This window comes from Acanthochromis polyacanthus, chromosome 6, assembly GCF_021347895.1.
Source record: "Acanthochromis polyacanthus isolate Apoly-LR-REF ecotype Palm Island chromosome 6, KAUST_Apoly_ChrSc, whole genome shotgun sequence".
Taxonomy (NCBI): domain Eukaryota; kingdom Metazoa; phylum Chordata; class Actinopteri; family Pomacentridae; genus Acanthochromis; species Acanthochromis polyacanthus.
In genome coordinates this window covers 6,863,983-6,968,011 of record NC_067118.1, presented here as the reverse complement: position 1 = coordinate 6,968,011, position 104,029 = coordinate 6,863,983, and the positions used below count along the sequence as shown (strand labels likewise).

Genomic DNA, 104,029 nt, shown 5'->3' with positions numbered 1-104,029 from the left:
AATCATTTTGTTACATTTCAGTTGCAATCTAGAAGCAGGAATCACATTTTTGTCATGTGGAAAACTGCATTTCATGGGTTAAATATATTTTTTAAAGACATTTAAAGTGATTTTTTAAAAATGAAATCTGATTTATTCAATACTACACACAGAAATCAAATGTTAACTACATAATTAAATGATACATTTAATGTTAATCTTATAATCTTAAAATAAGAAAGTAAGGCAGTAAATCTGTAAATAAATGTAATAATTAAATGACTAATTTTATTCACTAATGCCACATTTATTTAAACACGGTCATCAAATCCATCCCGGATTTAAAAACACCTGACACAGACTACAGGTGTGGTGCCAAAAAAAACCACCTGTCTTATTTTACCTGCAATACATCATCATTGAATCACATTTTAATCCAATATCCAGTAAATAATAACATTAATAATCATGACAGGTAAAAACAAAATCACGCAGACACGTGATTTTTTTTTTGGCACCACGCCTGTCTGTGGGAGACTTTCCACAGATGAGATGTTCCGACGGCACGTGAAGGCGTCATATTACGTAATAGGGAGGCAGGGCCGAGCGGACGTAGGAGGATACGTGCGAGCACACACACTCGTGAACACAAAGTGGATGTGTGACATTCTTGTGGAGCTTGACAGCTTTTTGTGCGCACCGAGCGACAGACGGACTGGAGACAGCGTCACGGAGCGGAGGACAGCTTCCCGGGAATCCCGTGCTTTTGTTTCGGTTCTTGCTGGTAAGACGCTCCGGTTCGCTTCTCGTGGGGTCTTTTTTTTTTTTTTTTTTTTAATATTATTATCACGGATCCAGGTCTTCTCCGTTGCGCTCTCAGCTCACGGAGACCGAATCTCTCCGGTGCGCTCCGTGCGTAAAAGTGTTTCCAGAGTTAATATCTGAGCGCTTTGTGGTTAAAGGAGGGGGGGGAATGCTGCGTCCAGGTGCTGCGTTTCTGGAGCTGTGTCGTGTTTACATCCGCGCTGCTGGGATGTTCAAACCCCGAGCCACGTGTCGGGAGCTGGGGACCATGTGGCCGTTGTAAACACTGCAGCCTGGTGCGTCTTTATCCCCCCTGACTGCTGTTTCCTGCTCATTAGCTGTGATTTATGGACAGAACCGTGCGCCCAGGAGAAGTTTTTGGGCTTGGTGGAGCTCCGGCAGCCTCTCAGACACTGCATCTGCCTTCTATTGTGCTGCTGGGATTAGGAGTTGTGCATTATGTAACGTCACCAGCACTATTTGCATGCTGCTCCCTCCCAGCTGCTCCTGCACCCTAATTATGAGCTCCCAACCACTTTTCAGCTTAAATGTCAATATTGTTGCAGGAAAGGTCAGATTACGGTTCTCACACGATCGCCAGCAGACAGTGTGGGATCACCTGCGGGTCATGTTCCTGGCACATATGTGTTGGTGTGTGCATGGGGTGTAGGGATCTTTTGTTTCGGACACGTAGACGCACTGAAACTGGAATGGAAGCCGCAGTTTGTGCTCATTTTATCTTTAGAGTAATCAAATCAGCCATGAGTAATATTTGCGCTTCTACAATGAATAAAGCAACACGTCTGTTTTAGCGCCGTGTCTCATTTGTTAGGCTGTTTCTTAGCTTTAAAATAGCTGTTTTTGCACCACTGACATGCTTTTGTTACCCTGTTTTAACCGCTGCTATCTTTGATTTTCTTATCGTAGCTCATCACACAGCAGCAGCGTTCACCAAACATTTGCTCCACCTGCGCCTGACTGAAATTCTAGTTTCATACATTGACACAAAACCACAACAGAATTACTCAAGACATCGTTGCATGTGTGTTTGCTTCCGACTTGGAGTTCAATCAGAGTTCACTGCTTCATGTTCTCTCCACACATCAGGGGAAAGTGGTTTAAGCCTTTTTATTTGATCATGAAATGGGCAGAGAGGGAGCTTAATGAAGGGTAGAATTTACAGTTTGAGAAGGCAGACATCTCTTATAATTTTTTGGGGGGTGTTTTGAATACCTGTGGGCACACGTTTATGTTAACCTGTAAGAAAAAAACAAGCGGAGCGGTGACTCGAGGATAATACATGTTAATGCATTCATGGCACCCTCAGCACCCATAATGAGATAATAACTTGTTGGATGCTGTTGGAAAACTCGGAGATTCAAGGGCGTGTTTCAGTGAGACGGTGTGAGAGAAAGTAACAGTGACAACCTGAAGTCGAGACAAACAAGAAATGATCGTGGAGGTCAGAGGTCGCTGATTAGGAGACAGCGACTGTCGGTGTGGAGGCTGAAGCCAGACTGTCTCTGATCCTCCTCACCTTCCTCACCTTCCTCTCCCATCGCCTCTCCCTCTCTCAAACGCTCACATTCCCTCTACTGTTGTCTCATTAGTATCTTCGCCATCTGCTCCATATGTAACAGCCCAATTAGAGAGGTGCACTTTGACCCTACCTGTCCAAATTAAATCTGAACATCCCCACGCTCCCTCCCTCCGCCACACACAGACAGCCACAGACGTGGGCTCTCCACACTCTGACCTTTCATTGTTGTCTCTCTGCAGGGCCTGAGCTGGTTTGTCAGCCTTGTGTAGGTTTGGTTTTCACCCCCGAGCGTCCTGTGGATATCAGCGGACCATGGTGGTCTGAGCAGAGGGCAGCAGGAAGGCAGCCTGGCACAGTGTGTGTTCACTCTAACGCAGCGAGACGGACCAGAGCCACGAGGACGGAAAACACATTGGCACGCAACATGTCTCAGAACAGAGAACTGGTGGTTTTCTACATAAAGTATAAACTGTCCCAGAGAAACTATCCCCTCAACCACATGGTGCTGAACGAGGCTCCCAACAGGACTGATGGGGGGGAGGCCCGGCTGGGAGAGGACCAGCGGACAGAGACACACGCCAACGGGACTTTTAACGGCACGAGTCCCGGGACCCCCCCGCCGTCCCCGCGGCGGCTGGCGTCGACGGCGACCATGGACGCAGTGAAGGAGGCCCTCCGGGACACGGCCAACGAGTTCGAGCTGCGGTACGCCCGCGCCTTCAGCGACCTGCACAGCCAGCTGCACATCACGCCCGCCACCGCCTACCAGAGCTTCGAGAACGTCATGGACGAGGTGTTCCGGGACGGCGTCAACTGGGGCCGCATCGTGGGGCTGTTCGCGTTCGGCGGGGCGCTGTGCGTCGAGTGCGTGGAAAAGGAGATGAGCCCCCTGGTGGGCAGGATCGTAGAGTGGATGACCGTCTACCTGGACAACCACATTCAGGACTGGATCCAGGGCCAGGGAGGATGGGTGAGTCTCACACCGGCACAGAACGGCCTCACACTCATGCTTTGTTGTTGCTTTGTTGACTTTGATTTAGTATTTTTCCGTAACAAACAAACAGAACAACACATAGACGGAGCAGGAGCCTTCACAGTGTAATACGGATTTATTCAAAAAGGATGAACTGATTTTATTATGCAATATTTTAACCCTCGTCTCGTCCTGCGGGTCAAAATTGACCCGTTTTAAAGTTTGAAAATATGGAGAAAAAAATGTATTTTCACAGAGAAACTTCTGATGTCCACATTTTCAACATTTTTGAGAAATCTGTGGGAAAAGTAGAAATGTTAAAAATGTTTCTTTAAGAACATTCACAAAAAATCAACCAAAATCGAGCGAATTTTGCTGGATTTTGGTAGATTTTTTTGTGAGTGTTAGGTGTTTTACTGATGTAATGAAATCACTGTTGATATTTGTAGGATTTTTTTGAAGATTTTTCCTCATTTTTTGAAAATATTTGCAAGAATTTTCTTTCCAAATTTGGGGAATTTATTTTTTTAAATAAAACTTTAAGGGAAACTTTCCAGGATTTTTTTTGAATTTTCTTGCTCAAGATTTTGCACATTTTCAGAGATTTGGAGATTAATTTTTTTTCAGATTTTTTTTAGATTTTTTTCAGACAAGGACACAATATTTTTTGGTGCCCATAAATGAGGACAACAGGAGGGTTGATAAGGAAAAGCAATAGAAAACTCCAATAAAGTCCAGTGTGGCCACCACCTGCAGGTAGCATCAGTGCGATCAGAGAATTCCTCCCAGACATGTATCATTATATTAGCATCCACTGAGTTGATGGCTGTTGTTATTCGATGTCATTCGATGACCTTAAACATCAAATAAGAGTTGATAGTGAGTAGAATACTTGTAAGTCGGCTGGAATTTTCTGTTGCTTTCCCTTATTAAAATATTGTGTAATGAAATCGGGTCATTCTTTTTGAATAACCCTGTCCAATAAAAGCCACGCCAAGGCTCCAAGTGTCCAAGACTGTCGGTATAGAACATTAAGGTCTTCCAGGTCTTTCTTCAGTCTTCCATGTATTTATGGGTTCAAGTTTAGCTCCTTCCAAGAAATACAGCCTCGCATCTCATACAGTTAAAAGATGATCAATAAACAGCTCAGTGATAACTGTGATCACCTGATATTCAAATAACATTTCCATTTTCCTCAATACCTTTCACATTTTTGGGCTTAAAGTCGTTCCATGATGTATATGGAATATCTTTGGTCGGCCATATTTTTATTGTTGCTGTTTTTTAAACCCGTGCTTGTCGTATTTGTAGGAAATATGTATCATATAGGGTCACACTGTTTGCTTGTTTAGCCCAGAGGTGTCAAACATGAGGCTCACAGGCCAAAACCGGCCCGCCAGAGGATCCAATCCGGCCTGTGGGACGACTTTGTAAAGTGTAAAAATTACAAAGGTGAAAATGAATACTTCCTGTGAAGATATTTAAAGACACTGAACACTATATCATTCAGTAGCTTTAGTAGGACAGAGTCTGGTTTGGTAGAACCTTATTGGTGATGCACTGCCACAACTTTTATTTATTTTTTTATGTGTAAATTTTCTACATTTTCAAGGCAAATCTTTTTCTTAATAGTTCCCACTTTGGTTTGTGTGGACTGTCAGCTCAGAGGGTCAGGATTACCACACAGATGTGGAAGTGAATGTAAATTCACTTTAGTGCTCAGTTCCACATGTTTCGTGCCTTTGCAGACAAACTGTGATCTGTCAGTTGTAATGTGTAAATGATAAACTGAGGCATAGTGTTGTTAAAATTCCACTCATTTTTCTGAAGAAATGTCAGTTTGGTCATATTGTTCGATAAACAGATAGTCCATTAACTGTGAACATTTTCAGAATGCACTTTTTTGCACTAAAACAAAGGACAAATTTGGAGTTAATGTTATTTTTTGATTTGTTAGGATTTTTCTGCTCACTTTACATCAAATATGGCTGAATGTGAGCTTGAACTAAAATGACCTGATCTCGCCTCTTTACCACCAGGAACATTTCTGAGTTTAATCACACGGTACGGTCTGCTCAGAACGCTCTACGTGAGGCGTGTTGGGCTTAATGTCAGGAAGGTGGCTTTTTTAACCTTTCAGATCACCATGGTAACCGATGCTGCACAGTTCTGCTCAGAGTTTCTCTGAATCGACTCCCTTCCACCCAATCGTTTCCAGACTGCAGACTCTCAGCTGAGGGAACATGAGCTGTACGTTAGTAATCCTCCTCACAGACACCCTGCGGTATTATATGCCGTATGCATTGCGTTGCCATGGGAACATGCATGCATTCAGATGGTAATGCAGAGAGCGCAGAAATGTGTTTTTATGTTTGATCCTGATTCACTGCCAAGTTTGTTCTACTCTGCTGGTGCTGATCAGTCTGTTGGTGTTTATCACAGAGAAGATTCAGTCAGGAGCATTATTTTCACATTTTAGGGGACAATGTTAGACCAGAACGCACTTAAATCCAGTATTATGTTTAACTATATGAAGGTTAGCAGCTCTGATGTGCAGCTGCATGGATCAGTATCTACCACCATCCTGCCTCCCTTCAGTCTTTACAGCAGCAGCGCTTTTTACCATCATAAATGTTTTTATGTCTCGTTGCTCTCCGTTTAAACGACCTGTTGACTGAAGCAGGCGGCACATGATTGGTCCATTTGGTGCAGAAGAAGAGTCATGTTACGTGTTCATTGCCCCGTTTTATGCGCGTCTGAAGCGGAAAGTCTAGTTAGGCAAGAAAGTTTATAACCACCGTCCTGACGCTTGTTATCTTTGAGGGGAATTTGAGGTTTTGTCGAGCTGGTTAAAGAAAGCCTGGATCTGTCAGCTTTCTGGTCACCTGGATGAAAAATTTCACTGTTGACACTCGTTTTTTTTTTATGCACCTCAGCTGGCAGCAGTCTGGTGGAAAATGAGTATAAATCTGGACTCATGAATGTTTTTATTGGTGCCTTTTTTTGTCCTGTTTTGCTTCAACATTGTGCAACACGAACATCTCAGTGTGACCATCCTCCATGGAACAGGGTGGGGTTGTGATCAGCACAGGAGAAAATACTTGAGATTAGATAATGCTGGTAAAGACATATGCAGAAGTCAGCACTTACTGGCAGTAAAGCAAACATCTGTGCCTAAAAGCGAGTGTTTGTGTGGTCAGCAGCTGGTTCAGCTGTTCTCTAATTGATCAGCAGCGCTGGGCTCAATGAGCTGCATCGAAGTGGGAGCTTAACGGGCTTCATCAGGGCTTTGTAGCTGCCTGGGGATCGAAGTTCTTTCATCACAGGGAAGGATGAAGTCCAGGGCTTTTACAGATAGCCCTTTGTTTTACTCCGGTCAGTTGATTGGCTGCCTGCTCTGCTCCCTTCTTCTGTTTTCTTCTATCTGATCATTTTATTTCTATTTTTTTAAGCTGTGATCTCCACTGAGACAGCTGCTTAGAGATTAAAGCTCGTTTTTTTTCTGGGGTTTGTTTTGTAGTGGACCGTCCGTGTGTGTGTTTGTTGTGCGTTCATGCACGCTCCCAGGACAGTTCAGGTCAGCTGTGTTCTTTTGTCGCAGTCATTTGCTGGTATGGGAGGGGAGGGGTTGTTTATATCCGCCCCGGTGCTGTCTAAGACCAGGTCGAAGGTCGATCCTATGGAAACTGACATCGCCGCGGCTCAACCTGGAAGGAAATACAGTTGGGCAGACCTCTGGGCTTTGCTGTTGTTTGTTCTGCATACCTGAGAGCTGTTTGTTTGTTTTAGTGCTGGACGAAAACCTGGCGATAACGGAGGGAGGATCAGATTATGGAAACAGCTGACAGGACGTGATTTGTGACAGTAAATCTTTACAACACATCGATGTTGGTTTTTCTTTATTTGACGGACATTGTATCGTCTACCTAGCCTAGCCGCGCTAGACCATGTTCTGAAGGCACAAGGGTCTAGGACCGCTCGACAGGGAGGGAGGCGGGCTAGAAGGTTGTCTTTCAAATCACTCTGCAGCAATTGGGTAGGTATACAACCAATCAGTGCAACGAATAGGCTGACGTAGTTCCTAGAGCGCCGGCGGATTGTGGCTAAGTCCCATTAGCTTCCCAACCAGCAGAGCCAACTGGTATATTAAGGATTTGCCATATCCCGTCGCCATAAGTCCAAATACGTCTTTCTTCTCAATGAAACACTTCAGTGCCGTCCTTTGTTTATCTTTCAAGTTGAATTTTAGCTTCAAATCTTTAAGGGCTGTGGCCAAAGCCAAGTCGAAAGATAACTGTTATTTTGCGCAGCCATCTTCTTGTCTATCCTTGTTTCTATGGTTGTTTCCGGTTGTTTCTGTCAGAATCGTCGTGCCTCTGTCGTCACTTAGTTACGCCCGCCTTCTGACTCTACACTTCATGGTGATTGGTCCGGCCAGTTTTAGGAGCATCCAGCCTCGAGCCTTATGGAGGGTAACTAGACCCACCCTGGCAGAGAATTAAATTCATTGCCGTGGGTTGTCTAGCGCGGCTAGGCTATCATCTACCCGGACCCATAAATACAACGCTATCCTCATTCTGTCACTGATGTTGTTAGCCACGTAGCTGCTAAGGAGGTCACATTGCAGGTTTAAACGGAAACATCTCAGCAGCCTGGTGATGGATTGGCTGAAACTTTGTCCACACACTGATGTATTCTGCAGTAACTTTGTCAACCGTGTGAGCTTTTGTCTAATATAAACATGAGGTTTAAAATAATTTGCATAAATCTCATCAGCTTCAGTTGTATTTTGTGCTAGTTGGCGAATGTTAGCATGTTAGCCCGCTAAGAAAAGATTGCATACACAGTGAACGTTTTCTGCTTATTAGCGTGCTGATATTGTGAGTATTTTAAATACTGTCATGTCCAGATTTACTAATAGAATATCCTCACAAATACTAATTATTTAATTGCTTTCATTGTTGCTGAATCTGTCCAATATTTTTAGTGATTAATGGGCTGGTTTTCTAAGAATAGACTAAATGAAACCTAATAAATCCCAAAGTAAGTTATTGTGCCAGATATTGGTCAGAAAAAAAACAACAAAATGACATAACAGACAAACATGCAGAAAAATAATATACCAGTACAATACATTACTGAAAATCCAGTGAGTATGCTATAATACAGCTATACTATAATAAAAAAAGTAATGCTGGCAGTAGTACTGATGTAAGAAGCAATATCACACATGATAATGAAATATTGCACCTGAAAAATGAGCTAAAAATTAAATATTGCACTTTACGTTGACAATGTAGTCAGAATATTCCACATGAAATGAAATGTAGCACATATTGATCTGTTAAGTCAGAAAAAAAGTTTTTCAAAAATAAGATGCTCAGTTTCTGTTATAAAGAAGGAAGAAACCAGAAAAGTGGGATTTAAGAGACTATACGAGAGACTTCAGGCTTTTTTCCCCCACAAAACATGACTCAAACCAACTGATAGCTGCTGAAGAGTGTAATAGATGATAAATAGTAGATTATTCCATTATCTGTTGCTGTGTGCTCAGAAATGGATGAGCCACCAAGACGTTAATCTCACTGCAAATCTAATTTCCGATCCTGACCTCAAGCAGATATTTTTATATTCGGAGTGTAAACAACACGTCTGTCACACCTGTGCATGAGCTCATAAAGTCTCACACACTCCCTCTCATTACGTTTATACTGGAGGTGGAACAGGATTAAAATTAATCTAATTAATTAGAGGCGTTGTAATTAATTAATTGCATTTTTGTCAAATGGCAATATTTGGCACAGTTTTTCAATTCAAATAAACTTTGGTTGTTGACTGCATGGATTATATGTGACCTTAAACAACAAATGTTTGCTTCATTTCTATTTATCTGCATTTTCATCTGTCTACTACATTCACAGATTGAACACTTAAAGTGCAATTATAGCGATTATAATTTACATTTTAGGACTTTTTGTAAACTCAAGCACTTCCAGTGTCTTCTAAAGTGGTCTATTATGGGATGGCTGCACCATTAGCCTGTACCAGGACTGTTGAGGCTAACATTAGCTCTGATGCTAACAGCAACATGTTTGCATTGAGGTGATCGTAAAACTCTTTGTTTCACAATTTTTACACAACCACCCTTTTAACCAGGCTGCAGTGGGAGATTTTAAAAGGAAATTTTCCACCCAACAAGTCAAATGTGGTCTCGTCATCCTTCACTGTTCACCAAGCTTTTTTGTGCTGACATCAGTGCATCCTGTGTATCTTCTTCATGGCTGGAAAGCAGACTTAGGCTCCTTACTGCCACCTACTGGACTGGAGTGTTCATCAGTGTCACTGGTGTGCCAGAAAGGTGCCATTAAATTTTTTAACGCGTTATTACTCTACCAAGGCAAAGTCATGTGACAATTGCTGTTGGTTTGCCTCAGTAGAATCCGATGTGCACTGTCCAAAATTGTCTTGAAAGTTGTCTGAAGTGACTTGAAATGTGTCTAAAATTACTCAAAACTGTCCAAAAGGATGCAAAAATTAAAAAAAGATCAAAAACTTGTCCAAAATGGCCCGTGTTTTTTAAAAAAAGAACTTTGTTAAAAATGACTATAAACTGTCCAAAATGTAATGAAACTTCTCCACAATGACTCGGTTACATTGATATGATAAATGACATTTATTGTACAAAAACAAAAAAGAAGGTGGTGCAGATGAGCACCGCTAGCATGGAGCTCTATTAAATTAGCACTTTTATAGATCTAGTCTGGTCGTATTATACTCTATTATATCTGTCCAGTCCTTAGAAAACAAAAATGAACAGATTCTAACCAGTATTATTTGAGTATCTGAAGTTTGCTATGTTTTATTCCTCAGTAGAATTTGATGTGCTCTGTCCAAAATACAAAATTTGTTAAAAAATTACTGTCCAGAATCAGGCACATTTTTTAAAATGATATAAAGATTGTCAATAACGACTAGAAGCTTGCTGAAAATTACAAAAAAAATGTGCTTATCGCTGTTGGTTTGTCTATCTGTTAGCAACATTACTCAAGAACAGACCAACGGATTTGGATGAAATTTTCATTAAAATTAGAAATGACACAAGGACCAAGTGATTAGATTTTGGCAGTGATGTGGCTTATAGTCTGGATCCATGGATTGTTAAATATTTCTGCATCCTTGTCAGACAGCAATGCGGCGTCACTGTAACCATGACAACAAGTGAACACTGCATCGGCTGCCTGCTGATGTAGTGACATGATTCGGTATCCGTACATAACGTACACATACATAAACAAATGCTGCATTTCTGACAATGCCTTATGGGGAATGAATAGCCTAGGCAGAGTACTGCGATCTCTGAGTGCTTTTTTGTTTTTTTTTCTGTAGTAATTAATCAAAATGAACGTGTTAAAGTCCCAGCTCTGATTTCTGCATTTTGCTTAGCAACAGGTTGACTAACGGCTTCAGTTAACGAGCTGTGCTTTCGTGTTGGTGTAACCTGGACGTGGAGAAGTTGAATGACTTGATTTAAAATGTTGAATGGATCAGATTGTGTCTGCTGGCTGGTTTCACTTCTCCTACCAGCACATGACGCTTCCTTCCCTTCGGAGCTTCGTTTAATTCACTTTTATTTAGCTGTTGGCTGGTGCAACGGAATGAGCACAAGTCTGCTATGTGTCCTGTCGTTATAAGTTAACATGCTTGAGTCAAATTAAACCACACGGTTCAGAGGGTGGATTCCCACCAGCACTATCACTTCTTCCCATCACTTCGCTGCTTCTCTGCTCTCTGCCACAGTGTCATTTCTGTGTCTTTTTAGTGGTTTTTGTCACTTCAAAGCCAACCTGCACTTTCCCTGAAACGTACCAGAGTCTCATAGTGAAACCCACATGAGACTTTGTTGTTATTCTTTCTCGTTCTGTCTTTTATTTCCCTCTTTCTTCCTCCCCGTCCTCCCCGACGCTTCCTCTCAGGGATGAAGTGCAGAGCCGTTGGCAGATGTGCGTATAGCTGTGAGGCAGGTGTGCCCTTAGTGTTAGCTGATGAAATATTAGTCTGCCCCGAGCTGCAGCAAGGTCACTTTCTGTTTCACTCCGCGATCACTCAGTCATTTTAATATCTGCAGCTGGGGAAAGTTGGTGGAGGAAAAAAAAGAATCTTGATATTACTCTGACAATTGAAAATATGATGTAAATTTATGATATGAATCGGTCTTTTGAAGCGTACTCTTGAGGTAAAGTCATCACCGCCGGCGTAATTTATAGATCGGAGCTCGGGGGTGTTTCCCAGAAATTGGGGATTTACTGTTTGTGGTTGTCGAAGTTTCAGAACAGCTTTCTGATTCTCAAGCTGAGAATTTACAAAGAAAACTCTTGGTTTTCTGATATTACTGCACTTAATGCATCAGGTAGATTGTATGTGTCTCCCGTTTCAGACTTTTTTTAAGCAAAATACTTCATGAATTGCACATTTGTTTGCCATAAAAGGTAGTAAAATCAGAATATTTGGGTTTATACGTTTGTGATTGTCCAAGCTTCAAAACAGCTTTGTAGCCTGAAGCTAACACCTTGTTGGGAAAGCAGGAGGTTTTCCAATATTGCTGCATTTGATTAAAATTGAAATGGATTGTGTTATTTCAGCCATTTCTTCAAGCAGAATACCTCATTAGTTTGATCATTTCTTCATCATACATCCTCCTAGAGTCGTAATCTTTGGGTTTGTGTTTGTCAAAAATTTCAAAACAGCTTTGTACTCTGAAGCTAAGATTTATTAGGAAAGCTGTTGGTTTTCCTATATTGCTGCATCAAGTTCATTGTTTCTGCTGTTTTTTCAAACAAAACCCATCATTAGTTGAACATTTCTTCATCAGAAATCCCAGCAAAGTTGTAATCTTTGGGTTCGTGCATTTGTGGTTGTCGAGCATTCGAAACAGCTTTGTACTCTCGAGCAAGCACCGTGTTCGGAAAGCTGGTGGTTTTCCGATATTTCTACATCAAAGTGATTGTTACAACCATTTTTTAAAGTAAAATACTTCATAAGTTACACGTTTGTTTTGAATAAATGGTAGTAAAGTCAGAAATATTTGGGTTTGTGGTTGTTGAAGCTTCCAAGCTGTTTTCTAACCTGATGCTAGCACCTCATTAGGAAAGCTGTTGGCTTTCCTATATTGCTGCATCAAGTTGATTGTTTCAGCTGTTTTTTCAGCAAAATACATCATTAGTTGTACATTTCTTTGTCACAAATTCTACTAAAGTCATAATCTTGGGGTGTGTGGTTATCAAAGCTCAAAACTGCTTTGTAATCTGAAGCTAACACCCTGTTTGGAAAGCAAGAGGTTTTCTATATTACTGCACCTAAAGCATCCAGTGGATTATTTCTGCCTCCTGTTTTAGACGGTTTTAAGCAAATACATCATAAGTTGCTTGTTTGTTTTCAATAATGGTCAGAAAATCAGAATATTTGGATCTTGTGTGTTTAGATTGTCGAAACTTTAAAACGGCTTTGTTATTTCAAGCTAACACTTTATAGAGAGCATTTGGTTTTCCAAAGTTGATTGTTTTCAGCTGTTGTTTTTCAAGGAAAGTGCATCATTAGTTGAACATTTCTTGGTTATAAGTTCTAGTAATGTCATAATCTTTGGCTTGTGTGTTTATGGTTGTCGAAGCTTTGAAACGGCTTTTGTAATCTGAAGCTGGCATCTTGTTTGGAAAGCAGGAGGATTTCCAGTATTACTGCACCTAAATGTCCAGTAGGTTGTTTATGTCTCTTATTTCAGATAGTTTTTCAAGTAAAATATATCATAAGTTCTAGTAAAGTCATAATCTTTGGGTTTGTGGTTGTTGAAGCTTCAAAGCAGCTTTCTACTCTCCAACTACCGCTTTAATTAAGAAAACACTTGGTTTTCCAATATTCCTGTGTCCAGTTGATTGCTTCTGCTGTTTTTTTTTTTCAGCAAAATACTTTAAGTTTCACGTTTGCTTTGAATAAATAGTAGTGAAAGCAAAATATTTGTTTGTTGTTGTCGAAGCTCAAAAATAGCTTCATATTTTGAAGCTACCACTTTATTAAGAGAGCTGTTGGTTTTCCAATATTACTGCATCAAGCTGATTGTTTCTGCTGTTTTTTCTCAAGGAAATACTTAATGAGTTGAAGATTTCTTGTCATAAATGGCAGTAAAGTTATCATCTGTGGGTTCTGGGCAGCTGTCAAACAAGATAAGGGAATGCATAATAAAAAAAAATTATAAATACATCTCCTTTAGCTCTGTCAAATAATGAACAGGCTTTTTTTTTTTCCAAACTGTAAAGATATTTTAAAATCCGTGTGACTTTCAGCTTCATTTTCTTGCTGTTTTTCCAAAACAAAACCACAAAGAAGAGGTGAGAGATGCTCTTTAGCGCAGGGGGAAGCTGAGGTGACAGTTAAATATTGAAAAGTGAAAGGTGTTTTGCACAACAGAGCGAACCTCCGCAGCCATAAAACGGATAAAGCTTCAGCCTAAACGATCCGCCGGAGCTCATTTTGGAGCCTCCACCGTCCAGGGACGCCGAGATATTTGATAGCAGCTCGGTAGGCGAGATGAATGCGCTCAGCCAGATTCTCAGTCTGTGGTTTGAAAGGAAGCACAGGAGCAAAACCATATATTAGTCAGATAATAAACCTCCTTGGCAGACAGCAGAGGTAGAGACAGTGCCATCGACCTAATAATGCCGTTCCAGCAGAGCAGGCGATGGCAGTGATTACTCAGTGGAGATTGAGCCGCCTCAGGGTGGGGGTACGGGGTTATTACCAATTATAGATGAATAATATCTCGACCTGCTACTGGGGGAAACAATGTTTTTTCCCTTCTGACAGACTAATAAAGGCTAAACTCATTTAGAAGAGCCACAGTGCCGCGGTCTGGGGATGCTAGGCTGGAGCTGGATGAGGAGGCGGTGCGAGTCCGGTGGAGAAACGAGGAAGAAAAAAAAAAAAGAGGGCCATTAGTCGGTTGTTGTGCTTTGTGCTGCGGTGATGGTTTCAGTGAGGTCAGGGAAAAGTTAACTACAAGAAAATTGTCCTCGAGCGGGGAAAGTCTTTTATTCCGCCTTGTTTTCTGTCTGTTTTTTCACCACCTCGGCCACTTATAGATGTTATGTTGTTATGGCAGCAGTAAAGGGAAGTCTGGTGACATTCTGTGTTTTCCTCATTGTCAACAAATGCATGAAAACACCAACAAAGTGATCCTACTAACCAGTATCCAACGCCTGTTCTGTCATATTCCTCTGTGCCACAGAGTTCCATTGTTGTCGGAGTGGTAAAGAAGAAGTGGCACTAAATGTGGCAGAAAAACAGCCCCTCAAAAAACTCTCTTTCTACTTCCATGTAAGTGACATTACTGGAAATGACAGGGCCCGTCTGTTTTAGCAAATGACCTTTTAACGAGTGATGCAGCCTTCACAACAAGCAGCTGGGTTTAGACTGAGAGCTTGTTTGGGCTTTTCACGGGACTTTTTTTTGATAACAAAGATATCGAATCCAGCATGTTTGTGCGGCAGGTTCCACTCTGATGCTGTAATTAAAGGCCTGTGGAGGGTGAGTCCATTGACTTGTTTTGACAAGGGAAACACCTGAGCTTCCTTTGTGCCGTCCTCCTCCTCATCCTCCTCCTCCTCATCCTCGCTGCCAGACTTATTTACTCTGCCGCCCTCTCCCTCTCCGCCTTTAATTAACATGCACATAGGATAGCAGTTAGATCCGCCGAGTCGTCTGTCAGGCTGCCTGAACGTTGAAGAGCAGGAAATCTCACCCTTGGGACCATCTAGCCCGCCTCCTCTCTCCTCCTTCTCCCCCCAGAAACCTTCATCTTCTATAACGTCTCCCCTTGTGTTTGCCCTTCCGTCTCCTCTACGCCTCCTCCTGCCACCAATCGATTTTAATTTCTATCTGTTCCCGCCCCGCCAGGCCTCCGTTTATCATCTTGGAGCTCCTTTATGTTCCTCCTCAGCGCGCCCTTCTCCACTTTCCCTCCATCTGTGTTTCTGTGGTGGTTAAACGTGTCACCGATAGCCGCTAACCTCTTGCACCCCATGTTGCGGTGCTTCTTCCGTTTGTTTACCGAAATCACGTGTACACACATTGACCGTCACGAGCGCTATCGATTCCCTCCGACTCGATCCTCCCCCGTCCCTGCAGCTGCACCATCCCTTCATCTTTCCCTCTCTTCCTCCCTTCTCATCTCCCTCCATCCCATCCTCCTCCTCCTCCTCTTCCTTCATCACTAATGGCTCACGTGTGGCTAATTAGGAGAGATGTTTTTCTTTTTTTTCTTTTCTTACAGCTTTCTGGGTTTTGTTTTGAGGACAATGTTTTGCTCACGAAGCAAAGTTTAGTTTGTTGTTGTTGTCGTCTGGTAGATTTGAGCGTTTTATTGTATGGTGGCGCACTGCGGAGGGGAGGGGACGGCGCCAAGTCAGACTGGTCATGTGACTACCTCAAACAAAGGACCTGTGGCCACACACACATGCACAGAAATCTGCTTTACTGGCTTTTAGTTGAGCCCACAGGTGTGCCACCGCCGCTCTGCAGACAAAGCCCGATCTGGAAGCGACTTTGCCATTGTTTATTCTCTAACTTGTGACACACACAGAACCCAGACAATGCTCCCGCAGACCCCTTTTTTGTGCATCGGATCAGTGGCGGGCACTTTTGTTTGAGCGCCGTCAATAAACGCCTCAGTGCGGTGGGCGGCTCTATGCAGATTGATCTCTGAATGTCCTCATATGAATGTAGCTGCTCAACCACGGTCCCTATTGTTTTTGTGTGCATATGTTTAAGCGTGTGCGTTGGTATTTTGGTGATCTGTGGCATGAGTGTGTGTTTGTACTCAATGGTGGGTGTCAGAGTCACAGCTTGAGAATGGCAGCAAACAGATTGTATGATTCACTCGCCTCCAGCTCCCTGACAAGAACATCAGGGATGCGTTGGGTGTGATATTTTTTTTTTTTTAACGTGTCAGTTGTGTATATGTATGTGAGCACACGTGTCGTACTTGTTTGTGTCTCGCTTGCCTTTTCTTTAAGATATGTTCTTGGGGCTGCACAGTGGTCTACCAGCTAGAAGATCCCCGGTTTGCATCCCAGCCTTCACGGGATCTTTCTGCATGGAGTTTACATGTTCTCCCTGTGCATGCGTGGGTTTTCCCGGGTTCTCCAGCTTCCTCACACAGTCCAAAAACATGGCTGAGGTTAATATTTATTCTAAATTGTCCGTAGATGTGAATGTGATTGTTTGTCTCTATATGTAGCCAGGTGATGGACTGTTACCTGTCCAGATTCAAGATTCCAACATTCAAAACCTTTATTTATCACAAACACAATTGTACATAGCATAATGTGCAGTGAAAGACATTGAGCACCTGTTCCCACACCTAAACAAGAATAGTAATGAGGAAGAATAAAAACATACAATAAATAAATGAAGTTTATTTGCAAAAACAGATAACTCCATTTTATACATTTTCAGAAAACGTTTTTTATTGTTTACTTGAGATAATAATCACAATAATTTATTTTTCTCTGTTTTGTCATGTATTTTTCTACTGAGTCAAATCCACTCAACTTCAGTTTGATTGGTATTAACTCAAGTAAACAATAAAGAAAATGTTTTCTGAAAATTTATCAAAACGGAGTTGTCTGTTTTTGCAAATAAACTCTTCAAATATGTAAATATAGGGGTCCTCGACTTATGTTGGAGTTCTGTTCCTATGGCGCGACGTGATTCGATTTTTGCTGTAAGTCGGAACTTCAGCGAAAATGTAAACAAAGACGTTACGTGCATCATGATATCGATCAGTTATTCGAAAAAATTATGAATACCAGTGACCAAAGCCGTCTTATAGCCGTTCTCTAGCTTAACAACGTATTCATCCACTCCACAACAACTGTACAGCATTTTAATTTTTGTTTTTTTAGACTTTATTGTAACCTTAATGTTACTCTGGTTGTTAACCTGCATCTTTTGTCTTCTTGTTGTTGTTTTTTTTGTTGCTGTATGTGAGCGGCTGAACACTGAATTTCCCTTGAGATTAATAAAGTATATATCAATCTCTAACTAATTCCACATAACCAGTTCCGATGTAACGATGAAACGCCATAGGTCAAAGATGTAAACCAAGGATCCCCTGTATGTAGGTAGATGGATGGATAGATGCAAGTGAGAGGCGCCCCTGGAGCTCTCTCGCTTGCTGAGGAAGAATTGCTCCTGTGTTGTTGCCGGAGACACAAAAAAAATCAGCAATTTACACCCAGAAGAGCCATATTTATTGCTGTATACACATTGATGCATACCTACGGGAGATCATGGATAAAGAAAAAGTAATTATTCGAGGCTCGGTGCTGACAAAACTTAATGATCGGGCCTTCAAACGACAGCCCCCGTGGTCAAGACAGAACCCGGATAAAAAAAAACCCACAGCTCTAATGAGTACATTTGCAGCGTTTAGGCTGCATCTGATTTTCCACGTCGTGTTTCTCTCATTTAGACGCCCACACTGGTGTCGCAGCAGCGAGGCATCTGTACATCCAGACGCTGTTTATGTACACAGGACAGATATCCAGCTGTGTAATGGATGAGTGTGTGTGCCTTCACTGAGCTGTTAGAGCCACTCTGCCAGACTGGTAGACATCAGACTTTCACCGTTATGCGTTGCCTCCCGTCAGCCTGGCAGCGTTCGGCAGGCGAGAGCGAAGAAGACGACAACGACGACGAGGTTACGGGGATGCAGATGGCAGGTGGAGAGGAAGACGAGGCTGGCGGTGACTCAGCTAGATGGGGATGCAGTATGTGGGTCAATAGGTTATGCTGCGTGTCTGGTGCAGTTTGCCATGCAGCTCGTATATATCTATACGTCGTGTGATGCCGGAGGTTTGCAGAGCAGAGTGGCTGCTCCACTTCTTCATGGCTTAGTGCTAAAATCAGGTCACAAGCTAGTCCCCCCCCCACCTCCTCCTTTATTCTTCCTCTCCTTCTGTGTGCTCGTTCATCCCCTCATTTATTTATTTATTTTTACCTCTTTCTGCTGCAGCCCACATCCCTGCTCTTCCTTCCCACATCCCTCTCCTCTCTGATTGCATTTCCTCCCTCGCCATCCTCCTCTTGTCTATGTGTCTCTTCGCCGCTCCTCTCTCTGTGCTCATATCTGTGATCAGATTACGAGGCGTATCATGGGATTAGTGAGTCTCATGGCATGCATTAAAGTGAGAGAACTGAGGGATGGATGGAGAGGGTTGATGAGTATTTCATGGTAATGCGGCACCCAGTCTCATATCGGAGTAAATGATGATAAAGAGCATTGAGGCCATCGTTGTTACATTCATCACAGGCTTGTTTGAACGGCCGGAGGGGGTAAAGCAATAAAAAGCTAAACTTCAGCGGCTCTGCAATAACGCAGCGAGGCGATGATAGGAGAGGAATAGAAACTAGATAGAGAAAAACAGATCTCCATCTGCCGCTGTAACGGTCCTGTTTCTTTCATGTTGTCAAACCTTTATGAACAGTAAGTGATGGGAAGTGTAGTTTCAAGGAATTCTGCCTCTTTTGCTCCTTGCAAGTTTCAGTTTCCAGGCATTTTCATCAGCCTCATCCTTCTCTTTCCACCCCTGCCGCCTGCTTCACCCCTTCTTCTTCTCCTGCTCTAGTTTCCTCTAATTTCTCTTTCTTATTCCGCCTCACTCGCTGCTTTTCTCCTTTGGTTCGATCTCGGTGTGTTTCCTCTGTTCCAGACAGATGGCAGGTCTCGGGGTCAGGGTGTGGCGTCTGAGCGGGGCGATGGCCTACAGGGTGGAGGGTTTTATCGCTGAACACATCCAGACTTACAGAATAGAATATCCTTTAACGTCACAGCAGCAAAGTGAAAGTAAGGACAGCAAGAAAACACAACTATAAAGAGCTGAAATATACACACCGTATATCCCCCCTGAGACCTGGCCCATTAATTTGTACCGCACATTTGTTTTTGATCTACATCTTCTGACACATATGAGCTATTCTACTAAATCCCGATGAGCTCAGCACATGACGTCCGGCCTTTCCAGTGATATCTCCTGTGTTTGGGTGGGATCAGGGACCTTTGGTTTCATGCTGTGATAAAATGGAGATGGAACCTAAAGGTGCCTGCCAGGAAAAGAGGAAAATATTATTAAGATATCGTTGTTTGACCCATGGTAATCATGTGTTTAATTGTTTAGAGTTCAGTTAAGCTTTTTGTCAGGAAAAATAATACAGGAGGCGCTTGATTTTCGCCGTAAGTCAGAACTACGATATAATCTAAACAAAGCCGTTACATGCATCACGATATCAATCAGTTCTTCGGAAAAGTCATGCATACCAATGACTTTCATGCGTGTATGAATCATTTTACAAGAAGATAACGGAATGTGTTTCTCTCTTTTTACAACTTGATCATGCTTGAGAGCCATAATGAAAGGCAAAAAGTTAGTGAATGTAGCACAATCCAAGGTGGCGTATAACCGGAGAATGTAAACAAAGCCATTTTATAGCGCCGCGTGACGACGTATTCGTCCACTCATCAACTAGTTCCACATAACCAGTTCCGATGTAACGACTAAAAGCTGTAACTTGAGAACAACGTAAACTGAGGACCCCCTGTAAATCAGTTTCGACACAGGACTGCAAGATACACATTTAAAATTATTTCCTTAATCAATCATCAAAAGCATTATGTACCAAAACTGGTTAAATTCAGTGTAGTACACATGTTTCCTGTTGCATATGACATTGGGATGTCGAAACGCCGTCCTGGTCTTTCCCAGTTTGTTTCATTAACATCATCTCTGGTTGGAGGTCATTAACCTCCACAGAAGTCTTTGTCATGGTGCCCATCGCTAGCTTAAGTCCTACAATGCTCTCCCTGTACTTTCACTGTAAAAAATGTAAGTTTTGTACAATTTTGTTAAAACTAGCGAGTGTAAAGAAATCTGAAAAGAGAAGGGATGTCTTGATCCGTCTCAAGGATCAGGACCAGGGCCAACATTTTCTAAAGAGGACTGCAGAATATAAATTTTCAATTATTTCCTTAATCAATTATCAACAACATTATTAACTGAAGCTGATTAATTGACAATAGAACATTGGGCACAGTGGACTTATTTCCTACTACATGTGACATTGGGATGTAGAAGCACTGTCCTAGTTGATCTCAGTTTGTTTTAACCACGTGAACTCTGGTTGGAGATCATTAACCTGCACTGAAGTCTTTGTCATGGTGCCCCGCAGAGCGACGTATTTGTCCGCTCCACTCACCAGCTAGAGCCACGTAACCAGTTTCGATGTCATGACGAAACGCCGTATGTTGGAGGACGTCATAAACCGACCCCTGTATCCCTTTTATGAATGTCAGCTGTAATGGACATGATTTAACGGGGTTAGCTAATAGCTAACTCGCTTGCTACTTCTCCGTTTACATTAAAATTTCTGCCCCAAAACACATTTCTTTATGGGCTATTAAACACATTGAATGTAAAGTAGTTAATGTAATAAATAGTTTAGAGCTTTGTTTCTTTCAACCTTTTAAATTTTACACTCTTGTAGGAACTGAGAGAATTTTGTACCAAATAGCTGAGGATTAGAAAATGGGTTGATATTCTTGTTTTCTTGTCGGCCTATTTTGATTTCAAAGTGTTGCTGTTTTTTTCACAGTAAGATGGGTAAAAATATTTTTTGTAAAATTGTAACCTGTGTTTTAGCTCCAAAAAGGCAGGAAATTGCAAAATAAGTTCAATTGAAAGATTTTTTTTTCCCTCCCTCGGTTCTCAGGAGGATATACAAAAAATATATATGTCCATGAATATATTACACTTTCGTCATTTTATGAGTGTGGTCTGTTGGGAGCAGTGCTGGTTATAAAGACTCTCCAATGCTTTCCTTCTCCGCTTTTACCCTTTCCTAAACCTGTGATGTCCCTGCCTGCCTTCAGACCTCAGTCCTCTGCCCTCCTGCTGCGTGTCGGCGGTGTGTACGTACAGCATGTGTGCACGTCTGCTGACAGAATGGGGTTTTTGTGGAGAGCGACGGCCCCCAGAGTGGAGCAGGGAACAGATTGGAGTCTGAGCCTCCACGTCCTGACTCATTAATCTCCTCTTTAATTCATGGTCTCACCGCCGGCTCAACACACACACACACACACACACACACACACACACACACACACACACACACACACACACACAGCGTCCGCTTCAAGGTCCAAAAAGAAGAAGAAAGAGAGTTTACATACAGGCACAAACATCAGCAACGTGTCACCAAGGAAAGGACGGTTCAATGAGTCAGTTTCCTCATTTTCTTAGTTCCTTTCTTCTACTTGGAAATGATCCTTTACTCTGGGCCCACCTCTCCTCCAACACTGGCATTAATCTGCTTTAGGTGGCAGTAATCTAACCAGCGTGACGTTAAAACGACTGTGAAATTGCTAATTGACCGATGGACTGTGAGATTTCCATCCGGCTCGTGCAGAAGACAAGTGAAAAAAGTCTGAAAATTTCTCTGCAGCTTGACCTTAAACTTGTTTTTAAAGCTTTAGCACTTCAGTTGTTTTGTGCATTAATGTGCGACCTGTTGGCTCGTCGCTTAAAACGTCACGTTCTCTTGCTTACTAGCAGTAAAAATAAGTAGAGAAACCACATACGTAGCTGCATAAGCTTATGGAAGACGAGTGTGAAATAGCTAATTGAATGAGGAGCCTAAGATTTCTGTCAGCCTCGTGCAGAAGAATAATGAAGAAAGGTTGAAAATGTCTCTGCAACTTGACCTTGAATTTGTTTTAAAGCATCAACAGTTGAGGCTTTTCAGTGCATAGCACTGCTGCCTGGCAGTTTGTCGCTTAAAATGTCACATTTTCTTGCCTCATAGCAGAAAAAATAAGTAGAGGGGAACCACAGAGAGCTACATGAGCTGACAAGAGTGTGAAATAGCTAATTGACTGATGGACCGTAAGATTTCCATCAGCCTCGTGCAGAAGAACAGAGAGGAAAGGTTGAAAGTTGTTCAGCTAAAACTCTCCAACTTGACCCAAAATTTGTTTTAAAGCTTCGACAGATGAGTCACTTTTGTGCATAACGCTGCTGCCTGGCAGTTATCACTTAAAATGTCACATTTTCTTGCCTCCTAGCAGAAAATAGTAGAGACGAACCACAGAGAGCTACATGAGCTTATGGAAGACGAGTGTGAAACAGCTAATGGACTGACGGTTCATGCAGAAGAACAGTGAAAAAAGACAAAAAATTTCTCTGTAACTTGACCCTAAACTGGTTTTAAAGCTTCGACACTCGAGTCCTTCTGTGCATAAAGGTGCCGCCTGTTAACTCGTTGCTTTAAATGTCACCTTCTCTGTTCTTGTAGCAGAAAAAACAAGTAGAGGAACCACATACAGAGATGCATAACCTTACGGAAGACGAGCCTGAAATAGTTAATTGAATACTGGACAATTAAGATTTAAATTGGGCTCCTGCAAAAGAACAGTGAGGAAGGGTTGAAGATTGTTCATCTAAGACTCTTCAACTTCACCCTAATTTAATTTTAAAGCCTCAACAGATGAGTCATTTTTGTGCATATCGCTGCTGCCTGACAGTTTGTCGCTTTTCTTACCTCTTAGCAGAAAAAAATAGGTAGAGAGGAACCACAAAGAGCTACATTAGCTAATAGACTAGTGTGAAGCAGCTGATTGACTGACAGTTTGTGAAGAATGACAAAAAATTTCTCTGCAACTTAACCCTAAACTGGATTTAAAGCTTCGACAGTCCTTTTGTGCATAAAGGTGCTTCTTACCTCTTTGCTGTAAATGTCACGTTCTCTGTTCTCGTAGCAGAAAAAATAAGTAGAGGAACCACATAAAGAGCTGCATGGGCTTATGGAAGACCAGTGTGAAATTGCTAATTGAATACTGGACAATTAAGATTTCCATCAGACTCCTGCAGAAGACAAATGAAAAAAGGTTGAAAATTTCTTCACATCTTGACCCTGAACTAGTTTTAAATCTTCGACAGTTGAGGCGTTTTAGTGCGTAAAACTGCTGACTGTCAGCTTGTCGCTTAAAATGTCACGTTCTCCTGCCTCCTCGCAGACAGAACGAGTGGAGAGGAACCACATGCAGAGCTTATGGAAGACGAGCTCCAGCTATATGAGACATGCACATTTTAAGTGTTTCAAATGGATGCACTGCTCGTCAGATGTAATATGTATTTTTCATGTTTTCCTCTCACATTGGGTGTGTTTTTTTTGTCTTTTTGGCTGTTAGCTTGATCAGTCTGTCTTTCTGGTTGCTTTCTTTGCTTGCATTTTGCTTGTTTTATCCAGCATTTGCAAGTTTCTCCTTCTTTTCCACATAAAAAAAGGCATCAACTAACTGCCTCAGTTGGGATATACAACTTAGTTTCACTCCTAACTGCTCCGGCCCAGGATAACTCTCTGCTTTCCCGGTCATGAGGGAACTTTGGCAGCCTGATATTCCTAAAAATCCTTTGGCATTTGTGACGTCTGTGAATAAGAGGCAGGAGGCTTTGAGCCGGGAGGGATGGAACTCATGGAGACGATGAGAACATTGATAAGGAGCGGAGAACAGGGACTCGCATTGTTGACTTTTTGGTAACCGGATGCAGATTTGACGCCGCAGATACTGACATCAAGCAACCACCAGGAAGATAAAAGTGCTGGTGGGTGTAATGAATACAGTAATTCTAATCATATGATGGTGATGACATGGGGCAGATAAGGACAAATGTTACGCTGCAATTTGACGATGATATCATTTCTATTTTTTTTCTATGTACCAAACTTAGATCATAGGACAGCTTCCTCATTCACTGCAATCAACCCACTGAGTTGAGGTAATACAATAAAATAAAAATATAATTAGACTGTTTTGGTTTGAACCGTAAAATTGCTCCAATTGAATAAAATATCCACACTTTACTGTCATGCTGTTCACTCGTCATTTTCTAGATAAAAGTATTTTGGGATCAACCGATTATCACGGCCGGTATTTAACATCAGGGTCGTTCCAGAATTAGAGGACATTTTACATCTCGCCCATCAAATTTCAAATAATCAATAAATGTTCTTTTCCTGAGACCAAATTTAATTTTTTTAAAAATTAGGAGAAAAGAATGTTTGAAAATGTTTTTCAAAATACCAAATAAGTCTGGAGTTCCCCCTAAAATGACATTTTCTCTTGTTCCACCCCCCTGATGACCAAATTCAATCTCAAATAAAACTGTTAAAATTGAGTTTAAATCTCCTTTTATTGTTTTTTTTCTTTCATTGATGTCTCTTGTAATTGTAGAAACATTTTTTTTAAACAACATCATATTTTAAATAATAACTATGCATGGAACATGTGTCTCACAACAGCCCTGTTAGCATAACCTTTTTAGCTGGTAGAAGAAGAAGAAAACAGTGAATCACATGACAGAACATTGTCAGCCTTGATTGAATGTCTCACTCTACCTCATATTATCAGGATCAGACCAATTCTTTTTACTGTTTTCCATCAGTCAGTTTACCCTCTTGGTCAGCAGTAACAGCTAGCTAAATATCTAGCTTCTACTGCTGAGAAAAAGCTAACATTAGCATCCCTGTTACTGTGATTAGAGTAGGGTTAGCAAACAACAAATAAAACATGGAATAAAAATGGTACCATTGATGTGTAAGCTGAGACAATCAAGCCTTTGATAGTTTATTACCTATTACTGATGAATATGGAGCAGAAAATTGTAAAAGAGAAGGTTTATTTTCGAAATTCTTGAAAAACCCATATTTCTGATTATCTGTATTATTATTTTTGCATTTATTATTGTTTTTTTTGTCACTTTGTGGTCTCAGCAATGCCCCGCCCACAACATTGTCTGATTGGTTACTGTATTTTCCACACCACAAGGCGCATCGGATCGTAAGGCGCACTCTCGATTACGGGGTTATTTCTGTATTTAAGCCAAATATAAGGCACACCGTATTATTGGACGCATGCTAAAACAAGGAAACGGAAGCAAAACAGTGAGTTTGGTTGAACTTTATTCTACTTCGTATTTAAAAATACGCTCACATTATTTTTTTTGCTCAATCTTTTGTCACAAATCCATCAAAGTCCTCATCTCTGTATCTGAATTGAACAGCTGGGCAATTTCGACATCAAACATGCCGGGTTCACTCTCGTCATTGTCAGAGTCAGTCTCGTTGCCGGGTGGCTGTTCAGCAATGATGCCGGCTTTTGCGAAAGCTCGGACAATAGTCGGTACTGTACATAGCTTTATGTAATGTTCTCTAATAGGTTTATCGCTGCCAGCGTGTGTAGTGTACGTATTACGTCCCTATGTCGGCGGGAAATGGTCCGACAGTCAGATTTTGGAACTCGGTGCACACATAAGACGCACTGGGTTAAAAGGTGCACCGTCGATTTTTGAGAAAATTAAAGGCTTTTAAGTGCGCCTTATAGTGCGGAAAATACGGTACATGTCAGAGGTTACAGCCAATCACTGAAAGCCATTGTTTACACCGTTGTAGTGTCGTATCATAGTTTACTGAGATTTCACTGAATTTTAAGAGCATCCTAGGCAAAATACTTCAAAATCTCTGATGTATGGACTGTAATTGCAGAAAGTGGTCCAGTCATTGCAGTTTAAATGGTCAAATTTAAAATAAAACACATGATCACACACAACAAACCATAATGATAGAGCAAAAACATGAAACAACGTGATAAAATTGGAAAATTTAGATTATTTCCAATCATTTAGAGGCATCGTTGGTTTCTACAGCTGGGTTTGGACAGTTTCTCAGTCAGTCTGGATGAAGAGCACCTTTGAGCTGCCGTCTTCAAGTCTCTCCACAGATGTTTGTTAGCTCTGTCTTTGCTGTATGTAACCTTTAGCCCCAGCTTTATGATAAGCAGCACCTGATTCCCCCACACATACCTCTTGTCTTCATGCTTTCGGTACCCTTCTGCTGACTACACATCTGGATTTTACAAGAAAGTTCCTCACGTCAGCGGCTAACCTCTCTGTAGAGGAGTCTTTAAACTTTGTCACAGTGACCCGTGGGTTTCTGGTCCAGACCAACGCCCTTTCTTGGCTGGTGTCTGAATTTGGCTGGATGTTTGACTGGACTCTGAAGAACTGGTGGTACTAAGGGTCATCCTTTTCATAAGTTTTAGAAACTTGAGACTTTTTTTGTTGTGTTGGATTATGGAGCTCTTTTGTTCATGAATGCTTCTGCTCAGTGTCTTCAGATGGTTGACAACATTTACCACACTTCTATGAGGTTTACTACAAATTGTAAAGTGTCGACACACAACTACGAGTTATAATCACAGGTGGGACGGTATGCTTTAGCCACCCGAAGGATCCGTCATTGGTATACTTTCATACACTACTGTTCAAAAGTTCTCGGTTACTTAGAAATGTCCTTGTTTTTGAAAGAAAAGCTTTTTTTTTCACTGAAGATAACATTAAATGAATGATAAATCCAATGTAGACATTGTTAATGTGGTAAATGACTATTCTAGCTGGAAAAAGCTGATTTTTAATGGAATATCTCCATAGGGGTACAGAGGAACATTTCCATCAACCATCACTCCTGTGTTCTAATGCTACATTGTGTTAGCTAATGGTGCTGAAAGGCTCATTGACGATTAGAAAACCTTTGTGCAGCTATGTTAGCACATGAATAAAAGTGTGAGTTTTCATGAAAAACATGAAATTGTCTGAATGACCCCAAAGCTTTGAACAGTAGTTGTTTATAAGGGGATACTTGGACTACTGCCCACCTATGTTTGTTCCTTAACTGCACAGAAAAGCGCTGATCTTTACTCTCTCTGTTCACAAGATCATCAGTTCCTTTCTGTTCCATATGGCCGTCCTGAATTAGATAAAGACTTTTGTTTACTCTGAACCTTTTTCATGAAAGACTGTAAACTAACTGCGTTATTCTCATCGAGTGCTTTTAAACCCAAACTGTGAGTTCTTGAGGACGACTCCACAACATGCACTTGTTTTCCATAATTTGCTTGTAAATTTAATCTTTTTTTATTAGTTTTTTGCTCATGTTTTAACTGTGTCTTGGCCAGGACACAGTTTTTTTTGTTTGTTTGTTTTTTTAAATGTAAGTGGGATTTCTCCTGGTTAAGTAAGGGAGTTAATTTTTTTTTAAAAAACAACAGTAATCTTTGCCTAAGTACAATGTGATTTCTGAGGTTTGAATGGATTCATGGTCGCAGCGAATTCCAGAGATACTGCAGGGGAAAAATCAAAGTACACAGCATGAGCTACGACCAAAGGCTCTGACTGCTCTGTAAACACCGTTCATTCTGCTGCGTGTCTCTCTCACCATGACACTCAGCTTTCTGTATTTGTTCCGGAGGTTTATCTGGAGTGAACTTGATCCGGTGTTTCTTTTGATCTTGCCGAGTCAATGTGATCCTCTGATGTGTTCATGGACGCTGAGTGTGAGTCAAAGGTCACGCCTAATTCACTCCCAGGGTTTGGAATTTTGTACACACTCCCTGTTTACATGACATCATGTTGGATCAGAACATCGTGTCATCCAGGAGACGGTGTTTCATCACTGATGTTTCTCGGTAAACAGAAGCACATGAGGCGGTGCTGTTCTCGTGTGTGTGTGTGTATGTGTGTGTACGGACAAGGCCACACGTTGTAAGAGTGTCCACATCCATGTGTCGCAACTTACAGGAAGTGTTGCTCAGCTACAGTTGACATTTTCAAACGGCACTGCTGTGACTCACCAGAGAGCATCAGGCTTCAGGTCCTCGGCTTCTTCTAAACCCTTAAGTGGTGATCCTGCAGCTTCAGATCTTCCCACATTTAAGTTTCTCATCCATACTGTATACAGTCCTGCATTCACTGGAAAAAATGCCCCTGTCAAAACAAGAAAAAAGGAACTTCTTTCAAGGAACTTTTACCTTAAAATAAATGAAAAAATCTGCCAATAGAACAAGTGAAAATGGCTTGGTAAGATTTTTTGAAATAAGATGTGATATTTAGAATATTGAGATCTCAAAATTAGCTGGGAAAACTTATTTTAAGCTCTATTTTATCAGGATTGTCAGGCTTAGGTGTCTTAAAATAAGCCAGACGTGCTAAAAAAAAATAGCAGTTTTTCACTCAAAAGTAGATTTTTGCTTTCATGTAACCTCCTAATTTGAGATGTATTAAATTAAGTTTTCTTGTAAAATTCAACTCAAAACAAGATAATTTCAAGATTGTTTGACTTAACGGGATATTTAAGATGTGTTGTCGTAAAACAAATCCCTCTAACTTGCTGAAATGTCACTTATTAAGTGAATTTATCTTAAATCAAGTGGGATGAGACATTTTGACTAAAAATAAGACAAATAGAACTGGTAAGATTTTAAGTTTTGGCAGGGTTGTGTAAAGTCAAATGACTCTTATTTATGTCAAGACCTCTCCTATTGACTCTTGTACAAAGTCTTGGATTTACTCGTAAGGAGAAACAGTCAGGACAGACTTTCCTTTTCCTTAACTTTCATTCTGGCTGTTCATTCAGGGAGTTGGCGGATGTGGCCTCTTGTGACTCGAGTCCTTCATTCACCCACAGATACACTGATGCGTCTTCCATAACAACACACACATCACTGGAATTCAAAACATCCTCAAGGGAGTACAGAGCTGTCTGTGTGTGCAGATCAGATGGCAGAAACAGTTTGTCCTGTTTTGTTTTAGGGTTTGGCACTGAGAATAAGTTGACTTGGATCTTAAAAATATGAGGATTTGCTGAGGACTGTTGATGATTCCTGAGATGTCAAACTTGTTTTAGTTCAGGAGCCACATTCAGCCCAGTTTGATCTGACCCGTAAAATCACAGCATAACAACCTGTAAATAACGACAACTCCAAATTTTTACTTTTTTTTAGTGCGATAAAGTACATTCTGAAAATATTCACATTGGAAGGAATTACCTTTTTGAAAAACATCATGAACATCCTGAAACAAAACAAAACGGAGACAAAACACAACCTGAAACAAAAGAGACAAAGAATTCGACAAAAAAGTTATGAAACGACACAAAATTATCAAAAACAAGACAAGAAATTACACAAATGACTCAAATGAGACAAAAAAGGAAAAAAATGACGCACAAAACAGCGAGGAAAGCAAAACACAAAACAGCAAAAACATGACACAAATGACAAAAGACAAAAAACAGAAACAAGACGAATATTCCAAACATGAGACACAAATTGACAAAAATGAGACAACAAACGCAAGAAACAAATTGAGTAAAAAGAGACAGATGACACGAAACAAAACAAAAATTAGACAAAAAAAGTAAAAAATGACAACAAAATGGACAAAGGAGACAGGAAATTACACAAATGAGACAAAAACAGACAAAGACACAAAATGACTAAAAATAGACAAAAAACACAAGCGAGACAAAAAGGAAATGCATAACGATAAAAACATGAGACAAAAAAGACAAAGAAAAGCACAACAAAATATTACAAAAACGAAAAACAAAATGAGACGAACGACACGAAACAAAACAAAAAATAAACAAAATTAGTCAAAAAATTGATAAACTTGGAAAAAAAAATGAGAACATGAGACAACAAAAGTCGGACAAAAAAACAAGAAAGTTATGAAAATGAGACACAAAATGACAAAAGAACAATGAATAATTTTGTGTTTTACTTTATGATCAAAAAACTTGTCTTGATGTACAAATTATTTAAAATTTATGATTTTACTGATTTACAATTTACACTTAATGTCTTCTCTGTAATTTTTACACTTTGAGGGCTGGATTGGAGCCTGTGGAGGGCCGCTTTTGGCCCACGGGCCGCATGTTGAACACCTCTGAGTTAAAGGGTTGGAGAATTTAAAATCCCAAACTCTAGCCAAATCTTCATGTCTTATTATAAATGTGGATTTGTGCCCAGCTCCCTGCTGAGCTGGACCTCCTGGAGCTCCAGTAACTTTGCACTCCTCCTCAGGTCTAGTCCTCTCTCCTGCTTCAGAGCTGGTGGATCTAGATTGTTTCTGTGAAGTCATTGTTGTTTAAAAGCGATTGCACAAAAAAACACACACTTTGTGAGAGCACATGTGGAAGCGGAAGAGTCTCTGTCAGCTTTTTGTTGAAGTAAAGGTTTTTCCAGCTGGTGACGCTGTACGGTTTCATCACAGCCGCATGTTTCAGAGGGTCATCGTGTTCTGGACGTCATGTTCTCTGCTGCTGCTGGTAAAGCAGCTCTTGATTGTTGAGCTGTCTGCATCAGATGCTGCTCACAGACAACCCGTTTATAGGTGGAGTTGTTTGCACATGTGCAGTTCAGGATTAAACCTCAGTCACCCTAATACCAGCACAGCACTTCATGATTATTCTCATTAAATAGTGATTATTTTTGATTAAACAGTTCGTCATCCGGTCCATAAAATGTCAAAGAAGTCAGAGGAGAGAAGTCGGCTCCACTAATGCTGCATTTTGGATGTGATAATTATGTCAGAACACATCTGTATCACAGTATCACTCACTGTGAGCCTTTAGTACAACAGATTCTTACAAAGACACATTTTTTGAACTCGGTTTCACTCATTCATTTTCAATACTTGAAACAAAGAAACCATTGTGCAATTGTAGTTCCCCCTTTGGTGATTTATTGGAAGCCACCTTTGTTCCCTAAACACTGAGTTTGTCCAAGAAAAAAACCCTTTGTTGTATTTTCTGTATAAAGATGTGTTGGTATTAGGACTGGCCCAAATAGTGGTTTCTGACCTCCGAATATTTGGGCCCTATTAAAGACGAATATCCGAATATTCGTTGCGCCCCGTAACGTCAGACGGGGGTGGGGAGGTGCGGTAGTGGCGGCGGTGGCTTGTGGCAGAGACGGCACGAAAATTCGGATCCTTTCTCATTTTTAGACAGTTCTGGCCACCATTTCCTGATGACACATTGAACCCAGTGTAAACCGACCTTCGTTGCCTTCGTTTTGTCTTCAGTTAAACTGAAGAATTCCCAAACAGCGGAGGTCTTTGGCATTTTGTCTTGTGTTTATGCAACGAAGTGAAGCATGACGTCAGAGTCGGCAGCCACCCGGCCATTCGGGTGGTGTTTACAAACACGAATGGAGGAGCCGAAGAACACGGCGGGATGAGCCAAAAAGGGCCGAAGGCGCAGGGAAGAGACGAGCTCCGAATATTTTCATCTGGGGGGAGGAGGGAGTGATCACATAGACATATGTGTATATGTTTATGTGATCACACGATGAGATGAGCCGATAAGTGCTGATGTGGGCCGAAGGCGGAGGGAAGACAGTAATGCCGCATATTCTTTCCGCCTGGTAACATCTGAGGGGGGGAGGGGCGGGGGCGAATATTTGGATACCAAATTAATATCCGGATAGTGCCGTAGCGAACGGATATTCGGGATGTTCGGGTCCAGCTCTAGTTGGTATAGAAGATTATTCTATTGAACAGTGAAGTCAGTTCCTTTATTTTACTGCAGACAGAAAACATTTGGATTTAACATGAAATAATTAATATTATTTGTAACGTAACATCAGACTTTTAGGTGTAGTGTTGAACTCCTTTACTGCTTATGAAGAGATGTTTGGGACATCTTTGTAAATCCATGTTGTGTTCTTCAAGAAAAACTGACCTCTATGAACAGTGCATTTAAAAATCTTTTTTGGCTGCATATAGCAAGAATTTACATACTCAATTTTCACAGTAAATCGGAACTCTCACACTGTCCATAAGAATCTGTCACTCCTACGCTGATGGTCTTAAAATCATAATCTAGGACATAAAACCTCTGTACAGTAAAAAAATAACTTAAAAAGAGTGTAGCACAGTCCATGTCCAGTCAATGTGTCATACAACCAGCGAATGTAAACAAAGCCATCTTCCTCGTATAGCGTCATGAGATAACGTACTCGTCCGCTCTGCTCGCCAACTAGTTCCCACGCAAAATTTGTTTTAACGTTGCAAACGCCATAGGTCAGAATGATAGAACAAGACTTTCTTAACAAATTAAATTCAGTTCAATTTTGCTTTATTTATATAGTGCCAGTTACAAATCAGATTGTCTTAAGACGCTCTACAGTTGAGAACTATTCCTCGAGCAGAAGTATATCAGTGACACTAGTTTATTTAAAGTGAAAAACTCTCATAATTTCCTCTAAATGCAATCTTCTGCATAAATGGACAACAAAGCGTGGACCCTCTTAAGTGTCCTGTGTTGTTCTGTCCTCGGTTTTTACAAACCAAAAGCAAAATTAGATGTTGTGATTACGGATTCATAATATTGCTTCAAATAAAGTTTTAAAGATCCTTTACAGATAAAAGAAAATTCATGGGACATGGCGATGTAACCGCGAAACGCCGTAAGTCGAGGACGTCGTAAACCGAGGACCTGCTGTACATTTAGTCAAATTAGGTGAAAAGGCTCTTATGGTTTACAAGCTAAAGCAGTTGAGTTGCTCTCCATTTAAAATGCCTGAAAGGTGTTCTGTTGGATTCAAACGCACTTCAAATTTTGGGATGGAATCATTCTGGAATCTTCTTCTGATCTGCAGCCATGATTTATGGTTTTAACTTCCACCTGAAGTCGATCTTAAGTTGATCACTGATCTTCTTGTATCCTTTTCCATCTTTGTAAGGTGTCATAATCTGATTATTTTCACTTCCTCTGGCAGTTCTTTTCCACATGGAGCCATGATGTAGACATGCTGATAGTAAAAGCTCATAAATCCACTGCTCTGGTGTTCATACTGTAAACTGGCAATCACAGATGAGTTTCAGGTTTTCTGTGACCCTGCTGGCCACAGGTGCATTCACTTTTTTTCATCTTTGATTTCTCATAAGAACAAATCCGCCGCTGTTCAACATAAAAACAATACAATTACTGAGATGGAATGTAATTTGTGTAGTGTTCGCTATGTGTAATTTAGGCTTGTGTTTTATTACAGCAGCTGCTTTAAGTGTGCAGCGTTTGAGTCAGAGAATAATTCCTCCTCTGGGACTCTAAAGTGAACAGTGTTGTATCGATCAGTTTGGTGCAGAACGTGAAGTGGTCTGTGTTGTTTGTGTCGTATTCTACAACGTACGGCTTCTCTTTAATTCAAAGATAATAACAATTGGAGGCCAGTAAACATTATCTACATCTTCCTCGTAAACATTATGAAAATGACCTCAAACAGGTCAGTGGAATGTCTGATCTGTAATTTCCTGTTGGTTATTAACGGTTAATATATTTTATCATGATGAGTTTATACCAATTTATGGCTCAGGCTGGTGTCTTCAGAGAACTTTTTCTGTCCACGTACATCTTACGGCCATTCTGCCTCAAATGCCTCAAAAAGAAATGTTAAAAAAAATAAATTCTTAAATTCGCTGGATTTTGGTTGATTTTTTTTTGGGGTGACTGTTCTTAAAGAAAATAATAGAAATTTTACTGATATATATGTAATCATTTTAGATATTTTTAGGATTTTTTGGACCCTTTTTACTCATTTTTTTGAAAATATTTAAAAGAATTTTCTTGCTACATTTTCGGGATTTTTAAATAAAACCTTTAAGGAATTATTGGAATTTTCTTCCTTAATGTTTTGCAAATTTTCAGAAATATGGGGTCATTTTTTGCAGATTTTTTTTTTTTTTCCAGACAAGGAAACAATATTTTTTGGTGCCCATAAATGAGAACAACAGGAGGGTTAATGGTACGAACCTGCTTTGATAGGATAATACGAACCCGTTATATGATGAGGTAAATAATCAATCAACCAGAAAAAGCAGTTTTCCTTTGTCGGCCTCCAGTTTGACAGAATGATTAACTGATATGAAATCTTGCATGTGCTGCTGCTCTGTCGGTGTCACATAATGATTGGCTAACATCAACACAACTGTCATAAATTATTGAATTTTATTCCAACTTTAGCCCCATTTTTCCCCTAAAAGGAAGTAGGTGTGAGGTGTTAATCATGGTCGGGTGTGTGTGTCGTGGTCAGGGGGTTTCGCCATCGGGGGATTTGTGCATTGCAGCTTGTTATGGTGCAACACCGGCGCAACCGACCAGTCAGAGCTGATGAATGGGAAGCTGCTGCTAATGATCGTTGAAACACTCCTTTCTCCACATGTGGCGTCGGGCCATTTATCAGTGGCGGAGATGCACCTACAGGCCCAGACACACTCGCTCACATCACACGGCGCTAATCAGCTGCTTCCCGGTAGCCGTGGTAACCGGCTGCAGAATCCGCCTCCCCGTACCCTTTCACTTTTTCCTCTCTCTTACATCCAACCTTTCATGAGCTAATCCTTCCTTCATCCTCTTTTATTTCTCTCTCTCTCTCTTCCCTCCCAAGCTAAGGAAGAAAGTTAAAGGAAAACAGAAAAGCGCCCAACGGGCTCGCTGCCTAGCGCCTGATTTCCTCTGGGAGCAGAGCGGAGATAAAGAAATAAAGGCGTGACCGTGTGAAAGGGGAACGAGAGAGCAGATAAAGACGGGGTTTACCTGCCAGGTGGGACTAGGGGAGATTGAGCTTATCAATCTGGCAGCGCTGCTTTGACGTGTGCAAAGTGAATGGACTGGAAATTCTGGTAAAGTTTAAAGCTGGGACCCCCTGAGGCTTTCATCTGATCGTGTATTAACAGTAAAATTTCCTGATTCCCAAGTTAGGAAAAGGTGGGTTTAGGAAGTAGGTGTAAAAATAAAAAAGGAGTAGAGCAGGAGCTGCCACAAAGACAGTGAGTGTTCTGGAGGTTCAGAGAGATCGAGAGAGTACGAGGAGGAAGAGATGGAGATCACACTGGAGATGACTGAGGTTGAGAGGAAGGTTTACTGATGATAGAAGTGACACCGACAGAGCAGCAGCACATGCAACATTTGGTTAGATAATTTTAAACTCTCCAATTCTGGCTTTTATCCTTTCACTAATAAGAATCATCAACAATCCTTGGTAACCCTCCTGCTGTCTTCATTTACAGGCACCAAAATATATGGTTTCCTTGTCTGTAATAAATAGAAAAATTCAATAAAAAATTCCCCAAATTTCTTAAAATTTGTTAAACCTTCAGGAAGAAAATTCCAATAACTCCTTGTTTCCCTGAAAAGTTTTGTTCTAAAAAGTCCCCCAAATTTGGCAAGAAAATTCTTGTAAATTTTTTCAAAAAATGAGTAAAAATCTTCCAAAAAAATCCTAGAAATATCTAAAGTGATTACATACATATCAGTAAAACTTTGTTCAAGCAGCCATGAGCAGAATCCGCTGGATTTCGGTTGATTTTTTTGTGAATGTTCTTAAAGAAACATTTTTAATGTTTCTTTTTTCCACCAAAAATGTTCAAAAATTTCCCGAAAACGTGGACATCAGAAGTTTCACAAATTTTTTTTTTTCCCACATTTTCAAACTTTAAAATGGATCAATTTTGACCCACAGGAAGACACGAGGGTTAAATCCTCATATTTTTATGATCCAAGACAACTTATTTTAAGAGCTAATACCCTAAAAAAACACCAACAGAGCTGCAGTACATGCAAGCAATGTCAGCATCAGTTCTGAGGATTCTCTCTGATCTTCAGGTATATATTTTATTTGGGAGAAGGTCAGATTTAGATTACAGACCAACATGGAGACTACCGGTCTGTTTAGTCACATCAGAATAGACAATATGTAGCGTTGACCAGAGCAGAGTGTCCTGGCGCACCTTCCTCCTACACCGTCTGACTGTTGGAAGATAATTTGAGATGACGTCCGCAAACAGCTGCAAGGAAATACCTTAGAAAAGAGAGAGATATTTTTCCTTCACAGTGGTTTATGTTTCGTTTTAACTCCTGATATCAGTGGAAAGGCTGAGATGCAGCGTTTCATTGATCTGTGCAGCAGCTGGTTCTTTCTGTCAGTGTGAATGTGCGATAGAGGCAGGTTCAGGCATGTTTGCAGGGGTTATTACAGGTGCCACATGAATCACACAGACCATAAAGAAAACCACTCTTACTGCAGCTCTAACTGCCACAGTCGCAGGTCAGAGAGGGAACGACACAATGCCAGGGACCGTTCACGTCTGACTTTCAGCGTGGGCGTTTGTTCGAGGAGGACGTCTCAAGTGAAGCGCTGACGGCCACAGAAGTCACCGACACTTAACAGGCGACACAAAGACCGGCTCTGTAAGCGCAGATCAAAGCCAGACCTCACCTTTAGCATTTGAATTGTCAGGTTTTCTACGCCTGTGGACACATCGTCACCTGCATGTAAATGATTCAGTGAGAGTTCAGTTACACCAGCAAGCCCAGCGGCTGTTTTATTTCTGCTGCTCTGCTCAGCCTGCTTCTGTAGTCTATATTTTCTCATTGTTGATGAGATGAAGTCATGCTACAGACGTGTTGTGTTTGAGCCTGAAATATCTCGTTCCTCAGTGCCACAGAGCTCTATTATTGTCCAAACACGATAAAAATCACACATCAGTCAGTCACACTGCTGCTCCGTCTGACATGTTGCTTCATTACCGCTCACTCTGTATTTTATTTTAACTCCATCCCACATACGCGCCACATTAGTCTTCAGCTGAAAATGGCCCCTAACAAATGTAATATTGCAAAGACAAATGGACTGTGTGCACACAAGTCATGTTAGAAGACAATAAATTAAAAATGTTTCCCCTCGAAAAGAAAGATAAATATATAAGTAGCGACTCTGTGAACTAAAACAACAAATTTTGTCATGTCTCATCTTCACAACGTCCTAAAATATCACCAGATGCAAGAATGTCAGGGAAGGAAATGCAACAGTTTTAAGGCAGAGCATTTTTTTAGTTATGATTTGTGGACAAATCATAAAAATAAGAACGGCAGTATGAGCTCATGTACTGAATTTGTTGTCGACACGTCAAATCGTTGCTGATTTTAGTGGTTTATTAACAGTAATACACAAGTGCTGATGGAAAAGGTTGTCTGGCAGCAAGGAAAGCAGGGGGCAATGTTCAAAATTTAGCAAGCAAAATTCGCTGGATTTTGGTTGAGTTTTATGTGAATGTTCTTATAGAAGCATTTTGTTTAACATTTGTTTTTTTCCACCAAACAATTTTCAAAAATTTTGCAAAAATGCTGAAAATGTGGACATCAGAAATTTCACTGTGGAAATTTTTTTTTTTCCACATTTTCAAACTTTAAAACGGATCAATTTTGACCCGCAGGATGACACGAGGGTTAACCTACAGTATTTAATGAGCTGCCTGTGGATGGAAGCCTCACTTCAAACAAGCTAAACGATCTCTTTAACGATATAATCAGCCGTGTTTCATCATATGTTTCCCTCTGATTGGTAACACGTCCTGACATGTCACTTCTACAGCTGTCAGTCACCGTTACGAGGCTCTGCAGGGTTTTCTACGCCCACATTCCTCACATTGTTCTGGGACGTTTCACAGCAAGGGTTCGGCAGTGGTCAGACTGCCCCTTTGTGAAGGAAAGAATAGAAGTACATCAGTAAAATACTGACTCACATTACATGTCGTACCGCAGTGTGTAATCACACGACGTCATTATTCACTTAAGTACCATTTATCAGTCCCCCATGGCTGCTTCCAACTGCTGTGCTTTAATGCAGCTCAGTGTGCTTAAGAGCAGCTTAGCTCCAGCACATATTTGAACCCGACGCTCCTGTTCTGTCTCCGCTTATCTGTGATAAGTTACGACCAGCAAGAAGGTCAGTTTATGTTTTAAAAGAATGTTAGTTTTCCACATCAAGGCCAGCAGGAAGTTCTGGTGAGGCTAAAAGCAAATGTTTACTTTCCCTTGGCAGCTTCTTCACAGGCAGACAGTGAGGAGAGGCGTTTGATTCCTCAGTCATTTACAGGACCTTGGTACCAGGTCAGAGGAGGAGAATTTGAGGCCAAATAGTTCCAATGAGGAATGAGGAGGGTGAAAGGTGGCATTCCAACCTCGAGTGAACCTTCTCCAGGAGGCAGCCAGGCCTGACAAGCCTCGGCTAGATTTGGTCACATATTGTCAGATTCTAGTCATTAACTGAGACTAGACACACACAACCATGACTCCATGTCACTAAAAGTTACAAATCAAGCCGTAAAGCTCAGTGTCGTCATTGACTCGGACCTGGATCTGTTAGCACCTGAAGCTAGAATCCAGGGTGTCTTGTCTGGAGAAAAGAAACTTGTTCGTGCGTTTATTTTCGGAAGGTTAGATTATTGTAATATCTTCACAGGTCTTAACTAGAAAAGCACTCAGAGATAAATTGAGACCTGCAAGAATTGAGCTGTCTCCACAAATCAGGACCTTAGTTGCTTCCACAGCACCTAAAGTTATGCCAACGGGTAGCAGCTAAGTTAGGGGAAAGCCACAGATTAGCCTGAAACAATGTCTGGAAAATAATAACTAATAACAAGAAAAGCACCGAGAGCACAGTCCTCCTCCAAGGCTGTTCATTCCCTCATATGGCATTGTCAGAAATGCATTTGTTTATTAGTTACTGATGATCAGAAATCACGTCAACATCATTTAATATAGATGTATCCACAAACTAAATGACCTTGTACTGACTACAGGTGTGTGTTATGCATGTGTACGTTATGTATGTATACTGAATCATGTGACCTAAATATGTAGCGGGAATTGATGGGACTCAGAAACACCCCCACAACTTAATCAGTTGTTCCTTGAATCATTTCTGATGGATAAGTCCTGATAAGTCCTCAGTGGTGGATTTGTAGTAGGATCACAATCATGTGATGTAGTGTTCACCTGTTGTCATGGTTACAGTGACACCATGCCGCTATCTGGCAATGATACAGAAATCTTTAACAAATCCATGGAGCCAGACTATAAGCTGCATCACTGCCAAAATCTAATCACTTGGTCCTTGTGTCATTTCTGACCTTCTCTGAAAATTTCATCCAAATTTGTTGGTCTGTTTTTGAGTAATGTTGCCAACAGACAGACAGATGGACAAACCAGCGACAATCATCACATAACTTTGCCATGTTCCTTGGTAAATCAGTCAAGCTGTTGATCCAGAACGCTGCTGCCAGAGTCCTAACTAAGACCAGGAAACTGAATCACATCACACCGGTCCTCAGATCACGACATTGACTTCCTGTTAGTCAAAGGATGGAGTCCAGAGTCTGACTCCTGGTCTACAAAGCACTGAATGTTCTTGGACCAAAACACATCCTGGACTTATTATCTCCTTATGAAGCATCCAGAACCCTCAGGCCATCAGGGACAGGTTCACTGTTTGTTCCCAGAACCAGGACCAGTGAATTCAGCTTTTATGCTCTTCACCTGTGGAACAAACTTCCTGAACACCTGAGTTCTGCTCAGACTGTCGGCGCTTTTAAATCAGACCTGAAAACCATCTTATTACTGCAGCTTTCTCTTAGATGCTCAGTCTGTTTTCTTGGTTTTTAATGCTCTTTTATGATCTTAATGTCTCCTTTTGAATCATCTTTACTGTTAACTTTACAGTTCTGTGATGTGCTTCTTAGCCGTGGTAAAGCCACTTGAACTGCCTTGTGTCTGAGTTGTGCTCTGCAGATAAACTTGCCTCGCCACAACCAGAAAAGCTCCTCCAGAATGTTTGCTCACGAGTTTGGCCTGCAGTGTTTTACAGTGGGAGTGTGTGTGTGTTTATTTAGAGCCAAACCATGAATGAAAAGAGCTACTGTGAGACGAGGTTTGGATTTCTTAGAACCCACAAACGGCCTTCTACATTCAAAGAGCAGCGACTGCTTCAGGCACCGATCTCAACGGATGTTTGGCTCTGAAAATCCGTTGAGATCGGTGCCTGAAGCAGTCTCGATGGATGTTTGGCTCTGAACAAATATGGTCACTTTTCTGTCTCTCTCTCTTGGAATCAGACGGATTTTTAGCTCAGTGGAAAAGTTAGTTTCACCTTCATAGGGATGGTTTCAGTGGGACTCATTTTGTTGTTCACCAAGGGCACTTTAATGCCCTGAATCATCACTCCTGGCTTTCTTTGTGTGCTGTGTTGCATCATTTTGTGTTCTGACTAACTGACCAGCTGAATCTAGCTAAGCTGACTCTAAAGCTTTTTACAGGATCTGACTGGCTTTAGTCCACGTTTTTCTTACTGGTAGCAGATCCTTTTCCAAAGACTGGAACCATTAATGTGTTAATAGGTTTCATCTCTCTGCTTCTTCTTTCCCACAGAATTAGTGAACTTAAAGTAACTCGAATACGTAAATGGAGTTTCTGAAAAAGTTCAGAAAATGTTACTGAAACGGGAAGAAAGCGTGTTTTTGTTGGGGGCTATTTTCAGCTAAAGGCAAAAGACGCTATATTTGGGATTGCATGTGTCAGTGCAACGGATTGACTCACTGATGGGTTTTTAATGGTTTTTAGGGCCACAGAGGATCTTTTATGGCTCAGATGAATAAGATATATCAGGCTTTGATTGGCACCTGTCTAGAGGCAGGCAGCTAGTCCACTGTTTTTATTTTTGCAAATTTTAAGTCACTTCAGTCGTAATTGAGTCTTTTTTGACAAGTTTAGGACATTTTGGACATTTTTAATCATTTTGAACAAGTTTCTAGTAATTTAACAAATTTTGTATCTTTTTGTACAATTTTGAGTGATTTTTGGACACATTTTAAGTCACTTTAGACAACTTTCATTTTGTTTTGGACAGTGAATGCCACATTATACTGAGGAACAACAGACAAGACACAGATTGTCAGAAGTAATTTTAGATTTTAACCCTCGTGTTGTCCTGTGGGTCATATTGACGCGCTGTAAAGTTTGAAAATGTGGAAAAAAAAATATTTTCACAGGAAGACTTCTGATGTCCACATTCTCAGCATTTTTGGGGAATTTTTGAACATTTTTTGGTGGAAAAAAGAAATGTTAAAATGTTTCTCTAAGAACATTCACATAAAAATCGCCAAAAATCAACCAAAATTCGCTGGATTTTGGTTGATATTTTTGTGAATTTTTTTACAGAAAATATTAGAAGTTTTACTGATAGCTATATATGTGATCACTTTAGATATTTTTAGGATTTTTTTTGAAGATTTTTTACTCATTTTTAAAAAATATTTACGATTTTCCTGTCAAAAATTCCCGATCGTCACATAACTCCACCTGTTCCTTGGTGAAGTAATAAAGCTTTAAGATCTCAGCGTGCAGTAGAAGTGACAGAACAGTGAAAGATTGAGAGAACAGCAGATGTAACTTCAGGAGACGAATAGTTTGATCTTAATCATGTCACATGACCCTCTTACATCATCGCTCCTGTTTCTATTGGACTCATTTCGTAATGACAGAACACAGGAATGTTTGAAGAATGTGACGATGACCTGAAGGTGTCCACTACAGATTCCACAGAATAAGATCTAATCTGTGATGATGAACTGAACAAACCAGTCGGTCCATTAAGGCCCCACCTCTTTATTTACATCAGCATGTTCCTGTTTGATGACCTAGCCTCTGTTTCTTTGGAAATACCTCTTAAACCAGGACTTCCTCTGGGCTTCTGTTCCCTCGTGAATAGATCTGTCCTCTGGAACATGATCTCATCCTGGAACTATGTCGGCGTTGATGTTTCCTGAGAACTTGACCAGCCCCGTCTCCATGTTAGGTTTTTTTCTGTACTTTTTGTGGTTTCCTGGTGATGCTGTGATGTCACACGGCAGGAAACGGCAGAAACCAGCCGTCACAGATCTGTTGATACCGGTCACTTCCTCTGTACCTGCTGGTGTTCTCTCACTCATTCCTCCACCTGGTTTCAGCTCCAGGCAGCAGGTTCTTCAAAAAACCTGACTTTCTGACGGTTCTCTTCCCCTCAGCTCAGCCTGAAGGACCGTCAGACCGGCGGCTTCGTTTACTTTGTTGACCCAATAATAAACTAACGATATCAGAGCTTGTTAGTTTGTGGAGATTCATGCTGATGGAGGAACATGAAAACCCCAAAGTGTCCTCTCAAAAGTCATGAATTCACTTTCAAAAACTTTCCCTTGGCCCTCATGTGACATCAGTCCACCCAACTGTTTACTGTAATTCACCGACGCTGTCTTGAAATAATAAATAATTCAGCGGGAGGCTTTATACACAGCCAGCAGTGATCTCATATGTTCATGCTGTAATTGATCACACTGATGGAATATTCCTGTCAGACATATTCTAATCCTGAAGCTTGAACACATCCAGAGCGCACTGAAGCCTCATTAAAAAGGCCCCGGCAGGTTTTAAATACTGCCAAAATTATAACATTTATCAGCCAGAAGCTGTGAAAACAGAAAGAATTGTGAGATTCTTGACTAAATCTGAACTTTAAATTGTGACATTTCATCCAAATCACTCCCCTGTGCATGTCCTATTTAATAATTGTGCCTAAAATAACCTGTCTGCTGCCACCGGATTTGGTTAAAATAATAATCTGCACTCATGTGAAGCCGGCTGTAACCCAGCAGCCAAACTTTAGGGACTTTTCCTCTTCAGTGCAGATGGTGTTTAGTCAGAGCAGAGAGGAGACGAGCGTCAAAACAAAGTGAAAATGTAGGTAATAAAGTATCGCGTTTAGCTTTTACAGTGTCGGTAAAACCGGTGGGAAAATGTTGGGAATTCCAGGTGGTTTACATTTTTGGCACCATAACTGTGTCACACTGCAGAGAATAACAGTGTTTCTGCTTTTGTTCATGGTGGTTCTGTTTCCTTAGAGGTGCAGGACTTCATATAGCAGAGAAAATGAACCACCAGAGTGTAAAAACGTGACAGAAAACACCCTGAGAATCCTCAGAGTTAATACACTAGAAATAATCCATCCATAATCATGGATCTGTAATATGTTCATATCCTGTTAGTTTTACCAACAATTCAATGAAAATACGTCAGTTTTTCTTAAACTGCAACAAACTGAGCATAATTATTATCACTTAAGCAATTAAAATATCAGAAACTAGCAAAAAGGAAAATACCGTGAAGTCAAACCTAAAAATATCCAAAGTCCAGCGAAATTTTCTGGTTGTTGGTAGATTTTTTTTTTATGTTTTTTTTTGTAAATGTTCTTAAGAAACATTTTGTTCACACTGTCTTCTTTTTCACCAAGAGATGTAAAAGAAAATTTCCCGAAAAATTTTGAAAATGTGGACTTCAGAAGTTTTACTGTGAAAAAAATCCAATAATTCCTTAAAAGTTTCCCTTAAAAGTTTCATTTTTTTTTTTTAAATGCAAGAAAATTCTTGTGAATATTTTCAAAAAATTAGTAAAAATCTTCAAAAAAAAAAATCCTAAAAATATCTAAAGTGATTACATATATATCAGTAAAACTTCTGTTTTCTTTAAGAATGTTCACAAAATAATCAACCAAAATCCAGCGAATTCCACTGGATTTTGGTTGATTTTTTTTTTTTTTTGAATGTTCTTAAACATTTTTTTAACATTTCTTTTTTCCCAACAAAATTTTTCAAACAGAGGTTTCACTGTGAAAATATATATATATTCCACATTTTCAAACTTTAAAACAGGTCAGTTTGACCCGTAGGACGACACGAAAAGTTCAGCAAAAAAAGCTCCCAAATTTGACAAGAAAATTCTTGTTAATATTTTTTTTAAAATGAATACAAAATCTCCCCAAAAATCCTAAAAATATCTAAAGTGATTACATATATATCAGTAAAACTTCTATTTTATTAAGAAGCACTTTTTTAACATTTCTTTTTTCCCACAAAAAATGTTCAAAAAATTTCCTAAAAATGTCAAACACGTGAACATCAGAAGTTTCACTATGAAAATATTTTTTTCTCACATTTTCCATCTTGAGGCCCTTGTTGTGCGGTTATATTAGCGCATGAATAAAAGTGTGAGTAAAAGTTGAGATTCTAGACTCTTTCTGTCTGTTTTACACAGCCTCTCTCTCTTGTTATTTCCGTGGATCCTCTGAGTGTTCTTCTTGGTCCACCTCGTCTCCTGTTTCAGAGCTTCCAGTAACTGTCCTCCTCCCTCCACCAACACTTTCTGTCCTCCTGTTGACTCACTCTGTTATTCACTTTCACATTTGCTCTGCTGAATGCTGCTGTTTGGGTTCAGAGACTGAGCGTTTAGCCTCAGACAGGCTTCAGGAATGAGTCAGGGGGTTTAAATGTCCTCCGTGTCAGATTAGAGTCTGACAGGCGCCCCCCGGTGGCGGCAGACAGGAAGTGGCAGCTCATTTCCAGGAAGTGATTTCAGTGGGCGGCTGGTGATGTGAGGAATGTGTGGCTCTGCTGGGGGAGGAATGGGAGGAAGGGGTGAGGGTGGAGGGTGTTTTTCCGTTAATCGATGGTTGTTTTTGTTCAGACATCAGGAGGCTTTCAGGGTGTTTTTCTCCTCTGGTCCTGGTGTTTCACCTGCTGGGTGGATGGAAGTTTCCATGTGAGGAAGTGGGCAGAGATGAGCCGAGCCGGGCTGATCTTATCTGAGCCAGTCATCCTGGAACCAGCAGACCTTTACAAAGGGAATCCACCTACCTGCTCTGTTATTATTATTTATAGATTTATTCTTCTGCTTCTTTCACACCTGAAACGTCTGCATTTATCTGATCTGATCTTCTACCAAAACCTGAGAACAGACGAGAGAATGGAAAGTTTTATCACCAGAGCAACAAACTTTATGGGCTTTTATTTGACTCTGTTTGATTTGATTGTTTTCTTCTCTTCTACTCTTTATTTATTTTTATTTTACCAGTTTGTTTATTTGATTTATTTACTATTATTAATAGTAGTAGTTGTATTCGTATTATTACTTTTAGGCTTGTCGTTTTTAAATGTATCATTATTTATTCTAATATAATTAATATTATATAATAATTATGATTTCCAACAGAAGTCCTCAGTGGTAGATTTGTAGTAGGATCCCAATCATGTGATGTAGTGTTCACTTGTTGTCATGGTTACAATGATGTTGTGCCGCTATCTCACAATGATACAGAAATCTGTAACAAATCCGTGGATCCAGACTATAAGCTGCATCACTGCCAAGATCTAATCACTTGGTCCTTGTGTCATTTCTGACCTTCCCTGAAAATTTCATCCAAATCTGTTAGTCTGTTTTTGAGTAATGTTGCTAACAGACAGACAGACAAACTAACACCGATTGTCACATTTTTTAAAAATAATTTTCAGCAAGTTTCAAATCGTTTTTGACAATCTTTCTCTTTTTTTTTTATAACTCAAGTGATTTTGGAGAAGTTTCTAGCCATTTTTAAACAAATTTTGCATAATTTTGAACAAATAGGACTTTTTTTTTTGCTAATTTTAAGTCACTTCAATTGTAGTTGATTTTTTTTGGACAAGTTTCAGGACATTTTGAACAGTTTTTAATAATTTTGAACAAGTTTCTAGTCTTTATCTCATTTTTAAAAAAACGTGAGCCATTTTGGGAAAGTTTGTAGTCATTTTTTAGCAAATGTTGCGTATTTTTGGAAAGTTTTGAGTCATTTTGCACAGGTTTTACATCATTTCAGTCAACTTTCAAGTCATTGTGGACAGTGCACATCACATTCTGCTGAGGAATAACAGACGCAGATCGTCCCAGAAGTAATTTTAGATGTTAATCCTCGTGTCGTCCTGTTTCAAAGTTTAAAAATGTGGAAAAATAAATATTTTCACCATGGAACATCTGATGTCCACATTTTCAACATTTTTGGGAAATCTTTGAACATTTTTTTGATGGAAAAAATGTTTCTTTCCAAGCATTCACCAAAAATCAACCAAAATTAAGCAAAGTTCGCTGGATTTTGGTTGATTTTTTTTGTGAATGTTTTGAAAGAAAATATTAGAAGTTTTACTGATATATATGTAATCATTTTAGATATTTTTATGATTTTTCTTGAAGATTTTTACTCTTTTTGAAAATATTTACGAGAATCTTCTTGTTGAATTTGGAGGATTTATTTTCAAAAAATTAAACTTTTTAGGGAGATTTTTCAGGATTTATTAGAAATTTCTTCCTGAAGGTTTTGCAAATTTTCAGAAATTTTGGGATTTTTTTTTTTTTTTTTTTTTTTTTGCTGAATTTTCAGATTTTTTTCAGACAATATTTTTTGGTGCCCGTAAATGAAGACAGCAGGAGGGTAAACTATTTCTGCCGTTTTTTCTCAGTTTTACTAAAAACACAACGTGAACATGGTTTAGAATCATCTCGGTGGGGATCTACGTGACTTTCTAAACCTACATCTGGCCTTGTTCTGCATCAAACGGGGATTTTTGGGAACTTTAACCATTTTGTTTCCAGATGATCGTTGGTAAATCCCCGTCCGTTAATCTTCCCTCTCCTCGTTTCCCTTCCAGGAGCGTTTTGCTGAGATCTTCGGTCAGGACGCGGCGGCCGAGAGCAGGAGGTCTCAGGAGAGCTTCAAGAAGTGGCTGCTGGTGGGGATGACGGTGGTGACGGGGGTGGTGGTGGGGTCGCTCATCGCCCAGAAACGCCTGTGAAGAACCAGAAGCTCCTCCTCCACGTCCACATGAAGGTCCTGTCAGAACTCTGATGATGTTTACTCCTGCCAGAACAAAAACAAAACGCAGACCGTGGTCGTATTCTCGTGTTTTTCCACCGGCAGGAGAAAGACGTTGTTCTTGTTTCCTCCATCAGTCAGTCTGTGTTCGTTTAGCGTTCTGTTTGTTTCCATCATCCAGAAGAAGTTCTGAATGAAGCCTGGAGTTCTTCTGTCCAATCATGTTCTACCACACTTTAGTTTGTGCCATAAGAGGAGAGGAACCGGCAGAACGTCTCTTGGTGTTTTTCTGCTGCAGAGAAAGAATCGTAAACGGGAAACCTTTGTGTTTGTTGGTGCTTTTCTTTCTTTTTTATTTAGTGTTTTTCTCTTATTTTTTGTGCATTTCTGAACCATTAAAGATCCACTGATCCTGCTTGATCTGTGCTTCATGGTCACAAAGGTTTGGTCCTAAAGCTCCAGAACGTTCCTCCTCCTCGGTAGCAGCCGGTTCTGTAGCATCACACAGAAAAAAAACACAACACAAAAACAACACAAAAAAAACGTCTTTAATCAACACGAGTTCAACGGCTCCAAGAAAAGAGGATTTATTTCAACACAGCGTCACGATTAGTAGAAAAATACACAAAAGACACACTGGAGAGGAACTGGAAACAACAATAACACAACATTAACACAATAACACACAACTACAACACAATTACAACAGCACAACACACAAGTACAACACAGTAACAACATAAATAAACAACACAACTACACACAGCTACAACGCAGCAGTAAAACACAAACAATAGAAACACACAATAACATCACACAACACAGCTGCCTCCATATATTCTCTCCATTTCTAATTTATTTGTTTTTGTTTCCATCTGCAGTCGACGTGTTTCAGAGAATTCCTTCTATGAAGCATTTTTAAAGTAAACAAACAAACAGCTTCGCTTCATAATTAGACTCAGATAAACTGTTTAGTTTCTGAGTTTAAAGTAAATTCTTCTGTCAGAGTTCATTAAATGGATTCATTCCAGGTTTCAGATCAATTTCACAGCTTTCATTCACAAAGAGTTGAAAAAAAATGGATAAATAATGAGACTTTAATTATTAAATCTGTTTATAAATAATGTGTTTATGGATCATAACTTTACAGCATTTATCTGCAGTAAACTGATTAATGGATCATATTTGTCTGATTTGAGCAGTTTTCTGTTTTGATGCTTCATAGATGGAATTCTTCACGTGTTTCTGTTTACATCGACTTTATGGAGTTAAAACTAAATAATTCTTTAAAATGCAGCAGATGTCAGTTAATTGGTTGAAGTTAATTGATCGTTAATAATCAATAATTCAGCTTAAATATCTTCATTATTCTGGAATAAATTCTAATTATGAAACGTTCGAAACTGTTTCTGTTTTTATTTGTTTTATTTCTGATCCATCATCAGTCTGTCGTTCGTCACGCTTCACGCTCTTCATCCCGTATTTCTTTTAACACGCGTGTAACATCAGGAGACTTCCTGCTTCACAGGTTTGAGTCGTTTCTATCAAAATAAAAACTCGTCTGGATTCATCTCAGAGGACTGAGATTTGACAGAACGATGCAGACACACACAGCTGGAACATCTGGACACACAACTAACACAACACACAACAATAACACACAATGGAGCAACACACAATCGCACAATACATAAACGCATAACAAAACTACACAATACAATACACAACCATAGACAATGCAGCAACACACCTGCAGACACACAATACAAAAATACACAAATACATGACAGCAACACAAATAGGCAACACAGAACAAGACACAACACGTAACACAAAAATACACAACACTTGCAGACACACAAACACAACACACAAAACAAACACACCTGCCGGTCACATGACGTCTCCAGGAGGACAGACTCTTTAACTTTTCCAAACGTCCATCTTTAATTTAAAGCACCAACTGATGATGATGAAGGTCGGCGTTCCCAGAATGTTCCCGCTGCTCCAGAACTCGACCACATTCCAAAATAAAACCAACAGCAGCAGCAGGAGGAGTTTATTCTCTAGAGTCCAGCTGCTCCTGTTTCATATTTTTGATCCACAGTCTCACCTTCAGATTTCTCCAGTTTTTCTCCAAATAACCAAACCAACGACGCTTCTTTAGAGCGACTCTGAGCCTCCTGCTCTCGTACATTCCAGTCCGTATATTTCTATTTTTCTAGACGTTTTTCTCTCCTCCTTTTGAACTAATTCTGTTTTTTCCACCTGCTGAGTGATGAACGTTCGGCACAAATGAAGGAAGCATCGGCACGATATATATATATATATATATATATATATATATATATATACTAGTTATTTAAACCTGATTAGAATAGCACGTTAGCTTAGCGACATATTTAAGAAAGATGGCTTTGAAACTTTATATTTGGTGTTTAAAAAAGAAAAAAGCAGAAAGGTGCCCTTCAAATGGCCTTAACTCCATCTTTGCATTGGTGTGCATTGTCAGGTTTCTTTTTTAGGATTATTGGACCAACTAGACAAGAAAATACGAGAAAAAAAGGATATTTTCCAACAAGAAAAACAAAAAAAGTTGTCTTGTCGGTAAAGAAGCAGTCCGATGGTCTCTTTGTTTGTCTTTAGAATGCCGCTGTAATATTTGAACTACGTTGAACCCAATAAAGCCCGATGTTGGAACATGAGTCCATCTGTTTTTATTTTAGCGAAGCATCGAAGCAGAAAAAAAGTTCATTTAACACCCGGAGTGACAGCCGGCTGATGAGGAAACGTTTTAAAAGGTCAAACGAGGAACACAAACCAAGTGTTTAAAGGTCAATTTACTGAGTTTTAATGACTAACAGTGAAATTATCCTCGATTTATTCACACTCCACTTAACTCTAATAGCCTAACCATGCTAGCTAACCATGCTAACTGTGTAGATACTGTCAGGTGCTTAAATAGGAAACGTTCCAACATTACCAACAAGTTCTAAATAATGTCTAATAATAGTTCTAATAATGTTCTTAAGAAAACATTTTAATCTTATGTTCAAAGAAAGTTTTAAGGATATTTATCATTTCTGATAATGTTCCTGTGAGTTTAAAGTGAACTAAGACAGAACGTTTTAACATTCAGAGGATGTTTGGAGGATGTTGTCAGATTATATTCCATGATAATTAAGAAAAACGTTCTCAAAACAACATTCAGAAAATTTTCTCCAGATGTTATCGAGGCCTCAGAAAGATTTTTTTTTAAACGTTCTTGTAATTTATAATCTCAACAAAAGTGGAACATTTTACCTGAAATGTTCTGAGGATGTTTTGGGGACGTTGATGTTGAGAACGTTTTTCTATAAAACGTTCCCACATGACGACAAAGCAAGGACGTTCTCAATGCAACATTTGGAAAATGTTTTAAGAACACAACATTTTTTTTTAAATGTTGGTTTGAGAACGTTCTTATTTAGTTATCATGGAACATAATCTGACATCATCCAAACATCCTCTGAATGTTAAAGTATTCTGTGAACATCAGATTAAAATTTTTTCTGTCAAACATTAGAACTTGTTGGTAAAGTTGTGGAAACGTTCCATGTTGTTGAGTTGCTCTTAGACGCAGCTTTGGTTCTAAAAACATTCTGAGAATATTTTTTTTCAAATTACTAGAATTTCTCGGTAATGTTCTCTAATGTTCTGGGAACGTTTCCTGGCAGTGAAAAGATCTTTTAGAAACCTTTTTTGGTGATTTGTTGAATTCCTCACTGAGTTTTCCCGCTAAAATAAAGTCTTAAGGAGGTTCTCTGCTGGGATTTAAAGGAACCGAGCAGGTTTGATGCATTTTGTTCTAAATTCTTACATAATGTCTTGAAGGACCCAGAATCCAAAGCTCTAACGAAGGTTTGTGCAGATTTAGACCACGAGAAGTCTGTATTTGTATTAAAACTGCAGAACAGATGAACCTAGATGTTCTGCTGAGAACCGTTGTGTGAAGCTGCAGAAAACAAACCTTTGAATGTTCTACTGTTTAATAAACAAGCTGCACAGAGACATCAGCAAAGCTTTATTATTTATGGTCACCAGGACGGACAGTTTCCCTGTGACAGGCTGACTTTAGCAACACAGTGAGGTTCCTCAGCTGCTGACAGATCAGTTCCTGGTTCTAGTGGTTTACAGTTAGAAGAACATTCACTCTGACTTCAGCTTCATAAAGTGCAGCAGCGCACTGAGGTGGGCGGTCCACATTCTGTGTTACCTCAGGACAAACGGCTCTACTTCCACTGGCCCTTCTCGTAGTCCCACTTGGAGGAGATTCCCTGGATGGGGTTGATCCTCATGTCCAGGATCCTCTGGAGCTGCTTGGCCTGCCAGTCGTCTTCGAAGGTCCTGGGAGCCTGAGGGTAGACTGGAGAAACAAAGACGTAGAAGAACAGTTTACATCCACTGGTAGAGACCATCATGGTGGTCTGGAGTTTATCATGACGACTTTAGCTGTTCATCACAAAAAACAATCCTGCATTTTGGTTCTTTCATAGATTTATAAAAGGTCTTCTGCTGGGTCAAAAACGTGCATAAAGCCATTCTAATATTTGGTTAAATGTCCCTTTGCTTTGTTCATCTCTACCAGCCTCTTTAGGTTTAAAATCCACAAGCTTCTGGTTTATCTACAACAACTTCTCTTGACAACTAAACTTGTCTTTCTGACTCAGACTTGTTTCTTCATCAGTCCACAGGTTCTTGATGGGTTTAAGTCAGGACTTTGGGGAGACAAGTCTCAAACCTTCATTCTAGCCTGATGGAACCATTTCTTTACCATGTCTGATGTGTGTTTGGGCTCATTGTCTTATTTGAACATCCAACTGTGTCCAAGATCAACCTTCTGTTGATGATTTTAGGTTGTAATCCTCTTTCTTCATTATTCCATTTACTTTGTGTAAAACTCCAGTTCCACAGAGCATGATACTGCCACCACCATGCTTGATGGTAGGTTTGGTGTTCTTGGGGTTAAAGGCCTCACCTTCTCTCGTCCAAACATATTTCTGATAAATTTTTCTTCCATCTGACCACAGAACTTTCCTCCAGAAGGTCTTTTCTTTGTCCATGTGATCAGCAGCAGACTTGAGTGGAGCTTTAAGGTTCTGCTTCTAGAGGAAGAACTTTCTTCTTCATGAATCCTCTCAGCTCATGTTGATGTAAAACCCTGTGGACACTGACAGCTGTGTTCCAGCAGCTTCTCGTTCATTCAGACCTGCTTTTTCATGATTCTTGGTTGACTCTTGACCATCCTGACCAATCGTCTCTCAGCAGCAGGTGATAGTTTGTTTTCTTCCTGATGGTGGCAGTAACACAACTGGACCACGAACTTTATTCTGACAACCAGATGATTTGGGATCTGAAGGTGCATAGAAATGGCTCCAAGTGACTTTCTGACTTGTTTAAGTCAATGATTTGCTTTTTCAGATCTTTGCTGCGCTCCTCAGACTTTCCCACTGTCGTGTTTGAGTCTAATGAGTGGATCTAATGGGTTCTATTTGAACTGCATCAGAGGAGTCAACAACTGCAGTCGATTGTAATCACTCATGAAAAGTTAAGAGGTCACGAACCTGAGAAAATTTGATTAACACAACTTTAAATACCACCAAACTAATAATTTAAGTTACTGTATGTATATTTTGGACCCAGCAGGTTTTGTCATATTTCCAAAAGTAAAATAAATCTATGAAAGAACCAAAATTCATGATTGTTTCATCGTGAAAAAGATTCATGTGTTTCACTGATTCTGTCACAGAAAATTCAAAGTTATAGGAGTCATCATCATATAAATGGTCTCTATAAGTGACTTTACATGTAGATATGAGTCTGATAAGTGGATCTAATGGGTTCTGTTTAAACTGGATCAGAGGAGTCAGCAGCTGTAGTCAAACATAACAACCCAGGGGAAGTTAAGAGGCCACGAAACTAAGAAAATTTGATTAACACAACTATAAACATCAAACTGGTAATTTAAGTTGCTGTATGTATATTTTGGAACCAGCAGATTTTTTCATATCATCAGAAGACCTGTAAATCCATGAAAGAACCAAAATGTGTGAGATTCATGTGTTTTAAATTCAGAGATGTAGGACTCATTGTTTCTTTAAAACTGCCACGATATAGCTGGTCTTTAGGAGAGTATGGAAACCTTTGTTCATAGCCGTTTAATGCACATTGTGTTTGACCTGGAACAACCTTTCACATTAATAAAACCTCTTTAGATGAGTCAGCTCCAGAGCTCTGGTTTCTGCCTGCTGCTGAGACTTTAAAGGAACCAGAAGGATCATTAATGATGTCAGCTACATCTGGACTTCTTCCTGCCATGACGGATCGGCCTGTCTCCTGTTATTAACCAGCTTCGTTTTCAAACAGAGGAGTTTGTTCCGTCAGGTTTTACCGTAGATTCTCTGCCACCAGACCACCAGGCCAGTGAAGCCGAGGAACAGGAAGATTCCTCCCATCACCGTCTTCCACTCGTCAGACTTCCGCTTCATCTCCGGGTAGGTATGACGGAACGACATCCGGTACACTGCAGCAGGAACAGAACAAAGTGAAAGCAGGTCATGACTCACTCTAATAACATGGAGAGCATTTTTACTGCTTTGTAATAATAGCGTTGATTTGCTGCACGATGTTTATTTGACTTACAAAACTTTTCCTCTTTGTATTAACTGCTTGTCAGTTATTGTTGCTGTTCTGCACCAAACAAAAAGTCCAATTCTTTGTGAAGCTTCTTGGTAATAAAACAGATTCCGATCATTTCCCTGATATCTCTCCACATGTTTACTGTGTCAGGTTTTACTGCTGCTGCTGAAATAAAAGCCAAGAAGTCAAATAATAAATATTCTCTGGTTTATTTTAGGGCTGCACAGTGTCGTAGTGGTTAGCACTTTCACCTTGCAGCAAGAAGATCCCCGGTTCGAATCCCAGGGTGGGTCTGGGATCTTTCTGCATGGAGTTTGCATGTTCTCCCTGTGTATGCGTGGGTTTTCTCCGGGTACTCCATCTTCCTCCCACAGTCCAAAAACATGCTGAGGTTAATTGATCACTCTAAATTGCTCGTAGGTGTGAATGTGAGTGTGATTGTTTGTCTGTATATGTAGCCCTGTGACAGACTGGCGACCTGTCCAGGGTGTCCCCGGCCTTTGCCCGAGTCAGCAGGGACAGACTGCAGCACCCCCTGTGACCCTAGTGAGGATAAAGCGGTGTATAGAGAATGGATGGATGGTTTATTTTAACATCACACACTCCGTGGTGGAAGGACTATCATTTACAGTAACGTTAGTCTCTATTACCAGTAAAAGTCCTGCATTCCGAAGTTTTACTATCAGCCAAATGTACTTAAATTATGAAAGATAAAAATGTTGGTTCTTTAGTGAAATATCCTAAATGTTTACCCTTCATTTATTTAGTTATTTATTTATTTATATACATGTTTTTTTATTAATTTACTTTGCTTACAGGCTCACCTTTATGGTTTTATTTTATGTTTTCTTTTATCACATTTATTCTTTTCCTGGATGTGGCAGATTGTGTTTATTTATTATTTATCTATTATTTCTCTGATGCTGGTCATATATTACCAGTGATTCATATATATCTATGTCTATATATAGAAATTACGAATGAAATAAAATAATGAAGCAAAACTTATTTAGTTTGCTTTAATATAATTTCCTTTAATTCAGTTTAATTTTACTTCATTTTTTTGTTAATTTTATATATCTATATATATATATATATATATATATATATATATACACACACACAAACACACATATATATAGACAAAATCCTAATCTTAAATATTAAATAATCTAAAGAATAAATTTTTACTTTATTTAATATGATTTAATTAATTTTATTATCATATATTTACATGTTTTTGTTTACTTTTATTATTCATTATTTTATATCCATATACAGTGCCTTGTGAAAGTATTCGGCCCCCTTGAACTTTTCAACCTTTCGCCACATTTCAGGCTCCAAACATAAAGATATAAAATTGTAATTTTTGTCAAGAATCAACAACAAGTGGGACACAATCATGAAGTGGAATGAAATTTATTGGATATTTTATACTTTTTAAACAAATAAAAAACTGAAAAGTGGGGCGTGCAATATTATTCGGCCCCTTTACTTTCAGTGCAGCAAACTCACTCCAGAAGTTCAGTGAGGATCTCTGAATGATCCAATGTTGTCCTAAATGACTGATGATGATAAATAGAATCCACCTGTGTGTAATCAAGTCTCCGTATAAATGCACCTGCTCTGTGATAGTCTCAGGGTTCTGTTTAAAGTGCAGAGAGCATCATGAAGACCAAGGAACACACCAGGCAGGTCCCAGATACTGTTGTGGAGAAGTTTAAAGCCGGATTTGGATACAAAAAGATTTCCCAAGCTTTAAACATCTCAAGGAGCACTGTGCAAGCAATCATATTGAAATGGAAGGAGTATCAGACCACTGCAAATCTACCAAGACCCGGCCGTCCCTCTAAACTTTCACCTCCAACAAGGAGAAGACTGATCAGAGATGCAGCCAAGAGGCCCATGATCACTCTGGATGAACTGCAGAGATCTACAGCTGAAGTGGGAGAGTCTGTCCATAGGACAACAATCAGTCGTACACTGCACAAATCTGGCCTTTATGGAAGAGTGGCAAGAAGAAAGCCATTTCTCAAAGATATCCATAAAAAGTCTGGTTTGAAGTTTGCCACAAGCCACCTGGGAGACACACCAAACATGTGGAAGAAGGTGCTCTGGTCAGATGAAACCAAAATCCAACTTTTTGGCCACAATGCAAAACGATATGTTTGGCGTAAAAGCAACACAGCTCATCACCCTGAACACACCATCCCCACTGTCAAACATGGTGGTGGCAGCCTCATGGTTTGGGCCTGCTTTTCTTCAGCAGGGACAGGGAAGATGGTTAAAATTGATGGGAAGATGAATGGAGCCAAATACAGGAGCATTCTGGAAGAAAACCTGTTGGAGTCTGCAAAAGACCTGAGACTGGGACGGAGATTTATCTTCCAACAGGACAATGATCCAAAACATAAAGCCAAATCTACAATGGAATGGTTCACAAATAAACGTATCCAGGTGTTAGAATGGCCAAGTCAAAGTCCAGACCTGAATCCAATCCAGAATCTGTGGGCAGAGCTGAAGACTGCTGTTCACAAACGCTCTCCATTCAACCTCACTGAGCTCGAGCTGTTTTGCAAGGAAGAATGGGCAAGAATTTCAGTCTCTGGATGTGCAAAACTGATAGAGACATACCCCAAGCGACTTGCAGCAAAAGGTGGCGCTACAAAGTATTAATGCAAGGGGGCCGAATAATATTGCACGCCCCACTTTTCAGGTTTTTATTTGTTTAAAAAAGTTTAAAATATCCAATAAATTTTGTTCCACTTCACGATTGTGTCCCAATTGTTGTTGATTCTTGACAAAAAATTACAATTTTATATCTTTATGTTTGAAGCCTGAAATGTGGCGAAAGGTTGAAAAGTTCAAGGGGGCCGAATACTTTCACAAGGCACTGTGTGTGTATATATATATATATATCATGGATAGATGGAAAATTGTCATCATTTAATTTAACTTAATTCAATTTAATTTATTTGTTAATTTTCATCTCTTTTACCCTTTTATTTACTCGTTTATATATTTGTTTTATTATTATTATTAGTTACTGTAATTATCATTACCTGTAAAGCACTTTGTAAGCTCTAATAATGAGGTGTAAGGATAAGAACAGCAGCAGTGTTTCCAGAGCTGCATTAATGTGCTTCAGTTCCTCACAGTGACTCTGAGCTTCATGTTCAGCTGATGTTGACCTACATGCGATCTTCTCCTCTTTGCTCAGCTGACTCCACGGTCCTGTCTCCTTCTGCTTCAGCTTCTTGTCAGCGTCGGTCAGGACGTCTTTGTAGGCTCTGTCAGGCAGCGGGACGTCCACCCGGTCCCAGTACATGGGCTGGGACATGTCCTCCGTCTCAGACACCTCTGGAGGACAACTGCCAGTTATTTAACCATTAAACCTGCTGCACTGATCAGTTTACAGTTAAAGCAGCTGGAAATCTGCACAAACACAAAAGCTCGAAGTGTGTCAATGTTTGAGATGGTGCAACGGCGCCACCTGCTGCCTGGAAACACAACGATGGTTAGAATAACATTAAAAAAACACATTTAACTGAAACACTTCAACTGCTGGATTTAATTATGACTTTTTCTATGCTGTCCATCTTTGTCAGTTAATCTGATGTTCAAAGATTGTTTTAAGGATATTTGTCATTTCTAATAATGTTCCTGTGAGGTTAAAAGTGAACTAAGACAGAACATTTTAACATTCAGAGGATGGTGTCAGACTATGTTCCATGATAACTAAAGAAGAACGTTCTCAAACCAACATTTGAAAAACATCCTCAAGACAGAACGTGTTTTTGTAAAACGTTCCTGTCATTTAAAATATGAACAACAGTGGAACATTTTACCTGCAGTGTTCTGAGGGATGCTGCCGTTGAGAACGTTCTTCTAGAAAACGTTCCCACAATGTTACATCACAACAAGGGAAGGACGTTCTCAATGCAACATTCGGGGATATTTTTAGAGCGTCTTCAGAGAACTTTATCTGTCTGTAAGTAGAACATTCAGGGAACTAAAAGAAAACTTGACTCGAACTTTGCAGAACTTTTAGAACAAGGGAATGTTGCTGTTCTTCTATATGCTCTTCTGTAAAACGTTCCTTCAATGTTCTATGATAGGAAAAGAAAGAAGTCCTCAATGCAACATCTGGAGAACTTTTGAAGAACATTTTTAGAGCATCCTTAGAGAATTTTCTTCACCTTTAACAAGAACATTCTGGGAACTAAAATATTTTTTTCTGCTAAAAACATTACTAGAACTTTGCAGAACTTTCTTAGAACGTTTTCAGAACAAAATAAATTCCAGCTGGGTGAGCTTTTTGAAAAAGGGAAGCTAAAAACCTCAGATTTATCCAACAACAAAAAACGTTCTTTCACAGATTCTCCTGGGAGCATAAAGTTGAAGTAAAGAGAACGTGGAGGTACCGTGACTCGCCATCCTGACGCTGCTGCTGCTGGTTAAAGCTGCCTGTCGGGTCAGAAGGCTTCCAACCCGACCGGACATCAAACGCAGCATCTGGAGAAACAAGACAAGTTTAGTTCTACCACCTAATGTGTATTCTCCATTTTACGTAGTCTAGACTGTTGTTATTGTTATTATTTTACAGACACATATTCATGTACAGCACACAGAGAAACACAGAGCTCAACAGGATTATTCCACCTGAAAACATCAAACCTTTAGAACGCTTTCTGATGAACCACCTCCGATCTGCCTGACACATTCACAGCATAAAACACGGATATTTGTGACGTCAGTTTGAATTAAAAGTTTATTGGTCAAACCTCAATGACGAATCAAACATGACCTCTATGAAAAGTTCTGAGAAAGTTCTACTGACGTTTTCAGCAGGAACTTTTCTTTTAGTTCCCAGAATGTTCTTCTTAAAAGTGAGATAACTGAAGACGTTCTCTAAATGTTTGGTGATAACGTTGTCAGGCTGTTCTGCCCTAAAGTTCTTCTTATGTTGCCATGTAAGATTGTGGAACATTTTATAGATTCTAGAGCAGTGGTTCTCAACCCTGTTCCTCAGGACCCCATGTCCTGCATGTTTTAGATGCTTCCCTGCTCCAACACACCTGATTCAAATGATCAGCTCGTTATCAGGCTTCTGCAGAGGCTTGATAACGAGCTGATCATTTGAATCAGGTGTGTTGGAGCAGGGAAGCATCTAAAACATGCAGGACATGGGGTCCTGAGGAACAGGGTTGAGAACCACTGTTCTAAAGTATGTTCCTTCAACTACGTCTCCATTAAATTACAGGAACGTCTCATAAAGAACATCTGAGGTGATCTTGGAAACATTTTCTGAATGTTGGTTTGAGAACGTTCCTAATTTGTTGTCATTTTGGAAACGTCTTATAGAAGAACGTTCTATAAAATGTTCCCACAACAAAAAGAAAAAAGCTCCACATTTAACATGTCACATTAAAGGAACGTTATAAAATCTTCTGTATTTAAATGTTCCATCATCTGAGGCCTCGATAACGTCCAGAAAACATTTTCTGAATGTTGATTTCCATCCATCCATTCTCTATACACCATTTTATCCTCACGAGGGTCATGGGGGGTGCTGGAGTCTATCCCAGCTGACTCGGGTGAAGGCAGGGGACACCCTGGACAGGTCACCAGTCTGTCACAGGACTATATATACAGACAAACAATCACACTCACATTCACACCTACGGACAATTTAGAGTAATCAATTAACCTCAGCATATTTTTGGACTGTGGGAGGAAGCCGGAGTACCCGGAGAAAACCCACGCATGCACAGGGAGAACATGCAAACTCCATGCAGAAAGATCCCAGGACCACACCGGGATTAGAACCGGGGATCTTCTCACTGCAAGGCAAAAGTGCTAACCACTATACCACTGTGCAGCCCTGAATGTTGATTTGAGAACATTATTTCTTTGTTTACACAGAACCTTGTGAGAATGTTTCATAGAGGAACTTTCTACAATGTGTTCCTTAAATAACGTTCCCAAAACATCCTCAGAACATTGCAGGTAAAATGTTCCACCTTTGTTAGTATTTTAAATTACAGGAATGTTTTATAGAAACACATTCTGTCTTCTGAGGCCTCGATAACATCTGGAGAACATTGTTTGAATGTTAGTTTGAGAACGCTCTTCTTTAGTTGTCATGGAACATAATCTGACAACATCCTCTGAATGCTGTTGTTAGAACATTATATCAACTTTAGAGGGAACATTACTGGAAAATTAAAATATTCTTAAAGCCTTCTTTATATTAGAACTTGTAGGTAATGTTCCCTAATGTTGTGGGAACGTTCTCCCTTAACATGAGCGGGATCTTCCTCTTGCCTGGACCAACTATTTAAACAAAAGCAGTTGAGTTTCACATTCATCAAATGACAGTTTTATTTTAGAGGACAGCAGCTAATGTAATATTTTTTAACCCTCAAGTGACCAAGTGGGTTCATTTATGACATCAGCCATATAATTATATTTGCTGTTTTTTTATCTTTTATCTGAAAAATGTTTCCTACCATGAATTTGTCAATCTACTTCTCCTACAGCTGCTCATAGTTTTTTGTAGAGATCGACCAACTGGTGTGACAAGGATAATGGAAACTTGTCTGGAGTCACTTATGACCCCAGAAAGATGCATAGGTTTTTCACTATTGTAGGCCTTAGTTTTATTTATTTATTTCTACATCTAATCACTATATTTCAGTGTTTTGCAGTGCACTATAGCTGGTAGGCCTACATTTTTAGCCACAGCTGCCCTGGGGCAGACTGACTGGCTGCTGATCCACTCCTACAACCCCTCTGACCACCACCAACATTACACAGCATACACATTCATACACCAGTGGAAGTGGCAGCACTGGAGCTAAGGTGGGTAAAGTGTCTGCATTGGACAAACGGCTCTGCCCCCTGAGCCACAGCCGCCCCTAATCTAAATACTTCTCTGCATGTTACATTGCACACATACAGACAAGATGTTTGTGTAGATTTTGTTTTTATGTACTTTTGATTTACTATTGAGGAAATAAAAGGAATAAAGTTTTAAAGAAAGTGGCAGACAAAGCGTGTCTAAATAAATGTTATTGCATTCTTACAATGCATCATATTGTTCACATGGTTTTACTTTAGCTCTGAGTCAAAAATGATTAAAATCCATAAATAATTACAGAAGGTTATTTTAGAATATCCATCTTACAATGCAGTGGAGTGGAATAGGTAAGAAAGCACAAAAAGAGGCACTAAAGTAGACATATTCCTGTGTAAAATATGGTGGGGTCATAAATGAGCCCAGTCGGTCATTTTAGTCGCTAAAATATCTTGGTCGCTTGAGGGTTAACCACTAAATAAATCTGACTTTATTGAACGCTTTAATTTACAACCAACAGTTCATTAAATGGAGACAATAAAAGACCACGAGGCAGTTTGAATCATTTTATGACTCTTTCTAAACATCTATTGGCCATTATATTTCATCCTGCAGCATTTAATTGGTCGCTGATTCTGTTTCAAACACTAACATCCGACATTAGCGTCTCCGTTTTTTGTTGTTCATAAGAGGGAATCTCATTACGGCGTCTGGATGGAAGTTAATTCCTTCTTGACCGTCTGGTCGCCTCATTATCTGCTGCTAACCCCAGAGAGAAGACACAAGTCCATGGATGATGATAGTAGAGACATGAACAGAGCAAACAGAAAGGAACGTTCCCTCAACAATGGATAACGTTACCTACAGGTTCTATTCGTGTTCTAAAGAACACATTTCAATCTGATGTTCAAAGAATTTTTTAAGGATATTTGTCATTTCTAATAATGTTCCTGTGAGGTTAAAAGTGAACTAAGACAGAACATTTTAACATTCAGAGGATGTTGTCAGATTATGTTCCATGATAACTAAAAAAGAACGTTCTCAAAGCAACATTCAGGAAACGTTCTCCAGACGTTATCGAGGCCTTAGAAGACAGAATGTGTTTTTATAAAACGTTCCTGAAATTCAAAATACTAACAAAGGTGGAACATTTTACCTGAAATGTTCTGAGGATGTTTTGTGGATGTTGCTGTTGAGAACGTTCTCCTAGTAGGAAGCAGGGAACGTTCCCACATCATTGGCTAACTTAACCTTAATGTTCAGGGAACTAAAAGGAAACTTCCTGCAGAAAATATTACAAGAACGTTGCAGAACTTTCTGAGAACGTTTTAGAACATAAAATTCTAGCTGGGCCCACCAAGAAGGGAACATTCCCACAACACTGTCTAATGTTCCATACAAGTTCTAACAGTGTTCTATAGAAAACATTTTAATCTGCTCTAATCTTTAATCTAATCTTATTTTGATATTTACAAACGTTCCTGGTGCTATATTAAAAAAATGGAACACTTATCCTGCAATGTTCTGAGGACTAAAAAGAAAGGAAAACTTCCTGCTGAAAGCATCACTAGAACTTTGCAGAACTTTCTTAGAATGTTTCTAGAACAAAAAAATTCAAGCTGGGCCCAGCAAGCAGAGAACATTCCCACAGCGTTGGCTAATGTTACGTACAAGTTCTGATAATGTTCTAAAGAAAATATTTCAATATTTTCTAATGTTCAAAGAACATTTTAAGGACATTTATCATTCAGTCAGTTCCTTGATACGAGCAAGAATTAAGGAGAATAGATCTACTTTTGCGTGTTTCATTGACTTTAGGAAGGCGTTTGATTCAGTTCATAGAGCGCTTCTTCAGTACAGGCTTTTAAAATCTGGTGTTTATGGAAAGTTTTATCATGACATCAAGTCTCTTTACCAGGCTCCTGTTGCTTCCCTTCTAGTTAATGAATAAAGAACAGGATGGTTTTCCCAACATTTCGGTGTGACGCAAGGAGATGTCTTGTTACCAACACTGTTTTCAGTTTATGTGAATGATTTAGGTGTTCAGATCAAGGCCTCTAACTTGGGAGTTAAGGTTGGTGATCAAACCGTAGGGATATTGTTATATGCGGATGATGTAGTTCTGCTTGCCGAACACGAAAAAAACTTGTAGAGTATGCTGAACACTGTTGAGGAGTGGTGCCAGAAATGGAGACTAGTGATAAATCAAGATAAAATACAAATTGTACATTTCAAAAGAAAATCATTGGAGAAAAGTTTAGTTATTCTTAATTTTGGTCCAATAGTGCAGTCATCTACTGACCAGTATAAATATCTTGGGGTGACACTGGATGAACACATGACATTTAAGGAAGCTGTTGATGTTTTAGCTCAGTCAGCAGGCAGAGCTCTGGGATCTGTACTGAACAAAGTTAAGCATTGTGGTAATCTAGGATTCCATACTTATACACAACTATACAATTCATGTGTCTGTCCGGTGTCTGACTTTGCTTCTGGTGTTTGGGGCTTCCGGGAACATACAGGCTGTAACACAGAGCATCACAGAGCTATTCGATAATTTCTGGGAGTTCATAAATTTACCTCTGTGTTGGCCGTTACTGGAGAAATGGGATGGGAACCCCCAAACATCAGACATAAATGCCAAATGCTTCGTCTTTGGAACAGATTGGTGAAGATGTCAAATCAGAGAATCACAAAAGAAGTCTTTAATTGGGGCATCTCCAATCTTCACCCCTGGGCAAACTAGATGAAGTCTTTATTCCATTTGAATAACTAGGGCTGGACCCGAATATCCGAATATCCGAATATTCGTTCACTACGGCAGTATCCGGATATTAATTTTGGTATCCGAATATCCCCCCCGGTCTGACTTTACCAGGCGGAACGAATATTCGGCGTTACTGTCTTCTCTCCGCCTTCGGCCCACATCGGCTCATCCCGCCGTGTTCGGCTCATCTCAGCTCATCCATTCGTGTTCGTGTTCGGCAGCCACCCGGCCATTCAGGTGGCTCTGATGTCACGCTTCACTTCGTTGCATAAACACAAGACAAGATGCTTAAGACCTCCGCTGTTTGGGAATTCTTCAGTTTAACTGAAGACAAAACGAAGGCAGTGTGTAAAATTTGCGTCCGGGAGACCAGACGAATGGATCCAAATACTGAGGCGGGTCTCCTCCGGTCCGGAAGACCAGACGAAACCTTATGTTAAGTATAATTTAAGTAAAAGACAGAGATCCCTGTGTGCACAGCTACGCTCAGGAACATTCCCATTAGCTTTAGAGACTGGGAGGTTTAATGCTGCTCCAGAGAAGGAAAGACTTTGTTTGATGTGTATTTTAGGTGAAGTTGAGAATGAGGTTCATTTTGTGTTTTACTGTCCCGTATACGAAGATGTAAGAGAGGTGCTTTTCAGTAAGATGTCCTCTGTTTATTTTGATTTATTTTGGTTGGATGACCATGAAAAACTAGAGTTATGTTTTAGAAGAGGAATCTTTTCATGGCAGAATTTCTTTGGCAGGCCTGAGATAAAAGGCAACATATTTTGTTTAAGGATTGAGCAGCAGAATATGGTGTTGTTTTGGATGTACTGTTGCAGTGCTGGCACATTGGTGTCTTGTAAACCCACGAGGGTTGGCCACACTTCTGTGCATGACATGAAAACAAAGAAATTAATCAATCAATATCATTTCTAATCATGTTCCTGTGAGGTTAAAAGTGAACTAAGACAGAACGTTTCAACATTCAGAGGATGTTTGGAGGATGTTGTCAGATTATGTTCCATGATAACTAAAGAAGAACGTTCTCAAACCAACATTCAAACAACTTTCTCCAGATGTTATCAAGGCCTCAGATGATTTTCATAAAATGTTCTTGTAGTTATAAATATTAGCAAAGAGAACATTTTAGCTGCAATGTTCTGAGAATGTTTTGGGGATGTTTCTGTTGAGAACGTTCTTCTATTAAACGTTCCCACAATGATACATGATAACAAAGAAGGGACGTTCTCTGTGCAACCTTGAGCTTTATTCTGCCTTGAAGAAGAAAACTCTGGAACTAAAATCAAACTTCCCGCTACAAGCATGACTAGAACTTTGCAAAACTTTCTCAGAATGTTTACAGAACAAAAAAAAAAAGCAAGCCGGATCTTCCAAAAACATAAATTCTAGAGCTGCAGGTGTTTAATTCTGCAGCTACAGACCAGAATGATCCCTTCAGAGAGAAAACATCACGGATTATTTGAACTTTTTCCAGCAGCTGTTGAACTGACTCTATCCTGAACCCTGAATATCCTCCTGCATGTCCTCAGTAGTGTGGTGTAACAGTGAAACCGGTCCTCATAGGAGTACCAGCACACCCACACAGACACACACACAGAGAGTGAAAATGGCGGAAATTGGCTGAGAGTCAATTTAAGCGTCCGAGCTGACCTTCTGATCGGGACAGAGGTGGACAAAAACACCAGATTCAAACAGAAAAACCTCACTGCACGATAAAACTCCCTACAGAAACCAGTATTTATGCCCCTCATTGGGAGCTTTTTGTTCCTGCGTAGACAAAAACTGCACAGCCTTGCATGGAGATGTGTTATTAAACTCCAGGTAGTGCTGCTTCAACCCACTTTAAGGCCTTTTTTCAGCTTCACATGCTCCAAAGTCGTGCATTTCTAGAAATCTCTGAGCTCAATCTGTCTTTTCCTGCACGTCCGCCACTCTGCAGCCTCCTGTGGGATCAGGAGGAGGAGGCCGGTGGTCTCCTTTCTTTTTATATCCTCCCTCCAACGACGAACTACAGCCTGATTATTTGTGCGAATACTCACCATAAGATCGGAGGAAGCAAAAGTCTTGAAAGAGAGGAAAAAAGGGAGAGTTTGGGCCTCGGTTCCCGGGTTCGTCTAGGCTCTTATCTCCACATAACAGTGAGCAGGAACCAACTGGTGGGCGGTGAGAAGGAGGCTGGATGGGAGGGAGCCGAGGAGGGAGACGCACCAAACTAGTGCAAGTAAACAATCGAGGGGAGCATGTGATAGGGCTGGCAGCGAGGCAGAGTGGGCCGAGTTTGGATCGCGGCGGAAAGAGGCGACACAAGGGCACTTTCTGTGACTTCTGGTTCACCGTCTGCAGCTTTCACTTCAGCAGAGGTCACAGGAGGACACGGAGGGGAGACTCTAGAGCAGGATGTGGGAAAGAAAGTGAAAAAAAAGCCCCACATTTGAACCTTCGACATGTTGCAGCTTGGCAGCGGGCCACTGTTATCCCATAGCAGCCTGGCAGTGAACCCTGCATGTGGTCCAACCGTCAGCTGCTGAATCGAGGTCAAGTCAGGACACATTTATTCCCAGCAGACTCATTCATAGAAACCCAACGCACTGAAGCTCAGGTAGAATCCACACACTCCTATTTACAGACTTTACTACACTTTGAGGCCAAAACTGCACAAAATGAAGCTCAGACTGAGTTTTAATGCAGTAAAAGGAGGCAGTCAGGTGCTTGAGTTTCATTGTTCTGCGCTCAGGTTTTCTTATATAACCCTGAGGATACGTGCTGCAGGAAACCAGAGCAAAGTTCACCACAGATCATGAATTATTGTCTAGTTTATGTTCCTTTATGCTCCATATAAACAGAGAAGTTCTCTATCAGAACTCTGCTGAAGTGATTTTTAACCTGCAGTCCTGGAAAGTAAAAATATGTCGACCCAAAAACTATTTTACAGCAAGAATATGTCTAATGTTACCTACAGGTTCTAATAATGTTCTAAAGAAAACATTTTAATCTGATGTTCGATGAACATTTTAGGGACATTTATCATTTCTAATAATGTTCCTGTGAGGTTAAAAGTGAGCTAAGACAGAACGTTTTAACATTCAGAGGATGTTTGGAGGATGTTGTCAGATTATGTTCCATGATAACTAAAGAAGAATGTTCTCAAACTGACATTCAGAAAATGTTCTCCAGATGTTATCGAGGCCTCAGATGATTGTTTATAAAACGTTCTTATAGTTAAATATATTAGCCAAGACGGAACATTTTACCTACGATGTCTGAGGATGTTTTGGGGATGTTGATGCTGAGAACGTTCTTCTATAAAATGTTCCTACAATGTTACATGATGACAGAGGAAGGATGTTCCAGGGCTGAAAAGTGAAAGTATGTCAACCTAAAAACAATTCTACAGCAGGAATATGGGTAACGAAAGTATGCTAGAATTTTTTGGTTCTAAAAACGTTCTGAGAAATTTCTGCAAAGTTCTAGTGATGTTTATAGCATCAACTTTTCTTTTGGGTCTCAGAATGTGTCTCTGAAAGGCTGAATAAAGTTCCTTAAATACACACTAAATGTTCTTCAAACACTTTCTACTGTTGCATTGAGAAAGTCCTTCCTTTGTTATCATGTAACAATGCGGTAACGCATTCTAGAAGAACGTTCTCAACAGAAACATTCCCAAAACATATCAGAGGATTGCAGGCAATATGTTCCACCTTTGTTAAGATAAAACTACGGGAACGTTTTATTTAAAAAAAAAATCATCTGGGGCCTTGATAAAATCTGGAGAACGTTTTCTGAATGTTGTTTTGAGAACGTTCTTCTTTAGTTATCATGGAACACAATCTGACAACATCCTCCAAACATCCTCTGAATGTTAAAACGTTCTGTCTTAGTTCACTTTAAACCTCACAGGAACGTTATTAGAAATGATAAATATGCTTAAACGTTCTTTGTACGTCAGATATAAATGTTTTCTGTCAAACATCACTAGAACTTGTAGGTAACGTTAGCCAATGCTGGAGGATCATTTTTCCTGCTTGCATTTGTTGTTGTTCTAAAAACATTCTAAGAAAGTTCTGCCAATTTCTAGTGATGTTTTCAGCATCAACTTTTCTTTCAGTTCTCAGAACGTTCTTCCTAAAGGCGTGATAAAGTTCTCTAAAGACGCTCTAAAAATGTTCTGAAAGCATTTTTCGAAAATTCCATCAAGAACATCCTTCCTCTGTTATCTTTGTGAGAATGTTTTATAGAAGAACGTTCTCTACATCAACATCCTCTGAATGTTAAAACGTTCTGTCTTAGTTCACTTTTAACCTCACAGGAACATTATTAGAAATGATAAATACCCTTAAAACATTCTTTGAACATTAAAATGTTTTCTTTCAAACATTATTAGAATTTGTAGGTAACATTAGCCAATGTTGTGGTTTGTTCCTTTGCTGCTGGAAAGTACCTGAAGTGTAGTACTTGAGTAAAAGTACTTCCTTGAATCACCTGTACTGCATTGTGCTTTTTGACTATTTAAATTTTCATTTTTTTGCGACTATGTTCTTTGTAAACATGCAACATTTGGGAAATATTTTAAGAACATTGCCTTTGAGAAAAAACATTCTGGGGGGAAAGAAAGAAGATTTCCGGCAGAAAACATCACTAGAACTTTGCAGAACTTTCTCAGGACGTTTTTAAAACAAAAACATTGCAGCTGTGGCTCTCCTAAACCAAAGCCACTGTCTTGACTGTGTTCTCTGTGGAGTGTTTTTTACCGTCTAATGAACAAAAATCTGATTCAAACATCCCTGAATATACAGTATATATAAATCAGATTTAGGCCTGGTTAAACGTGGATTTGTTTTGTTTTGGGCTTGGGTTTGTGTGGAATTCAACTTAATAAAACACAAAAGACCAACCAGGTACTCACCTAAAACAGTCACCACCTGTCTTTCATTGGATTCGTGTCATTTCTGCTGCTTTGGTTCCATCCAGAGGTGAACATGGCTGCAGCGTACCCTAGAAAAAAGGGAAATCAAAGGCTTTTTATTTTGCTAAACTGAAATTAATACATGTAACACAATGAATTTATTTTCATCTCTTCTTTAACAAAAAATAGGGTGAAGACGCCTCCCTTAAGAACAAAGGCCTTTAAAATATGTATTCTTTGATTATGACTGTAACATGTACACAAGAGCCATTTACAGGGTAAATAAATCACACCAGACTACATCTTTGCTGTATTCAGTCCCTCCAGGAATTGTGATGTTGCGATCGTGCGAATTTTGCGCGGCCTTGCAATTTTGTCCAATCACCGCAACTTTTCCGCAATTCTGGCCCGCCTCCCGTGAGTTCCGCCAATCATAGCAGCTCCCAGCCCAAACGTAATGCATGTACGTCACCAAATTCACTTCCTTGTTTATGATTTGAAGATGCAGGCATGTGCGATACTAATGTCTCTCATTTACCAACAAAAATTACTGCTGAAGACTGTGATAAACAATTAATTCACTGATGTACACACGTGGACAAAATTGTTGGTACCCCTCAGTTAAAGAAGGAAAAACCCACAATTCTCACTGAAATCACTTGAAACTCACAAAAGTAACAATAAATAAAAATTTATTGAAAATTAAATAATCAAAATCAGCCATCACTTTTGAATTGTTGATTAACATAATTATTTTAAAAAACAAACTAATGAAATAGGGCTGGACAAAAATGATGGTACCCATAACTTAATATTTTGTTGCACAACCTTTTGAGGCAATCACTGCAATTAAACGATTTCTGTATTTGTCAATGAGCGTTCTGCAGCTGTCAACAGGTATTTTGGCCCACTCCTCATGAGCAAACAGCTCCAGTTGTCTCAGGTTTGATGGGTGTCTTCTCCAAATGGCATGTTTCAGCTCCTTCCACATATGTTCAATGGGATTCAGATCTGGGCTCATAGAAGGCCACTTTAGAATAGTCCAACGCTTTTCTCTCAGCCATTCTTGGGTGTTTTTGGCTGTGTGTTTTGGATCGTTGTCCTGTTGGAAGACCCATGACCTGCGACTGAGACCAAGTTTTCTGACACTAGGCAGCACATTTCTCTCCAGAATGCCTTGATAGTCTTCAGATTTCATCGTACCTTGCACACTTTCAAGACACCCTGTGCCAGATGCAGCAAAGCAGCCCCAAAACATTACTGAGCCTCCTCCATGTTTCACCGTAGGGACAGTGTTCTTTTCTTCGTATGCTTGGTTTTTGAGTCTATGAACATAGAGTTGGTGTGCCTTACCAAAAAGCTCCAGTTTGGTCTCATCTGTCCAAAGGACATTCTCCCAGAAGCTTTGTGGCTTGTCAACATGCATTTTTGCAAATTCCAGTCTGGCTTTTTTATGAGTTTTTTTCAGCAGTGGTGTCCTCCTTGGTCGTCTCCCATGAAGTCCACTTTGACTCAAACAACGACGAATGGTGCGATCTGACACTGATGTACCTTGGCCTTGGAGTTCACCTTTAATTTCTTTGGAGGTTGCTCTGGGCTCTTTGGATACAATTCCAACGATCCGTCTCTTCAATTTGTCATCAATTTTCCTCTTGCGGCCACGTCCAGGGAGGTTGGCTACTGTCCCGTGGGTCTTGAACTTCTAAATAATATGAGCCACTGTTGTCACAGGAACTTCAAGCTGTTTAGAGATGGTCTTATAGCCTTTACCTTTAAGATGTTTGTCTATAATTTTTTTTCGGATGTCCTGGGACAATTCTCTCCTTCGCTTTCTGTTGTCCATGTTCAGTGTGGTACACACCTTTTCACCAAACAGCAGGGTGACTACTTGTCTCCCTTTAAATAGGCAGACTGACTGATTATGAGTTTGGAAACACTTGTGATGTCAATTAAATGACACACCTGAGTTAATCATGTCACTCTGGTCAAATAGTTTTCAATCTTTTATAGAGGTACCATCATTTTTGTCCAGGCCTGTTTCATTAGTTTGTTTTTTTAAATAATTATGTTAATCAACAATTCAAAAGTAATGGCTGTTTTTGATTATTTAATTTTCAATCAATTTTTATTTATTGTTACTTTTGTGAGTTTCAAGTGATTTCAGTGAGAATTGTGGGTTTTTCCTTCTTTAACTGAGGGGTACCAACAATTTTGTCCACGTGTGTAATCTGAAATGTTCTGTGCAGGAATGTAAATTTTAAAATACAGTAGGTAGAACTCTATAATTTAACAATAAACCTGAGAACAATAATAAACAGCAGCAATACTCCATATTAAGTCATTTAATGGTGCACAGCTCAGCAAACGTCACAGTGTTCTGCATAGAAATCACAAAAAGCTGCTCTCAATAAGTTCGAGAGAGTTAGCTTCAGCTGAGCCACAGAACATGTGGGACGCTAACCTAGCAAACATTTCAGACTTTTCTCTGTGAATTCTGAGAAATAATTTCCTTTTTAATGACAAAGCTACACATCTGAACTCAGTCTCATTAAAACAGACTCTAATTCAGTGTCATCCATCCATATTAAAGTGCAGTTACCCAAAATGTTTGCTGCATGAGCTCCAACAAAACCTGTCCAGGTAGAAGGCCACTTTGACAAACAGGAAGTGGAAGATTCCTAGTGATGTTACGCTTGAGCCAGTTTGCTCGACACGTAGATATATCCAATGACGTATATATATAGCTATATATATATACGTCATTGGATATATCTATGGCTCGACACAGTGCCGAGCTTTTGAAGCGGAAGTGCTCCAAGACGGCGTTTCGATCCCTGCTTCAGCACGCCCACAATCACGTGACTATCCAGAGCGAGGACTCGTTACGTCACATCGCGTGTCGCGGTGCTTTGAAGGGGTTGGACATTTCAATCTGTCCAGGTCTTAATAGGGGTCTGATTCACTCAAATTGTGGGTTTTTGAGAGGAGGAGATTACGCTAGCTCATTTGCCATTTGTCATTTTGAGAGAAGTTAAGGAGAGTATACATTTAGTTAGAATTTAGTTTAGGTATATCTAGCTGCATTAAATACATTAAAGAACACACAGATACATATGTATAGATTCACACATACACAACACACATGCATTCATAGAAACACACTACACATATATGCACACAAACATAAATGTATTAGTTAGCTAGTGTTACAGCAAGCTAATACAGAAAAACATTATTGGCTTACCATAAAGGCAGCCAGTTAGCTAACTGTATTGGATAAATTCTGTAAATTGTCACTATTTGTGTCTGATTTTAGAAAAATGTTTACATAATTAAACTTGAATTTAACTTTTGAAGTTTAAAGTTTCTTTTAGAAATGTGTGGCTATTCAGCATTGCAGGTTTTTAATGTTATATTACAATTGACAAGTAAATTCACAATTGACTATTTTTGTAATTGAATGGATATTTTCCATAGACTGTAAAAAAAAAACTTTATTATACTTTACTATAGAGTCTATGATAATTACATATTTCTTTTTTATTTTAAGAGATTAAAACAGCTGAAAAATATTAAAATGCTTGGTGTAGCTGAGAACTGCAGAGTTAATTAACAATTTACTGTAATTTTTTTGGGATAAAGTAAAACAGTTTGAGACTAAAGCACACAGAGAATTATAATGATAATAATTACAGAATTAACAAATTAGAAAAAAATATATAACAGACAACCATAAATGAAATCAATAAGAGGAAACAGAACAGTTTAAACATCAATAAATCACTAAAAAAATACAACAAAGAGAGATTTAATGTTAACATTTAAAGAAGTAAAATGAGTAAACAGGGTTTAATAAATGCATATTGAGCCTTTATCAGGTTCAATGTTTTAATTCCACATCCGTCCACTAGAGAGCAGCAACATAAAGCTTTGAATCAGCAGGAAGAAGAAGTTTCTGTTTGGATCCAACACAGCAGAAAATGAAAACATTTCATAAATAACCGTCACATCTTTGACAGTTGAAGCTGAACAAAGCCGAGCATTTGTTTTACTGGATCTGGTCCAGGTTGAATTTAACTGCAGTGGATATTTTGCATTTTGTTCCTGTTTTATTAGTTCACTAGAGAGTTTAATAACAGTTTGGGTTTCATTCTTGCTCAGAAACAGAACAACTGACCTCATTTTGAATAATAATGGTTAAATTAAACTGTCCTGTAGTTTTACAGTCTATCTGCTATCATTTGCAGTTACTCGGAATACAGATGGATGACAGATTAAACTCCTACTAAAGTCTTGCTCAACATAAGTGCATCAGATTACATCAGATATACAGATGTGAAAATATTCCATGAGAAAAATCCCAAAAGATGTGTGTTTTTGTTTTTATTATGCTGATAACATCCTCATGAGCTGATGCAGTGATAAATATACAAAGAAAAAACACACAAGACCAGGTTCATGCCTACAGCAAGTCAGGGCTGAAAATGAAAATTATGCTCATATGGAAATATACAGATTATATATGAGGGGTTTAGAAGCAGAGTGGTCTAACCCACAACAAATATAATATAATATAAATATAATTTCTGTAATATTTTATATTCTAGATTAGGGCTGCAACAACAAATCAATAAAATCGATAATAATCGATTATTAAAAGCGTTGACAATGAATTTCATTATTGATTCGTTGTGTGCGTCACTCGCCATGTCACGGAGCCGTCAACTCCACCTGCAGAGCGAGTTGAACAGAGCGAGGTAGATGTAGAGCAGAGGCGGTGCTTTCAAAGGAAAAGTAAATTCAACAAATGAAACATGACCAGCACAGAGAAAACAGTTTGACCAAAGTCCTCAGAAGTGTGGGAGCATTTCACGCTTCACAAAACAAAAAACATACCACGTGTCCACTACATGCGATTTTCCCACACGGCAACGCACGCATCTGAAAATCGCACGGTGAACCGTACGGTCACTAGCGGGCCACTACGTGACCACGCTTTCAACTTGACAGTTGGGCAGACGAGTCGGATAAACACAGCGGCTCGGCTGCAAACTTTCTCTTTTCTTTAGAAAACACTAAAGCGAGAAGTATTTCTGAAAGCATCTGAGGCGAGAAATAAGCTGCAGCAGCCGAATCTGTCCTCATTTTAGTTCACCGATGCCAAGTTTAGATGTTTGAGGACACTTTCGCAACGTGTGGAATCTCTGCGCCCTGCATTAGATTTGCATAAAGTAGAAGTCGAGTCTACTTTATGCAAATGAGCTCCAGGTAAACACACCGGATCGCAGCTGGAAACGCACCAACCGGACCATCTTGTCACAAGCGGTGTGTCGCATCTCGTCAACACTCACGTTGTTAGCTGATTAATGACAGCTTGGACGTGTGAAAGAGATACTTTTTATTTCACTTTTATCAGCTTAAGCAGGGTTTTAATATGCATTACAAATAAACGTAACTTGCACACTGTTGTGTGCTTGTAGCACTAAAACAAAAGAGCGAGCCAACTTTACCGGGTGAGCACCGTGTATGTGACCTTTATTTCTTATTTCCCTGGTGCGTTCTGTCCCGAACCACAGCTAGACCTCACTAGTCGAGAACAGACAATGTGCACCTTAGGCAGAACCAATCGAACACTGATGATAAGACATCTCTAACAATATATCACATCCTCCCTTTTAAAGCTTAGCGGTAACTGTTAACTCTCAACATAAACCTTAATGCAGAATATCAGGAATTATTAATTTTTTTTTTTTTTTTTTTTTTTTTTTACACTGTCGATAGTACCAAAAAAAAATAAGCAATTATATACAGTAAACCTTCACACAAAATCAAAACTCAAATCTGAACTCGGCTTATCAGTGGGGCTGTTAAGTATCAGTACAACTCATAGTCCCTAAACCTTGTAGGCATCTGCACAAGCCTCCCACTTCTGGTGTTGCATGTGGGAGTAACTGGAGTGGGACTTCCGGACTCACAGGCAGGTGTACGTGAGTGTGGGAGGGCCTGTGATCCGCTGTCCTGATCCTGTGAAGTGGTTGACTGCTCCAGTATGTTATCATCGTCCCTTCTGTGAAGACTGGGATGGATCCTCCTCAGATGACGGCGGTTTCTTCGGAACGTGACACCACTGGGAGTCTGTACATCATACGAACGTGGTTCCAGTCTTTTACTCAGAACAGTAGCAGGTTCCCAACCACGACGGGCTGACATGTGGACTGTAGTGCCAGGAGTAAACTCGGGCAGTGGCTTTGTGTTGTGGTTATAGTGGTGCTCTTGCCTGGCTTGTAGGTGTTTCAGCCGTGAGTGAAAACCATGTGCGATAGCTGGTTGCAGTACAGCTGTTGAGCTTGGAAGTGTACTACGCAGTACTCTTCCCATCAACACTTGTGCCGGTGAGAACTCAGTGCCAGTCACTGGGGTGTTTCTTAGTGACAGGAGAGCCAAATGTGGATCTGTGCCAGTCTCTGTTGCCTTTTTAAGTGCGTGTTTAACAGTCTTTACCGTTCTCTCTGCAAGGCCGTTCGACTGCGGGTATCCCGGGCTGGAGTGGACAAGCTTTATCCCCCATGACAATGCAAACTGTCTCATTTCAGAGCTGGCAAAAGGAACATGATCACACATCAGCTCTTTGGGGATTCCATGTCTGGCGAAAACGGTCTTCATCTTGCGTATGACTGAGTTTGCTGTTTTGTCAGGTAAGTGTAACACCTCAGGGTACTTTGATAGGTAATCGACCATCAGGAGGTATGACTGCCCTTGTAATTCGAAGATGTCGGCACCTATCTTAAGCCATGGCAGCTCGGGTACCTCGTGTGGGATCATAGGCTCTTTCTGATTTCTTGGTTGGAGTTGTTGGCATGGACCACAGCTTTCCACCGCGTGTTCAATGTCCTGTGTCATACCAGGCCAGTACATCAGTTTTCTTGCCTGTGCTTTCATCCGCTGTATACCCTGATGTGCAAGGTGCAGTCTGCCAAGCATCAGCTGTCTCACACTCTGTGGGATCACGATCCTGTCACCAGCCATCAGGATTCCATCCCTGTTGCTGATAGTGTTTCGCATAGGCCAGTATTGGTGCAGGTGACTTGGAACACTTGTGCGTCGTCTCGGCCAGCCTCTGTTGTGTAGCTCCATCACTTGTTGCATTGTATTATCTGTTGCCGTAGCGACCTTTAGTTTTGAGAGGGTATCAGCGTCGAGTGCGTCTGTGGCTTCCATTTCATGCACTACTCTCTCTTCGAACAGACTTCCATCCTCGTCCTTGCAGTCACTGATAACCGCGCGGGACAAGGTATCAGCCACGTGCATGTCCCTGCCTGGTGTGTAGGTTATTTTCAGGTCATAGCGTTGGAGCTGCAATAACATGCGCTGGAGCCGTGCTGGTGCTTTGCTTAGGTGTTTCCTGAAGATGACTTCTAGCGGCTTGTGATCTGATTGTACAGTCACTGTGTTGCCATAGACATATTGGTGAAAGCGCTTGGTTGCGAAAGTTATTGCCAGCAGCTCTTTCTCTATTTGAGCATAATTCCTCTCTGAGTGTGTGAGTGCTCGTGATGCATAAGACAGTGGCCTGCCTTCCTGCAGTAGGCAGGCGCCAAGTCCATCTTTTGATGCGTCGCACTGAATTATGAGTGGCTTGCTCTGGTCATAGAACTGGAGCACTGGGGCGTGCATGAGCGCAATCTTGAGCTTTTCCAGCGCAGCCGTGTGTTCATGGCTCCAGTGCCAGGCAGCGTCTTTTCGTAACAGCTCTCTGAGTGGGCTTGTAATTGTGGCTTCGTTTGGAATGTATTGGCAGAGATATCTCGTCATTCCCAGTAGCCTCTGTAGTCCTTTTTTGTCTTCAGGCTGTGGCATGTTCCTGATGGCTTCCACCTTGGACTCGTCCGGCTTGACTCCCTTGGAGGTGACAACGTGCCCCATGTATCTGACTGAATCCACCTTGAATTGGATTTTGTCCTTGTTGAATTTGATGTTGTTTCTCTGTGCAGTGTCCATGACTCTCTGCAGAATGGCATCATGCTCTACCTCTGACGCAGCAGCGATAATCATATCGTCTGCTATGATGTGCACTCCATCAATGTTGCCGAATATTTCCCAGTTCTTTTGTTGGAAAACCTCGCTGGCAGACTTTAGTCCAAAAGGAAGCCTCTTAAAGTGGAAACGGCCCCATGGTGTGCTGAATGTGCAGAGCATAGAGGAAGGCTGGTCCAGTTTCACTTGCCAGTATCCATCCTTTTCATCCAGAATGGAGAAGATGGTTTTCCCTGACAGCCTGTGGAGAACTTCCTCTGGGGTGGGTATTGAGAAATGCTGTCTCTTGATCGCCTCATTTAGGTCCCGAGGGTCCAAGCACACCCTGAGCGACCTATTTTTCTTTTCTGTAAGGACAAGGCTGTTAACTCACTCTGTGGGTTCTGTCACAGGTGCAATGACGTCTCTCTCAACGAGCTCCTCCAGCGTAGTCTTCAGCCTGTCCATGACAGCGATGGGGATTTTCCTGCACCCGTGCACTACTGGGGTCACCTGGGGGTCTGTGTGAATGTGATGCACCCCAGGAAACTGACCCAGACCACTGAAAACAGAAGGATAGGCGTCCACTAACTCTTCCTTAGTGGCTGGAGGTTTGACTGTAATTGTTTCCATCCTCTTGACTAACTGCAGCTGCTCACAGGCACTTCTGCCTAGTATTGGAGTTGAAGAGTGTTTAGTGACGAAGAAAAGGAGATCTGACGTCGTCCTGGCTACGTCACAGGTGAGACTCACAGTGCCTTCTGGCTTCAGGCGCACTCCTCCATAAGCCACAAGAGCAACACGGGTGGGGTGCAGCTTATGATGACCTGGAATCTTCTGCAAAATGCTCAGAGGGAGTACATTCGCATCTGCGCCAGTGTCCAGCTTAAAACTGACCTCTGTATTTTTTACTTTGGCTGTAGTGTACCATGCCTTGTCTTGTTGAGTGTTATTAGGTTCAGCACATAACACAGTTCCAATAAACAAAGATTCGACCTCCAGATCATGCACACCTCGGGCAGTTGGTCTCCTCTCATGTGTTGACATGCACATTTTCGCATAGTGGTTCTTTTTATTACACTTATGGCATGTAACACCAAATGCTGGACATTGTCTGGGTTTATGTGTCCCACCACACTTCTTGCATGTGTTTGCATTAGCTGTGTGTGCCTTTGGCTTTTCTTGTGACCTCACCTTACGTTTCATCATGCCCGCTCTGTCCTTCTCTAAGCCGGTTGACACCTTGTGAAGAGCATCCACGGACGCCTCTGGTTGAGCTGAGCGCATTACTTTCATCTGTGATTTTGCTACTTCAGCCGCTCTGCAGATATCAACTGCTTTATCCAAAGTCAAATCCGTTTCTCTCAATAGTCGCTCTTTCACTCGGACATCAGGCACAGTAAACACAAGCTTATCTCTTATCATGTCATTTTCAGTGATACCAAACTCACAGTTCTTACATTTCTGACGAAGTTCAGTCACAAACTGGTCGACATTGACTCCTTCTGTCATAGGTTGTGACCAAAACTGGTGGCGCTCGAACACAATGTTCTTCTTTGGTATACAGTACTTTCTGAATGCATCCAGGATATCTTTCAGCGTAGGCTCACCATCGTCTTCTTCTGTCGCAATTTCGAGGGTGTTGTATATGTCTAGCGCATCCTCACCAACTGTGTGTAACATAATTGCGACCTTCACTGGTTCACCTTTCTCATCCGCGCTGGTAGCTGTCATATACAGCTTAAACCGCTGTTCCCAACGGCGCCAATTTTCTGCTAGGTTGCCTGTCACCACCAGCGGTGCGGGCGGCTTGAACTGGTCCATGGCTTCGAGCAAAAACAAACTTTCTTCCCACAGCGGAGTTACAACGAAAGAACTAGCCAAATGGTGTCTCGTGTCTCATGTGGATGAAGAAAGCACCTCTTCTGACACCATGTTGTGTGCTTGTAGCACTAAAACAAAAGAGCGAGCCAACTTTACCGGGTGAGCACCGTGTATGTGACCTTTATTTCTTATTTCCCTGGTGCGTTCTGTCCCGAACCACAGCTAGACCTCACTAGTCGAGAACAGACAATGTGCACCTTAGGCAGAACCAATCGAACACTGATGATAAGACATCTCTAACAATATATCACACACACAATGGTGGTAATAATTTAAAGATTAAGCCTCAAGTTTTAATTTTCTGACATAGTCTGAGTGAAGACACTGGTCTGTGTTGGAGTGAGGCAGGATGAATTGCATTGATAGGCTTCATGATGAGAAAGACATCATGTCCACCACAGCAAGCAGCTGTCTGACTGAGAGCATCCTCAACATGACCATCACTGACATGAGGCCTCTGTCGATGGTTGAAGACAAAGGCTTCACTACAATCATCTTATTTGCTCTGTCATTCCAAATCTTCTATTTCTGAATAAAGAGGCAGACATTAAAAATGTTTTTTTTTATCCGATACATCGATTAATGGAAAAAATAATCGACTGATTAATTGATTATTAAAATAATCGTTAGTTGTAGCCCTAGTCTAGATGTTAATGGAAAAGTGGTCTAACCCTCAACCCAAATATAGCATTACAGTGAATGTTAGGCCATTCTTGAAAACACAAAACTTTGAACCCATTTTTCTCATAAATTGCAGAAAGTGGTTCAGACCACTCTGCTTCCAAACCCTTCAAGTTACAGAAAAACAACTAACTACACAGCTACAACGCAGCTAAAGTTATAAACAGAAGCTAACTACACTGCTAAAGTGACTGAAAACATGTAATTACATAGCTAACGTTATAGCAGAAAGCTAACTATGCAGATAAAGTTATAGACAGAAGCTAACTAATGGCTAAAGTCATAGATGGAAGTGAACAACACAGCTAAAGTCAAAGAAAACAGATAACTACACAGTGTTACAGTGAATGTTCGACCATTCTTGAAAACACAAAACTTTGAACCCATTTTCCTCCAAACCTACAGGAAGTGGGTCAGACCACTCTGCTTCTAAACCCTTCATATGTTCTTGAAACTATTTTAAAACTCCAGATCTCTGCTCTACTTTTGTTTTTGTGCTGCAACTTACGTATCAGACCTGCTCAATCACTTATGAATGTCCAACAAAAACATCTTTATTTTCTTTTATTTTGTAAGCATTCTTTACGTTTAGTTTTGTATTATTGTGACGTGCAGCTACATGTGGTTCAGAAAATATCACTTTATGATATAAAAGTTTTAAGCAAATCACAGATGCTTGAGCCCAAAATTTTACTAAGACACATTATGTTGGATTTTCCTTTAATTTGTCAGCCTGCTCTGTGCAACCACTTCAGTTCTGGTAAATAACTTTTACCTGCGTAGATCAAACTATTCTGGTAACTCATGAACTCTAATGATACTTGAAGCTATAAATCAATTCCTTGAAGTTCACCGCCTCTCCTGTTTTTCTACATTTGTAAAGTTTAACACTGAGAGCTTTAACTTGTTGACATTAACAAGCCGCAAAACCAGTTTTCATTTCTGGAGAAGCTTCCAGAGCAAAGAAACACAAACATTGTGCTGCAGATTTTCCAGAAATACAGCCAGAGCAACCTCACCGATGGCTTAAAGGCCAAGTGTGGATTTCTCTGCAGACAGAAAACTCCCAAACAAGACAGCAGCTGCCAGTTTAACGGACTCAGTCGGGCACGCGTCCTTGATTCATTTATGGAAATCAGATTTGGACCGTGACGCTGCAGAATCCACAGATCCTCCCAAACATCTCCTGCAGGGTTTGGCCTCATGTTGACCCCCAGCCGACCTCTGAAGTCCCAGTAGGATTGGAGACGTTTCACCATCTCTCTGGAGGAAACCGTCCGTCATCCATCTCCTGCTCTTTTGTTCAGCCTCTTTTTCTAACAATAAAGCAGCAGAAATGCGGACTGAAGGGAGGGAATCAGCTTGGAGTCATTAATAAATGGGCCCAACGGCAGCTTCACTCCAGCAGGTTTCCCATCTGACATCCTGACAAAACGCACTGATACAGATTTTGATGGCAATCGTTGCTTTGCCACGTCGTTTTATAATGAATTTGGCTCAGTTTTGTCCTGCTGGAAAGTGTTTCCTAAGGGGAGAGTGGGATAAGATGAATCCGTGGGTTAGCTGAGCCACCTCGTTTCTAAAAAAAAAAATATACGTAAGAAACTGCAGGGTTTGGAAGCAGAGTGGTCTGACCCACTTTCTGTAGTTTTTGAGGAAAATAGGTTCTAAGTTTTGTTGTATCTTTTCTTGTTTTCCATGAATTTAGCTATGTAGTTAGCATCTTTTTATGGCCATAGCTGTGTATTTAGCTGTTTTGTATTAACTTAGCTGTGTAGTTAGCTTCTGTCTATGACTGAACCACATTGTTAGCTTCTTTCTATGGCTTTAGCTATGCAGTTAGCTTCTGTTTATAACTTAACCTGTGTAATTACCTGTTTTCAGCTACTTTAGCTGTGTTGTTAGCTTCTGTCTATGATTTTAGCTGCATTGTTAGCTTCTTTCTGTGGCTTTGGCTATGTAGTTAGCTTCTTTCTATAACTTCAGCTGTGTAGTTAGGTTCCTCTATGACTTAACCACATTGTTAGCTTATTTAATGACTTTATCTGTTAGTTGCTTTTCTGTGACTTGACGGGTTTGGAAGCAGAGTGGTCTAACTAACTCTTTGTAGCTTTTGAGTAAAATAGGCTCAAAGTGTTTTCAAGAATTGTCAAACATTAATAACGCCATATTTGGGATTTGGGTTGTTCGTAGTTAGCGTCTTTTTATGGCTAAAGCTGTGTATTGAGCTATTTGTATTAATTTAGCTGTGTAGTTAGCTTCTGTCTATGACTTTAGCTGCATTGTTAGCTTCTTTCGATAACTTTAGCTGTGTTGTTAGCTTTTCTCTATGACTTTCTTCTGCAGATTGAACAGATTTTGGTAGCTTGTTCCACCACAGGGGAACCACAGAGGAGAGTCTAGCTATGGACCAGGTCTAGCTATAGCTGGGGGCAAGTTGAGACGAGAAAACACATTGCTTTTGGAAAGTCGTATTATCAAAATGGTTTATTTTAGATGCAAACCAATTATTCGCAGGGATGCCCCACATCCTGAAGTATATGTACGTGTTTTATTTTTAGACATTACTGTCATGCCTCCACTGTAACGACACCTCAAATAAAAACCTTCTCATTTCACCCCACTCAGCTGACGAATACTTAGAGGCTGTTTGTCAGTCACGAGAACCCAACAAACCCTTTAATTCCTCTGACGTGGTGAATGTAGGTCACTGAAATCTGAGGGTGTGCGGCCTCAGATCTCTCTGCTCAGTTTTATCTCTGTCTTCTGCATGTCCAGACTTGTCGCATTTCCTGCAGAACCCGTCTGGACTCTGGCAGAATGCATGTTTGTGTGTTTGCACGGTCATCCATCCGTCCCTTCCACCCTGGAGGTATTGTGCAGAAGTGGGTCACGCTCCCGTCGCTTCCCATGCTAACCTCCTCCTCCTTTCTGTCATTTTCTGCTGTATCGGTGGGTTCTGTGCCGGTGCCCCCTCGCTGGCATCGCCTCAAAGAGAACACCAAAGCATGAGTAAGGATGAAAGCGGCTGGTAAGCGGCTGTGATCAAGCGCTCGCATTTCATGCATAATCCAGAATGATAATAATAATAATAGCCACATATATGGGTTACATTCCATTTTTAATCATCCGCTGCCTGCAGAACACTCGTCGGTTTATTCCATCTTCATGCATCCTCCAGTTTCCAGACGGTTAATTGGTTTGGGTCAGAATAAGTGGCTCCTCTCTCTGGTCACATCCTTAAGCTCCTCCTGGGGGAACCGAAGTGTTCCCAGACTGATGGAGGTGTAATCCGTTCAGCATGTTGGACCTGATCAGAATTCCTCCACATCAAAGGAGACGGAACCACCTCAGCTGACCTGCTACAGCGCAACAGAGCTGAAGTTCTACTCAAGCAGGGAACGTTCCCACAACGTTTCCTACAAGTTCTATTAATTATCAAAAATCATTTTAATCTGATGTTTGAAGAAAGTTTTAAGGATATCTATCATTTCTAATAATGTTCCTGTGAGGTTAAAAGTGAACTAAGACAGAACGTTTTAACATTCAGAGGATGTTTGGAGGATGTTGTCAGATTGTGTTCCATGATAACTAAAGAAGAACGTTCTCAAACCAACATTCAGAAAATGTTCTCCAGATGTTATCGAGGCCTGAGAAGAAAGAATGTGTTCTAGTAAATGTTCTTTTATTTCACTTTTAACCTCTCAGGAAAATTAATTAGAAATGATAAATATCCTTAAAACGTTCTTTAAACATCAGATTGAAATGTTTTCTTCAGAATATTATTAGAACTTGTAAGTAATGTTAGCAAATGTTGTGGGAACGTTCCTGCTTGTTATAGAATAGAATAGAATAGAATAGAATAGAATAGAATAGAATAGAATAGAATAGATCAACTTTTTTGTCCCACTAGGGAAATTTGTCTTGGGCAAAAGCGCTGCTCACATCAACAAAAAAAGACAACATACAACACAGAAGCAGGAAGTACAGCATTTAGAAGAACACTGGCTTGCGGGATACCCATTCCCGTTGAACAACACAAATAAAACACAAGTGCAGATATATCAGTCCTGCAGTAGCCGGTAGCAGGTACCCTGATTTGCGCTGTACACTATGTGCCGGCTGTTCAATAATACAGTGGAAACAGGGATAAAGGAGAGTTTACTCTTAGCATGGCACACTCTGTAGCGTCTACCAGAAGGTAACAACTCATACTCTGAAAAAAAGAGTGTGAGAAGGATCAGAAAGTGCTCTGTTTGCCAGACTGAGCACTGACTTCTCAAAGATCATCTGAAGGGATGGGAAGTTCTTCTTGCCAATTACCTTCATGGCTGTTTTTTCCATGTTAGCTATTCTAGCTTTTAGCTGGACAGAGAGAGTCCCAAACCAAGCTGCCATACCATACCTAATGATACTGCCTAGTACTGCATCATAGAAGGTTGACATGACTTCTATACTCACACCAAAAAGTCTGAGCCTACGTAAGAAATGTATTCTTTGGGCCAATTTGGGCACACAGGTAATCAACATGTACATTCCATTTAAGCTGATAGTCCATTTGGATACCAAGATATTTATAAGAGGCAACCTGCTCAATTAGCGTGTCCCCCAAAACCACAGGTTCATGGACACGTACTCCTTTGTAATCGAATACCATTTCTTTGGTTTTTGTTGCATTAAAAATAAGGTGGTTGTTCTCACATCAAGCTTTAAAATGACTGATCTCTTCCAGATATCCCACCGGACTACCAACACCTTTCAGAAGACTAAGAATTACAGTATCATCCGAAAATTTTAAAAAGTAATTATTTGGCTGACTGTTCCTGCAGTCATCTGAATAGATGATAAAAAGAAAAGGAGAACTCACGCCCCTTGTGGCACACCAGTGGTGCACCGTCTAATGCTAGAAAGTACAGAATTAACTGACCTGTTGAGATCTGTTAGTTAACAAGGAATAAAACCATTTCATTACAAACGGATTGACATTCATACTGGAGAGTTTTTGTACCAGAAGCTTAGGACATACAGTATCAAAAGCAGAACTAAAGTCTGCAAAGAGAACACGTGCATAGGCCTTCGGTTCCTCTAAGTGCTTTCTAATTAAGTGAGTCATGCATACAACAGCATCCTCAGTACTTCGACCAGCTCTATACGCAAATTATAAGGGGTCAAGAAATGGAGAAACCTCAGACTAGGCTTGTCACGATACTAGAATTTCAACTTCGATACCGATACCCAGTTCAGTATCGGTACTAGATACCATTTCGATACCACACGGAACAAATTAAAGCACAGGCTTTTATACTTTGCTGTAAAACCATTTTTTATTGGGAAAAACTTCTGTATCATTAATACAACATTTTTTATAGATGTATAGTGCAAAACAAAATAGTACATCAGTATTTAACCTCAATGACATTGACAACCCTCTTTAAGTTGTCTGAGCTAGTGCCCACAGCCCACAGACATGCAACCATTAACACATTTTAAGTTGTCTGGCTGGGGTAGTGCAAAACATAGGAAATACAACCATACCTAGGATTTAGCTGTTTAAGAAGTTGTTTGAACCCAGATTTCTCTACTGTGTAAATGGGGACCATATCCATGCACAGCCCTGTTTATTTTCTTTGCTTCTCGTGACTTTGGAACATAATGTCTTTGCTGGTCAAACACTGCTGTTAGCGAAGGCTGTTGGTGTTTTGGTGTCCCTGCAGCCGGTCGACTCTCTCCACTCTCAGCGTCACTCTGGAGCTATAAGAGAAACATCACACTTAGCAGACGCAAATACGTTTGTATCTCGTTAAAGTAAAGCAGTCAATTAGGATTACTCGGGCTGCTGGCATGCCTGCTAACATTGGCAAAAAGCCCCATGTAACGTTATGTTTTGGACTAGCGCTAGCTAGCTAGCTTAGTCGACTAATGCCCCAGCAACGTTACGTTGCCGTTTAGGATGTAAATACAACTCAATTCAATCATGATCAAACGGGAGCTTACCTCACGAAATTCCTTAAATAGACTGGGATGTCGGTCTTTAAGGTGCTTGGACAAGTCTGACGTGCTGCTGCTCTTGGTCATTCAACTGATTAGCTCTCTCAAACTCATCATGAGTAACAATTTGATTGTGGCTCAAGTTCATGTTGGTAATCTTTTTCAAATGGTCCCATAGACCTTTGGTATTCATAGTGCTGACACAGTCCTCCAAAGCAGCACGATGGTTCTTCCTAGCCTGCCTTAGTAGCTGATTAAGCTCTTTTTGGGCCACAGCCACACTACCCCTATCACCTCTTTTAAAAGCCAACTTCTTGTTGTTAATACACTCTTTTACCTCCTTGGTGATATAGGGCTTGTTGTTCGGAAAGTGTTGAATTGTCTTTTTAGGTACTATATTGTCCACACAGAAATTAATGTAGTCTGTAATAGTCTCAGTAGCCTCGTTCAATTCCATGTCATGGAAGATGTCCAATCCGTGCAGAGAAAGCAACCCTTCAGAGTATCCACACAATCCTCTGACCAGTGCAGCACAGTTTTCCGAACAGGCTTACTAGACTTAAGAGCAGAAATATATGTGGGCATAAGCTGGACAGTCGCATGATCAGAGTTAGCAAGAGGAGGAAGAGCCTTCACTCTGTAGGCATTTTTGATGTTGCAATAACATTTGTCAAGCACATTTTTATTTCTAGTACCACATTTAACGTACTGGTGAAATCCAGGTAACACAGGCTCAAGTCTACAGTGGTTAAGATCACCTAGCACAAAAGTAGGAGTGCCAGGAGTACGTTGCATTTGAGAGTGAATACAGTCAGCTAGCCTGCTGGCTGCTCTCGCTGCATTAGCGCTGGGTGGTACATAAGCAGCACAAATAATAATGTTCCCGAATTCCCTTGGTAAATAAAATGGTCTCAAAGAGAGACAAAGCAGGTCAAGGTCCGGGTCACAGTGCTTATCTCTGATCGTATATTGACTGCACCAGCGTTTACTCACGTAGAAACATAGACCTCCTCCTCTGGACTTCCCAGACGTTTCTTCCCCATCCGAACGAAGTAATGAAAACCCTCAAGATCAAGGGTAGAGCTGGGTATATCCTCACGAAGCCAAGTTTCAGTAAGCACCATGATGTTAGCCTCCCGGTACTCATGGCTGAATCTTGACAGTAGACGTAATTCATCCATTTTGCTTTGAAGGGACCTCACATTGCTTAGGATGACAGAAGGCAGAGGGGCTTATTGCCCCTCCGGTGAACACGTTGTCTGACGCCACCTTTCTGACCTCTTTTCCTCCTTCTCGTTGCCCTGGCAGAACTGAAGGAGATAGCCGCGGGGAGGTTCGCTGGCGGAGTTTTTCCTTCAGGCCGAAGAGTGAGCAGAGCCTCTCTCGTATAAGTTCTTGGCATAACATTGTTAGTAGAGAGAGATCCAAATTCACTGAAACACAGGAGCTCTCCGATAAGCAGGGACAGCACAAGCAGAGCACACAGTGCCACAGTAGCTCCAAACACATAGAGCTAGGAGTTCTTAAGAGTTAGCCCCGAGCCCGAGACTGGCTGGTTGGGCTAGCAGCTAGCACACCACACAGTAGCTTATAGCAGAGCACGAGATCATAGCATCCTACAGTGTCAGTCGTTCCTCTCCATGAATGTCTGTACAATGCAGAACGAGACAAGTAAAACACTAAAACAGTGAATAAAAATACGATAAAACACGATAAAAACATGATGCAGCCGCACACAGCCCGAGTCTCCACTGTGCAGCACCTCACTGGAAAGAAGTGAAGAAGTGCAATTGAAAAAAAAAAAGAAGTGAAGAAGTGCAATTGAAGTGTGTGTGTGTATGGTGCATGTGTGTGTTGGGTTGTGTTGGGTTGCTCTTTAACTCAGAATTTTGTTCTTCTAAAAACGTTCTAAGAAAGTTCTAGTAATGTTTTCAATGGGAAAGTTCCTTTAAGTTCCCAGAATGTGACTTGGAATCTCTTTAAAGACATTCTGGAAATGTTCTTAAAATGTTTTCCAAATGTGGGAACATTGTGGGAACATTTCATAGAACAACGTTCTCAACAGCAACATTCCCAAAACATCCTCACAAATGTTCTTAGTTCACTTTTGACCTTATTGAATGTGAGCCAATGTTGTGGGAACATTCCCTGCTTGCTGGGATATCCCTAATTTTTAAGCATGAGGCACCTCTGGATTCCTTGGACAGTTGACTGTATGATTCACACGCGGCAACAGATTAAAGTTTTTAATTACTGGTAAGAAATGTTTAATTAAGAAATAGCTAATTAACACAAATTAAATAGCATAGTTTGAACCAGAGAAGGAACCAAGAGCAGAGAATGATACTCAAACTAAAGAAAATATAAATAACCAAAGAAGGGCTTCTACCAAAACACACTTACTTATTCTGTTTGAGCCAGAAAATAATAATAATCCAAAATCATATCCTGACTTGTCTGCGCTATCCCAAAACAATAAATGTACGAAAGTGAGCATAAAATTCCTGCATTGTAGTCGTCAGATGAACACTTGGTTTAATTTCGGAGTAGCAAACATTCTCTGGATGCTTTTGCAACTTTTTCAGATTGTAACTCCAGATTAGAAGCTCATCAGCAGCCCAGTCTGTAACGTAGTGATCCAGACTCATCCTCCGTGTGTCTGCTGACCCAGTCAGAGTGTTTGTTGTCCTGATCTGACCTGGATAAAGTGCTTCATCAGTGCTGAGGCTTCTCCTCTTTGTTTCCTCTCCGTTCCTCCTCTGATAGCGAGTTTCTGCAGTTCTGTGATAACATTGTCTGCTTTATTTTCCAGCTCGGCACTGTCCTGTTTCCACCGAGAACCTTGTCGGAGAACAGAGCCACTGGGTGTGTAGTTCAGATGAAGAACAAGCTGAATTTATTTAATCACAGTGTTTGGATTAAAATAAGACAAGATTCAGGAAATACGCATTAAAATCCACTGAAGAACCAGAACGCTGTTCCAGCTGGAACTGTTTAGTTCCAAAAACATTTTAATAAAGTTCTGCTCACGTTTTTTAGTGGAACGTTTTCTTAGGATGTTTTGGGGATGTTGCTGTTGAGAACGTTCTTCTATAAAACGTTCTCACAGTGTTTCCACGTTTGGAAAAAGTTTTAAGAACATTTCCAGAACGTCTTTAGAGAGTTCGACTTACACTCTGGGAACTAAAAGGAACCTTCCCACCGAAAACATTACTAGAACTTTGCAAAACTTCCTCAGAACGTTTCTAGAAAAACGAAATTCTGAGTTCAAGAGCAACCCAGCAAGCAGGGAACGTTCTCACAACATTCTCCTCCATGTCTGGAGGATGTTGTCAAAAATGTTCTCAAATCAACATCCAGAAAATGTTCTCCAGACGTTATCGAGGCCTCAGAAGACAGAATGTGTTTTAATAAAATGTTCCTGGAACTTAAAATATTCACAAAGGTGGAACATTTTTCCTGCAATGTTCTGACGATGTTTTGGGGATTTTCTTCTCGAAAATGTTCCCTCAGTGATGACAAAGGAAGGACATTCTTATTGCAACATTTGGAAAATCCTTTAAAAACACTTTTGGAACGTCTTTAGAGAACTTTGTCTTGTTTTTAAGAAGAACATTCTGGGAAATAAAAGAACATTCTTCACTAAAAACATTGCTAGAACTCTGCAGAACTTTCATAAACTCTTCTAGCTGAGGTGTTTCTATTATAAGATCATCTATCTGATGATGACGACTTTTATACCACACAAACTGTCTGGTGATGACTGACACTAAAAGATGGACCAGATACAGCAGAAGAAGAGTTTCAGACTAAAGAAACTCTATTCATTCACCACTTATTTTATATTTTTTGCGTCAAACTTCTTGCAGTAACTTCAGCAGACTTCAGTCTTTGTGAATGTTGAGAAGATGGACATAAATGGGGTCAAACGTAGGTTAAACAGATGTTTTACTGAAACTAACTGAAAGTTAAGGAGCTTTAATTCAGATTCCACCCGGTTGGATTGTGTTTAGTCAGTCTACTTAGTCTCTATGCCTTCTCTTGATTCTGTTAGTATTCCTGGGAGGTTGTTTGGTTGCCGTGGCAGCCAGCAGTCGGTCCTGTCTGCGTCCTGGAAGCTTTAGGCCTTCCTCTGTGTCAGGAAGCCTTTGGGCTCCATGATGGATCACCTGAGGGCTAAATACCGGGGTCCCGACCTGGAGGGGTTCCCATCCAGCACTAATTAACTTATTACCAATTAATCTACAGCAGGGCGCCCTCCGCTGTCACCTCCAGGGGCCTTGGGCCAACGTGATGGGAATGAATCAGCCTGATAGCTGGTGCTAATGGGTTTTTTTTTCTTTTATAAATGAGACAAACAGGAGAATGTTGGCGAGTCATCTATTATTTCAGATGAGCTCATGACTGGACAAAAGCTGCAGATGTTTCTGTGTCTCTTTAAACAATATACTTTAATTATAAAGATGAATAATCTCAGGGCGCCATGGCAACACAGTGGGACCAGCCAAAGGATTAATTGGTTGAGATTATCTGGATATTAGTGCCTCAACAGAAACCAACAGACACAACAGATACTGAAAATAATGACAATAATAATGAGTAAATCCATAATGTGTTTACTATTATACACCTCTGGAACATGTCAAACACATTGTAAAGTGCTGTTTATGCAGCAAAATCTTGTTTTCTAGATGTAGACTATGAGCTAAGCTATCCAGCTAGCATTAAATGCAAATAACCGTACTATACTTGCTTGAAGATTAGCATGAAAAAGTGCTGAAAACTGTCTTAATCTCAACTTTTACGGAGTTGAAAGCGAACAGCATTATATCAGGCAAGTAAGAAAACATTCCCACAATGTTAGCTAACATTCTCTACAAGTTCTAATAATGTTTGAAAGAATACATTAAAGACATTCATCATTTTAAATATTGCTTCTATGATGCTAAAAATTAAGACAGAAAACTTTAAATGGAACATTGAGAGGATGTTGTCAGGTTATGTTCCATGGTAACCAAAGAAGAATGTTATCAAACCATTAGCTACAAGTTCTTATAATTTTTGAAAGAACACATTTTATTTGAATGCTTAAAGAACGTTTTAAGGATATATATCATTTCTAATAATGTTCCTGTGAGGTTAAAAGTGAACTAAGACAGAACGTTTTAACATTCAGAAGAAGAACGTTCTCAAACCAACACTCAGAAAATGTTCTTCAAATGTTATCGAGGCGTCAGAAGACAGAATGTGTTTTTATAAAACGTTCCTGGAATTTAAAACATAAATGAAGGTGGAACATTTTACCTGCAATTTTCTGAAAATGTTTTGGGGATGTTGCTGTTGAGAACGTTCTTCTATAAAACGTTCCCACAATGATAACAAAGGAAGGATGTTCTCAATGCAACATTTGCTAAATGTTTCAGGAACATTTTTTGAGCATCTTCAGAGAACTCATCTACCAGTAAGAACAACATTCTGGGAACTAAAAGAAAACTTCCTGCAGAAAACATTCCTTGAACTTTGCAGAACTTTCTCAGAAAGTCTTTGGAACAAAAAATTCTAGCTGGGCCCACCAAGCAAAGAACGTATGTACAAGTTCTAATAATGTTCTAAAGAAAATACGTTAATTTAATGTTCAAAGAACGTTTTAAGGATATTTATCATTTCTAATAGGTTGTTGCTAGAGGTACGGACCCGTACCCGTAGCCTGTGGACTACGGATATGGCACTTGCCATTTGCCAATCAGATACGTGAGATCTGGTCACGTGATTCCCAGTAGACGCTAGCGGTACGGACCCGTAGCATCGGTACTACAGGTACGGACCCTAAACCTGACCCTAACACTAACCCTCACCTTAACCTTTGCTTACCTTTCAACAGTTTGCAGTGGTTAGCAGCTTCTTGACTCGCGAGACTCGCGTATGGGTCGGTATCTGTCTAGCAAATGAAAAGTGCCGTATCCGTAGCGCACAGGCTACGGATACGGCATATATACGGATACGGGTCCGTATCTGTAGACACTACCTTTCTAATAGTGTTCCTGTGAGGTTAAAAGTGAACTAAGATGAAACGTTTTAACATTCAGAGGATGTTTGGAAGATGTTGTCAGATTATGTTCCATGATAACTAAAGAAGAACGTTCTCACATCAACATTCAGAAAATGTTCTCCAGATGTTATCGAGGCCTCAGAAGACAGAATGTGTTTCAATAAAACATTCCCGTAATTTGACATATTAACAAAATGGAACATTTACCTGCAATGTTCTGGATGTTCTCAACGCAACATTAGGAAAATGTTTGGAGTTCATTTTTCGAGCGTCTTCAGAAAACTTTCAACTGCTAGAACATTGCAGAACATTCTCAGAACCGCTTTAGAACCAAAAAACTTCTAGCTGAGTCAAAAAGCAACCTAGCAAGCAGAGAACGTTTTCACAACATTAGCTAACATTAACAACGAGTTCTAAAATAGTTTGAAAGAAAACATTTTCGTTGAATGCCTAAAGGATGTCTAAAGGACATTTCTTGTTTCACATCATGTTCCTAAGAGGTTAACTTCCTGCACAGCTCAATCTTATGCACACTGATGAGACCAAAACTACTCAGAATCAGAACATCTAAACTGGAACGTCACTTTCAGTTGTGGTTCTGTGCAGAGCAGCAGCCTGGCAGGACTTTTCAAACTGATACTGAGGATTAAAGAGATCATTTTGAGAATCACAGCGATCTGTAATCACAGTAGCAGCATCTGACTCCTGATCAGATTAGAATAACTCTAATGCTGAACAGAGTAAATGCATTTATTGGCAGGAATCACAAACAATCGTTACCTCTCGTGCATCGCTCTGCCTCTCGGTCGTGATCACGCAGCTCCTTGCAGCAGCTCTGCACATTATCTTCTTTTCATTATTCATTTTCCTACGCTCTATAATTCATGCGTCTATATGAGCACGCCGAGGGTCCATAGGGGGCTTCATGCTGCTGCAGTCTTCTGTCCCACATTATCAGGCCTGAGGAGCAGAGTGGAGGTCTAACGGGGGAGATGCTGGAGGTCCAGCGGGTGAGGAGGGTGAGGATTCATCACATCTGTGGGGTCCATGAAGAGACATAGACTGGTGGAAGAAAGGTTGGAAACAACAGACCAAGGGAACATTTTTAGAGAACAGGCCTAAATCCAAGAGTAGATGACAAACATTATGTCAGTCTTATGTCTATCTGTTAAACATACAGCCAAGAGATGCTTAGCTTAGCTTAGCATAGCTTAGCATGAAGACTGTAAGCCCTAGCAAGCAGAAAACATTTCCACATCAACTAACACGTGGTTTCAGGTTGGAATATCCATTTTTTAATGGTTAAAAGGAACTATTGAGGAAAGCTTCACAAAAACAGACTTCTAGTAGCTTTTTCTGCTGCACAAACATTAATTGAACCTAATTGCTTTAATTTCTGGAAAATTTAAGAATGAACTAAAAAAAAAAATCATTCCAGACTGGACAACAATTCATCAAACCTCCTGGAAGACTTGAGCAGTTGAAATATTTTATGTGAGAAATAAAACAAACCCCACAAAAAAAGTTTCTAAAGGATTAAAACCGCCTTTATATTGCCTTTAATGCTGCAGGTGTCACTGAGTGTTACCATGGAAACACAGGTATTAGCTCTAATCCCACCAACAAGTTCTATGTTCTAAAAGAAAACATTTTAATCTGATGTTTAAGGAACATTTTAAGGATATTTATCATTTCTAATAATGTTCCTGTGAGGTTAAAAGTGAACTAAGACAGAACGTTTTAACATTCAGAGGATGTTTGGAAGATGCTGTCAGATTATGTTCTATGATAACTAAAGAAGAACGTTCTCAAACCAACATTCTGAAAATGTTCTCCAGGTGTTATTGAGGCCTCAGAAGGCAGAATATGTTTCTATAAAACGTTCTTGTAATTTAAAATATTATCAAAGGTTTTACCTGCAGTGTTCTGAGGATGTTTTGGGGACGTTGATGTTGAGAACGTTCTTTTAGAAAACGTTCCCAGAATGAAAAAAATGAAGGATCATGTTCTCAATGCAACATTTAAAAGAGTGTTCAAAAAAGAAGATCATTCTGGGAAACAAAACTAAACTAAACTTTGCACTGAAAACTTCCTAAAACTTTGCATAACTTTCTCAAATAGTTTTAGATCAAAAGAAACTCGTTTTTATCACATATCTATCTATATATACAGCACCCTCCATGATTATTGGCACCCCTGGTTAAGATGTGTTAAAAGCTTAAACTGAATTCAATTTTATTGCATACTCTCACACTGAAAACTGTTGAAAAATGTATTATAGGAGGTTGTTTTGATGGCAAAAGGGGGTTGTACAAAGTGTTTAAATCTGGCATGCTAACGATTGCAGCATGATTTGATGCAAAAGAATTATTTCTTAATGTGTGATTTTTTCCCCACTGAATAAATGCACTTGAATTTAAGGTTGGATTTTCCTCTTTTTCCATTGTGGTCCTATATTATTTAGAAAAAAACTGAATTTATTAGAAGCTAAAGAACATATCTTAACCAGGGGTGCCAATAATTATGGAGGGCGCTGTATGTATATAGACAAAAATGGAACATTTTACCTGCAATGTTCTGAGGATGTTTTGAAGGCGTTGCTGTTGAGAACATTCTTCTTTAAAACGTTCCCACAATGTTACATGAAAACAACGGAAGGATTTTCTCAATGCAACATTTGGGAAATCTTTTAAGAACGTCTTTAGAGAACTTTATCCTGCCTTTAAGAGAAGCTTTCTGAAAACTAAAAAGAAAAATTTAGGACTGAAATCTTTGTTAGAAGTTTACAGAACTTTTTAAATAACATATTTAAAATAAAACACGTCTAGCTGGAATGGAGTGAAAGTAAACTCCATCCAAATGGTAACAAAATCTATAACATCATCACTAAAACTAACTGAAGTGATCAACCTGAAGACCGAAACCCTCATGACATTACAATGGAGAGTTGTGCTGGAAAAAAAAAACTCAAGTTCTAGTTGAAAGTAACATCCACATGCAACCCTGACACTCCCAGATGTATAGTATTGGTGGACGATGCTCAGGAAATGAAAACTTCTGCAAGCAAAGATCCAGAGGTTGTACTGTCACATGCAGCAGCAACAAGTCAGCAGCCATTAGTCATCCTGTCTGCGTTCCCCTGAGCAGAACACTAAACACCTGTCCTATACCTACTCAGTGTTAAACTCCACAAAGAGCTGCACTTCCATCAGACCAAGTCCTCGTTCTGTCCCAACAAACCGCCTCCTTCTCCCACAAGTGAAAATTTAGTGCAGCGTTGTGGAAATTTCTGCAAAGTGTGTCAAGCGTTTTACATTTTCAGAGTCTGCTGTTGGAAACAGAGTGAAGCTGTGTGACCTGCTTTTCTTTAATTAAGGAAAATGTGTTGGAGGCAGCACTTTACTGAGAAACACGGAAAACTTTTAAAGACCTGAAGGAGAGAACGTTCCAGGTGGAGGAAGACAAGGAGACGACAGAATGATGCGTCGGCCCAGCTAGAATTTTATGTTCCAAAAACATTTTTCATGTTCTGAGAAAGTTCTGCAAAGTTTTGCAAATGTTTTCAGTGAGAAGTTTACTTTTAGTTCCCGGAATGTTCTCAAAGCTCATTGTTGCACTAAGAACGTTCTTCCTTTGTTGTCGTAGAACATTAGTAAACATTGTGGGAGCATTTTAAAGATTCTATTTTGTGATCCCTCAACATTAAACGAATTCAGAACACTGCAGCCAGAATGTTGCACCTTTGTTAATATATCGAAGTACAGAAACGTCTTCTGAAGAACATTCTGTCATCTGAGATCTCAATAACATGCTTGAGAACATCCCTCCTTTGTTATGACTGTGGAAGAATCTTGTAAAAGAACCGATAATATACCACACTAAAGGAACGTGATAAAAATGTTCTGTATTTTTAAAAAAAAAAAACATTCTGTCATCTGTTTTGAGAATGTTCTACAAAGTTCTAGTAATAGTTTTAGCAGGAAGTTTATTTTTAGTTTCCAGAATGTTCTTCTTAAAGGCAGAATAAGGTTCCTTAAAGATGCTCTAAAATGCTCTTAAAATATTTTCCAAATGCTGCATCCTCTGTTAACATTGTGGGAGCATTTAATAGAAGAACGTTCTCAACAGCAACATCCCCAAAACATCCTCAGAACATTGCAGATAAAATGTTCCACATTTGTTAATATTTTAAACGTTTGAATTTGGTTTGAGAACGTTCTTCTTTAGTTATCATGGAACATAATCTGACAACATCCTCCAAACATCCTCTGAATGTTAAAACGTTCCGTCTTAGTTCACTTTTAACCTCACAGGAACATTATTAGAAATGATAAACATCCTTAAAACGTTCTTTGAACATCAGATTAAAATGTTTTCTTTAGATTATTAGAACTTGTAGGTAATGTTCTGTGAACGTTCCCCACCAGCTGGGTTATCTCTTCCTGTGGTGTGTTTGTTGAAGGTGGAGGTCGACGAGTTTTCTCTCTCTGGAATTTTGACCTTGACTTTGCTAATAAACCAAATGTATGTCCGTGGTTAAAACCATGATTGTGCTAATGAGGGTGTGTTGGACTTAAATCCATAAACCCGTTACAGAACACGTATGAAACCTCCAGAGAACATGACGAGTGTTTGTTCGGGGGCTCTGGAGTTCACGGCAGAGGTTGAGCTCGGTAACGGAGGAGGATCCTGCACAAAAGCTCTGTCCTGACCTCCGACCTCCAGCGTCTAGTCGCCCATCCGCTGCCTCGCTCCATCCTGCAGGCCTCCCCTCGGCCTCCTGCCCCTCTTTCCTCTCTGGGGATCGTCCTCCGGTCTGATGGAGGTTTGGGGCAGCAGCTGGCCGTCTGCGTCAGAGAGCAGTGGAGGAGGGGAGCTCAGAAAAAAAGGGAAATTGATCTTATGTATGAGTTTTCTGTAACCTTTGGCACAGATTTGCATTGCTGTCAGATGTCCTATAGACTGCAGCAGCCGCTTTGGCAAATTAGTTATAGATTTATGGCCACACAGAGCGTTTTGATGGTGGAAAACAGGAATTAAACATGTAGGAATTCTCTCATTACCGGAACATGTGCAACATATCATTTCATGTGCAATATACAACTGTTCAAAAGCTTGGAGTCACTTATAAATGTCATTATTTGTTGAAAGAAAAGCATTTTTTTCAATGAAGATAACATTAAATGAATGATAAATCCAGTGTAGACATTGTTAATGTGGTAAATGACTATTCTAGCTGGAAATGGCAGATTTTTAATGGAATATCTCCATAGAGGTACGGAGGAACATTTCCAGCAACCATCACTCCTGTGTTCTAATGCTATATTGTGTTAGCTAATGGTGTTGAAAGGCTCATTGATGATTAGAAAACCTTCGTGCAGTTATGTTAGCACATGGATAAAAGTGTGAGTTTTCATGGAAAGCAAGAAAATGTCTGGGTGACCCCAAACTTTTCAATGGTAGCGTATGTCTTGTGCAGTACTTCATATTTTTTTCTTTCAGGTGTAATGTCTGATTATCAAGCCTTAGAAACGCAAATTATGAGAACAAGTTATGGTAATGTGTTCCATATTGACACACCACACTATACAGTACACTAGAAAAAGATTGTCCTAGTACATAGTATATTAAATGTAGTATGCCAAAAATACCTGGATCTGGTCAAGTTTTGCTGTTTGAAAGCCAGGGCGCTTTTCAGGCAATTCTGACCTACAGTCCTCTGCACAGTGATCTCATGCACAAAAATGGACGACAGTTAACGTTTAAAGTGCATTATTATGACAAATGTCCTAGTCATGCATGGTGGTGGCAGCATCATGATGTGAAGCATGGTGGTGGCAGCATCATGATGTGAAGCACGGTGGTGGCAGCATCATGATGTGAAGCATGGTGGTGGCAGCATCATGATGTGAAGCACGGTGGTGGCAGCATCATGATGTGAAGCACGGTGGTGGCAGCATCATGATGTGAAGCACGGTGGTGGCAGCATCATGATGTGAAGCATGGCGGTGGCAGCATCATGAAGGAAAGAACGGCAGTGGCAGCATCATGATGTGAAGCACGGTGGTGGCAGCATCATGATGTGAAGCATGGTGGTGGCAGCATCATGATGTGAAGCACGGTGGTGGCAGCATCATGATGTGAAGCATGGCGGTGGCAGCATCATGAAGGAAAGCACGGCAGTGACAGCATCATGATGTGAAGCACGGTGGTGGCAGCATCATGATGTGAAGCACGGTGGTGGCAGCATCATGATGTGAAGCATGGCGGTGGCAGCATCATGAAGGAAAGCACGGCAGTGACAGCATCATGATATGAAGCATGGTGGTGGCAGCATCATGATGTGAAGCATGGTGGTGGCAGCATCATGATGTGAAGCATGGCGGTGGCAGCATCATGATGTGAAGCATGGTGGTGGCAGCATCATGATGTGAAGCAATCAGTTTTTTCGTCCCACAGTGTACAAAAAGTAAAATATTGATTCATATAAGAAATGCAATACAAAATATAAATGCAGTGCAGATGTGCAACAGGACTAAACTACACAGCTGCTCAGCATGCTGTGATGACAGAACGTACTTTTCACATTTCATACTGATCAAACTGTGTTGCTCTTTAAACTTATATTTCTTAGTTTGTCATTATTTATTTCTATCTATTAAATTAAGAAATTAATGAATCTTAAATCTTGCCCTCAGTTTCTGTCGTTTCCCCGTTTGCACCAGTTCCGCTTGTTTTTCCTTTTGTCTTCATGCTTATTATGTTGCATTTAACACCCTGATGGCGTCTGCGGCGTCCCAGAGGGAACCTGCTGCCAAACAGCAGTAAATCTCCATCTGTCTCCATTCTGTGATCAGCTGACCTGAAAGTGTCAGTCTTGACCTTTAACCTTCCTCCTCCCCAACACAAGTCTGTTAACCTGCACATGGACACGCTAATGTTGAGCAAATAACATGAAAGCTAATCATGTTGGATTGGAAAGCAGGAGAACAGTATAAATGTATGATCTGGACTTTGAAACCAGATCATCTTTGCAGTTACATTTTACTACCTTTTAGAGAAATATTTAAACAAGAAAAACACTCTGAGAGCACAGTACTCCTCCAAGGCTGCTCAGTCATTGTATGATTTCCGACGAATGAAATGTTTAAGACGTTCATGGTCCACAGCGGTGGATTTGTAGTAGAATCACAATCATGTGATCATCAGCAGACAGCTGAAGTAGTGTTCACTTGTTGTCATGGTTACAGTGCCGCTGTGCCGCCATCTGACAATGACAAAGAAATCTTTAACAAATCCATGGATCCAGACTATAAACTGCATCACTGCCAAAATCTAATCACTTGGTCCTTGTGTCATTTCTCACTTTCCCTGAAAATGTCATTCAAATCCGTTGGTCCTTTTTTGAGTAATGTTGCTAACAGACAGACATACAGAAATTACATAAGGACGAAGTGATTAGATGTTGGCAGTACAGGGGGTCCTCAACTTACATCGAAGTTCTGTTTCTACGGCCCATTCTAAAGTTGATTTTTGCCGTAAGTTGGAACTCCATCAGAAGAGTCTGACTTATGCCTGGGAGCCATAATGAAGAGTAAAAAGTTAGCAAATGTAGCACAATCCAAGGTGGCGTACAACCGGCAAATGTAAACAACGCCCACTTATAGCGCTGAGTGACGATGTATTTGCCAACTGGTTCCATGTAACAAGTTCCAACCAAACGCCTTACATCGGAAACTGAGGACCATTGCCAGTTCCGACATGATGATCAAACGCCAAAGGTTGAGGACGTCATAAACCGAGGACCCCATGTAATGCGGCTTATAGTCTGGATCCATGGATTTGTTAAAGATTTCTGTATCATTGCCAGATAGCGGCACGGCGTCACTGTAACCATGACAACAAGTGAACACTACATCAGCTGCCTGATGACGATCACATGATTGTGATTCTACTACAAATCCACCACTGAGGACTTATTGGGACTTATGCATCAGAAATGATTCAAGGAACAACTGATTAAATTATGGGGGTGTTTCTGAGTCCCATCAGTTCCCTCCACCCGCTACATATTTAGATCACATGATTCAGTATCCGTACATAACATACACATGTATAACACACATCTGTGCTCAGCGTAAGTTAATTTTTTTCTAAAGAATTCATGCGTCGGAAATGATACAATGATTGAGCAACCTTGGAGGAATGTTGCGCTTTCTGAGTGCTTTTCTTGTTCAAAAATGACAAAATTGCTGCTTAATTTCGTTCATACACTGTGGAGTTGCAGCCTTCTCTGTCTATACTGTGTAAATAGATTAAATTTAATGCACTACTTACATAATCGTGTCAAGTTAGATTGGGATCCTTTTGATCTGCAAACAGAATTTATTTTATATTCTTTAATGCAATATGAACACTGGAAGTCTTTTTTGGAGGATAAAAACTGCGAATAAACACATCTTCACACATTTTATCCAGAAACATGCAGAGTGGGAAGTTGTTAATTTAGCCCCGAGTCGTGCCTGCAGGTATTCCTTCAAGCTGTTGCAGCCGAGTACATGGAGCAGCTTTTATGTTCGTTCAGGGGCAAAATTCAGCAAAAACACAACAAACTGTGTGCTGGGATTATCACTGAAGGTCACTCAGATGATTGTAGGTACATTTTTGTCTTCTCTCATTTGGATTTTGGCAGCTGAACAGTCAGAGGACACGGTTTAAAGAGATCGTAGAGTTCCACTGTGAAAATTACAGCCTTCGGAAAGTCTTTTTGTTCCAGTGTTAGCAGATGATATCTGAAAATCTGAGCCAATAAAACCAAAACTATGCGACAGTAGTTGAAGAGGAAGAGAGAATGTTTTTGTTCTGGCCTTTTTAAAACTCTTCTCTGGAGGAAACATATTGAAAAATTGCATTTAATACAGTCTGCTGAGTTGTAATGATAACTTTATTATCCAGTGAATGCCCTAAATTTATAGTGGGTAAATAATGGGAGCCATGTGAGTCCGTCCGTGTCCCAGCGGTCGTTGCCACATGTGTACAGACATTTGTTGACTTTATTATAAGCCGAATGGAGGTGATTTTTTTCTCCTTTTTATGTGCATGTGTCAGTTTTTCCGTGTTTCTCACATTCCAGCGAGTGGAGGTAACACAGCTGTACTCTACCATTATAAAACCCAGAGGAACGCTGTGGTCGGCGCTGCTGGAAGCCTCGTCTGCTGCTCCGTCCGCAACTCACGTTTTAACCGAAGCGCCAACGCAGGCCGGAGCCATCCCTGCTGCTGCACACTTCACCCGATTCACTGTTTGCTGTGACATTCTCTCCACTTTCAGGGCTCGCTGTTACACTTGGCTCCAGGTTGAGCTACAAAACAGTGGAAATAAATCTTAGATAATCACCATTGTCTGAGCCTGATTTACGACGTGTCGGATGAGCCACAACAAAGCAGCGTCCATAAAGTGATTACATGAGTGCCAATAAGAATAACAAGTTATTTTTGAACATCTTCTTCCTAAGAAGTTCCCTGAGTAGTTTTAAGAAGAAAGCCGCCGCGTCGATGAGAAAACCGGTTGGACGAATCCAGGAGTAAAGCTGTCGGCGGTGATGGACTACCTCATCCAGGCCAGGCCCTTCTGTAGAAGCAGCTTCTGAATAGCAGGAAACCAGCAGTAAAAATAGAGCTACGGACTCACGCTTGATGGAGAACATGATAGAAACAACACAAATCAGCATATATGGTCAAGGAGAGAAGGGAAAAGGTTGGTGCTGCCAAGAATGAAGCCCAATGGACATCGTAGTTCTTTGAATATTGGTCAGTCTGCTACGGCTTTATTGTTATTTGGAAACAAAAACTAAATTCTGCAACATATTTTGGTTTCGTTTTAAGAATTGCTTACAGTTTGAGACCTGGAAAGTTTTTTTTTATTTTCACTCTTAAATAAAAAAAAAGGTCTCATCTGGAAAACCATTTTAAGAAATATATAGCGGGCAGCGGGAATTGATGGGACTCAGAAACACCTCCACAGTGTAATCAGTTGTTCCCTGTATTATTTCTGATGGATAAGTCCTGATAAGTCCACAGTGGTGGATTTACCAATATATAGACCCCTATGAACACCAGTTTCTGTTCCCTACCAATGAGTCCACATCACCATTTTGACCAGTGTCGCAAAAGAATTGAAGAATTAGCAAATAATTGTACTGATTTTAGAGGCCTCAAACGTTGTTAAAATGTCGACCAAAGACTGTATTTTTAGGAGAAAATATGGATCCATCCATATATATACATTTACTGGAACTTTTTGAGGCGCTAGTACCACCATTAATTGCAAATTTAGCACTTTTTTTCCATTTTTAAAGGGTCATAATTATAAATATGTCCCATGCTAGAGGCAATCGGTCATCTAGAACTGCTGAACACAGCTTTGTCAGTGATCTCACCAAATTTCAATTCTATGGGAGTTATAATTATGGTGATATTGAATCCTTAAAATGGCTTTCCTGATAAGGTGTTATTCAAGGGTGAAATTATAAAACTTTGCAGGTTGGAAAACATGTAAAACTCTCAACATTTGGCCTAAACAGTATGCAGAACAGAAGCTTTGAGTCCCAAACAACAATTAGGTAAATTCTTAACAAAATTCGGAGATGATGCACCAACATATTTCTGAATTCTGTCTGAACTGACCTAAACATGTTGTATAAATGAAGCTGACTTGACTCCTCCTGGGCTATTTTAAAGGCCAGTTCACCTTAATGTCTCCTTCAATGACCATTTTCTCAGTAACCTGTGGTGGTAGATGATAGATCCATCCAGATGGTGGACAGAAACAAAACACTAAATGAACAACTTCATGCCCTAAGTGTGCAAAAACTCAGTTAAGTCAGGTTTCATGTATTTCCAGAATAATTACTGAGGAGCTCCATGAGACCTCCTCGAAGGAAATAAAAGCTGCAGTAAAGTATAATTCACAGCGTATGTGCCATAAAGCTGCAGCGTCTACAGTAAGAGCCGACTCTTTACTGTATGTTACGCTGCAGTCGATGACGTTGTGTCTTCCAGGGGCCTCTGAATTATTTCCTCCTCTCTGAAGTCCAGCAGTTCAACTGGAGGTCAGAGTCTGAGTCCTCTGAGCTTCCTCCTCCTTAACTGGAAGTCATTGAAGGAATAATCAACCAGCGCAGGTGGTAAACAACCGCCGGCCTGCTATTTGACCGCCGCTTTATTGAAAGCAGTGGAAAATATGTCGCTGCCTCTGTGGGGGAATTATCTGCGGCGTTGCATAAGAAGGGAAACAGCATTGTTTATGAATGTAATTATGAGTTTTGGGAAGAACGTTCAATAAAATGAATTTATGAGCCGTGAGCTCCGCTCGGTTTCGATTTGAAGGCGTGTGTTTTGATGCCAGCGGCTCAGGTAGCAGACATAAGAGATAAGACGGTTACATAACCAGAGAGACGAGGAGCTGCCAAACCTCACAGTACCAGTTGGAAGGAAGTGCACGGCCTCGATCCAGACGCACTAAATAAAGGCACAATCACACAGTCAGACACCAAAGCTTTTTGTTTGTGACAAATACAGAGTCAGAAACCATTGTTCCCTGCTTGATTTCAACCTCAACACTTTTTTCTGCCGTTGCAACTTCAGAAAGACGAACGATTTATTTCTGGGGCTTCGATTTTCACACCACAGATGATTTTCATACCTACAAAACACCAAAGGCTGCTTCTCTGTGTTTATTTCACTTCTTTTATGTGGATTAATACAGGCTCTTTGTTTAGTTTTTAGACATCCAACAGTAGCAGAGGCTGTTGTTTTACATCATCTGTATGTATGAGTTTATGTAAGGTGGGATTGATGGAATAATAAGAGAGCCGTGTAAGACTCAATGTTTGATTTAAAGTTTTGTCTGTGGAAAAAGTGAAGTATTTCAGAACTCATTTTAAGGCCGGAAGGTGAGGAGATGAAGGTAGTAAATCATGATATGAGACTGTAAGCATCTAAATCTGTTGTCTCTTACTAGATTGTGTCATCTAAAGCAGGTATATCTACACAGAATTGACAGGTTCCCCTTGACCCATAACTAGGACTGAACTCCAGTGAGCTGCACAAAGTACAGGAGGTCCTCGACTTACATCGGAGTTCTGTTCCTACTGGCCCGACGTAAATGTAAACACAACCGTTAAGTGCATCACGATGTCGGTCAATTCTTCAGAAAAGTCATGAATACCAATGACTTTCATACATGTACTTCCATGGAGACGGCTTTCCATTTCTTCGAAACACTGATATCAAAAGAGTCTGAATTACACTTTGGAGCCACAATGAAGGGCAAAAAGTAAGTGAATGTAGCACAATCTAAGGTGGCGTACAACCAGAGTGTCAGGGCTCCCTCCTCACCTCCATCCTCCCCACCTGGCATCCCAAATACCCTTTCCTCATTTGTCTCCCCCCTGTTTCTCTCCCTCTGTTGCTCCACTCTCCCTCTGTTTTCTCCTTCCCTCCTCAGCGCTGTGCCTGAGTGGAGTGCAGCCACACGGCTGTCTCCACTCAGGTGATTAGCCACCTCTCCCTGGACCCGGACAGCTGCACCTTGTCATCCTGATTACACCTCTCCAATTAAGACCGGCTCATCCCTCCACACCCTGCCAGATTGTTGTACTCGACTTACCATTCAGTCACGCTCTAGCCTCTCTGAAGCTCTCTGCTTTTAAAACGCTTCAAACCTGTTGTCTCTTCTGCCTCACCTAGATCCGGCTGTCCGGGTTCCCTTCCTCCGTGTCTTCCCGGCTCTCCTCCTGGACCCCTTCAGTACCAAGTCTTCCCCTCCTGGATCCCCCTACTCAGCTCGGCTCCCCTCCTGGACCCCTCCGGTACCAAGTCCCCCTCCTGGACCCCCAGCCGGCTCCCCCACCTGCGTTCACTGGATCCACCTGCAACTCCCCGGCTCCGACCCTCCTCTGGCTCCCACCGGCTCCTCTCCCACTTCCAGCTTCCCTCCTTGGCGCCCCTCTCGATGCTGTGGAGCTGTCAGCCGCCTCCTGGGCCATCTCTCATCTCGGCCCTCTCCGGATCGTCAGCGTCTGACGTCCCTCACTCCTCCTGCGTCTGCCTCCCCATCGGCTCTCCGTCCCCCACCTACCTCCGGCCGCCAGGGATCCATCCACCACCACCCGCTGCACTCTGGTTCCCTCCAGAACTGACGGCAATCGCCTATCCCCGGCTCCGGAACCCCCAACCTGGACTCACTCAGCCTTCACCCTCTCTCACGTATACTCCTGCTCCTCTCACCCCCGCCACTACTCAATAAAACTCCTTTCTTTTCACCCCGCCTTGGTAGTGTGGTTCTCTGCTCGGGTCCAACCTCCTAATCCGTGACACAGAGAATGTAAACAAATCCGTCTTATAGCACTGAGTGACAACT

General features: G+C 40.5%; 2 protein-coding genes across 2 annotated transcripts; one reads left to right on the top strand and one right to left on the bottom strand.

The window, feature by feature from the left end:
- Positions 1-608: 608 nt before the first annotated feature.
- bcl2l1 (BCL2 like 1) lies at positions 609-46,946 on the top strand. Its single transcript, XM_022208826.2, has 3 exons — positions 609-763; positions 2,563-3,293; positions 46,613-46,946. Exons 1-3 carry the CDS (start codon positions 637-639, stop codon positions 46,754-46,756), a joined length of 1,002 nt encoding a protein of 333 aa, XP_022064518.1. The 5' UTR covers positions 609-636; the 3' UTR covers positions 46,757-46,946.
- A 3,876-nt stretch (positions 46,947-50,822) lies between these two features.
- On the bottom strand, positions 50,823-65,295 carry LOC110960719 (cytochrome c oxidase subunit 4 isoform 2, mitochondrial). Its single transcript, XM_022208079.2, has 5 exons — positions 65,129-65,295; positions 57,879-57,969; positions 56,650-56,814; positions 53,207-53,338; positions 50,823-51,181 (listed from the first exon to the last, which is right to left on the bottom strand). Exons 1-5 carry the CDS (start codon positions 65,129-65,131, stop codon positions 51,048-51,050), a joined length of 525 nt encoding a protein of 174 aa, XP_022063771.2. The 5' UTR covers positions 65,132-65,295; the 3' UTR covers positions 50,823-51,047.
- Positions 65,296-104,029: the final 38,734 nt, after the last annotated feature.

Excerpts from the sequence above, each read along its gene's own strand:
- bcl2l1 (XM_022208826.2), top strand. The coding sequence starts at position 637 with ATGTGTGACATTCTTGTGGAGCTTGACAGCTTTTTGTGCGCACCGAGC. Across the intron at positions 764-2,562 it reads TTTTGTTTCGGTTCTTGCTG|GGCCTGAGCTGGTTTGTCAG; the intron begins GTAAGACGCTCC and ends GTCTCTCTGCAG. Across the intron at positions 3,294-46,612 it reads TCCAGGGCCAGGGAGGATGG|GAGCGTTTTGCTGAGATCTT; the intron begins GTGAGTCTCACA and ends TTTCCCTTCCAG.
- LOC110960719 (XM_022208079.2), bottom strand. Across the intron at positions 53,339-56,649 it reads CAAAGAGGAGAAGATCGCAT|TGTACCGGATGTCGTTCCGT; the intron begins GTAGGTCAACAT and ends TTCCTGCTGCAG. Across the intron at positions 51,182-53,206 it reads CTGGTGGCAGAGAATCTACG|TCTACCCTCAGGCTCCCAGG; the intron begins GTAAAACCTGAC and ends TTGTTTCTCCAG.